The 103,260-nt window shown below is 38.9% G+C and overlaps 3 protein-coding genes across 3 annotated transcripts in view; 1 reads left to right on the forward strand and 2 right to left on the reverse strand.

Annotated features, from left to right (window-relative positions):
- Positions 1-21,207, forward strand: part of USP53 (ubiquitin specific peptidase 53) — a 22,989-nt gene extending 1,782 nt beyond the window's left edge. The window contains exons 2-15 of the mRNA XM_009911763.2: positions 981-1,073; positions 4,310-4,444; positions 5,105-5,218; positions 5,301-5,383; positions 5,695-5,800; positions 6,567-6,713; positions 7,184-7,333; positions 7,772-7,943; positions 8,717-8,866; positions 10,016-10,159; positions 10,391-11,120; positions 12,149-12,222; positions 16,420-16,519; positions 17,333-21,207. Coding sequence (XP_009910065.2) covers positions 981-1,073; positions 4,310-4,444; positions 5,105-5,218; positions 5,301-5,383; positions 5,695-5,800; positions 6,567-6,713; positions 7,184-7,333; positions 7,772-7,943; positions 8,717-8,866; positions 10,016-10,159; positions 10,391-11,120; positions 12,149-12,222; positions 16,420-16,519; positions 17,333-18,311 — 3,177 coding nt within the window. The 3' untranslated portion in view covers positions 18,312-21,207. The remainder of the gene's footprint in view (positions 1-980; positions 1,074-4,309; positions 4,445-5,104; positions 5,219-5,300; positions 5,384-5,694; positions 5,801-6,566; positions 6,714-7,183; positions 7,334-7,771; positions 7,944-8,716; positions 8,867-10,015; positions 10,160-10,390; positions 11,121-12,148; positions 12,223-16,419; positions 16,520-17,332) is intronic.
- A 6,223-nt stretch (positions 21,208-27,430) lies between these two features.
- On the reverse strand, positions 27,431-30,043 carry FABP2 (fatty acid binding protein 2). Its single transcript, XM_009911765.2, has 4 exons — positions 29,977-30,043; positions 29,136-29,308; positions 28,429-28,536; positions 27,431-27,544 (listed from the first exon to the last, which is right to left on the reverse strand). The coding sequence occupies exons 1-4, from the start codon at positions 30,041-30,043 to the stop codon at positions 27,494-27,496; spliced, it is 399 nt and encodes a 132-aa protein (XP_009910067.1). The 3' UTR covers positions 27,431-27,493.
- Positions 30,044-38,891: 8,848 nt separating this feature from the next.
- PDE5A (phosphodiesterase 5A) lies at positions 38,892-84,195 on the reverse strand. The gene is made up of 21 exons (XM_054172537.1): positions 84,056-84,195; positions 71,069-71,651; positions 70,077-70,166; positions 63,108-63,179; positions 61,504-61,593; positions 60,224-60,361; positions 59,777-59,844; positions 58,935-59,043; positions 55,974-56,058; positions 53,224-53,399; positions 51,749-51,808; positions 49,546-49,692; positions 49,298-49,423; positions 48,097-48,191; positions 44,843-44,930; positions 43,640-43,740; positions 43,468-43,545; positions 42,422-42,485; positions 41,809-41,883; positions 41,228-41,311; positions 38,892-40,600 (listed from the first exon to the last, which is right to left on the reverse strand). Exons 1-21 carry the CDS (start codon positions 84,157-84,159, stop codon positions 40,463-40,465), a joined length of 2,571 nt encoding a protein of 856 aa, XP_054028512.1. The 5' UTR covers positions 84,160-84,195; the 3' UTR covers positions 38,892-40,462.
- Positions 84,196-103,260: the final 19,065 nt, after the last annotated feature.

Here is a 103,260-nt window from a genome sequence, read left to right on the forward strand (position 1 = left end):
CAGACAGTCCTACTACTTCACAACCTACTGCTGTTTATCAAGCAGTGGGCTGATGATTCGTATCTGCCCTTTTACAAGGAGGAATATGTTCCTTTCTTTTCTCCTCTTTTAACCTCTGTTCAACCTTCAGAACAGAGGTTGCAACATTCATTTTCAGATGCATCCTAATTAGTTGTAGTTTGTATATTCAGAGAGAGGATTTCAATTTTTTTATCTTTTTTTTCCCCTGGATTTGTAGCTGTGGCGTTACTGTGCCTCATGAGAGCTCATTTTGGGCTTTCTTATTTTATTTTTTAAATGGACAGCTTTCTAAAGTACTGCACTGATTGTGTACCTAAGATATTAGATACTGAAAGCAGTGTAGTTTAGCCAACCTGACGTGACCTTTATATGGAGTAGTTACACAAATAAAAGGTAGAAACATACCTGATTAAGCACCAGGGTTATTTTGATATGTGGAAAAGTACATGTGTTTCAGCAATTGTTTTGTTAGTAAGAGACCATAAGGAAGTACAGACTTAACTTGGGGTGATGCTTGCATTTTACCTAGCAATTAATTTTTTGTGTTTATATTTTTTAATTTTATTTGGAAGAAACCATTGAGAGAGGGAGAAGGAAGAAATGAAGTAAACCCCTTTCTGCCTTCCTCTTGTGTGAAGCCATAATGACTATGACAAATTTAGCTTGCTGCTTGTTTGCTAAATAGTACTTCAGCTCTTTTTTCCATACGAAGTACCTTGTTTTCCATTATTTTAAGATCTTCAAAAAGATCTAAATTCTGAGAGTGGTGAATGCAAACCTTCCACTTCCACCTCCACAATTTACTAATGGAAAAGGGCTGCAGTTCTTGTAGCAGTGTTGGTGCTCAAGTTGTACATGTTTTAGATGACATTTTTTTTCCTTTAGTTTCCCATATGTTGCTATGTTAAATAGAGAGGCTTCAGAACTCATTGCTTATTTTCTGTAAAACTTCTTTGCAGGTGTTATGGCAACTTGACATATTTCGCCGAAGTTTAAGAGGTTTAACTGGACATGTGTGTCAGGGAGATGCCTGCATATTTTGTGCTTTAAAGGTAAATAATTTTTGGAAGAAGCATCCTTCCAAATGATGGGCAATTTTAATTTTGACTAATTTGTATCCATACATATGCTTGTGCCACTCCTCCTGTGTAAAGAAGCAATTTAGATTTAAGGACAGTTTTAACTCATTGTTACAGAAATGTTCTCTTGTGTTTAAAGAAACTGTATGCATCATGCAGTCTTTTCTCTCTTAAAAGACAGTGTAACCTATTTAAAAATGTCCAGCTAGTGCCTCAAAGATGTTTTTTTTTAAATGTTATTTGCATGCATATGCTTTTGTTCTTTCCTGATTACCGTCTTTACACAATGACTGCATTACTGTCTGTTAAGATCCTAAGATTCTTTCTGATCCAGTAATTGCTAATAACAGTGCAGGATGTGGTTGTTCAGTTTGCAAGTAATGAAAGTCAAGTAGTGGAACTAGAAAGCTAATGAAAGATGGCACCTTTTAATGTTTGAAACGAAGTCAGATCTGCATATCTTAAGTAATGCAAAAAACTTGCTCTTCAAACAGTTTTGTAACTCATCTGAAGTCTTGAAACAAATGTCAAATTCTGTTAAGTTCTTACTGCTTTTACTGCGCTGGTATTTTGGCTGCCTGCAGTTACCAGGTAAGTTACTGTGAGCATATCATCTCTGCTTCATTAGGGTAAAAATAACAATGCAAATTGTATAGGGATATTTTTTAGTAGTGTGCATTGCAACTGGACTGTAAAGATGCTTTTGGGAGTCTATTACAGGACTGTAGAATGTATACTTAAACACAGTAGTAGGTACAGTGATAGAACTGGGAATCACTCCTCTGGTGGGAGCTGAAAGGGACAAAACTGTTTGAAAGTGTAGCTCATTTTAGGAAGTGTTTTTGGCAATGCTAAATTTTAGGTAATAGTGAGCCAAGAATTTTAGAGTTTCTTGTCAGGGAATTGCACAGACCAAGCCCTGTTACTGAATAGGTCTTTTCAGGCAAGATGGTTGTTTAATCTTTCAGGAGGTGTACTGTGTAGGTTTTCATCCATTTTTACTGTTTGTCTGTTGCTGTATGGTATAGCTGGCTTTGAAATGTGTCTCTTTTTCCAAACAGTGCCATTTTATTTCTTTGGTTAATAATCAAACAAACAAAAAGCAAAACAAAAAAAAAAAAACAAAAACCAAAGAAACAAACACAAACCCCAGTTTTGAGACTGCACATATACAGACTAACTACTTGAGGCTTTTATTCCAACCTTTTTAAAAGTTCTTGACTCTAACAAAACTTGTTGAGACTTTTTGTTTCACCAGTGTTTTGATGTAGGTCATGTTCTTCTGTGTGCTAGATGCTTGATTGCATTTGTACATAATGTCCAGAGCGTAACTTGGGCACACCTATGTTTTCAGATAAAATCTTTTCCCTTTCTTGGGGTGATAGCTTTAGTTTCCTGGAGGCTTGAGTGTATAGGAAGTCATGCTCATATCTGATGTCATAATATAGAGTAAACTCTTATCACCTTTTCCTTTGACTCATGTTGCATGTGATGTTCTGATCATGTACAGTCTTGTTCAGTGCTGCACTGGAACTGTCTTTAAGAAATGAAGAGGGGTTGAAAGGTGACTATTGATGGAATCTGTGTAGCATTACATGTTCTTAATGACTAGTCAGGTCAGTGAAATCACAGTAAAAAATAGTGTGGCAGCTTCAGTGTGCTCATAACATGAAGAAGATAGTGCTCGTGGTGTGTTGCGATTGAACCTGTAAGTATTCAGTTGTTCCATTCTAATGGTGCACTTGTGAAGACTAGTTGCTTCCTTTTACTCTCACAATGCATCTTCCCATGTTATTTATCCAAATGAATTGCTCTACTTGAATGTATGGCCTGTCCTGGACTATCATGTGTTCCTATTTTGGCATATTCTCATGAGTACTGGCAGAAAGTGGTATTGCTGCTTTGACATTGGTTAGAATGGAGTTAGTTATTAACAGTGTAGTTACGATCTTTGTAACTCTCTGGCCATTAGCCTTGGTACTGAACTCAAGACATTGTGCTTAACTCATTTGGAAGTATCCATCCTCAGTCATTAGGTACACTACTGACTTTGCTTGCTTGGCTTTTGTAGATATTGGTTGATGATTCTGTTTGTTCTGTTTAGAACCTGGGGAGTTCTGATTTTCATACAGTGTGTGTTCTGGATGAGGATGCATTTTAGTAACTTGTTTGTGACTTGGGGGTAATTTTGGTGTGGTTTCTTTTGTTTGTGTGTTTTCTGTTGTTGTTTTTGTCATCTTGGGCTATTTTTACCCTTCTTATTTATATCTTTGCCTTCTGTCCCACGGATTTTTTAATTTTAAACCATAAGATCTCTGTATTTTACATGGCTGCTTCTGATTTGCTTTGCCTTTATTTTCTTCACTTTAGAGAGAAGTTTTACTTGGAATTCTTGGCAAAGGAATACACCCTTTCATATCTGGAAATGTTTTCTCATTAATAGCTTTTAACTTTCAGTTTTTTCAAAATCGACCTCCTTTACCTGCTAAATAGTGAGGTCACTTGCATACCTACCTCTGCTGAAAACAAAAGCAGTAGCCAACTATCTTTTGGGAAATGAAACAAAAATCAAGTACAGTTTGCTCTCATGTTCTAGGACAGCAGATATGGACCTGTTGTCTTGCATTGTGTGCGTTGGTTCAGCAGAGCAGATTTAATAGCAAGGATTATCAGTATTCTTTCTAATGTATGGGAGTGTTTTTATATAGCCATAATTTTAATAAAGACTGCTATTTCAGACAGGAGTATATGTAAATGTTAGACTATTTAATAAGTGATGGGTGATAAGCTAACACAAATGATATTCTGTTATGCCCTAAGGAATCCAAACCATCTGCAAAGATAAGATACATATACATGAACTGTCGTTCCAGTGGCCAGATCAAGAAAGCAGTGTAATTCCAGACCAGGGCTTGTGCTTATGGGAGCTTGAGTCAATCACTTGCATTTTTATATACTTCTCTGTTTTTTTTCTACTGGATCAATGATCATTTTAGTAGCATAACTTCTAATAAGGGAATGAGTAACAGAACACAGAACCTAAGTCATTCTAAGTTATTTAGTATTAACTAATTCCTGAAGTTACAAACATTTATCAGTCTATGTCTAGCTATGTCTCGCTGTTTAGCCTTGCTGAACTGATGGATTTCTGTAGAACCACAGTGTCTGGTCAATGACTAGTGAAGCTAAATAATAGTATTCCTTCCTAGGCAATATTTTCCCAATTCCAACACAGTCGAGAGAAAGCACTCCCGTCAGATAATATGAGACATGCCCTGGCAGAAAGTTTTAAGGATGAACAGCGTTTCCAGCTTGGATTCATGGATGATGCAGCAGAATGCTTTGTAAGTATTCTTCGTGATAGTTGAGTAGAATTACACTAGTTCTGGCTGGTTGTTTTAGTAGCTTCAGCCCCACAGGTAGGATACAAATGACATAATTCTATTGACTTTTTTTTATGCCAGTGTAGGGGAACAGACACATGGAGTAAGAACAAAAAAGGAAAAAAGGGCTGTGCTCATTCATGATGACAATCATAGTACCTTCCCCTTCCCCTCCCCCTTTTCATTTAGGGTTAAAAAGTGAGATTTGGGATGGGATCATATATGTGCTGTCTATGAGCTTCTTCCCTGTTTCTGTCGATGATGCTGATGCAGAGAAAAAGCTGTGAGGAACAGCTAAGACAGAGGCCTGATCAAAAGATATTTCAGTCATTGCATGCAAGGACATTAATATCATGTCTTAGTCTAAGAACAGCTTTTTTAATTTCCCTGGAAGATTCACTTCAAAGGAGACTGCACTCTGGAAGATGACGTTTGGAAACCTTCATATGAGAGCATTCCCATCCAGTGGGTTGAGACTAGGGATGGAATTGTATACACGTTAAATCTGTAGGTGGACTATTTGTAGCCAAGGGGGCGTAGCTGGAGTATTAAACTGTAAAGTCACTCTTCTATTCTGACTTCCTCAGTTCAGTTTATATTTACATTATCATTTCTCTTTAGGAAAATATCCTTGAGAGGATTCATTTTCACTTAGTGCCAAACAGTGAAACAGATATGTGCACTTCAAAATCCTGTATTTCTCACCAGAAGTTTGCTATGACATTGTACGAACAGGTCAGACCTTTATTTGATTGCTCTAACAAGTAAGCTGTTTGCACTGTCCTGAGTGAATAAAACAGTGGTTTTGTTTTTGTAGTGTGTATGTCGCAGCTGTGGAGCATCATCAGACCCGTTGCCTTTTACAGAATTTGTGCGTTACATTTCTACCACAGCCCTGTGGTAAGAGCTTTTGTTCTTGTATCTCACTTTTCTGCACCCATCCTTCCAATAATAAACAAAGCATGCCAGACAAATTATCTGTGTTAAAAAGGAATGTGTATTCCTTTGTTTAAATGTGGTTTCGATGTCTAAAAGTAGCATTGACTGTCAAAAGCCAGCTGTAGAGAGGGCTTGACAAAATATGTATTGCTACTGATTTACCTCTGTGCCTTTACTTTTTAGTTATAAGATACAGTTAATTGGGAATTGATTGTAATACACTAGTTCTTAAGAAGGGAGATCCACAGGGCTTTGCCTTTATCTTTTTACAGTAATGAAGTAGAAAGAATGATGGAGAGGCATGAACGTCTCAAGCCAGAAATGTTTGCAGAATTGCTGCAGGCAGCAAATACTGCTGATGACTACAGAAAGTGTCCTGTAAGTAAACAAAGATGTTGCATTGCTTTGAGAAACAAGGGAGAACTTTCTAGGATATGAAATCAAACTAAAGTGTTCTCCTAAAACCAGGATTACCCATGGCCACATCAGTACAGTCATCTTAGGGTAGAAAAGCCCCTAAATTTATGTTTTATTGCACCAGTTATAGATAAACATGGTATTGTAGGTGCAAGTGGTGATGTTATTAGCTCTGTGTTTTGTTCTTCATTTCAGGTTCAACATTGAGCTCAATGGTTTTGATTAGTTGGGGCAGCTCTGTTTTCTGAGTGGAGCAGCTTTAGTTCATATACACTGACAGCTTGATAACATTGCCTTCTCTTGAAATAACTTTGTTTACCTTGTTCTCTGCAATTACTCTGTTCCTTAAATGGTTCTGTGTAAATTCTGTTAATTTAGGAAGTGTAGCAAAGTACACAAGAACCCACAGATTCAAACTTAAACGATGAAATGGAGAGGGACCAAAAGAGAAATTGTGATGGTGACTTGGGTGCTTTCAGAGATTCCTGTTGTAGTGGTGATTGGATGTAGAAGTTTGTGTAGTTTTCATCAGAGTGTTTTTATGATGAGGAATTTTGTCCTTAAATTGTTAGAAACAAATGGTGTCATTAAATTTAAGAATTAGAAGAAGTTTTAAAGTTGTTTTATTGCATTGTTACTTGCCTAGTAGCTCAACTTTAGACTTCCATTTTCTTAGATATCTTTGATTTCCCTCCCATCACTTTTTTTTTCTTTTCTCTTTTTCTAGAGTAACTGTGGTCAAAAAATAAAAATCCGTCGTGTTCTTATGAATTGTCCTGAGATAGTCACAATTGGCTTGGTCTGGGATTCAGAGCATTCTGACCTGACAGAAGAGGTCATGCGGAATCTGGCAACACAGCTTTATCTTCCTGGGGTATCTATTTGCTTACTATATTTTAGGTATCGATAAATATGGGCAAAATATGAACTATATATACATAGGTATTTTTTGTAAAGCACAGTTTAACTTCAAACCTTATGTCTGCTTTACCATTCTTTGTAATGAGCTACTTGATGTAGTTTCTGTGAGAGAAAAAAAGTTCTGAACTTATGTCTAAGTACAAAGATGAATATAGCTGAATTCCTAGCTGAAAATCTAGGAATATCATGTTCAGTTTAAAAGTTGTGGAATTATTCCAGAGCATTGTGATTTTACCCTTTCAGCTTTGTGAAGTGTTAAAATAGACCTAATTAAGTACAAGAATTGTTGTTTATACTCATGAAAAGTTGTATAATGCAACAGGATATGTAACACCAATTGCCTTGGTGAAGTGCTGGTAGTAAGTCTGGAAACTGAGGCTAAATGTTTTACATGTGTTTTAAAATATAACATTTTTTTCCCAGCTGTTTTATAGGGTTACAGATGAAAATGCCAAAAATAGTGAACTTTTTCTTGTGGGAATGATTTGCTACACAAGCCGACATTACTGTGCCTTTGCCTTTCACACCAAGAGTTGCAAATGGGTGCTGTTTGATGATGCTAATGTAAAAGAGGTAAATATTTGGTTTCCTGCTACCAGCTGTAGTGTTCCTTACTTTTCTAGTGTGCATTCTAAAGACACCAGACTTGAAACAAGTCAAATAAATGTATTTATTAAAATAAACATGAAGTTTTGTAAATCAGTTTCCACAAATGAATTTTAGGATTGACCTCTGTAAGGTTCTGCCTTCCAAAGTGTTTAATTTTTACTTCTTTTAATGAAGAACATTTAACTGCTGGCAGCTGTAATCATAGAGCTAATGTTCTTTAGCCCATGTAATACTGATTGTAGCTTTTTGCTGCAAATTACATAAAGTTATGCGCCAGAGCATTAGATTTTAATGTACCTGTGGAATTGGGCGTGTGGTATGTGTTGCTTATATTATTCTTTCCATAATTGGCTTCAATGAGGTTGATAATTTTGCAGGTTTTGTTTTGTTGTTTCTTCTTAGATTGGAACAAAATGGAAAGATGTAGTCTCAAGGTGCATTCGGTGTCACTTTCAGCCATTGTTGCTCTTTTATGCTAACCCAGATGGCACAGCTGTATCTCCAGAAGATGCTCCAAAGCAGATTATTCACTGGTCTCAATGTAAAGCAGCAGGAGGAAATGGGGAAGACTTGGGTAATTGAGTTTTTGATTGTTTAAATACAAGTATAGAACTGGATACCTTGGTCAAAAATTACCTAAAGGGTCTCAAAAGAAGATATTACTATGTATAGTCAATATTGGAAGTACTTGGTTTGTGTCTGGTAAAGGAATATAAATTGAGACTTCTGGATAATGGGGAAAATTTTTCTATTGCAGGTTATTCACAACCACACAACTTCAGTAATTTCGGAAGAAAATCGTAGTATATTTATGTGCAGTATCTTATGTGTGTTGATGCATTTAAAACACCTTTAAAATGCTGTAAGAAGATACTTGTAAAGATTCATACAAATATGGAGATAAATTTGGAGGAGGTGTGTTTGTGTATATGTACTCACACACAGAGGGAACACAGTTGAGAACTTTGGGAACAATAGGAAGGAGCTGCAGGAAACTTCTTTTGTCTGAGATCCATGTAGCATAAACCTCAATATGCAAGAGTCCAGTCTTTTGGTTCTGTAGACCAATTGAGTATGACACATTCCTCTTTGCATGATGAGTAACAATAGGACATAGACTGCTTCAGGGAAGAAAGAACTGAGGACACTTCCACTGGTCTACGACTATAAATACAACACTACATAAAATGTTACAGAATATTACTGCCTAGCAAATTGAGATGTGGTTTGGGATTTTGGTGAGGTACTTTCTGCTTGGTTGCTTGTTTTCAGTCCACAGTTTAAAGTATTTTCTTCTTTAGATACTGGAAACTTTAAATTTCTAAAGATACCTATGTTATTTGCTAGGATTTGAAAAACCGGCTGTTCTGAAGTCAGACCACATGAAAGAGAATGGAATTGGAGACTCCACTAATCAAAGGAGTAATAAAAAACTTCAGCCAGATAATTCAGCATTCAGTAGAAGCCACATTCAGGCTAGTGGTGGTAGAGGGCCAGGTATGTATTCTCCACCTCTGAAAAATCCCCAGATGTTTCTGTTTACGAAATATTTCAGTTGATAGTTTCAGATACATGCTAGCATCAGGTCTAGAATTATTTCTAAAGGAGGAAAGTCATCCCTGAATTGAACAAATCTTTGAATAGCAACTGATGTGTAAGGAATAGCTGCTATGGAGTGTTGACTTTTCTGGAGAACTGTAAATGCAAAATCTTCTTTACTGCTCGTTACTCCAGCATAAAGTGGCTCTTGAGGCCTTGATCCGTTTCTTAAATATTGTGCATCATACCTTTCAGTCATACTGTTGGTTAAAAGGCACTTGAGGCTAGTTGATCTTTTTGAGCAGGTGGTGGCTTTGTGAATCATTGGCTATTTGGGGAACATTGTTCCTTAGCAGTATTGTGATATACAGCATTGTTTGTAGTCCTGTGTATTAACAGACTTTATCTTATGTTCAAAAAGAATAGTAAAGGTCTTACCTGTCTAAAAATCCTTTCAATGTGTACACTAGACTTCCAAGCTATAAGGCATGAGGCAGAGTCTTTGAGCTCTGCATACTTTTTAAGGAAGAGATGCTGCCTTCTCTTGAGATGCATTTCTCCTCTGTCTTCATTGCTGTGTTCTTAAACTTTTGAAAACAGACAATGCATAGCTTGGTAACTCTTACTCTGGGTAGAGAGGTGTCTCAAAAGTGGTCAGTGTTTACCTTTCCAGACATAGAAGGATTTTTTTTGTTTTCATAACCAGTGTCTCCACTGTTAAAAAGAAACCTTCACAATGAGACAAGATTAAACTTAGATTCATTTTTTTTCAGTATAAGTCATAAAATGGGATGTAAATAGTGTATTTTTTCAAAATGGCTTGAGCATTTGATTTTAATAAGAGGTGTTGGTTCATTCTGTGATTCTGTGTTTGTAAGACATGATTGACATACTGCTGCTTTGGTTGTTTTAGTGAACTACTTGGAGATACCTATAGATGTACATATATATTAGACATCAGTTTCCTTAATTTGTGTTATGTCATTCATTAGTCTTTTTAAGTAGTGCTGATAGAAACAAGTAAATGTTATGGTACACAAATATACTTGTCTTTTGATGATTAATGACTTTTTAGTCGTGTTCTTTGACAATAAGTATTCTTTGCAGCTAAGTTATGCTACAGCGATCAAAAGGACAGGCTAAAAGACCTATCCAGAGAGTGTGCTCAGAAAGCTGCTGATATGAAAAGCTTCTCGTCTTTGCGAAAAGATGCAGACAGAGGACCAAGAAAAGAGTCTGGGAGACAAAGAGGTACATCTTGAAATCACTGGGTATAAGTAACTTTTAGCATCAGTACCAGCTGTGTGGAGTTTTCTCTCCTTCCAAGAGAACACACTATAAGATTGGAGATTCCCAGTTTTCAATATTCTGAAATACATACTGAATTTGTTTGGATAGTGTAAGAAACACAAATGCTGTAACAGTATCAGTTAAATATTAATGAGAACTTCAATGGAGCTTTTCTGTTTTTCTTGTTACAAGATTTGGTTGGGGAAGATCGTTCCAGTGTCAAGTCAGGGTCTCCTCCAGTTGGAAACGGATTTAGACACTGTGCTGATCAACGCATATACAGCAGCCAGGGGAAAGGCTCCTATAAGCACGACAGTGCCCCTCACCAGGCAAAGCTTTCTGCACAGGGGCTTGGATCACACAAACCAGAAGCTTTTCCTGCTGGGGAGAAACCAGTGATCAGGACTCGGACTGATGGTGTCACTGGCTATGAAACAGATGCCAGTCAAGACTCAAGGGACAAAGGAAGTACCAGCAGCAGAAGCAGAAGTAAAGGTTGGAAACCAATGCGAGAGACACTAAATGTAGACAGCATTTTCAGTGAGACTGAGAAAAAACAGCATAGCCCAAAGCACAAGGCAAATCCCAGCAGTAAATCTAAGCATGAAAAGGAGCGAAGTTTTAATCATTGGCCAAAGGAGAACTATATTCAGAAAGGTTTAATGACTATATATGAAGATGAAACTAAGCAGGATACAGGAAGTCGAAGCTCACTGGATTCAGAGGGCAAAGGGAATGCTGAAAAAAGCAAAGGATTTACAGAGAGGAAAGTTCATGGCGATAACTGGCAAATTCAGAGGACAGAATCTGGGTATGAAAGCAGTGACCATATCAGCAATGGATCTGCAAATCCAGACTCGCCTGTTATTGAAGGAATCATTCCAGCAGATGTCAAGAACATTAAAGAAAGTGCTTCCTGCAGGTAATGCTCTTGGAACTCGCTTAGCTTGTCTTTACAGAAGAGTAAGTTTGTTCTAATGTTCATTTGTTCTTCAAAACTCCAGAAAACATTCTCTGGAGCTTAATATGCTTGAAGTCAGGTATGTAGAATGCTAGGAACATATCTAGACAGAAGGATGTTAACCATGAAGTGTGACGTTTTACCTTCACTCAGAAGCTGCAGCACTGGCCCTGTTTGGAAGGCACTGAGCTGCATTGTTTTGGCACTGAGCCAGAACTGCTAAACCCTGCTGAGGGGCAGGGTGTGTTAATTTGAAATAATTGCTGCACTTCTTTAGTTACAAAGTTTTTAGACCGTGAGTAGCCTGTCATCTGTAATGGAATACAAGTGCCTGTATAAATCACATCTGTAACAATCGCCCCTGACAGGCCTATGGGAATGGCAGTAGGTGAACCTTGTATACTATTACAATTCCAGAGCAATGGCTAGTAAATAAAACCTACAAATAAATTGAATTAGGTGACAAGTGGTATCTATTCCTTTTGAAAACCATGACAGAAAGCATGTTTTCAATGCTGTCAGGCTTTCTTGGTGATCTCTTAATAAGTATGACTTGAAATTTTTATCAAATTCCTTAGTTTACAATGAGAGAGAGCAGTGGTTCTTACTCACAGATGACACAATTTTTCTAGTGTTTATATCTTTGGAGACCAGCTGCCTTTATTAAGCAGGCTGATGTGATACTAAGATCATGAAAATTCGCTGGTTTATGTGCTGCATATTGGGCATTCTGCTATGGTACTCTGGGTATCCACTCATCCCAGCCTTACTCTAATTTCCAGAACAAACTGGGAACACCAGCCTTGCAAACTGTGTGGGTTTTTTGTCCATCTGTATTAAAAGATACAGGTCATCCTATATTTCTCTGCATCAGTACAGCTTCTCATATGTAGGAGCAGTGTTAAAAGTATTAAAGGACCACCACTGCTCTGGGTATCTTCTCTGATTGTACATAAACCCTTCAATTTATGCATGTGCTTCTTTTACAGTGAACAGAGCTTGTCAACCAAAAAAGCTGACGGTGTGTTGCATTCAGTATCCCAGCAAAACAGAAACTTTTATGGTAAGAACTTTAACTTGTATAAAGAACAGGTTTTCTAAAAATAATTTAAATGTGCCAAAATTTTAACACTAACTTACTAACATTGCACAAGATGAACAGGTTTCTATTTAGCCTTTTTTATGTTACAACTTTGCTGCAGGAGTTAATGTCAGGAGAGGTGGTAGATGCCCTGCCCTGGCAGTGTTTAAGACCAGGCTGGACAGGGCTCTGAGCAACCTGATTAGGTTGAAGACGCTCCTGCTCACTGCAGGGCGAGGCTGGATTTGAATAATCTTCTAAGGTCCCTTCCAACCCAAAGATTCTACCATTCTATGACTTTCTGCTGACATAAAATATCCAGTATAATTAATTCTGTAAGCAGCCTTAATTGCTGGTTTCTTTTTAATTTGATGGAAATGATTAAATGCAGATCTCCAGTTCTGTTGCTCATATTCTGCTTCAAGAACATATTTTTCAGTTGGATGCTGTTTTTTCACCAAGTGTGCATGTGCTTTTCCAGCCTCTCCCCACCACCCCACCACCTGCCCCTGCTACCCCCCCAAAAAAACAAAAGGAAAGGAAAACCATGGTCATTTTGTCCACTCTTGTTTTCCCCAAAAGCATTTATCTCCATGAGATTTTTTGGTGGCTATTAAGGAAGACTTTTAAATGTCTGGGTGGACTATGGTACCATTTGTTTTCCTTCAAGATATGAAGCAATATCAGGAAGAAACACTTGCAATAAGGAAATCTACTTCCTTTTACATACTAATATGTCGGCTGGGTTTTTAGAAAGTTGATAAATGCTTTGGCATATAAATACTACAGGTCAGCATGAGGCCAGCCAAAATCATTATCTAATGGTGCTGAAACAATGGAATGGTGCTTTACAAAGAAGTGCAATAAATATTGGGCCACTTCCCCAGGAAATGTTTGATTTTTCTAGATACCGTACTTCTTTTCAAATAATGTATAGCATGGTTTCTTCTAAGGCTTAAACTGGGGGGAGGGATTGCCATACCTCTTTTATCTTTTCTGTCATCATTCCAAGTTAAGTTTTGGTCACAGAACTGTTCTGATGCTTCTTCATTTTGACTAAAAAAAACCCAAACCAAACCCAAAACCACAAACACCACAACCCACAAAAAAACCCCACCACAAATCTGAGCTTGATGTTTACATGGAATTCAAAGAACATTTAGCATTATTTTTATTCTGCTTTAGTTCTGTGCTATAGTTACTGTACTAATGGGGAAAATAAACCCCAACACTTGGATAGCAAAAAGGGGGAAAAAAAGCCAGCAGTGAAAAATACATAAGGGATTCTGTGTGAATGAAAAGTAGGTAGATTCAAACAATGGTTGTGCTTAGTAGTGAATATTCTCCAGAGAGAACCATGTCCTGTACATAAACCTTTCAGCATGTATCATGTGTTTTGTTTAAAAAAAGCACAGTGATTACAGGTGACCCTTTAGAGTGGTCATAAAACATTGATGTGAAGATCCCATCTATGCAATTATTCTAATTTAGTAATGAACTTCTGAATACCAAATGTACGTATTCTGAATCAAATGTGAAGCTCTCCCATGTGCATGGTTTGGAGAACAATACTTTTAGTAGAAATAATGGACTAAAAAGCTCTCTGAAGAATTTGATCATTTCACATTCATGTGGGGTGAAAGATTTGCTTAGAATCCATCTATTGGTTCTCTAAAATGTGTCTCTTTAGCATGGAGACAATGGCAGTCAGCTTGCAGGTATCAGTTGTATTACCTTATGTTATATCTGTGAATATTATGAACAAGACCTGAACTGGTAGGTAAATGCCAAACAGACTCCTAGAAAATAGTACTGAAAGGAATGCTCAGTCCTTTCTGAGGGAGGAAAAGTTTGTAAGAAACTTGAGGTAGCTTCTCATGGCAACTTCAAAAAATATCTCTGAGTAATTTGTTATGTGTGGAAGTCTCCTTAGGCAAATAATGTTAGACTTCTGTTTATGCTCACCATTTGTGTAACTGCTTTACCAGTTCCTCAGTTTTAACTGGAACTGAATAGCGAGTTAAAGCATGCCGCTACTTAATTCACTTAACATGAAACAGAACCAAAATACATGCTTTTCTGGAGTGTCTGTAAATAATAGATTAAAGTTACTGGTTTAAAAAAAACCAACCAAACAACAACCAAACCCAACCCTAAACTTTAAAGGCTTCCAAATGGAGACAAGCAGCATGTGAAGATTGAAATGTAGAGCACTCTCATATTTGTAGTTCCTTTATTAATGTGAGAAGTTTGCAACTCAAAGTAAATGATACAGACTTTCAGGAGTGGAATTTAGAAACAAAGAACTGAGAAACTTTTGAGATGGGCAGAGCAGATTGAAAGCAGAGTAATAGCTGGTGCTGTCAGCTATTGCTTAGCTTCAGAACTTAGCGAAACACACACGCAAGTATGCACCAACACTCCAATAAAATCAACAGAATCAAGTTTTCATTTTTTTCCCCCAGATGTTTAAAACCATTGAAAAAAATTCCAGTAATACATAAACTTACTGGAACCTTTCAGTCATATATTTGTCGTTTCAGCTGGGTACGGGGGATGTCTGGGTTCTGAGAGAGGAATTTGTTGCAGTACTTGTTACAGAAAGTGTTACAACTTGGGTTTTTATTTGCAACTTAACAAAAAGTAAATAATGTGGTAATCAGAAGTACAGGAAACATGAAGGTATAGCAGATTAGATGGAAACTGAATTTAATGTGGTTCCCACCCCCTCAAAAATTGGGCTTTGCAGATTTTTGCAAATGTTACAGGTTGTAAAGGGAGATAATAGAGGAGAACTTGTCTGTGCTACCTGCTAGCTATAGAATGGCTGTTTAATCTTTTAAAGTCTGGATTGGCTATTCAGTCAGAAAACTGTTACATTTGAATTGTTGGTAGGCTTTTTATGACTCATTGATAGGGATGTCTGTCTCCAGCCAAGCATGGTGCTGGTGTGTCCCATATTTAGGTTTGCAAAGAACGTTGGGCCAAAATTCCCAATCGAGTCTGTGTCTGGTTTTAACCATGCATGGATATCCTGTCAGCAGAAGAGAAAATAACACTTCTATTTTTAAGTTAGCTGGAATTCTGAAGGCGCATGCCACCTGGTCTCTTGGAGCAGCTTTGGATGAGTGTGCTGTGTTCACGCTCAGGAGAACCAGTGTCTGAGCCTTTGCTGCCGCCTGCTGACTCACTTGTGCTACTGCCGCTGGAAGGGCTGGACGGTTCAATCCCTTAGGAGTTTGGCTTGCGGTGAAAATTAATACATTAGTCTGTAATCTTCACATCAGGCAGTTTGGGGAATGAAAGAGCAGTTGTGTGGATTTCCTCTGAATGGCTTCAGAGGTGGTGACTGGTTATAATGGGCTAGTCGTTGCACTAAGAGGACTTAGAATATCTGTCTCTAAACAAATGGGCTTGTCACTTGCCTAGAGAGTGTTTTGGTTTATGTGGTGCTGACATGAACATTTCAATGCATCCTTTATTTACTGTTACCTAGGAGCTGCAATGTTCAGAAATTTTGTAGTTTTAGAGAGTGATTCTTTGCCTGTGAATAAAAGCTTCTAGAGTGTGAGTGTGGTAGTGCTGGTGCAGGCACTCTTGTCTTCTGTCTACTCCACATCTCTGTGAACCATGCAGTTTGCTCGTTTTACATCTATTTCAAACAATGCATAATACATTTCTTAAAACCAATCCCTACAAATAACAAACAAACCCCAAATGCCCCCACAACATAGAACAATATTTATTCCATCTAATTATTATTACATGTGAAATGTCAGAAAGGCTAAACATTTTTTATTGTAGAATTCATATGACTTTGGATGATTGAATAAATATTCATTGAGAAAAAGCTGCTTTTGACATTTTGCTTTTAATTAGATGAAATATTAAGATGACCTTGAAAACATACCTTCAGGACTTCAAAAATGTGATACTTGCCTATTTTTAAGGTAACATTTCAAAAAAGAGAACATTTTCTCCAGATTATTCTGGATGAATACAAGATCTGATCTGTGACAAATTGTCATCAAAATGGTTACTTTTGATGAATGTCAAATCTTGAAAATAACTAATTGTCCTGTTGTGTTGTGTGTCTTGGTTCTTTAACCTCTGAGGAATTAGAAAGAAGGAATTGGACTATATGTCTACTTACTTTGAATTTTTTTTTTCTACCCCCAGACCTGAGGAAAGACCTGATCAGTTCAGAAGTTAACTACAGACCTCATGTTAATTTCCCAGCAGAATTACATGTGCAGGTGCCCAGTCCTCCAGTGAAAAGGTAACTAATACTGTCATTACTACTGAACTACTGAATTCTGTTACATGAGAGTAATCAATATTCAGCATGCAGAAGTCAATGGATTGAATATTATTGACAGACAAAGCCTTATGTGTTTTACATAATTGACAGGACTAAATGCTCTCTGTCTTTATTGTGATTTTGGTGCCATCAGTGGAACCAACTGCTCATTTTACCAGTGCATAGGGTTTTAGTAGTTCTCTGTATTGAATTTATGTACTACAGCAGACAGTGATTACCAATTTGTGGTCAGTGCAGCAATCTCAAAGTACTGAAAAGTGTGGCTGAAAGGGGAGGAAAAGGAACCTTCTGCTTAGAAGCTGCTGTTGTATACTTGTTGTTTCTAATTTGTTTCTGATATGAACTACAGGTGCTTGGTACCTCCTGAAAACCAAGAATCTACATACAAATTTAGCAGTACATCTGGTTTTCAAATATTAGATTTGTATCAGACTGAGCAACAGGTATGCTCATAAGAGAGCAGAGGTCATGTTTGACAGTCCTGAATGTTGAAGGAGCTTGTTTCACCTTACAATCTCCTCAGTCTCCTGCAGAGATTTTTTGGGGGGGTGGGGAGGGGCACTTTGTATTTCAAATGAAAGAAACCTGGGACTGATTTAACACAACTTTAAATCAAATGGCTGTGTGTTAAGCAGATCCCAGTTCTGGAGTCAGTTCAAATATGTAGGCAGTGTTACCAAGGATCTTGGGGGAAAAAAAATCATTTGAGTTATTTGAGCTTTTTCTTCTGTTTTTATGGATGGATACATCCTGTGTGCTTTTGTATTTTAGAGTTGAGATGCCTGACACCAGCAGGAAACTTTTCCCATCATCAGCTCTACAGCCAGTTCTTAAAGAGATTATTAAGTCAGAAAGTAGGAGTAAGGTAAATGAAGAGAATTCTTCAGAGTGGCTCAATCCAGACAAATCTGAGAAGATGAATATGTCAGTTTATAGCACTGATGGCGTTTCCCAGCCCTATGCAGATATTCTCTGTGGAAGGAAGCCAATCAACAGTGACCCTCACTCCTCTTCCCAGCCACAGCCTCATCATGCAAGAACATTTGGTCCCAAGATGGGGTTACCACCATGTGTGCCACAGAACCTGTCAGAAAGGCCTGTGGTACTTCCCCCTCCTGGTGAGCATGCTGGGCACCCACCCCAAAGGGTGGATGCTCTTTGGGTGCCTGAAGCGGTGTACCAGAATCTTCCTCCCCCTTTACCACCGAAGAAATATGCCCTGAATACTTTCCCAGGATCAGAAAATAACTCGGCAGCTGATGTGAAATCGACAGAAGTGTTGCACAATAACCCGCTGAGGCAAACAGGGGCACCTCTGAAATCTGCATCAGAAGCAGGCATATTTACAAATGAACAAAGACTTAAAGAGCCATTGCAAGGGAATGAGCTGTTTGTTCACAAACCGGATTCTCCGCCTCGCTTACCAGTTAATGACTTTTGGACAGTGTCTGAAAACTTTCTAAAGAAAGGACCTCGGCATATGGGACCAAGTCCTGGCTGTGTGGATGGAAATGATAGTGTAGCCCTAACGACTTATTTTTCAGTAGATAGTTGTATGACTGACACGTACAGGATGAAATATCATCAGAAACCCAAGCTGTATTTTACAGATAGTGGAAACTTTCACAAGGAAAAGCATCCTCCATCAGCTGGAGAACTGACTGCAACATACCATGCTCCTGAGCCCAGGCATCCCGTGCCTGAGCAAAGGTACAAGGCAAACATTGAAGGCATCCACTGCAGTAGATGAATTCTTCAAATCCCGTAAAACCCAGATGTTACTTTTGCATTTCATGTAGTCTGTAAATGGGCCCAAACTCTGAGCCTCTGTGTGATAACAAGGTACCCAGTTGACAGTACTTGTCTTAGGAGTTAGGACTGTTTAAATGAATATGCAAACAGAGGTGAACAGAGGAGAAGAGGTGCTAAACTTGTGGTTCTTTGATTTGTTACTCGAGTTGCCTTAATGCTTACCTCTGTTACCCAGCTTGTCTTCTACAGCTTGCATTAAAAATGGTCCCTTTGGGCATATGCATCTTCAGCAGTGGGATCAGCTAGATGTTACTGATTTTCTAAGAAGATTCAGTTACAGTTTAAAAAGTGTTCCTTCAGATTGTGGTCACTACATACCTAGCCTAACAAAAGGGATAAACATACTACCACATGTAATGCAATAAATATAGTTGTAATAGAGCAATATTTGTCCCAATAGGTAGCAGGAGGTGACTTTTTTTTTTTCCTTCTTCTTTTTCAACTGACTTCTCTGAGAGTCTGTGCTTTCACAAGCAGCCTTCAAGTGTCTTTAATACAAGTTTACCCAGAGAATTTCTAACTTTTTATTTGAAAAGCCTTAATAATAATAATAATAATTTAAAAAGGGTTCTGGTTTGCAAATGTTAACTTATTTCAGAGAGAATTCAAGTAAGCTGCAGTAATAGTCTATCCTACTAACATACCTGTTGTATGCTGGTGTACATTTTTCAGCACATTTATCAGATCTGTTCACCCTATAAAACCTCCTACAATTAAATGTAACCACATAAACTACGAACTGATAGAGCAGGATAGGACGCTCATTTTAAAATAGAGTTATCATGCAACTAGGAAAGATTAATTTTGCAAGGTATTAGATATATTTACTGCTTATGTTCAGTTCTGATTTGATCTGCAAATGCATGCAAAGTCAATGCTGCTATTGACCTTCCTGTCTTTTGCCGGCTATGAGCAATGCTTAATGGGGATCAGATTTTACTGACAACAGTTTCTGATTTGGAGCAGTCCTGCACACATTCTGAATGAGCAGATCAGGCTGGGTGAAGCTGCAGCCATTCAGGCTGTGGTGGCTGAGGGGGCATGTAAAAAAGAGGTTCCTCTCTTCCTCTGCTCTAGCACTGCCCTGCAGTTTCGACAGCTCTGGAATTTACCACATCATTCGTTAACCTCAGTTTCAGTAACCAAGAGGAGGATTTATTTGGCTTTTATTGGATGAGTTAAATCAGTGCACAGGAACTATCTACCAAGCACTGATAGCCAGTACATGGCCTACAGAGGGCTGGGGAGGAAAGAGAAGAGGATTTCACCAGGATGGCAGCCCTGAGTGCTTGAAAGGAGCAACTGTGTCTTGTGTTGTCAACGGCAGGGAGTTGTTTCAGTCTTATCCTAACATTGAACAATGTGTAATTAGAATTCATGTCAGCAAAGTTTGACACAATCCAAAAAGGCTAAATTTTGCCATTATTCACCCTTGAGTGTTAACTTGAGGTGCTGCTGATTTACATCTAAAGATCAATGCCTTTTAGTTATGAAAATAATGCAAGAAGGTTAAATACGCATAAAAAACACTCATGCTTGTACTTGCACTGTTTAGTCAGAAAGGCTTTTTTATGTTTCTAAACCTTACATGAGTTTTAGTGCTTCAACCAAATGTTGGCAATTGTTTAGCAGTTATCCAAGGTATACATTTAAACAGTGGTTTGGGTTTTAAAACTACATGTAATTTACAGTAGAACTGGAAGATGATATATGCAACCAGAGGAATTTTACTTCTACCTTCTTGGTCAAAATTTGTTGTAGCACTTCTTAAAAAACCAGTTCTGTAATTTGTAGGGCAAATAACTATGCATGTTTAAGTGTGGCTGCTGGTGAACAGCAACTCGGATTTATCCTTTAGTAAGCAAATCAGCTGAATAGAGAAAGAACCCTGCAAATGGAAGATTCCTGATGGCAATATTTTTGAGGTATTTCAGAACCTGTAAATTTAACTTTTCTAGGTCATCTAGCGATGTTACACAATATGCACAGCTAGTGAATTAAAACTGTTGTCTAATACTTGTTTAAGAAAACAAAGACTATTGGAATTTGTAAATAATGTATGATTTGTAAGATGTTTTGCAAAGACCTTGTATTTGAAATGACAGTATTTTTATGGATGAATAGCACAGCGACAACTGTGAATGATAGTAGGCCACTTATTTTTAAACCTGCATAGCAATGTTGATACTTCTGTCCAAGGAGCAATATGAATGCCTATTACTGATACCAATGAATCTGGCTTACAGTAGGCACAACTGGTAAACTTATTTTTTAAGTAGCTGCAGTAACTTAGATGTACTTGAGTCTCCTTGCTTTGCTTGAAACGATCTTACCAGACATCTTCCTATGTGCCCCATGTTTACCAGGTATTTAACTAAATAGACAGCTAATCAAGGCACCTTCTTTTTTATATTTGACTCTGCACTCCATGTATGTATGTAATATTTTCAAACTAATATGTGGTAACTTGTTTTAATTTACCTAGGGTGCCTATTTATTTTTTTTATAAATGTCCTCTTCCAACTATAGATTTGTATCAGAGCCTAGACAATTTTTGTAACAGTAAAGACATTAACAAGTCTTGTAATTAATATATTTTTCAGTCTTTAGAAATTATTTTCCTGCAAAGTTCTGCTTGTCCAAACTCTCAGATAAAAATGTAAAATACCTTTTTGTCTGCTGTTCTTTTTGTACTCCACATTTTTCTGAAGAAGTGGGCTTTCCAGAAGGACAAACTGACAGGTAATGTTGCTGCTAATGGTTGCAAATTTTGCAGAGATGGTAGTTGTTACTTCCTTGATCAGTAAAACTCATCTTCTGAAGTACTTGTTTATAAAGCTCTTAATTAGATTTAGCCTTTTAGATACCTATGTAATGTGTAATTTCTTTATCATAATCCTACAGCCTTGTTAACAGCTGCCTGCTAAGTTACACAAGCCATCTTCCTACCTTACAACCTTTGCTGTCAGATCAGTAAAATTTGCTTGAATTATATATTTATGTGCTCTGAGAGCATATGAAATACTTTTGAGCCCAGTGCATCACAAGCCTGCACTGTTAGCTTTAGGTTTTCTGAGGCAAGTAAAAAACGTTCTATGTCAGATCTGGCTCAAAGAGAAAACTAATTTACTAGAAGGTACCTTGAAATGTCTTTAAATTTTCTAAAAGCTGTCAGGACATTCTCACCCATTTTCCTTGACAAAAACAGAAATGGAACAACATTACAATGCCTTCCTAGCAGGCTCTTCCCTTGAGCTTTCCCCAGTGAACTCTGTAACAGTTTCACTTGGCAACCTCATTTTTCTGCTTCTGTGAATTCAGACAATTCAGTGCTGCTGTGCACCATGAGCCCAGAACTCTGAAACTGCTTATTTCATCAGCACCAGCAACCAAGGTTATAAATGCCAGCAGGGTAAAGGCAACTCAGTTCTTAAAGCAGAGCTAGTCTGGTACAGAAAGCAAGCCTCTGCCCCTGGAAGAATTTCTTTAACAATCAAAGAAAAATAAAGATCCTATGCCTGCTTTGGCTTCCCAAATCCTATTTAACCTGATACTTCCCTGTTTCCTTTAAAGTGTCAGGACACACTGCAATGTTTCTGAAGTCTGGTTATTTTATTTATTCCTGAAAAAAACCCAACAAGCATGAAGTGTACCTCCCAGAATTAGGAACTAGTATTCACAAAATGCTCAAGAAAACTGACACACACAGTCCATAGCTGAAGATTGTCTTGCTCAAAACTCTGGTCCTGTCAAAGGCCTACTCCATGTGTACCTGGCTTCCTTTTTTTTTTTTTTCCCTCATGAGACTAGAAAAGACTGCTCAACACTGGAAGGTCTCCCTGTAGTGAGAGATGTTTGGATGGGGCACATAGAAGCTAAAACCTATTACAGTCGCCCACGGAAGGAGGGTATTTCACATCTAACCTGCCACCTACCCAAGAACTCCTCTTGTAAGCTCACTCCTTCAGTGTTCATAGCAGAGAAATCAGAACTACTTTTACCTAAATCAATAGAGAAAGGCAGTAGTTTGCTACTGCTGTTATACACTGGCACACTTCAGAAGGTATTGCTGAAGCTAGAATCTCATACAGAAGACCAACATCAAATCCTCATGCTGAACGTTTTTAAAGTAAAACAGTTGGGGAAGCTTCTTCTACTGAAGGAAAAGATCTGAATTACAGCTTCAGTCTACATAAGAGTTAGACTTTATTCTCTGCTGCTTTACAGTCTGTCCTCACAGCTGGTTTTATTAAAACTCTCTATTTTCATTTCTGCTTAACAAACCTTTCAACACAAATTACAAAAGCACAGTCAAGCTGTCTTATGTGACCTTTAAGGCACAGTTTAGAACACATGAACAGGACACAGGTAAAAACGGTAACAATACAGCCAGAGATATATTATGATACAGTGTGTGTATATATATACGTCTCTTGCATTCAGATGCGAGGGGGCTGTGTTCCCAGCTGCTTATGCTGCACAAATGGTCCTCCTGTGCCACTGCCTGTTTCCATGAGGTGCATCCTGTGATTTTACAGTGGCTCTAAAGAGAGAACAGAGAAAGCCTGATTACTCTTGCAGTGCTATACAGGCCTTTGGAAGATACAGCAGACATGGAAGAAGCACCAAGCATACTGATCGAAGAACTGATACTCAATTTTTTTGTAGAAATAAGTAATAAATACTAAAGCTGCTGGTGCCCTGAAATTAGCTTTGCTAATTTCGGAGCTATACAAGTGTTTTCTAGGCCTGAAGCCTTCTGGATCGCTCCAGGAAAGAAAACCCAAGGCTGCTGCTTCCAGGCCGTACCTCCCACCCAGCTCGTCCGCGGAGGTCACCCGTGAGCACTCCGGCGAGGTCCAGACCCGACAGCTCCACAGCTAGAACTGCCCCCGCCCCAATACGGCCATCTCTCGGCCACCCAGCGCCCCTTCGGGCTCGCCCACGCGTGGGTGGAAGGCCGCACCGGCCCAGAAGCGGGCCTCCCTCGCTGAGAGCCGGCCTTCCCCAGGCAGCGGACGGGACCCGGGGCCCAGCAGCTGACCTGGGCCCTGCGCTGTCAGAGCAGGAAGTATACGACGAAGAAGAGCGCCAGATCGAAGAAGATGAAGAGCCACACGTCCAGCCAGTAGGACTCTCCCGACAGCGACCGGCCACTATCCGCCACCGCACCCGGCTGCTCCCCCTGCTGCGGCTGCTCCCCCTGCTGCTGCTGCTCGCGCCGCCGCGCTACTGCCTCCATCTCGCTGCGGGCGCGCACCGCAACGCGGAGCGGCTGCCCCCAGCGCGCAAGCACCCGCAGCGGCACTTCCGGGCGGGAAGCCAATGGGAGCGGAGCGCACGTACCGCAGCCCCGCCCACCGGTTCGCGCGCGGCGGCACCGCCCTTGGCAGCTCGCGGAATGCCCCGCCCGCAATGGGCCGGCTGAGGGCGGTTGGGTGCAGGTGGAGTTGCTGCCTCGGCGGCTTGTTTCCCGCCCACTGCTGAGGGGCCGGGCTGGCTTCCCATGGCGAAGGTGAGGGAGTGCGCGCTTGTTTTGCTGATGTGGGAAGGAGTGGAGCTCGTGGAGGCTCTCTGACACGGGTGTGAGGTAAAGCAGGTGGTCAGTCCTGTCAAACTGAATTGGTTCTGTTAAGCTATACTGGGACTTGAGTGGAAATAAACGTTCACGAGTTCTTTCTGAGGTGGTTTCTTGGAGAGCAGATGATGCCCTGTAAGAAACTAAAAGACCTTTTGGGAAATCCTGTTATGATGAAGATATGGAAAATTTACATTATTTTAAGATACACTCTTATGTTTTAAGGTTACTTGAAGCTTGTACACCCTAAGCAAACATGAGACGTTCACGTAGGCAGTGGCACTGTGTGCTTTATTTTCACAATATGCAGCTGCATAAGAAGGTAAAGCTGCACAGCCTGGTGCTATGCTCACCCTCAGTCCAGCCAGTTCACTCAGTATTGAAAAGGGTCTAGTTGCTTTTATTGTGTCTAGAACAGTGACCAGAAACTTAGAAGCATACTAAATGAAGGCTTCCTCATTGTAGCTGTAAGCCCCTTTTAGCCTCATATTAAGAAAAAAGGCATTCCTTGCTGCAGAATTCAGAGCACATGGGTCTGGTCAGATGAACTTCTAAGCATGCAGTTAGGAGTAGGTATTTTTCTTAATGAGTTCTATCATTAGAAATAAGGATGAACATGAGCTTTTCTTCATATAGCAAGTTCCAGTTAAGCCTGCATGTGTTAGGTGAAGTATAAAGATTTTTGTAGGAAACGTCCTTTATGTCATAGAATCAACAAGGTTGGAAAACATCTGAGAGATCATCGAGTCCAACCTATTACCTCATGACTATCTAAACCATGGTTTCAAGTGCCAGGTCCAATCCTTTTTTGAACACCTCCAGGGACGGTGAGTCCACCACCTCCCTGGGCAACACATTCCAATGGCAAATTACTTTTTCTGTGGAGAACTTTCTCCTCATTTCAAGCCTAAACTTCCCCTGGTGTAGCTTGAGGTCTCAATAAGATCTACCCTGAGCCTCCTCCAGGCTAAACCACCCCAGCTCCCTCAGCCTTTCATAGGGCTTGTGCTTGAGACCTCTCACCAGCCTCATTGTCCTCATTTGAGCAAAAGGAGCTGCACTGCAGGTTTCTCCAGAGAAAAAAACATTTCCTATTAGGTTGCAATGTCATGTAATTCTGATGCTGCTGCCTAGGAAGCAAAAATCTTCTAGTCAAATCTACTAGACTATCTCACTTAGTTTCCTGTAATGCTCTCATTAGCTTGCAGAAGCTGTGCCATTCTTCCATCCCTTGAGCTGATGAACTTACATCAATTATTGGAGACTTATTCTTTAAAGATTTTTCCTTACTTTGAACTGCATCTGTGTAAAGTATTTGGAGTTGTTAAATACTTCTGAGATCCCATGTTTTCTGGTTTTTCTAAATGTAAATAATTATCATGTTACTTTTGGTTTGTGGCCTTGATTTTCATCCAGAATTAACTAAAATAATTTCTTAAATACTTGATGAACAAAAAATATCCTACTCATATTTGTAGCAAATCAGTCAAAAAAATCTGATAACAGATCAAAATAACCCTAAGTCAGGGTGTTACTGAGCTGTGTGTGGCACAGGTCTTAGTATTGGGTATGGGCTGGAGTTCCACATTCTAAACCTGAAGGATGCGAGACTCAAAGGATGAGCATTCTCAGGGAGAAAAGAGAGAACGTACCACTCTGAAGCATAACACAGCTTTAATTCCAGCCAGTAAAGTCACTTGTAGAAGTGCAATGGTGTTTGCCAATTCATGAAACCTTTGACATGTAATTGTTGAGATATTTCCGTGCAGTTTAGAAGTGTAATGATAAGCAGCTGGTAATGGAGGTCAAACTGTATAACAGCACTTCAATAGTTAGAGCTTCTGTCTTACAGTTTACTCTCCCTTTTCAGTGTGTGTAGCTCAGCTGAAAACCTATCACTTAGCTTTATTGCAAGCTGGTATTCTTAATCCCTTGCTTTCCTAAAGACTTTATCCATGGAAAGATGATTATGGAAAGAATGCCTACGCTGAAAGTTGGGTGGAGGAACTGGGGGAGGAACTCCAAATTCATGGAGAGCTGTGATCTGCCCTACTCCCTAACTCGAATAATGTTTGTGTCAGGAGCGTTTCGGCAGTAGAGGGAGCTGTGAGACGCTGAGAACCACAGAAATTTCGCCGTTTGCGGCCACCAGAAAGAGAATCAAGGAGAGCCATGAAAACAGGGGAGTCAGTTTTGTGAGATATTAAAAAAGAAAAACAAACATTGAAAACATAATGTGAATATACCATTTCAGAAATTATATTTGCAATTGGACCTGTAGCAGCATATGAATAAGCTTCTGGGCAGATTAGCTGTTCATCATCATCAGGGAATTCTGTGCTGAGGTGCTGTGAAGACTTGACAGAGCTGCACTTGTATCTTGGGTTAGACCTCAGAGCTCTCCTCTCTATGACCTTTTAGCAAAGCTTTACATGATTCAGTCTTTTTCTAACTACAGCTGTAGAGGCATGGGGACAAAAAGCTCAGAACCAAAAAAAAAAAAAAAAAAAGAAGAGCTCAGGGCATATTTGGGGAAGGACAAGAATGTTGGCAGCACACAGGTTCCAGGGCCAGGACGCAGTCATGGGGACAGGGGTAGCTGATCACCCAGAGGCATAGTTAGAGGGGCTCAGCAGATCTTAACTAGCACTGACCCTAGAGAGGCAGATTTACTGTAGCCCTTAGGAAACAGCCTAATGTCACCCCTCAGAAACACCAGTGTTTGAAGTCAACCTACTCTGACATCATTCTTTATCTTGTTAAGATACCTTAGATATTTTTATTCATGTCCTGAAAGGAACCCACTCAGAGCCTGTTAATTCTCTTCCTCACACAGAATGACTGAAATCCTAATAAACTGGAACAATTTAAAATCTATGTTTAAAACCATGGTCATACTTTCAGAAACAAACACAATGAAATTACCTTCTGTGGGATATCTGTATCTCATCAGTATGTGCTTTATATTGTTCCTATTGTTATGAGCAAGCTATCAATGGGACATCATTCCAGTCCTCCAAGTGAGCTGTATTACCATATTTTTATTCCATAATTACCATATTTTTATTCCATATTTATATTTACATAGAAGAGTCTTAGAGGCATAAATGTTGTCAGGTTTGTTTTAGGTTTTCTCATCCTAATTGTTCCATACTCAAGTACTTGGAGAAACTGAAATAAGGAAACTATTATTACATAACAGAAATATTATGGTAGGGAAACTAAGTTGCCATTTGAGAGCCAGTACAAAAAGTATTTAAGTTCTGCGTAAAGACAGTCGTTGCTGCAGCCTTTTGCAGTGTGGCATTCAGGCAGGACTTGGTCCAAATAACATCTTGGTTTTTTTATCAATTGTAATGTGATTTTTGTTTATTCAAGGCAAAACAGTAAACATAAGAAACTACCCTGTGTTTTCAAGAGGGCTAAGTAATTTCACCTTAGGAGGTGCAGTGCATGAATAAAAGTGGGTTACAAAAAGCAGAGGATATGTAGGAAAATGGTCCCTTTTTGTTGTTTTCTGATTCTAGTGCTGTTCTGGGTGTTCAGCCCCTTTTGAAGATTCTCTTGGCTTCAACTCCTTCATACACTGAAGTCTATTAAGAAATTAAGAAGAAAAATCAGTGGCTGCTATTACAAGGTTCCATTTCACAGCTGCTGTTGAGAGATGGTCAACAGGGATTTAATTACTTGTGGATGGTGGTCATGTGAGGCCTACCAGCCCCTGGGCAGGCTCTGAGTTAAAGAACGTTATCAATAAACATGAATTCTCTATGCAAATGTTTGAACCACTGCAGGACAGCTCTGGAGTGCTTTAGAAAAAACTCCAGGTGTTGAAGTGCTGTATTCCCAATACCATTTCTTAACAAGTTTAATCTGTATGTCTGCTTTTACTAAAAGCATGAAGAAGCACTGCAGGGTTGGACTGGATGTTTTTCATACCTCAAATCTCACACCTGTCCATGAGGTTGTTTTTTTTATTTATTTGTTCTTCTAAGGAGCTTGTGACCTGCTAATGGAGTTCAGTTCAGTTTGGGGGTTTATTGTAGAGCTGTGAAACATTTCCCTTTTGTCACAAACTTACCTCTCTGTGTCATCACCCCTGCCCCAGCCCCAAGTGTGGTTTTAAAAGGACATTTATCAGCCCCTGGCAGTGTTGCCCTGTAGAAACCTCCTGTGGTAGGGCTTTTACAAGGTGCACACTTGGAAAAGGGCTTTCAGCCACAGCACATCTCTCTCCTGTACACAGCTTGTATTCACCGGCTTCAGAGCGCATTGGTAAGATACAGCTTACATGGGTACAAAAGCATAAAAATCACAGAGAGTTTTAAATTTTGATAGTTTACTCAAAAAAAAAAAAGTAACTAAAGATAAACAAGTATATTTGGCTTGGAAAAAAATTCCTATTTTCAGAATAGCTTTAAAAAGTTATACAGTTAACTATATTGTAAAGTTATATGTAAGTGACTGCTTAACTCACCTGAACAAGTTCATCACCTACAATTTCTCTGCATACTTTAAGCACTTTTCCATTATCTTTCCTGGTAAATGATCCTACAAGTTTGTTTCCTTCCATGTTCCAAGCACCCTGTAAGAGGATAACAAGCCTCCAATATTTTGCAATAGATGTGACACTGATTTGATTTAAAGACATAAAAGTGAGAAGAGATTTTTAAAATGCCTAAAAGTGAGAAGAGATTACAACTGTAATAATGCCTTTTTTTTAATGTTACTGAAAAAGCTGTAAAAGTGCAATTTTCATAAAATCCCACTAGTTTATTTAATTACATAATAGCCAAGCTATGTGTTATTTTAGTTCTTAATAAATCATTTTTTCATTAATTGTCTCAAAACAGAAAAGGCAATTTTTTGTAAATACCCACTCTGCTATCTAGGTGGGGGACTTGAGTATATTTAAGAGGCAAAACTTCAATCACTTGGATTTCATCATGTGAATATTTGCTATATACTCTGCTTTTTGGTCTCTCTGAGTTTCATGGTACAGTGTTGAGCCATTAACAGTTAAAACCTAACTGATGTTTTTGTATAAGCTGCAAGTATTCCTGAACAGTCACATTTTAAATATGCAATTTAAATTACAAGCTAGGAAGATAAATTATTCATCTTGAAACTGTACTTCATAATGTTTTTCTCATAAGTAGATGCTTATATAGGAAAGTTTCTTACTGAAACTTCAGTCCCATCTGCCAGAGTGTACTCAAAATCGACTCCCAGAGTAAATTCAATATCTAGAGTACGGAAGTTGCTTGATTCTTTGATGATAAATTTGTTTCCATCTTGTTGAATAGTAATCTTCAGATTATCATGGGCTCCTAACTTTCTTTTCATTATGTTAACACCTGGAAAAATCAATTAGCATCAGTCAGAAAAAAACCAAAACAAAACCAAACAACTTAAAGGATTGTACTAGTCTCTTTTTAGTGACTTTTATGTGGTCAAGTGAGATTATGGCAGCATTCTGACCCAAATTTTTATTCTTCACTTTTTATTGAGGCCATATTTACCAGTGCTGATACAATGCAAACCACTATCCAACTGGAATGGTTATGTTTATATCCCTATAACACACATTTTTTACAAACTTAAAGTATCAGGGTGTTAAAGTTACTTGAATCTTGTGTTTCTATGAAATTGAAGGATGATTTCCTTCCTGTGTGATTTTTGAACTAGTTTCATGTTATCAGACTAATATTCCTGCTGTAGAATTCGGCTTAAAATTTATCAAATTCTCTTGCCTTTTCCTCAAAGTTAGACTTAGAGATTCTTTCCTATGCTGAAATAAATTGTTTAAGATTAACATAATTAAAATCAGAACATTTATCAGGATCTTTACACCCCTCACCCCCTATTGTAATCTTTGGGAAATAAATGCAGCACACAATGCAAGGGTAGAACAGCAAACAGTGAAGGCAGAAGTTAGCCAGAAGGTAGTTCACAGACTGCTGGAGTCTGTATTCAGCCATAGTGGTGTTAGTCCAGTAGAAGGCACTGGAAAATTAAGACTTACCCATGGCCTCCATCATCTTTTCATAATTTTCATTTCTGTCTACTTTCCAAGTACCATTAAATGCCATGATTCCCCTCTCCAATGGGACCAGTTTGAAGTAGCCAAGCTTTGCAAAGAGAATTTATGTACTGGCTTATCTTTAAAGCAATTTATGAAGTGATGTGGCTGGCTAAAGTTCACTGAGGCAGGAGAACTTTATTGTAGTTTAATCAAATTTCAAAACATGACCACACTGCTTGCAGAATCTCTCCCTTATTGCCCCCAAATCATGGAATTATCTTTATTGCTCATCCTAATAAAGATGCTAATGCATTCATTTTATTCACCACATTTGAGCTGTTGTAAAATTCAGCTATCTCATGAAAGCAGTAAGATGATTATTTTCTATTTGCTTTCATGCATGTGGGAGAGAAGCTTTATGCAACTGGAGAAAATGTATTTGTCCAACAGACTGAACACTAATCTACTTTGTTTTAATTTAATAGAGTTCTGTTTTTCTGTTTTGGTCAACATAAGTATGAGGCAGAGGGTTTGCTGATTGCCTGGAGGTTGTTTCAGGCAACTATCCACTCACTTCCCATCTAGAGGAGAGCTATGAAAATTGGGATGATACTCTATGTTAATATACTCACTCTTTAATATATATCCTGAGCAGCTGCTACAATTAATTTTTTTCATTATCACACATTCAGAGAATGCTGTGTGCATCAAACCCATTCCCCCAACATTAAAAAATATGCACACTAAGTGAACTTACTCAGTGTGGTTGATTTCCATATAACCTAGATGTTCCTGGTTCAAGGTTAGTGCAGAAAATTACTTTTCCCTGATTTAGCTGCTTCTTCCCCTACTCACCTTCCTCACTAATTGGTGCTGTTTGAAGCTAGGCAAAGCTATTGACCCAGCTTTTGTTTTAACCAAATTTAGGATTATAATTATTCTTTTCACATGACTGGCATCAGCTTTGTTATTTGTTAGCTTCAAAATGTAAATATAAATCCTCAACACTCAGTTGTATTTTGCTTAGCACATGCATGATGGGTAGTGCTGTACTTACCAAATAATAACAGTGCCTCATGTTATCATAATCTTGTACACCTGTAAATTGCATCCTGAAACCAGGTTTTACTGAAATGCAACTGCACATTCAGGGCTTTGTTAGTGACAGCACAATAGTGTTGCTTTTCACTCCAGTCAGCTTCACTTTGAAATCAATAGTAATCAGGCTAACAGACTGGAGAACAAAAAATAGCTCAACAGGTATTTCTTAATGATGCAGGGCAAAGTGCTATACCTGTAGCTAAAACAGGGTGCTAGAAGCTGACCATATGTTAAGAGTTGAAATTAACTTTTCCAGACAGACCCTTTGGTCTTTTGGAAGATGGGATTTGGTGCAAGCTAGTCTTTTGTAGCTGTGAACACCTCATGTTCCAACTACAGCTATTCCAGTCAAGACTCTCCCAGGAGGAATTTGCAGAGGTTATAGCGTATCTGTCAACAAGGTCATTTTATGAGTCTTTCTGAATTAATTTCATTTGAAGCATGCCACTTCTCTTGCACAGCATATGTTTCAAACCTGGGGCTTTGTCTCAACTGTATGGGGAAGTGAAGGGATATGAAGAACCCTAACTCAAAGTTTCAATGAGCGTCCAAGCCTATGCCCAGTGCTATGCTAATCGTCCATGTCCATCTCGCCCTTCAACCAGCTAAGAAAATGAGCAAAAGGAGCTTCTGTTAGAGTGAGATTATCTCTTTTTATTGCATTGGAGTGTATTTTGACCTTTGTAGCTATCACTGTCAGTCTATATTATTTATTTAGTATATATACATGAACAAAACCCCCTGATGTCTGGTTGTAGTTCATCTGGTTTATTGTTGCTTAACAAAATTACCAACTCTCTTTACAGACTTTGCGTAAGAGTTCTTTCTGGCAGGGGTGTAGTACAACTTGTGAACCACTTTGTATCCAGTAGGCGGCTGAGGCCTGAGGTAACACGAATGATGAAATCAAACAATCAGGAATTATTGTGAGGATATTAAGCTTTTCTCCTTTGTATGCGAGTTCCACATTTTCTCCAAGAACTTGCTGATTCATTTCATAGAAGAAATGCTGAGATATCTGAAGTAGTGTTTATATATTTAAACAAAACTAATGTTATTCACCATTTACTTTGTTTGAATCTAGTCTATCTTCTTAACTGCTGAAAAAAATAACTCAGAGTAGTGATGTTCTGCAAGTTAAGTATGAATTTCTACATCAAACTTACTGCAGCATTTTTTCTGGAGCGATTCTTCAGTAACAGAAAGGTCTCTCAGATGTGCACATCCTGTTGGTTATCTCACAACTTGCTTTTCCTTACTTGTGATTCTTTGGTCTCCCTCAGAAGTCAGGCTAACCAGCCAGTTCCAAACCTTTTCACCACAGGAGCTGCAAGTATCTGAGTTTCTGACTTTCACATCAAAGTTTGTTGCTCTGCTTCTGTCTCGTTTTTCCCTTCCTTAACATTTCTTTTCGCTGGACATGAACCCTTATGATCCTGTTCAGGTCAGCCCCAGAGATCTGTCAGTTGTGTAAGAATCCCCACAGGTAGTAAATATTTATGAGTTTTCTGGTGTTTCTGCATTGGTGTAGTGTTGACAGCATAAAGAACTGTTCTTTGAGGACTCATGGAATAGCAGTGCTAGAACAAGCGGCCATCTTTTTAATCTCACCATTTATGTGAGTGACTTAAGGTGATGAACACACTGAAATCTGGTTTCAGTTTTCTCACATGTACTAGAATCACATGGTATATACTTTATTCAGGGTGCTTTTGAGTTCTTACGAAAGCTGAATTTCTTCCTAAAATTGTAATTAAAAATTGATTTTATAGATTAAAAATATATTTTTTTTAAAATGTTGTAATATCCCACAACCTGTCTACATCTTCCTTTTGTAGTTTTCAAAACTACAATTTCACTTAGATGGTGCATTGTAACGCTTAGTTGCATGAAAGCCATGAGAGCTAAAGGTGTGTCTTTTTTGCCTTTGTGGCTTTCTCCAGTGTGCCAGCTTCACAGCGCTGAAAATGGACAAGCTTGTTAACTTTGAAGTTTGATCTCTAAATGAGCTGGATGGAAATAAATCATTAATTTATATAGCCATAAATCATTAATTTATATAGCCGTGGCAATCTCATTGTGCCAGTTGTGATAATCATTCCAAGTTGTACTGTGATGGTAAATGACAGTGAAATTCCAAAGATCAGGGTGACAACAATGCTTTTGCCATGGGTTACATTCATATTCATCTATCCTGTGTATTTTTTTGTGGCTTGTCTTCAAGTTATTCTGCCAAAAATTGGCTAGGCCAGTAGAACTCAGCTTTGCCATGGGGTGATTAAGGCTTGGTACAAACATAAACATAGGAGTCTTATGTAAATATTATCATATATAATACTATATATTAAGAGAGAGATGCATCCCTGCTAAGTGCAGACAAACTGGTTACTGACAGTTTTGAACTGCTTTGGTGTGTTTGCTACTCCATGATTCTTCCATATGTCTTGGAATAAAATTGCAAAGATGGCTGAGCACTTGTATCTCAATACTCTTCCTGCATTTTCCAGGCAAATACTTAGTAGCAATCAAATTTAGGGAAGTGGTTTATTTTTGTTCAAAATATGAAATATGATCAAGGGTGGGGCTGGGTTATGGACCAGTGAGCCAACAATGTGCACTACTGAAAGTCTGCATCAGTCTTTACGTTTTCTCCAAAACTGAACTGGATTTGTAGTTCATTTCTGCATCACTGTTTGCTGATCATACACTTTTTGCTTTTGATTATGCTATAGCTCCAAAATCCACCAAAGATTACTGTGATTATGTGATTAGTGACTTGAATCTAATCTCATCTGCAAAACAGTGAGCTTCAGAGTTCTGAGCTCATCATAATAGCAAGAGAGCACTGTATGTGGCTCAGATCTTTAAATATTTGTGTAAACGAAAGAAAAGACAATTCTTCATGTGTCATGTAAAAGCAGAACAGACACCCAGATGCAGGTTCTGTTTTACAGCTCAGAAATGGACTTTCTTTAGCTTCTCTATTTCTCTGTAAACTGGAACTTCCCTTTTATTAAAATGCTGTATGTATCGTAGAATGTCGCAGTGACTGCATTAAGTACTACAAAGAAAATTCTGAAGAAATGTGACTATATCATGTGTAAACTAGTGGTATGATTTAACCAGGGATGTTACTCCTAGTTTTTGTTAAAGATCTTTCATGATGTTCTTTACAAAGAAACCTGTCTAAAGTATAGATCTGTTACTGGCCTTTATGAACCGCTGTGTGGGCAGGTTGTGGCTGAATTGCTGACCCTCATACTTCAGCAGGAAAGAGGTTTTTATCTTTACTTGGTATTACAGGTTCAGAACATAATTCAGAAAGTAATGCAAAGTTTTGGAGAACAGTGCAGTCTCTCAGGAAGTGTGAAAATACATTTCCATGTTATATAAAAAGAGAGCTTTGGAATAATGGGGGAAAAACATGCCTCCAGGTAGTTCAAGGAATTCTGAATTGTAAATATGGAAGTGAAAGTTTACTGTATTTAGAACTTGTGGTATTTTTCAACTGAAATTGAAGTTCCAAAGGTTTACATGCTAAGAAATCTGTTCTTTGAAGGGCTGAAAAAGTCAGTGACTTGTCAGATTCCATCAATTTATATCCTAAAGCTTACTACTGAAACAAACTCACACATTTTAATTATTTCTAAAAAAAAATCTTAAGAGGGTGAGAGTCACGTTAATGTGAAAGACACATCAACAGTAACTGTCACCATTGTTACTGGAAACACGGCTGGAGGAAGAAGCTGTTGTCTTTTTCATTTGTTGCAAAGGCACTACAGTTATGCGAGATGTAAAACACCAAGTGTTATATTGGTTTTGATTTTCAATAAAAATGCCCTCCTTCAAGGTTGTAGTATTTTCTGGGCAGGGTAAGAAATGTATTGCAGAACTCCTGTTGATATGAATTCAAAAATTCAGCAAGGCAGTGAAGACCAACCAGGAGCAGGACTAGGCTAGGAGTGGGCTGCAAAGATTGTAGTCCCAACAGCAAATGGTTACCTGATATATGTCAATATACATAGACAGTTGTTCAGTTGCACTCATAAACTGCAGTTAGTTCAAGCAAACAGTGCTTGTGTTTTGTGCTAAACTAAATCTGGCCCTTCATAACTTTTTGAATGAGGCTGTTGTTTGTCAGGGTTGTACATACTTTTTGGTTTTGCCTAGAGCTAAAAAAAAGTCAGGCCTGAAGTGTAGCTGTGGAGAACATAATTGGCAAAGAACAGCAATTGCCAAGAAGTCCATTGGTCTAGAATTAGTTCTAGAATCAGCAGTTTGCACATTATGAGATTTTTGTTGTCAAAAGTATTTTTTTCATAGCTTGTTTGAAGTCACTGGGTTGGCTATTTCTACCTCTCTGACATGCTACCCCAGGAACTGATACCTGGGGGAAGAGGAGGAGGATGGATCTGTGTAACAGTTTATTTGCCAGTAAGTGTGGCTGCAATGCTCTCTAGTGGTTAGTAGCAGTGGATGATTTTTGCTGGTTTTAGTAGAAGTATTTTATCACTGATTCATCTCGGTAGTACCTATGTTACAACTATCTTCAGGACTTCACGGACCTAGAGAAGTTACTCTAAAATGTAAATTTATGGAAGCAATGGTGTGAATAAGAGAAAAGTGAGGTGTTGAAAAGTCTACCTCAATAATGTTAACAAACAGTAAAATTCAACATTGTCCTTTATTATTTTAAAAAAGCATGGAAGAGTACAAAGAGAAGAATGAGAAATAAGTAGTAAGCAGCAGTCTGACCATAGAAGATAACCTGACTCTATATCCTCCATCAGCTGTACATTTAGTAGGACTAATGATACTCTTCAGTAATGCAATGAGCTTTACTTAAGTAGTGATAGGGCAGAATCAAGGGAGAACAAATAACATTCAGAAGACTTTAATACTGCTTAAAGGCAAAACATAATATACAGAGTAACCTCCTTAACCTAGTACAAAAATACTGTGCCCAGAAACTATAGATTTGTTCAAAGATTTTGAAAAGATAAAAGAATACAAATGGACAAACTCAGTGGCTAGTGACTGTGATTAAGATTTTTATTAAACTATAATAGAAATGTATATTAAAACTATTTACAGTGCATTTCACACTACATTCTTTATGAGACACTTGCAAGTGCCTGCCATGTGAATACAAAGAGGGCTCAAATTCTAACTTCAGTTACATCTGTAAGGTACCTTGGGCATCAGCAGGAATTGCTGAATACAGCAAAGAGCAGGTGAGGCAGGTGTTACCAAGGGTAAGAGTTTGGTCCCTCTGTATAAGTAAAGAAAAAAAAGGTGGATTTGACCCATTATTTCACTTTCTGTACAGCTCAATCCAGCTCCCACTGATGTAAATGGGAATCATGTACTTGACTTCATATGGGCATATAAGCATGCCTTAGGCCCTGGCATGACAAGCTCATGCTGTGAACATTAGTGGAAACTAGCGATTATATAGCATTGCCACATAAATATACATTTACAAACAGTGGTACTTAGATACGAGTTTCTCTATGGAAACAAACTTCTTTATGTGGAAAATAAACTTTCCCGTGCAATTTCCATTCATCTAGCAGTGACAAAGATAAAATGTCTTGCTGTAGCAATTTGCTGTATTTAGCAAGTGTCACTAATTACCAGGCCAGATTCTGTGATGTTTCTTGGTCCTGTGAAAGTCCAAACCAAAACATCCAGACCTCAATATTTATCATGATTTGGCCAAACTCACTTTTTTGATTCAAGCTCCAATGTTCAAGCTTAGCTTTCAAATTAGTGCAAGACCCTGAAGGAGTACAGCAGGGAACTGTGAAATAAAGCTGAAACCTTGAGGAATGTAAACTCTATGTGACTTGACACAAAGAAGAAAATACAGCATCACAGAGACAATGCTTATAACTAAAGCTAATGTATAATTTTGCCTGAAGTACTTGGTCTCTATAAAGCCTTTAAAAATGAATGAATTAATTTCTTCTAAGTGAGGCATTTTTTCCATCAAAACTCTTTGCAATCTTCTCATGCATAACTGCAAGGACTACTAATCATACCACTTGGGTAACATCCTTCAGTTTTAAGAGACTAGATCTGACTCTTCCTAATCTTTCTGTACAAGGGCTTGGAAAATCAGTTACCCAGTAACTGGACAGTGCTCTGGTTTTGTCAGTTCCTGCCATTGCCTGATACAATGCATTGAATTAGAGTTCAGAAGTTTATATATACACAGTTGTCAGAGAGTGAGGCATAAAATCAAGCTTTAGTCCTCTTTTCTAAAGAGAGGTCAGCTAGTCATCAACAGAATATTTTCCTTTATCACTATCCCACTTGTATTCTGTGAAGATATTAGAGTAACCTGCTTTTAATTTTAAGCCACTAATTAAAAATCAGTATCATCTCTAAACCCCACGTAATTTCCTCCTCCTTTCTTTTGTTGTGTGATAGAATAGAAAACCTAGACATTCTGCAGCCAATATTGATGCTTGCTAACTTTTTGGAAGAACAGATGAAGAGCTTCACTGTTGTTTTTATTAGAATAGGTAGGGTTAATCAGTGATTTTGGATATGTTAATAGATTTTTTTTCATATTGTCACCTATCTCCATTACAAAAGGAATGATCAATTTCTGCAAACAGGTCACACAAAGCTATGGCAGAAACCCAACACAACCTGACTAAGAACTATATAAACAATGTGATCACTCTGAAGTTTCTTGAATTACAGCAATCTATGCTTATAAGGTTCTTAAAATAGTAGTTTCAAGAGTTTGGGTTTGTAGCAATATATACAGATAGAGGTGTATGACAATATTTAAATGATTTAACTAGGAACTGTATTTCTCTGTATGTTCTGCTCTTTGTAGTGGAAGAGGTTCTGCAGGATAAATGTGTACAGATATGTAAAAATATATTTACATTCTGTACCTCTGTATGAACCTTTGAAAAAAATAAAACATCCATGTCCGTTTTTTCAAGTCAAAGGGAGGCATCTATCATTCCTGTATAGTAGTTGTAGATTTATGTCATACTAAAGCTTTGCTGAACACACAGTACAGTAAAGAAATACTGGGATCTTCATGTCAGTGACACCTCACTACACTGTGATGGCACTATAGTTGATTTACTTTGTTGTTACCACGAATTACTAGTTTTGACCTACTAGCAAGAATACACCTTTATATACATACACTTTATTCATATTAAATATGTATCTCATTAGTTAATAATTATATTTCAGTATCTCAGGCATTCAGGGGAAAAAAGTATACAAGGATGATGCAAATCCTGAAGCAAAGTTTCCTATTTATCTGAGAATATTTAAAAACTTTTTGAGAGGTGTGTGTTTTGGGGGCAGACTGTCATTTTTCTGCATAGCTGTGACTTACTACGCACATATAGTCTACTCTGTATGCATATGAATACAGGTATGGAGCCCTGTGTAACAGTAGCCCTGGAATTCTTCATTGTTGAATTCCATGGTTTTGTTTTGGTTTGTTTGGGGAAGAGAAGAATCAGGAGAAATACTTTGGTAGAAAAATGTTTTCAAATTCTGCTGTAATAATATGTTATTGATAGTCATTAGACAAGTCTGAGATAGCACTTAATTGGTGAGAAATAATTTCACTTGGCAGAAATGCTGCAGACTATCAGAATGCCTTACTCTACATTTAATAACGGGCTATGAAACTCAGTATCATTGAACATTTTGAAACATTTGCTTCATCGTTTGTTAACTTCTGGTATGGTTTATCTAAATGCTGAGACTGATAAAAAGAGGTTGTTTTCACTGTCTGTCTGATCAGCCTCTTACTGGGGGGCGGGGTTGATAATGCCCTGGGAAGAATAATTTATTGCCGTTTCCAACCAGACTTTTCTGTGTTACTGTAATAGAAGCAAACTCCTGCACTTCAAAGTATGATCCTATTTGCCTAACTCTCCTGCTGACTTCAACTGAAAAATCATTACTACAGATTTAAAAAGACACTTTCTGTGTCTTTGCAGATGAAGTTATACCTATTGCTGACCAGTCTTAGATAGCTGACCCTCATCTCTTAATCCTGTCTACTCAGAGAATAGAACTCTATTTGTATTACTCTTTTGGGGGTTAAGGTGTGTAGTTTCTTAAACTGATTCCCAAATCACAACCATTTTTATTAGTCATCTTCATTTAAATAAAATATCAGTGTTATTTTACTAGTGCAAGCTAGTGGCTTTCTTACTGTTCTGAACATTAATGCCTCATGTACAACTGGCAAATCCTTGTGGCATTATTTTTTTCTACTCCTTTTATGACGTTGTGATTAATGATTTTTAACATCAACTAATCATAAAAAATATTTTGAAAAGATGTTAACATAAAACTGTCTTCAAAGTGGTCATAGCCATTTCATAACAGCACTGGCCTGAAGAATCAGTCACTGACTGTTGCTAGAAGTGTGCCATTCCTGCATCACTCTGATTCACATTTTCATCTCTTGTTCTTGCAGTAGCATTCTCTACTTTTCCTGCCCGTGATTCAGTCTGTTGATTATAATGATGTTAAGTTCAACTTCCAAATGAAATTAAAATCAGCATATGAAAATTATCCTGTTAAGTTTCCATTCCTGGGTGTGCTTTTTGCAGCTTTCTGCGTGAGCCATTCTTCCGTGGCAGTCTGTCAGTTATGTTGTAACATTTCCTCAATCTTCAAGCACTTTCCATTATTTATGGATAAACACTTCTACCAAAAAAACTCCTAAGACCCCCATTGTCTTGTAATTTATGAAGGTTTTAAAAATAGATCCAAATGTAAGACATTTGCTAAGACATTTCTCTAATACAAAAAAGAAAAACAAAACCAAAACCTACTCTGTGCACAGATTCTGGGGCTTTCACTCTTCAAAGCCCAGTTCTGTCTCCTGAAAGACATTAGCATAGTATATGCTGGATTAGGCTCCCCAGAATTAGTCTCAGTCTTTCCTCTAAACCTCTGGGAAGAGAACAGGCAGGACTGCATATGACTTCAAACATAACACAGCATAATTGGAAGAGGGCTAAAAAGGTGCAAAATGCAGTAGTCCTTAAGATACTGGCCACAATATGATCACTAACAACTATATACATCTCTAAAGTAATAGGCTCTCAGGGACAGCTGAGTAACTGCACTCATACCTTCTTGTGGAACAGAGTAGCAAAAACTACCCTTGCAGATCTTTTTCCATCTCATCTGGATGTTATGAACATATATCTGCATATAGCTTTGGCATATACATGGTCATGCTGCAGCTTGGCACATGGGAAAATAATACAGCAGTGGCAAAACATAAGCCAAATTCGTACAGTGTTTAGCAAGATGCAGTACTCCTACTGCTATGTCTTCTATGTGAATATACGCTTGTGGTTGTTCAGTGAGCATCTCAGTTCCGTTTGGCTTGATTGCTTTCACCATTAATCAGATTTTTCTCTTGTTGTTCAGCTAAGGATTGCCATTTCTGCCTATTTTTTCTACAGCCATCCAGTAAGGGGTAGCAGGCCTCTGACACATGTGTTAGGGCCTGAAATAAAGAACATGTAGAACAGATTACATTTTACAGCAAAGTAAGTGTTCTTAAAGATGAACATGAGAGAGACCATATCAAAATATGAGATTCCCTAAATTGAACCCTAACCCTAAATTGAACTGGCATTCTGAACTTCTAGGAGGGCTTCCTGCTGCACATCAAATGTGAAATACAATCAAGTATTTTTCATGATGTATCTGTGTTACTGTGTCAGAGTGAAGGAAAAATGGATTCCGATATTTAATGTAGAATTGCAAAAATTTATATAAAAGACGCTTATGAATTGTTCTTTCCTTTTCTGATAGATGTGATGAGATCTCCCTGAAGAAACTCTCACTACCATAGAGAAGTATTAAAGCTTGTACCCAAAGCATCTATATCTGTGTGCAGTGGAAAATCTTCTGTAACATGTTCCTCTTCACACTGACTCTTCTTTTTCCCTGTTAGCACCATTTCTAGCTGAGTGAGGTTCCTCAGTTACTGAGTGCAATGCAAAACTACAAGATGACAATTCCAGATCATCCTTTTGTGGCCAGTGTTTTCTATCACCATCTGTTAGAAGGCTACAATGAGCAGTTTATCTGGAGCTAGATATTTGCAATTCTTTCTTAGGCACCATACCTCATACAGCTGCAAACAAACAGCATCTATAAATCCAACCTGCATGCTGGGAATTTTATTTTTCTTCTCCCTGTTCATTAGGTCCTGCAGATAAGAAGTAAACAAGCTCTGTGTTTAAATGCATTAGATAAAACAGAACAAAACAAAACCCAAAGAGGCAGTCTGGAATTAAAAGCAGGAACTTAAAAAGCACAGCAAGCTTAGCACAGCAGGTTATCAGTACATGTGTTGTAATGCAGGTAATTTGACTGCATGATTTGCCTTAGGAGATTGCCTCTGGACTGACAGAGCCCAAAAAGACAAGCTCACTGGTATTGGATAGGTTGCAAATAGGTACCAATTTAGGAATGTATTTTCAAGACAATTTAGTAATACCAATTTAGGAAGAAATAATGCTGTCTGCTCTTCTGGCTCAGAGATGACAACACACCATTGGTGTTTGGGAACTGCAGGGAAGACAGAAGAGGAGTTGCTTCTGTATTATGATCAATGGGAGAAATTGTGGCTTTTGAAAGGAAAGTGAAGTGCTCTTTGTAGAAGCAATTTTGAAAGGGGTGATTCTGCATGATTCTGCCACTTACTGTTGGTTCTATGTTGAGTTCCTTCCGCTCTTTATCTCCTTGATCAAAGAATTCAGTAGCTACAAGCTCAGCAATCTGTAAGAGATTTCATACATTAACAAATCTAACAACTCTAGAAGTTTGCTTGCTGCCTATAATCAAAACTGTTTCCTATGTTTCCTATCTCTCCATAGGATATATCAAATTGGGACCTCTCAAAATAAGACTCTTCAGCTTAACAGCTAGCTTTTAGAATTTTTCATGCACAGGTGTGCACAAATAGAACACCTGTTTGTGCTGATACTTACTCAGACAAACCAAAGTGAATAAAATGGCACTTAGGCACTGGTAACAGTTGGAACAATCAACACATAGATAGTGTGTTCTATCAACTGATTGCCTTGTTGGAAAGCACAAAGATTTCTGATTTACCTACAGATTATGGTGATACAGCTAAATGCACAGACCTTGCTACAAAGACCTGAGCAAATCTTCACTCCACATACAGCACTTTGAAGGATTGCCTCCTAAGGCTCTGCATCCCACCATTGGCTTTGCAATAAGGACTAAATGAAGGAAGGAGAAGCTGTTAAGTGGAATTTGTATTTAGCAAATCTTAAAGTTAAGCATATACCCGTTGCTGAACTGGCCATGGTTTGGTGATGGCTGATAAATCACAAGCAGTCATCAGCATTGCTCTGTTGAAAAAACAGAAAGAAATTTCTGAATGACTGCATTGTGAAAGTCAGGTGATTAGTAAAATAGAATATAAAGGAACATCAAAGTCAGAAAACCAAGAGAAATTAAAGCACAGTTATAAAGGTATCCAAGGCACTCAGTGATGTGGTAGACTTTCACCTGTCTGAAATGGGCATACAGAACTGAGTAAATGTGGACTGGCTGGCTCACTTGGAGACTTTGGTCAAATGAGCTCTTTCATTCTATTTGCTCCAGGACATACCACATTTATTTATTTCTGCCCAGAGAGGTTGTGGAGCATCCTCCTCTGGAGACATTAAAACCCACCTGGATGCATTCATGTGTGGCCTGCTCTAGGTGATCCTGCTTTGGCAGGGGATTTGGACTTGATCTCTGGAGGTCCCTTCCAATCCCTAGCATTCTACGATTTCTGACATTAGCAGTGACTTCCATCTTATTGACAGTATGAGGGCAAAGGATTGAGATAGAAATAGACGTAGAACATGACTAAATTAGATTGGTCTTTAAAGGCACTGATTTGAAGTAGGGCATAATTTCTTTCTGAGACAGCCTGTGTAAGCTTGCTCTTCTGCAGCTGTGTATTACAATATGTGTCTCTAGTCTTCATCTTTGTTTTTCACTACTGCCAGTAAAGAAATAGCTTCAAAGTAAACTACTAGTCCTGCATCTTTAGCTTTGGGTTTCAGCAATTCAGTATTTCAGTAGGACAGGAACTCTAGAGTCTTTCAGAAGAACATAAATGCTCATGTAACTTCATGTGCTACTTACTTAGTATACAGCTTGCAGACTTTAGTAAGTTAAAGCCAGGAAGTCATTCAGTGACCTGTGTGTCAGTCCCACTTTGTAAAGGGCTCAGAGAACACAGATCTGCTGGGTTTAATGAAATTCACAGCAAGATGGCATGGAAAATTTGGTACTTAGTAATATTAATGACTTCTTCATCATTCTGCATTTACTTACAAAAAAAGCTCTTTCTGTGTAGGATCTTCCCAATTAAATTGCTTCTTCCTTAGAAGTTCAAAAAATTCTCCTCTCCTCCTTTAAAAGAAGTAAACCAAAAAGATTTTGTAGGATGCTGACACAATCCAAACATCCAGCAATGACTCTCCAACCAGGCCGGCCTCTGACTTACTTTATGTATAGGGCGAGGTCTGTGGCAAGAATGGCTTGCTTTATCATTTTCAGAGTGGCCTTGTATTCTTCAATGGAAAGGCTGCTGAGAATCTGATTTCCCTTTACAAAAAAACCAAAACCAGTGTTAGGAGTAAAATGAACAACAGCACTTCAGTCTGCTAAAGTCTCTCTTAGATACTAAATCCTTATGAACTGCTTGCTGAAACCTGATGTCATTCTTCTGCACTGCTGCCGTTCACAGATTCACCAATTTAAAAATAAAAATTCCATTCTTCTTGAGTAATGACAGCCACCCAGCAACAGCTTAGTAATTGACTAACTCAAAATGAAACTGCAAGCAGAGCAGCCTCAAAGACTTTTAAGTCCATTTCATTCATCAAAATTAAATTTGCCACTAGCTGTATCGTAACATTTGTCTTTCCCCACCCTCCCTGAAGCAGATCTGTAATAGCTTCCAGCACCTGCCTGTACAATTCATGTAAATGATAATGTTGTCCTTTTCTGAAGCAACATATGTAACAAGCTCAGAAGCCCACTGTTAAAGCACTAATGGTGGAGCTGGTGAAATGGCATCTGGCCTCCACTTTTTACCCTATATTATCCTGTCTGAATAGGAAAGAATCATTACAACATAGAGGAGGCTGGAAGTGCCATACTGGAGATACAAAATGAGCAGTGAAAATATACTGCTTTGCAATGAGTGTGCGTGCTGAATAACGGCTCTCAGAATTAGTTAATATAAACCAAGAAGATTGCAGTTTTATTTGTATATTTACTTAACTTAGGTTTGGCTTCACTTTGGAATGTCAACATCAGCAGTGTTTGGCTTGGTCTCATCGGGACTGCTTTGTGTATGTGTAGGCCGGAATGCTTTTTCAAATGAGAGCAAGGACTTGGTTTGTTTGGTGATTCAGAAGAGGTCATGAAAATGGCAACAAAGCCTTTTTTCCCCTTTGCTCCAAGTAAGCAGGTATTCCAGAGGATATTAGCAAGGCTTCCCTTATCAGGCAACACTTGGAAAGGTTTGGTGGCACTCAGCAATGAAACTGTGATTTCAAAACTGCTGCATTTGCTTTCTTTACCCAAAAAGGAATGAAGATCTCTTAGGAATGTATAAGGGTGGGAATGTGTCCAAAAGCTAAAAATAAGGAGTAAAATAGGGAATAGTTTCCTTCAGCATACAGGAAAATGTAGCACTCACTGGACTGTTGAGGATCATAAGGCATTGATCAAAGTGATGATGCTCCATGATTGAGTGGCAATAGAGCTGAGCCAGTGGATGTTCGCTTCTGAGGATTAAAAGGACCCATCAGATGGAGAAATTAAGTTAAACATAATACTAATCCAGACATAACTTCCATTTTAATGTCCTCTTATCATTAGCAGTTTAGCCCTCCTCCCCCATGCTTGTTTTTGACCAGTTCCATTCCCTTTCTCTGTAACTGGCCAAACAAAATGAATGCACAGTTAAAAGACAATGCTGTCACTTTGGCAGAGCACCAGCAACTTTGTTTTTCTGCCTTCTGTTACCTGTAGAGACCAGGTGTACACAAGGAATTAAGAGTTTATAAAGTTCTTGTATGAAAAGGAAAGGTGATGGTTTGGGTTTTTTTTTAAAACATTTTAAACTCCTGCCTGGTGCATTTAGTCAGCTCAGCTACTGAGCTCTTAAGTCATACTGCCCGCTGCTACCATGGAAAATCCCTGCTGACCTCAGTGCAGGGCCCAAAATGTAAAGCAAGTAATCTCCCATCATTAGTAACTGTACTGGTACTTCATTCATCACTTCTCTCTTCAGGACCAAACTACTGCATTATCCTTGCCTACCCTTTGCCCAGGGTAAAATCCAAAAGGGAAACAAGGTTTCTGCTTGTAGGTTCTACTCCAGGCAGTGAAAACCATCACAAAACCAACTGTGTGGATGCAGAACTTAAAGCCCTCTTAGTCTAGAAAATAGAATTTACTGTTTGAGCAGCTTTAGACATAATACAGAAAGTCCTCCTTACTGAGAATTTCCAATTTACCCATTCCTCATTGCATAATACAGTTGTTAACTTTTGCTGCTGTATCTTCATTTTAGCCCCTGGTCCCACATTGTTTATGTCATCTCTTCAACTGAATCGAGATTCTTTTGGAAGTCTGTTTTGCTGCTGATCCTGAATCCGTTACTCTAATTATAATCTGACCCACAAATGTTTAATCATGTAAGAAATTCTATTTTAGCATATAGTTCCATGGGACCTTTTGTATGGTTAAGGATCATTCACATGAGTTAATGGTTGCAGGATTGGGTCCCTGTGTCAGTGAGTGCATACAGAGACTCAAATAAATGTCATAAGAGGAGACTCGGGGGATTTAAGAAGCACAAAAATGCGGAGAGAAAGATGGAAAGACAAACAAAAACACGGAAAGGGAGATTAAAGGCTGCAAGCCCCTGAGGATTATGGGCTGGCTGCCCAGCACCTCCTCTGAGACCACTGCAAGAGTATAGAGCAAGTATGCTTGCGTGTTTCTGCGAGGAAACAAATTGTAGGATGGTGCCAACACATGCTGGGTGAAATTCCCATTGAGTTAAGTGGGATGCATACTGTGTCCCCTAAAGTTCATCCTGACTGTGAAGAGAAATATGTGAGAAATAGCTTAGGTTATCTTCCCAAGTACTGCACCAAGCCAGAGCTTGCTCAGTACTTCCAGACCCTGGCTGTCTGGGAAGATGCAAATGCTACAAATAAACTCAGGTCCTTCTTCTGTAGTACACCACAGTTCTGTTAAACCACCACATCAGGCCAAGGGACACCACTGCTTTCTGAACACAGTAGTTTGGTTATTCAGTTTTCATACTCAGTCCTTGCCTACTTTACTTGTGGGTTTGGAAGCGAAAAAAAACAACGGCATATCTACCAAAAGACCTTTTAGCAGTTCATTTCCTGTAATTTGTACTGCCAGAACCATTTTAATTTTTGAAACCTAGTTGCATAATAAAAGAATCATATGCTAAGTATCCACTCTCACTGTCTCCGAGAAAGAAGCAAAAAGGATCTGTTCCTGGAAAAAATAACCTTTTGTTCAGATTTAAATGAGGGATTTAAAAACAAAATTCATACAACTTTCTATTGAATTATTAAGCTGTAGTCATCTCTGCTTGACAGTGTGTGTGAATGTTAGATTTTGCTGTCTATAACACTTTCCCAGGACATTTCTGAGAGGAGATGACGCATCTCCAGATGTCTTCCAGGAAATTTATTTTTAAATAAATAAAGCAAAAAATAGCTAGCTGGTTCCAATCACTGCAAGGCTGCAGTGACTGCTGGAATCCCCTACTAGGGAACTAGAAAAAGGTTATTCTTTTGTGGAGTTTTGGGGTTAGTTTGGGTTTTCATGTTTTACACATCTGTCTTAGTGTTATTCTTAAGATATATCTGAAAGCAGGAATTCTGCTTCAGCTTACTTATTTTCTGCCTTTCAGTATTCTCTGCCTCAAGTAAACTTTTCCTCCCCTAGTATCTTACTTTACACACAGCGAGAACAGCAGACCACTTCTTCCAAAGGTAGCTTCAAAACCACTCTCCAGCTCTGCCAGAAAAAGATACAAGTCTACATTTCTGGGTATCTTTTCCCCATCTCTGGTCAGATCAGGACACATTGCCATATCACAGTATATACCATTTTTAAGTCAAGCTGGTTATTTAATCAAAGAATCACAGACTGTTAATTGAAGTGAATACAAAATTCACTGGAAAATACAGCTTGGGCAGGTCTGAAACTGTTAATTAAAAAACCAAGAACTTTTAGTTATAAATTAAAATATGAAAAACATTTCAGAAGAGATCAGATTTTGGTAAGTTTTGAAGTCAAGCATTTGATTTAGTAAAAATACTTTGTTTCAAGGTTTTAAACCATATTTTTACTTTTTCACTTTGTTATGCAGAATTGATCAATGTTAAAGAGTACAGACAATGCCAAATCAATTTTTAATGTTTACCTTATCCAAATCAACGTGAAATGGCTAAATCATGAGTAAAACAATCAGAGTTCAAAATGGCAGGGAGACACCTTTGTGTCAGATGGCTGCAGATCTCAGGTCTGTGCTAGCCCAGACTGGACAGGAACCAGCTGGTTGGGCAGGGAGCAATCTGAAAAGCTGCCACTGTCCCTTAGAAGCTAGGACCTTCTGCTGTCACTGCATGGGAAGTGGGGGATGGGACATCCAGAACAGGAGCAGGAAGATGCTATCCCTGCAGAGTCTAGAGTTCCCTTCATCTGCCATCCCTGTTAGTGCAGCTGAGGTTCTGCATCTTTACTTTGGACCCCTTGAATGTTTCAGGCTGTTCCTGCACTTCCTGCTTCATACCAACCCACTCCTTTGTACAGCCTCACATCATCAAATCAATTCAGTTGTACTTAGTTTAACTGTGTGATTTTGGTAATAATTTCTTTAACTTCTCTCAGACTCACCTTTGTATATAAGAGTTGTTCACTCCCCTGTGATCCAAATCATGGCTTAGAGTTGCTATCAGCAGTGCCAGTGTTTCTAAGTCAGTCAGCTTGCTCTATATGTGAAGAGTAGTATAAGCAGTGAGTTAGCTTTGTGTTTCTCCTAAGAAGATGTGTCCCCCAGTGTTTGCTTTCTCCCTCAAACTATAGAAAATTGGGAGATTTATTTTCAATGCTGTTCTGACTCCAGAATCTAGGACCTGAAAATCAGTGTGGAGTGAATCCAAAGTAGTTAGGAATGAAGCAATTTATGGAAATTGCACTGGAGATGGACAGGGTTCCAAAAATAGCAAACAAGCTATCAGGATCATCAGAGATTGCTAGACTGCACACAGAGCAAACTACCATGCCCTTCAGTGCAGAAGAAATACGAAAGCCCTTGCCTTTGTCTATTCCAGCACCTTTTGTCTTGGTTTGTTGGTTGTTTTTTTTGAGTGAGACAAAGTTTGTAGAAGGGAATGCCTCTTCTTTGTTGCTATTAGGGTTTGGTCTACAAAGAACATTTAATTATTCTCTCAGAAGTGCTACTGTAAAATAGCACAAATAATTGGTTACAATTATCTGTAATAAAACTGAAGAACCACATTCATTCAGAACAGAAACAGTTTGCTTTCTTCAAAAATACAACCCCAAAACTTAAAAACATGCATAAGAAAAATCTTGAATCATTATCTTTTTTGAGTATCATCTAGCCCTTCAGTATTTGTAATAAAGAATGACTAGGTTGCTTTTAAAATTATTATGTGTCTATTATGTGCCTAATGCTGTAGTCAGCTTCTCTGTTCAAACTTAAAATATTTCCTGTTGAATGCCATAGGGAACATCTGAAATAAGGTCAGTCCTTATCTTCTCCACCTTTTTGACTTGTTCAAGCATGAGCATTAACTTTAAAAAGGACATAATCATTTACATGCCTTATATGAGATATTCCCATTGGGAACATACACCTGATCATTTCCAGGGGATTTAACTGAAACTGGGTACATAACAACACAACAATTTCACAAACCAAGCCGGTAAAGTCTTTAGCACAAATATTTGGATTACACTGGCAATACCACAGAATGATGAACATTTTACTGAGATGAGAATCAGAACTATGCATCTTTTATATAAACTATTTAGCTAAAAGACTCTTAAAAGTAGAAACAGCAAAATGTACCTGAATTTTACCAGATTTTAAAGCAGCAAACATGCACTGTGCTGTGTTAAAGGCATGTCTCCAATTGTGATAAGCAACGTTTTTCCGGTAATTTTTCTTTACACTTAAAATCCATCTGCAGAGAACCTTTAAGAAACAGCATCACAAGGTTAGCTGTAAATGTATTAGAAATCCATTTGACTATTCTCCTGATTTTCTAATACTGAAGTTGTCTCTTCAGGTGAAGCAGTATTTGACAGCATTTATACCTCATGCTTCATTTGGAAATTTTGCACCAGGTTGAGGTCTGTGAACATGCGAATTGTACACAATGTTGTTTCATAATCTGAGAGCTCAAAATCACTGAAGTTGAAGTCAGTTAGGTTGAGAGATTGTGCAGATGGTACCACAGCAGCCTAGAGAAGAATAAGAGAACACAGCTTAGCACTAGGAAAGAGAAAGTGTAACATAAACATCTGCTTTTTCAACACAGTAGTAGTGAGATGCTAAATATTACCTTCAGATTATACTGATGATTACTTCTCATTTATCTTTCCTTAACCTTTCTTGTTTAATGTTACTTGATTTCCACTGTTCAGTCTGTTAGCTAAATCACTCATGACAAATTGTAACCAAGAGAAATGTGTAAATGCATGAAACTGGGAGGTTGAGAAAATAAGGTAGTGACAGTTTTATGGATGTGCAGACATCAAAATCTGTAACTGTGGACATTTTTCTGAAGACGGTAAGGAAAGATGTCAGTAGAGCAGAATTCCTAACAGAATCCACTTTGAGTGATATGGTAATCAGAACATGTCTATAGGTAGAGCTTTCAGAGGGCTAGAAACTGGAAAAATTAGGGTTCACCTTTGGACAATGGTTTTGATGTCATAAACTGTGCTCTAGAAAGCTGACACTGATATGAAAACCTGTGTCACAATCTATTGTGACTATTGTACTATTAGATGTAGCATGCCAGTTAGCTCTCCCCATAATTACGTGTACCAATCTCTACTCCGTATGTTTGCTTTTATCTTTCCTGTGTGTCAGAACATCCTGAAAGATTATGAAAAATAGTATTTACACAAGAAAAACAAAACACCACATTCTTACACATTTGTTGTATTATTATTTTAGTGTCCCTCAGTTTGGATTCATGTACATTGCCTACAAGCATTTGAAAGAACCACCAGGCTCGTATGTTCAGTGCAACCTTTCAGGAACTCTAATGGCATAATTCTGAAAAACTGCAAGTGCAGTCTGGTATTTCATGGGGAAAGGGGCTGGAAGGACACAGGAGGAACTCAAGAGAACACTTCATGCCTGTGTACTAACTTCATTCATAATTTATCTCTCCGTGCCTTGATGTCCTGCCTTTGACAGCCACATTTCATTTCAGCGGAGGCAAAAAGACCTACAATCTATAGCTATTCAAGTATTATTGAACTGGATTAGATATTTCCTCTTTCATTTTCTGAAGCCAGTAGAGCCATCTGCCCCCATTTTACAGCATGCAAGTACATTAGCTATTTTAATTTCAAATTACTGAACAATGATCAACTTTTGTAGTCACTGACCAAACTACAACCTCTTGCTCAATTTCACCACCTGGTCTCCATGCTGGTCTTGTCAATGCCTCTTTATCAATAGGCAGCTGTGTGGTAGGACAAAGGTTCAAAATCTGTGTGACACTGATCATTCTAGAACTAGTGGCACCTTGTTTGTCCAGTCCATTCCCATACTACCCAGCTTGTGGTTCGTTATGCCTACCTTCCTCTGCATCCCTCCATCTCTCTCACTTTTCTTTTGTATGGCAGGAGCAATCTTATTTCTACAGATAGTCTGCTCCAACAGAAAAGAATTGGAGAGGCTAAGCAAAAGCTGTATTTTGAACTACACTAGAAATCCCAGTTGTAGTTATTCCTTAGGCAGTGGTTTCTAGACACAGAATTAAACATGAGCAGAACAGGACACTGCACAGAAAAGTAAACCAAAAAAAAATAAAATGTTGCATTAACAATTAAATACAGAACTTCTGTGTAAGAACTTCTGTGTAAGGGCATAAAACTGCACCCACACTTGGGATGCTGGGAAGGTACCAAAGATATAAAATATACAACACTCGGAGTTAGCTGCAGAAAGAAAAAGTTCTCAACATTTTGCTTCTACAATACTTTGTGAGTTGATACTAACATTCCATCAGCTGTTCCTGTCACTTGAACTCCTGAGGTACACTTCAGGTTCTCCAGTAATTGCAGTTCTCTGTATCTCCCATCTCTGTATCTCCCACTGTAGCATGTCCTTTTTGTGTGATATACTGATTCAACTCAGGAACTGCTTGATCTAAGCTTCACTGTAATTTTTCTTTCTGGAAGATGTGCTTCCGCATGTTTAGGGATCAGATCTGTGTAAAGACTGCCCTTTGTTGTATTTATGGAATGTTTCTAAAGTAATAGTAAAAAATTCAATTACCACTGTTACCTGCAGCTCCCTCGTTTCCTCCTCAGCAGCAGAAGCGTGGTAGGAAAGAACCTGCAGAAAGAGAAGAGCAGCCCTTAGTACAAACAAAAAAACCAATGTGATAAAGATGTATTTTTCCTAAAGCATAATTTTCAGCTTGCATCAGCATTGCATTTGCTGAGGAAATCTAGTGTCCATGAAGGGCCCACACTGGTTTTAAGAGAGGTATCTGCAAGCTTTCACAAACTTCCCACAGCACAGAATCATCTTAAGATAATTAGGCCACAAAACCGTAAATAGTTTCTATAAAAGAGCAAAGAACTCTGATTTTCTCATTGGAAAGTTTTCATGCCCCACTTTCAAAGACAAATAATACATGAATGTAACAGCTGTAATGATGAGCCTAACATTGTTGCCATAATAATCTTTTCAGGAGTTTATTTAGATGTAAAATTAAATTTTGCCCTAACTGAAACTTGGCAACAAAGTCTGAAAGACAGTAAGTTTGTTTTGAATTACAAAAGAAGCTCATCTTATTTAGCTGTTGAGAACACAGGTCATGAAAATGTTATGGAGGGTTTTAGCAACTGGAGACCGACTTTTGTTGTAAAGAAGCCATCTTGTATACCAATTTATAATGTCTGGACTTCCTGTATTATCTATAAAGTGTACAGTAGAAGAGAGATTTGCTATTTCACCAGATAAACAAGCAGCTCTTTTTTTAAAGCAGTGAAATTATGTTGACAATAATTTTACTGCCTTTTTATTTGACATGACTTAATACAGGTTTATTTGAGTTCTTGTAGAGGCTATGGTGTGCATAATCCCCATTTGAGGAATTTTGCAAACACTTTTTACATAATGAATGTTATGATATCCAAAGTCTACAAATTTTTCACTTTAAGCTTCCAGTTATCATCTCTGAGTAGTTTAGCTGCTGAGGCTAAAGCTCTCTTCAAGTATTAAACTTAACAGTACCCAATTCAAAGATGAGACCATATGACATTCATCCTGATACGGTTTGATGGAGTCTGAGGAAATTGCTGAAAACCTACAATAATGCTGCTGTTACTCCACAAACTAGTTTGTCTAAAGGATGGAGCCAAAATCATCACAGAAAACCTCAGACAAGAAAAGAAAGTCCCTAATCCCCCAAACTATTTCCTCTTCCTACGCAAGACAACAAACCCACTATGTTGCCAATGTGTAGCCTCATGGAGAGGAACAGACTGATTCAGCTCACCACTAAATCTTATGAGTAAACTTAAAATACAATACCAATAAAAGAGTCTGCTGGCAGATATGGGAAAAAAAAAAACCACAGAAAAATTCCTGTGCAACTCCACAGGCCAACTGATGTTCTGGGGGAGAGCAACTTCTCTGGCTACTTCTGTGAGTAGCCACACTTACGTATAGAACAGATAGGGTCTGGAGAAAATTCGGATCTGTTTAGGGCTAATTAAGGACCACCTAGATTTTGGGCTCACCTCTAATGTCACCATCTGTTTGGCCATGGCTCTCTCTACAGCTTCATACATCTGTGTATTCTGGATGCCCAAGCCACAAAAGATGACAAATGCTTCCAGGAACTGTTCATCATTTCTGTTGAAAGCTTTGATATTGCCTGAGTTTTCTTCCCTCTTATTCACAAGCTGGCAAACCCCTATGCCAGGACATAGAAATTAGAAGAAGTAATACATGTGACATATTATATAGAACATCAAGAAAAAAATTTGAGTCTAGAACAGTTTAGCCCACAGTGGAAACCACTAAGATACAAAGCTTTTAGAGTAATTTCACTGTATTAAATAATAGATGCTAAAATTCTGTATATGACTTAGTAGACTTGAAAGTATTCATTAGGGTTTGTAAATCAAAAAATGTAGGCCTTTACAGACTTGATTATCTTGTGATGTTCTAGGGTCATTTTCATCCTAACTTTTATTATTAATAATATTCTAGATTGATTTAATCCCTGAAGACAATTTCTCCTTTGGAGGCTCATTAAATTTCTGTAGCCATGCCAAAAGAATGTCTATGAAAGTCAGAACAGTGGTACACAAAGTTTTGACTTCCTTACTTGAGTCAGTGCTGGAAATATTTTAAAAAATAATGAATTAGACAGGAAGCCCAAGCTGAGGCTCAGAGCTTAAGTATAGGCACTGAGTTGATGAGGCTGTGATTGAATTCCAGCTTGCTCCAAGGAATACTGAAATTATTGAAAAGCGTCTTACTGAATTCAGCTGGTTAGATTCAAACTTATTGATAGTTGCATCTGTTTTCTGTTCAGAACTTCTGGACTTTTCTGCCCACGTGTCATGAAAGGTCTGATAGGTCATTTCTGCCAAACCTTGCTGCAACTTAAATCCCTGACACCATTTCAGGCAGAGGGAAATTCACACATATACCTCTCTATAGTTTTACCTAGCAGATGGCAATTTCTGCTAAGAAATCAGAGTATTAATTAAAGCAGCTGCATTGTAAGTATATGTTGATTTTGGGTAAAACTGCTGTGGGGGTGACGAATGTCTTAAACAAATCCAAATGTTCTCCCACTCTCATCAATGTGAGTACTAAGAGTTCCAGGCACAAAAGCTAGTGTTTCTCTGGCCAACTGCAAATAATAATCCCAGTGAAAATAGTAGCTTCAAACTAAAAATTCTGAGAGAAATTACTAAATGAAAAGCCTTCATTTTCTATAAACCACTGTTGCATACTGGTTTGTGTACCTTGCATGCTTTATGAAGAACATTTTGCAGGAGAAAGAATCAAATATTGAATACGTATTTAGCCGGTGAAAGAGAAGACAACTACTTAGCATGGTGTTTCCAGATACTTAAGAGCTTTTACATTTTCTTGCATCAGCAGAGCTACTCCTAATTAACACAGGATATACGAACAGAATCTGAATGCCTTACACTTCACCGTAAGGTCAGGGAGGCTGGATTTGCTCGCTGCTATGGGTAGGGAAGAAATTATAATGTACCAACAGTGAACATAATCAGCAGCTACTGTAAGGTCTTGTCAGTGTTAAACGTTTTCTGTATGAAAGGATTTCCAGCATTTTAGTACTCCATATGTACAGACTAAAAAAGCTCATTAAGATTTTTAATTAAAAGGACAAAAAAGTCTTTGAGGGAGCAAATGTGCATCTTTCCTGATCCAGTAGGTAGAAAAACTGAAAAAAAGAATGATCACACACATGCAAACTGTGTTTTTAGAAGAACACTGGCCTTGCAGGTAGAAGTTTTAATGTCTGTTGACAAAGTAATGCTGTCCTGTTTCCAGATTGTGTCTATTTAGGGAACTTATTTTAGTATTACAGTCTCCTCTAAAGAGATCAGTAAAAATAATATAACTGTAGCTGTAAACTGTTGTGGCAGGATTCTGAACAGTAATGGACTGAGATGACTAGATACTTGAATGATAGTAAAAATAGATAATGCCAGCAGATCCTCATCTGCTGGCATCTGTTTCACTAAGAACAAGATAAACTTTCCCTGGGAAAAAGAAGCTAACTTATACAACTCTACAGGAAAACCTCACAAAACTCATTTTCAGATCTCTCTTTAGTACTGTTTATGACATTTTAATTATTTCCATAGCAACTGTGATGTAATGAACGCAATATTAAGACTCAACAGAGAATAAGCCACAAAACCAAATGAATTCTTAAAAGAGACATCATTTGGGTGCACATGAATGCTTCAGGTGGAAGCAGGCACCTCCAAAGGACAATTCATAGCACCCAAACTGCACAGCAGCAGGCACAGATCTTTCTGTAGCTGAGTTACTTGAGGAGACTGTCAATGTCTGTGCAGTTCAGCTTGCCTTTCCACATGCCAGCACTGTGCCAAAAAGTCCAGCATTACAGACAGCTCAGGCCTCAAAACCTTATTTACTGATTTATGTCTTCCTTCCACTGCCTTGTAAAAGATCTTCACAAACCACACTAGTAACTGACACTCTAAACAGGAAGCAATGAAAATTAATTTTACTTACAAAAAATTTCTGAATGCAAAAAAGCTATAAAAATGGTGAACTATCACAGGAGTATTGTAGGTACTTGGTTCCTTATTAGGTAAGCAATTTACAGCCAAGGTTGCAGTGGACTTACTAGTTAAAAACAAGATAATTAAGGATCTTTTCTCCTGGATTGAAATTCCATTTTGCTGAGATTTTACTGTGGAGCACAAAAATGTCTCTATAAAAGGTATATTTGTTTTAAGGTACCTACCTATCACTTTATTCTTTTTTCCATTTTTTATTGGTGTGCACAGCAAACTCTTTATGTGTTGACTTTCATTTTCTGCGTTATCATTCTGTTAAACAAACAAACAAATACAATTTTAACGACCAATGTTCAAGTGGCTGAAAAATCCATAGATCTGGGATCTACAACTACTGTTGGCTTACAGAGTTTGCACATCTGTGTCTGGACGGTCTAATAAACACTGTCTGATACGGGCTTTGGTGAATGGTCATATGGTGAATGGTAGTGATGCTAGTCTTTGTTCATTGGGAGTTTGGAGTGACTGTGCAATTGTGCTAAAAATGTGCTCATTGGGTAATAGATTCTTCCATTAGAAGGAACTACTTGCATTAAAACTTTTCACCAAGACAAAGTGTTCCACTCAGTGCAGCTGCAAAGAGATTTGATGGGCTTTGGGACACCTTTTTACCTTCATCAGGGAACTGATCTCTCCCCTTCCCAGCAGGTCCCCTCACTTGCAGTATGGTGATGTAAGGAACAGATGGCATAAAAGAAGAGTAATACCTGACATTAAGCTAATTGTGCACTTATGGCACTGAAATTTTCAGAAAATCTTTTGGTTTGTTTGAGATGCCTTGATTAGTCCACCAACACAATGAAAGGGGGCTTAGTGGAGACTGAATTATGACTCAAAGAACAACAGGAGAATTACCACCAACTAGGTCTACCAAAGACCTTTTATCATCTCTCATGCTCCAAGATAACAGAATTTACTGGGGGGATGAGGTTACAGGGTAGAACAAAAAGACAATGCATTTTTTTTTCCAAATACCTGGTGAGAAAAGGACATACTTCTGCTCTAAAATCTCCTGGAATAAAGTGAAGTACATTTGGCCCCCTCTCTAATTGTCTGTGAGACATAAATGGATACACACTACCACATCAAAAGGTTATTTTGTGGGGGGTATTTTTTGCTGTTGTTGCTTTGCTGACTGGTGCTGTGCACGGACTGTAGACAGATTCTCTACAGTCAAATGCACAAGAACTATAATGCCTACAAGTCACAAGAGGAGATGTAATTCTTTAAAACATTAAGTACCCCTACTTAATAGTAGCATACAGAATAACTCAAGAGTAGGATTTGCTCTATTCTGAACTGTGACATACCTGTGAAATCAACTGTGAAAAAGGATGTAAGATTCAGTATCTCTCCCTAGACCCCTCTGTAAGGGCAGCTGAGATACAAAGTCAAGCTTGCATGAAAATTGGTTTATGGCTACCCTGACAAAAACCTGCTGTTTCATGGTGAAGTTCAGATACATTGAAATTCAAACTATACAGGAGTGGAGATAAGACCACAGTGCGCAGTGCTTAATGCTTGTGCCAGTATGAATGAACAGGAAGGGGATTAAGGAAAAGCAGGCATAAATGCCTTTAAGGAGTCTTGTGGATACTTGAACTTTGTCTCCACTGCCCTCTTTGTTGGTTCAGGGAAGAACTCCTACACAATTGCTGAAGCTTGTCATTTGTCCTTCTAAGTGCCCTGAAGCTCAGGCAGGCAATAGCACAGCTCTTACAGCCTAGGTAGCTGGGGCCACCAAAGCATTTGTAAAGCACAAAGTTATTTCCATAAGGTGAGTGAAAATGCTATTGAATGTCCTCCAAAGAGGCAAGCCAGGGTTTCTAGGGCACTAAGTACGCTTGGGATTTTCCCCATGTTCATCAGATTTCAAAACATTTAGCCTGCAACCTTGCCTTAAGATTTCTCCTGCACAGTAGTGGAGATGTAGCAAGTGTGTGTTGAAAAACAGTATCTAAAAATCCTTCTAGTAGTACTGTATTTTCTTTTTATTACTTTCTCTCACATGCATAAGGTGTAAGTCATCTAGATTCCAGGGAAAAAATGTGAAAGAACTCTAACCCAACTGGCAAAGTGAAAGACCTGTTTCAGACAAGCAGTTGTTTAGATGACTCTCGAGGTATTCACTTTATTTTAAAATGACTTCAAAATAATCACTGTTCAAATAGTATCTGTCCAATTCTCTTTGCACTTTCACCCCTGCAGTTAAGATAACTTTGGGCCCTGTACAGCAAAACAGTGAGCTTTCAATTCCGGTGTTGTGCAATCCTTCATTGAAACTCACTCCAGAACATTCATAAAACCTTGCACAGAGGAAAAGGGAAGCAGCACAGCTTCCCCACCATGAGCCTGTCCTTTCTGGAACTGTCCACTTACTGGAACAATCACACTGAACACTTCTGATGTTTTCAATGTTCATCTCAGAACAGAGTTTGGTAAAAGCTCTCTGCTGGTCATACCTCTCCTCCCTTTTATTACCCTCTCCCTGGGCCTCTCTAGACAACAATCTTAAATACAGTAAAAGCAGACATCTAATTTCTGCATTGACAGAATAATACAGAACTACAACTTTGCCTTTTGTTGATGATGACTTTGAAGACCATCCAGCTACCTCTCCAGTATCTGTGTTCAGTAGTACATCATACCACAAGCTCCCACTTAATGAAGCATGAAGCAATTTTCCAAATCAAGGTGTAGTTATTCTTTCTCCGAAACAGCAAAGAACTTGCATCTATAACATCAACATTTGCTAGAACATGAAGGGAAACGAGAGGCTAAAAGGAAAGGAACGTCTGAGAACTTCCTAACACCTGCAGTACACTACCAAGGACTACTGTGAAAACCTCCTACTGATCTGATCTTCAGTGTTTTCCACAGAACACACTGCCAGCTCTCCACTGTAGGGATAAATCCCTCCCATGGTTCACTGTGACAGTATTTTACCTTTTCTTCACAGATAATGAATTTTATCAAGCAAATGTATCTTACTTTGTGTTTGTGTAATTCTAATTGCTGTGGCCATTACATTAAGAGAAATAATAGGGGGGAAATAAAAAAAGGGTTGGAAGGTAAACAGGAAAATGTTTTCCATTTCTGAATCTCAAATCTAAGCTTGTTTTACTTACTGTCCAGGGAAATCTCCTGTCCTTGCAGACATCTGGGATGTTGAGAGGCTCCATCGTATTCTTGACATACTGAGCATACATATAATTGATTTTGTTTCTGTCATAGTCCCTGAAGGATACAGCAACATTATTATGTGCTTAGTATGAAAATGGGACATTTTGTTATGGAAAGCAAGCATTTGGTGTATTTTTCCTGTTTGAGGAAAGGATATATCCAATAGATACATAATAGAGTTGAGTTCAAATTCTGTATCATGATCCAGCTGTCATCCCAAAATAGCAGAGTGGATTGACATTCAATGATAACACTGAACACCAAACTTAACAAATAAAGCAGTACAGTTTATACAGATGACAGATAAAGAATAAACAACTGGGTTTACACTGAAACAAACTTCTTGAAAACAAACTCCATTCACAAATCTGACACCCCTGAAAAATCAATACTGGGTGAAAGTCACATATTCTTTAAATGGAGTGCAGCAGGTAATAGTGGTGGGTTCTCTTCTTATAAGTCTTTTCAAATCTGTTCTAAAAGTAAAGGCATGATCAGTTGCCTGGGGATTCTGTTACTGGAACAGAATTGTTTATTCCAAATCAGGATGTAAAGTATCTTTACAGTATCAATCATCTACACTTTTGTTGTTTCAGTTTTTTTTTGCCACAGTGTATTTAATTAAGGTGTTTCAATTCTCCTGGACACTTTGCCTGCTTTGGACAAGGACATATGTCCTAATAATAACCCCAGTCCTATCAAGCTGCTGTGGGAATAAGGTCTTTTGTAAGCATATTGTCTTCAACATTCTCCTGGAATGAACAGAAGTTTGAATTCATTGATTTACCTGTTCAGATTTTCAGCTGACTCTTCTAATTCCTCAGATTCCATGTGAAACACACTAGAAAATGAATCCTGGAATACCAAGAGGATATTTTAACATATATCGGTGTTGTAAGAAAGAATAGTAGCATTCATAAAAAGCTTGTTGCACTTATCAAAAGCTGTTTTGTAACAAAGTGTAAAAATATTTAACTTCTCATCTAGTAGCAAGTGTACATGATCTTACCAGAAAAATACCTTTTGATACAACTTTTAAATGCAATTGAAGTGCCTTGAATCTCTATTGATCACTCTGAGAAGAAATGCCAGAGTTTATAAGCTGTGCCAAATTTATCTGTCAGCACAGAACTTCTTTTTAACTTAAAGAAATACTATTGAGCCAGAATTGAGGGAAGCCCCCACTGCTCCCAAGGAACAAGCACTTCTGCCTTTAGATGAACACCACACTCACAGGACAATCTTCATCCACTATGAAGATGGTACACCTCTGCACTTGCATGAAGGATATTATAGTAGCAGCTATCTTCTTCAGAATCACTTCCAAAGACTGCTGTTCTTCAAAAATCAGGCTGGCAAGATCGAGAAGCACCTGAGGAAAAGGGCTTTTATGAAATTTTGGTTAATTGTGATTTTAGCAATAATTATCATTACTGCTGTCTTTGATTCTTCTCTTCCCTGAATCAAAGAAGTCAACATGTATGTCTGCAACCAAATTTTAAGTTTTGGCTCTCATGCAGACTGCAAGGTAACAGAAAATAATAGCCAGTTTGACACCTTTGATGGAAGAAATAAATAGCATAGTTAGCTTTCTGATGCTTTTGGTCAGAGTCACAGAATAGATTTTAACAGTTCATCAAATGAAACCTGAGAAAGCCAGACAACACACACCTCTTTGTGCTTAGGAAACCTAACAGCTTCTAACAGATCCTAATGAACTCATTTGGTGAAAACTTCATTTAGAGACAGTCTGCTGTTATTTCAAAGCTGCTGCCAAAGGACTCAGCTGCTCAGATGTGCTCATATTCTATTCCTTTTATCCTCACAAGAAGCATGGAGCCAATTTAAAAACTTTATCCAGCTTTCTACCAATTTACAAACACTGATAGTCACTTGGAAACTCAGACCCACCGGAAAATTTTTAAAACAACTGCTGCCCAGTTGTTTCTCCAAAGCCTTTTCATACCATGTATGGCAGACATATTCACCTGTAACGGTCATGGCATTAATAACCCATCAGTTATAAAGATGGCTGCAAAATACAGTTACATAAATGAAAAGGAATTTCAGTTTTTCATTACTGGAATTATGGTTAGTGACTATTTATAGTTGTAGGAGACTAGAATAATAATCTGTATAACCTCTACTGTTCTGTAGGGATAATACTATCTGAAATTTCTGGAATATATTCTGTACCTCTGGTTGTATAAACTCTTCAGTAAGCCAGAGGATAACTTCAGGCAGTATCAAGTATATTGACATGGAATGCATGTTCTGACACACAGCTTTACCTTCTTCCCCTTGACAGTTCACTTCTCGTAGCCCAAGCTGAAATGTGCCCAGCTACTTCTCCATGCAGTTAGTTATAGCTTCATCAGAGATGCACAGCATTCAGTTAGAGCAACTACAAATAGCCAAGGAATAACTTCCATGTGAGAAATACCAGGAACAGGCACTGATTACCAGCTAACCATGGTAATTTCTGTATTCCTGGGACAAACCTTTTGAGCCTACCTGATTGCGCCTGTTCTCAAGCAAAGAGGTCTCATACAACTGAGCATTGTGAAGAACAATTCCACAAAATGCCAGATACGCAGCAAAATCCTGAGGATAAATGGACATCAACACCTCATGAAGATAATGTCTCACAGCATCTAACCTCTATTCAAAGATAAGCTACTGCAATTTTTTGTTTTCACAGAATCACAGAATATATCTAGTTGGAAGAGACCTTCAAGATCATCCAGTCCAACCTTTGACCTAGCACTGGGGGCCAATAGAAAACCATGTCCCTAAGCTGCTTAAACACTTCCAGAGACAGTGACTCCACCACTGTCCTGGGCAGACCATTTCAATGTTTGACAATCCTTTCAGTGAAGAAATATTTCCTAATACCCAACCTAAACCTCCTGTGGTTGGCCCCCTCCTCACTCCAACCTCCCTTCAGGTAGCTCAGCCTCCTCTTCTCCAGTCTGAACAACCCCCCTCCCCCCCCCCAGCTCCTTCAGCTCCTCCTCACAGGATGTGTGCACAAGACTCTTCATGAGCTTCATTGCCCTTCTCTGGACATGCTCCAACACCTCAATTTTTTTCCTTTAGTGAGTGGCCCAGAACTGAACGCAGTACTCAAGATGTGGCCTCACCAGTGCTGAGTACAGGGGGATGATCACCTCCCTGTTCCTGCTGGTCACAGTGTTTCTAATACAAGCCAGGATGCCACTGGCCTTCTTGGACCCCTGGGTACACTGCTTACTCACATTCAGTCAACTATCAACCGGTACACCCAGGTCCTTCTCCAAGTTGCACCTTTGCAACCATACATCCCCAAGTCTTCATTTTGAACTATTAAGTAATCTTTTACACATGTTCAGGGTAGTTGGGGTTGTTTTCAATTACTCATAATTTATTTCCTTTCATTATTGAAACTCAGAGTTTATCCTGTTAAAGTAGGATTGACATAAAAAGCAGCTCATAGGAACCAGCTCATTTTGCAGCAATGCATATTTTATCTAGAAAAACTAAGTGCTGAGGGTTTAGTCAACTTTTTGAGCCTGAATGCAGCCTGGTTTTTTGCTACAACAATCTGAATGGGAAATCTGGAAATGTTTGGAAAGCAACTGCAGTGTGAGAATTAGGAATCAAGGTGCTGTCTGCTCTGCTCACTCCTACATTGTTCGTATTTTATCCAAAGCTTTTTCTCAGCCTGTAACTGCTGTCTTGAGAGGTGATAGAATATTTAAGAAAGAATCACTGCAGAAATGTTAATACTCAAAAGTGTCTTTACTGGGGATGCCAGGAAAATGAGGACCAATTCCTAAAAAATTATATCAATTAAAAGTTATGAAGGTGTTTTACAATGCATTTCAGTGCAGTAATAAGCCTGTGTTTCAGAGATGTATGGGAGATACCATGCTGACCCAGAAATTAAACTATTTCACATCCATGTTTCCCATGACCTCATAAAGAAAGAAAGAAATTTGCAGTATTACCAGGAAATTGTACTTCTTCGGAGGTGTTTAATTTTTAATAACTTTAAAATCTCTGATAAGCATTAAAAGTAATAACGTATCCATCCCTCATTCCCCCAGGAAAAGAGACATTTCTGTCCAGTTTTATACCTTTTCATCTTGTTCAGTGAAAGTGCCACCGATTCCAGATTTCTTATTGATTGCTTGAGCCACACCAACAACCTAGTGCATTCAAAACAGAGTAATTAGATAGCTTTTAGGAATCTGTCTTTGGTTTCTATATCTAGACATACTTATAGAAGACCATTACAGGTATTCATTTGGTTGGCCTTTGAATAACAAGATATTTAAGTATGTTTTCCCCCTAATTTATTCATGTTACAAATAGCTGAGCATGAACCTACAAAAGAAGTGACATGTCTCCTGCACTCCCTTATAGTTACACTGAGCATGTTATATGGCTGAGTCTCATCTTGTGCTAGGCTCAACGAATCTGTGCAGTAAACTCACAGGCTAGGATGTGCTAGCTCAGATGAATCCCACCTAGCTGGGTATAATAACATGAAAAAGCATGAAGTCTGCACAAAGCTTTCAATTCTTTTCAGATTTTTTTGAATGCTTGCTTTGTCAAATGATTGACAAAGGTGCAAGGAACTTTGTTTGAGATCCAAGTACTGTAAGACTGATGCAAGGCATTAATGACAGCATTTTTACATCTTGCCTTTTTGAGATAACAGTATCAGAAGGAAAACTCTCTGGTGTGCATGTTTAAAAAGCTATATGTAACTGTTAATCATTACATTTATAATTGCTAAACAGATGGAAGGCATACAGTTTTATTCTTGTCATGCAAAAGAAGACAATTTACTATCTCTCAGCCTTGCCTTCCCAAAACACTAATGTTACAAATAAGGTCATTGTTCTGCAGCACGAATCACTGCCAAATGTGGGTTTGAATATGGCTGTCTGAAATAAAGCTCAGCTGTCAGCTCAATTCCATACAACCCACTTTTTCCCACAGTCAGCCTCTCATTTACTTCAGTGAGAAATATTTCTTATCCAGTGAGATTATTGTAGTAACAATGTGCAACTAGCCTTACGTACTTCTACAGCTGACTTGGAATAGCAAGCAAATCCTTCAACCAATCACAATACTTTTGTGTTAACTGACATGTGCAGATATTAATAATTGGGCCTTTTCTCATAGCACTGTCATCTGTGGGTATTTATTTAATTTCTTTTACTTTTCAGTTTTGAGCCAACGTGTGCTAAGACAACTTTAATGAGGTCAGAGGCTTCGAAGATGCCCAAAAGGTGAGTACTTTCATCTTGTGTAAACACATCACAGTATCACAGTATCACAGTATCACAAAGGTTGGAAGAGACCTCAAAGATCATCGAGTCCAACCTGTCACCACAGACCTCATGACTTCCCCTCCATGAAAGGGAAGTCTGTGGTGCTCTAAAAAAAAGCTATTAAAAAACAGTAAAAGAACCACATGAATATAGCAAAAAGGATATTTAGCTCCCTTTATTAGCATTGCAGGCTTCTCATACAGTAAGACAGGCATGTGTTCCAAGTGAAATGGTAATTTTTTTATCTTTGTTAATGTCTTTCAATAAAAGGTTTTAACTGAAGAGGAAAGGAGTAAAGAGAATAAACCTACTCAAAATTCACGTTCATCGTTTTGTGCAGATGCAAACTCTCTTGTTTTGGTGGCATTCTGAGCTTTTAGTAACTTTGTGGTATGTGCCATTTTTTTCACACAAAAAACAGTTTTAAAAATTAAGCTGGTCCAAATTCTGGCCTCATTTATACCAGTACAAATTCCAGTGATCGTCACTAAACTCTTTAGAACGAGAAAAACCTGAGATGGATATTATTTAGCCATTGGAGTCTTGCCTGCAACCAGTTAATTAGGAGAACATGTAGGAAACTCAAGAGGATCTGCTCCTGTTACTAAACTAATTATGTAATTAGGGCAAAAGTAAATCATGTGGTAGCACTTTAGGCCATGGAGAATATATGCCAACATTTTAGAGAATACTAAGCACAGTATGAAACCCAAATCCTCATTTTTAAAATGTAGTGTAAACAAATATGAAATTACAATAGGTCTGATCTGTGATCTCTAGCTGGGAGTTATGTTCACACCAGCATAAAAATTGAACCGAAGGTGACCAACTGTTCCGAGCTCAGCTGTACAGAAAACTTACTCAGATAACAGGTACATTAAAACTGAAATCCTTGTGGCAATAAACGAGACATATTTGAGATAAAGATAATTCTCCCTAAAGCTTGGAAGAATCTCAGAAAAAATGACAGTCCACTCAAACACCTGCTCATGGAAGTACTGTTCCAGTCTAACCAAAAGGTGGGGTTTAAGTTATGTAGGCACAATATTTTGTGTCTCTTAATTCTCTAACAGGCAGACACCAAGTGAACTTTTTTGAATGTTGAATCCTGTAGTAATAAAGCAAAGATCTGTGTGTGTGTTTGTTAAGGATTATAGTTGTTTTCTTGTAATTCTCCTACTTTGCCTACTGAATTATCCTGTATATTCCTTGGTTACCCAAGACAATACTAGTAGAGAAGAAAGCTAAAAGCAGCTGTGAAAGGGGATGGCTGCTAGAAAAGTTGAGGATACTATTCAGGACTGAAGACAACCAAGATTAAAGCATAGGAAAGACTGAAATACTTAAGTTTCTGCTTATAGTTTGATACCTGTGATCTTATGGCCTAATCCTTGAAGTAACCATTCAGCTGCTGAGAGGTACACACTCGTTTTGATGAGCTTTATCCCCAGTCTGACTAGGTAGGTGGGATTACAGAAAAAGGTGTATCTCTAGTAGTCATGCAGTTCTTAACAGATGCCACCATCCAGGTCTGCTGTATTGAAAGCACACAATGTGTGGGCAGAAAGAACCAAACTGTACATAAAGGACTTTACCAGTCCAACTTTGAAGTCATCTGGAAAAATTCCCCTTGGATCAGCAAACAAGCGTTTGTTATTTTCCATTCAGATCAGGTAAGACAGGCCATGAAAACAAAAAGCAGTTTTGATAATGGAATTGTTCTCTTACTTTCAGTCCCAAATGGCGGGGGGAAACCCTCCAACAATTGCTGAGTCAACATCCACATCTGTTTTGCCACATCTGAACTCACTTTCCTAACTGTATTCTTGCTGGCAACACAGGTAATCTTCCTGTGCTGCTTCTTGTTCCATAACATCTCCTCTCAATCTGTGGCAGTTATCCCATTTATTAATGCCCAATCCACACTGCAAGCAGAGACTCCTAACTTTCCAAGACCTTTATCTTTACCATTTTCTTGCAATAGTTGCCTCTTCCCTTTTTAGTTGGTTCTTACTTCAGATTATGTAAAAATGTAATTAATATAATTTTGTTTCCTAAGAGTATATTTTTTTTGCTTATTTACTTTTCTGGCACTTGAAGAAAATTACATTAAGCCAAAGAATGGTAACAGGAAGAGAGAAACTCAGTTTTATCTCATTTTGAAGATGGGAACATACTTGAGAAGTGGTTTTAACCTTACTTTCCTGTCCTGGTCTTGTAGATGTTTGATTCAAGCTTATAAAGTTATCCTGCAGGGCCAGAACTGTATTTACAGACTTTCATTTTAATCAACAAAACTTTCACATCCTCTTCTCTCATTCATGCCAGCAGTAGCCTGCATGGTTTCCAGCAGTCTGGCAGCTATAACATGTCTCAACATAAGCTGAAAATCCACCCAAGAAGCAAATTACTGATTTCCATAATCCTGCAGCAGGAGCTACTGGAAGTTGAGTTAGTTTGTTTAAAGCTTGGCTAGATCTACACTATACTGCAGTGACTGTGATGTATTATACCCAATGTGGTCACTGCAGGAGGAAGTAACTTAGTGGGCTAACAGTAGCATGCCTGCTCACATTTTACACAAGAAAATTCAACAGGATAATTTCAAAGGCTGTTGTCAAAAGAGTAGCACCCCTCATTTGCTGGGAAGAGCTTCCCACTGATAGGAGATACGGTGAAGTAAAGAACAAACCAAACAATGAAGAGTGAGCATTGCCAGAATAAAACATTTCCCTGGGTGATCAGTAGGAAGTTCAGTCTTACACACTGAGAGCCTGGGAGATAGGTCTCAGTTAATTCAGCTATAATCTCCCAGATGAGAAAATCCTACAGATTTTTGTAAAAGTTAAACTGAAATAGAATTCAAGGAAAATTATCTGAAGACAGAAAAACAAAAGCAGTTACAACAGAAAACTGTCACATAATCACAGAAGGTTAGGGGTTGGAAGGGACCTTGAAAAAATGTCTAGTCCAACCCCCCTGCCAGAGCAGGTCCACCTATATCAGGTCATTCCTGTTGATGTTCTACAGCAGCTGTGATGACTGTGCATCAGAGACCATGCATATCATCCATTCCACAGATATTCCAAACCAGTTAGAAAGCTATATTGTTTCAGCTCTAGATAAATCCCCAAGTTCATTTAAGCTAAGGGCTTCCATTTCTTATTCAGTTATGACAAATTTTGTCAGTCAGTTTGCATTTGTACATTTTTATGGGAAAAGGAGAACTTTTCATAAAGCTATCACCACACAAGCCTCAGTGATCTGATCTTTAAGGACATAATCAGCAGAATTTTCTGCATCTGAAGTGCAGTGTTTCCAAGGCATTTCTGTCAACAAGAATGGGTTGAGTAGGGGATTGAGAAAAGTTCTTTTACTGTTAAGGATTTGTGCAGAGGTAACGTCTTCTTACTGCACTGCTTTTTTTCTCATTGTTACTAATTCCTGGGTCCTTTTTATGAGCTCTCCGATGAATCAAAGAGTTTTCTTCTTTTCATCAATGGAATATCTTACTAGCTGTTATTTTTAACTGAGACTGGTTTTTCACATGCCTCATGGAAATATAGGCAAATGTGAAAAACGTCTACTGGAAAAATCTCCATTCTTCAGGAGACCCAGAGGATTTAATAATCAGCATGAGATTTTCTTCCTCTCAATTACTGACTCTTCTGGTTTTTTAAAAATAGTACTAATACTCAAGAAACAAATGGAACACCCCATTTGCTTCTCTTTCTCAGTCTTTATTTTTGGATGTCTTCCAGACAGTCTTTTGACTGTGGTGGCTGACATCCTGGGCCAGGGCAGCATTCACCAGAGGGGCTTTGAGGATGTTGTTGGTATTGTTGGGTTTTGGGTGTGTTGGTTGGGTTTGGGGTTTGGGTGGTTTTTTTAACAGAAAGGAGCCAGTATTCTGGGTTTGGGGTGTTTTAAATAAAATAAGCAGGAGAATGCAAATGGAAAATTAGGACTGAATCACTGACTCCAACATTTGTCCAAGAACATGTCAGCCATGTGTTACGGTGAGAGGGAAAAAAACCTTCTGGTAGAGACTTTAAAATCAGGGGGGAAAGTGCTATTCTTTCCTGTAAGAAATCTGATATTTCAGCCCCTTCAAATTATTGCATGAGTAGAGTGTAACACTCTCCTCAAACTTCAGGTTGGCTGAACTTCTCAAAATAAACAAATTCCTGCTTCATTTCCACTTGCTGATGCACTTAGGAGAAGGAAGCTGGCAGAAGATACGGCCAATTGCAGGTTTATTCAGCCTGTAAGTCATGGAGTATTGGTCCAACAAATGCCTTCCCCCTCTTATTCCTTCCCCCACCGACCATCAGGACCTGGTGAGAAATAAAGCACCTTCACGCTCCCTGGCCAGCAAGATTTTGTAATTCATTTCTAATCCAAATTGCATAGACCACAGCAATTTTTCCACTCAAGAAAAAGAAAAATGGGATGGTTTGGGTGAAATTTAAAGCCTAGCATGGACCACTGGTCCCTGACAGCTCTTTGCACAACATCTGCTTTGCTCATCAGCTGGCCCAGGGCCAGCAGTGGCTGCTGCTGGTTAGAAAGGGGAAGACTTTTAGTGAGAGTGGGAGCAGGAGAGGAGCAAGTGCTGTCCTTGGAAGAACTGAAGAACAATTTTTAAGCCAAAATTAACAGTACATGAATAAAAGAAATCCAGCTGATATCTGGGTCAACTGGAGAAAGATTCAATAAAGAATTTTAATCAATTTATTTAATGAAAAAACAGAATAGTTCAGTGCAGTAAGAGTCAAGGTGACCAAGAAAAAGAAGGTATGATGTCGTTAGACCAGTCTTGGCAGCAGTTCTTTTTGGAGTTTGAGCTCTCTGGAAGCAAACAATAAATACTCTGAAAAATAAAGAATTACAGAAGAGAAAATTTTAAAGCTCTGTATAGAGAGCCTTACACTTCGTGAGTATTCTTAAAACTGGTGATGTGGCTGAAGGCTACATTCAGGATCAATAAACCCCAAACTTAGTTTACTTACTCCTAAATAAAACAGTGGACCTCACTTTGTTCCCTTTCATTGGCTTTACTGAATTCACTTAGAGTACTCAGTGCAAGAAGTCATTGTTAGTCCATAGTAAGAATTGTCCCTACTGCAACAGCATCAGACGGGAAGAGAGAATTTCTGTGAGAAGCCCCATGGGTGGGAAAAATGCACAAGAGTTCAATCAGCAGATTCACATTTCTTGAAATTAGCAGTGGTTTAAGTTGTATGATTTGTGGATGACTTTTCTGAATCACAGCGACACTGTATATTTTTCAGTGCCTGCTGATAAACACCTGTTTCTTAATTTATTACTTAAAAACTGAGTTACTAGCACATAACAAACAGCCTTTTGGACACCAGTTTGTGTACTCCAAAGAAAATAATGTAGATATAACCTAAGCTGTGGTATTGCAATCTGAGTATGCAGTGACCAGTAAGTGTGCAGAGAATTTCAATGCTGACATACTTGGTATAGAAACCAGCAAACAGCACTTCTAAAGTTAAATACATATATTCTACTTCTGCATCTGGTATTAAACTCTTCTTGACAGTTCCCATTGGCTTACATTACTGAACTTAGAATTCAACCCACCACAGTAAGATAAACTTAAGAGTCCAAGCAAACATAAGCAATCGTTTTAAAGAAGAGATGGTCTTATACTGTAAGCTAATGACTGCCAGCTAATAAAGCATCAGCACAGCTGGAAACAGTATTACATGAAGTGATCCCAATACTGTTACTTACCTCTTCCCTGTGATTCTTTATTGGCATGCAGAGAATACTCTGAGTCTTGTACCCTGTGATCTGGTCAACTTCTGCATTGAATCTTGGATCCTGATACAAGAAAAAACCCACAGTTATTTGACCAGTTGCCTAAAGACTAGTTGTTAGCAAACAATTACAGAGATTTTCTGAGGTAGCAAACAAGTGTTTGTTGACAATGAAACCATACTGATATGTTTGCTTCTGAAAAAAATCTTGAGTAATGTTGCCTTATTTTGTAAACATGCTCAGATTAACTGAGAAATGATCAATCAGAAGAGGTAATTTTCAGCTCTGTATGCCTTAATCGAGTTAATTAATCAATTAAGTATTTCATCAAAATTTCCATCATCCCTAAATTCAGAGGACAAAATCAACATATCTGAAAAGCCTGGAATGAAGAGATGTTAAGCTCAGTTGTAAAGCATGTCCTCCCCCAGTGCTAGTTCTCTTCTGTTTGTCATCTGGCCTTGCATTAAATAATTCAAATCACAGAGCACCATTTCATTTGGGAGACAGCTGTACAGCTCAAACCCTCAACCTGTTCTTGTTCATTCAGCTCCTACTCTGTGCCTTGGGTATGTTAAAATTCTCTAAAGTCATAGGACTCCACTTTTGCAGACAATTATACTTTTGCACCAAAGTTAACAACCTTGTCAATATAATTGTGTCCAAAGCTAGGAATACAAATACTGCTGTGCACATAGCTGGAGGCAACAGGCAGATATCTGACTGCTAATGTGAAACTTACTGATGGATGTTAGCATTCGTCTAGCATTAGTCATAATTCCATGTTTCTGCATATGCATGTATCTATAATACTTGTATTATAACCACAGCCATGGTGTCGGGGTTGCATCTTGACTGGTTTAACCAATACAGCTCCAAATACATACACTAAAATGGCAATATTCAACAGCTGATAGAATATGGCTTTTATCAAGAATCGGTCAAGATAAATTTTCATGGTTTACCTCATATGCATTTTTGATGTTCAGAGGCTGGCCTATAGCTGCTACATGACCCACAATGCCCTTGTTCCACTCTAGCCGAATGCAGTTGTTGGAAGCTTCTTCTAGGGTGGAGCCTTCTGCCACGTCAAACAGCCTGCTCACAAGAAACTTCTCATTAGAGCTGTCCTCACAGACCAAGAACAGGGAATAGCGATCGGCTGCTATGAGCTCATGGATATGTAGGAAAATCTTATGGCAAAGTGCTGTGACATCTAAGTGACTAGAAATATCTTTCACAAGTTCCAATAGTCTTGAGCACTGATCCCCTGCACTGGTCTCAATCCTTGGAGATTGCAGAGGCATCTGTTCCTTCTTTTCAGAGCCAGAGAGGAAGCTCACTGCTCCTACTGAGTCCTTGACAAAAATAGGCCTTAAAGGTCTGTCAAATTCAGAAGCAGAGATTTTCCTTGCCGGTGTCCCAGAGTTGGTGGTCTCACCACAGGCAGGCTGGTGACAAGCACAGGATTCACTCTGGGACTTGGTTCCCTCTTTGCAGACTGGGATGGTATGAACTCTCTCAGCAAACCATGCATTAACCATTTCTCTGTAAAACAAAAATAAAAATACAGTGAATGATGTAAACTAAAACTCCTCAGGAACGAACATGTTCGAAGAGGACACTGTCAAGAGGAAAACCTTCAACCTTTACATACAGTGAGCACAAGTGCATCTCTAGTGCTACTCTGTGTCAATATTCTTGAATTTCACACAGCACTTGGACTAGATTAAGCAGTAATGTTTTATGCACCATAAAAAGGAAGCCATTTCTACCTAAAGGAAATACCTGAACAGGGCAGAGGAAGGCTGCTTTATGCTGTGGCTTTCAGAATATAGATCAGAAGTTTATGCCATAATTTTGTGCTTGAAAAAGTCTGCTCTTTCCCACTCTAAGATTTAAGATTTCTGTATAAGATGTACATGTAGTCATATGAAGACAAAACTTTCTGGTTTAATTCTGGTTTTCTTGGAACTTTTTAAAAGGCATTTTTGAAATTTAATTCTGACAAATCACCTGCAGCCCCTCCTATTTTCATGGCACCTACACACTATTTTAAAGTTAACTTCCCCTGTTCTCTCAGAGTTAATGAAAAACACTGGTTTGACTCAAAGCACAAAAGTTTTCCTGAAAAACTGTCAGAAAGAAACGTGAATACTTCTAATTCAACCCCTTTTAAAATAATGAAAAGACAGACTGTTTTCATACATCTCTCCTCCTTCATTTCCTTGCAGATAAAACTCATTGCCTAGATCAACCCAAAATACTAATACCCCCAAATTCCATTTTTAAGAGTTTGCCATTCGTTAAAAATGGTCATGTATCTCTAGTATTTATTCTCAATTTAGCTTTGCACTAGAATGCCAACCTTATTCATGTCTTTATTAAATACAGCCTATCTTGCATTATCTGTAAGCAGACATAGCATCAATAACATGAATATATTTGTTCTTATCAGTATAATATTTTATTGTCTCAAATCTGGAGGGGGTTGTTTATGTTTTAATATAAGGCAGTTTATTTCATTTACTTAGCGTTAAGGATTCCTCACAGCACACAATCTGCTCTCAGAAGAAATGTGGCTTTTTTCTGAATTACATAATGTGTGAGCCTATGAACAGCAAAAATCCTATTAAGAAGTCTGATCTTTTGGAAACCTTTCATGGTGGTCATGTTTTAAATTTGGGATTTTTTGTATTTGCTCAGCAGACCACAGGAATTTCGAGAGTGAAGCTGAATGAAAGCATGGAACTAAGTCAGGTTAGTCAGCTGCTGATCGGTTACATGAGTCAGTATAAGTTAAATATGAAAAGCACTGTACACAGCCTTTTTTGCCTTACAGAAAAGCTTCATCCATGTTCTAGAATGCTATACTGCATGTGTAATTAACCACTAATTCAAAGCAAGTGATTAAAATCTTAAGTCCACCAATATTAATTTTATTAGCAAGCAATCCACAACAGGAAACTTATCTGTCTTCCATTAGGAAGGTCCAAAAGAGCCTTTCAGATTTTGCAATCCCCTGTCATTTGGAGACCTCAACTGCATGCAAACACTCTATGAAAAATTGAACTGATTTAGGAAGTAGCATGAGTGTAAAGGGAGCACCTGGGCAAAAGAAAGTCATCACATTACTGTACCCATTCTACTTCAGTGCAAGCTATTCTGAGGGGGATTTTTTTCCCCTTCAGAAAACTATGGCTGAGGTAAGTAGTACTCAGTGTAGCACTGTAAAACCAAATTCATATCTTATTCACACCAGCCCAACTCCAAATAATTGGATAATAGACTATTCTTTGACTTCTGTCTGTATATTTGATCATGCCAAACCTTATATAGAGGGTTAATATAATTTATAGCCTCAGTGATCTTCAAGGCTGAATGGTCAGTGTGGCTACATAAGATGTATGTGAATCTTCTGACAATGAGAGCCCAAAACCACTGAATGAAACATTGAGCACAATTAAAGCAGTGAAAGTTTCGCCAGAGTTCCACAGAGCTAGGATTTCATTCCATGTTTTCACATTTTCCATGAATCCTCTGCAACAGTGCTTGCTGTAGCAATAATATACTTCAATCAACATTTATTATATATTTCCCAGCAATCTAAAGCTAACCCAGTTGCTGGAAACATGGTGCCAGAGAACACAATGAAATTCCATTGTTATTCTGAAAGCTTAGCTACTTATTTTTAAAAGAAGTAAGGTCTGCTTTTTAAGTACATTTATATCAACTACCAATGACTCTTCTTTATTATAGCAGTGACACTGGGTTTTTTTGGTGGTGTTAACCTCTTCTGAATGTTTCTTGCATTGCAAAAGCAAAAAGAACAATTAATTTATTATTACAACCAATTTTAACAAGATTATAGTACTTAAACAGGATAAATATGAAATGTGGGACCTGGGACCACATATTACTGAAATGCATAATTCACATAGGACAGTATTGCATTTACAAAAGCTGTTCTAATGAGTCAAGATAAGAAGCTAGCATTTGATGACATTTGGAATTTTTGTTTATTAAACTGAATGAGAAAACAGAATAAAAGATTGTGATGAAAATGACCAGAAGTATCCTAAAAAAAAATAATAATGTTTAAAATGCAAAAGTTTGTAAGTAAACTCAGTACAACCTGATCACTCTTGTTGTCTTGTTGATATATGCAAGTTCTTTTTGTTTGACTCTTAATCTCAAGAAATTACCTGAAATTTTTAGCTTTTTCTAAACAAAATTCAGCATCTAGCACTAAGGCTGCAGAAAAAAACCCGGGTTCATCAGACACAAGAGAGAATAATATAGAATATATTATAGAATATCAGTATAAAAGATATACTGATACTAATATGTAAATTATAGGATAATCGATAGTTTTAAAAGAAGGCTTGTGACGACCCAGTTTCATGACTGTGTGTGCTGGCATGATTTTTGAACATTGAGGATTGACATTAATGTAAACTAGGATTTAAAAGTTACTGTAATAACCTGTTATCAGATGAGAGTGCTCTTGAACTAGCAAGTGATAAGACACAGGAGGCTGTGTACTTTGGCTGGGCATGCTTGAAAATGCAGAGGCATGAACTAGTACTATTGCTAAGTGACAGCAATTTGTAGAGCAATCTGAATCCTTGATTATTTACTCTCAAGGAAAGGAGAATATAAAATGCTACCATTTCACTTAGTTCTGTGTTACACAGAATTTACATTTGTCACTGTGTACCCTGTGTGGACAAAGCTAAAGCTGATTGGTTATCAGATGAAACCTGCCACGGTATGTGATCTGGAGTGTTGTGTAATGATGTCCTCTGCTCTTAATGGTGCAGTAATCAGTAAGAGCCATGTATTCTGACTTCTAACACCAGTTTGCAAAATGTAGCCATAATTTAGTTTTTATTTTCTTGCCTTTTTACTATGTAAAAATAAGCCTTAAAATTTCTGCCTTATGGAGGTTATTAAGGGATGTGGAATATAACTCTAAAATCTTTCACATGACAGTAACTACATTTAATCAGAAGTGAGGACTAGTTAGGTAGCAGCTGTACTATTTCTGAAGCACTTTGATGTTGAACAGAGCTATATGTCAAGATGCATAACTCTTGAGTAACATATTCCTATCCCCTTTAACATCTCTTGGAGGAGGGTCCAATAATTTGCCTACATAGTGTGTGATTCTCAAAAAGCTTTGTATATTAACAACAAATACTTAACTATACCATTTAAAGCATGGTTCTTAACTTCAGACCATTTAGGCATTTTTATTTGGGCAACAAGAAGGCTGTTCAAATTCAGCTGGAATAAGAACAGCGTTCACTGACCTTTACTGAATGCCTCTTCTAACAAGGGAACTATTTAGCTTCCTTTACTCACAAGAACCAGCATTTCACAGTAACTAACGTCAAAGTCTTGACGTGCATTCGCTTGTCAACACTCAATCCTATTTAACAATGCACAACAAGAAGAATGTCATTACTAACAAATACCTTCTCAGCACAGAATTAGCTCAACAGATATCTGATACCAGACACATATGAAACCACAAGTGACGTTACTGGAAATTAGTAACAAGTGCTTTGTAAGATTAAGATGTTATTTTGAAAGGACTACAGGAAGAAACAAACACTTGTTACTGTTCACATGAATAGGCCTCTGTAAGCACTGGCATTGTCAAGAGCTGACTGTAAGAACTGCTGTAGAAGTAAGTTTAGAAGTTGCAGGGCTGTATTAAACAGGAGCAGATACAGATCTCTACTAATCTATGCAGATCAGAGAATCACAGAATATCAGGGGTTGGAAGATCATCTAGTCCAGCCCCCCTACCAAAGCAGATGGTCCAAACCAAACTAACCAAGAACAGTTGGAGATGAAATAACCGTATTTTAGTCTATCAGCAAATCCATAAAGCACAATTTCCAGAAAGCATGACAAGAGTGACTGATGAATTTGCCTGGTGACCTCATCATCAAATGACAAAACTTGAGAGGAATTTTGAAGAGATAAGGATGAGAAGGGGATGAAAATTCAATGTCAGGTAAAACACATGAAGAAAGAAAATGACTGTGTGGTCCTCGGTAATCACTTACACACAAGTACATGTTATCTGCAGCACATGAGAACTCAGGAACTTCAGAGGAAATTAAGATTCTTTGTTCCTGATTTGTTAAACTCCTGTCCCTAATGCCACAAGTTTTCAATAGGCAACAAAAATGGAAAATCAATGGGTGAGGAAATACAGACACAGGAAACCAACATGGCTTGACCCAGGTCATGCAGAAGGGCACAATCAGACCTGAAGACAATCTGGCTTTACTTTCTGTGCCATATGTATCAAAGCATTCTGACCTGACACTCATTACAATCCTACTCATTCACTGGGAATATTAAATAATTTATTGTACCCATCTTCAAAATACACAGCACACTTCTCAAAGGAAACCTCAAACCTCAGTGAAGAGGTTTAAAGAGTAACAGCTAGATCATACTTTTCTTGCTCACCCATGTAACCATGCTACGTAGGTAGGACCATCCATACCCATGTGACCATTCAGCAAGCATTTAGTATCTTTGGAAAAAAACATGCAAAACCAGACCACAAAAGTAATAGTGAGATGCAGCAGTGATAGTATACTATATCTAACTTATCTTTCACAAAGATGGCGTAATAATGACTGCACCATAAGAGTACTGAGTGATGGGTGGCTTTCAGTGAAACCACAAATAACTCTCTGTTGCTCTTGAATCTTTCATATGGAATGTTGGTGTAGTTGTGTGGACTGTTCTGCTAATTTTCAATGAAACCAGCAGTTACTGATACTACACGTCAGGACAGGGATTCAATCCAAATTTGTCTACTAGAAAATGCCAGCTTTCAACTATCTCTATTCCTCCTAGTGTTGAAATCAACAATATTTCAAGCCAAGCTTTGTAATTTTCTCATTTGCTTTCCTTAAAATAACCACTAGATGTCTTCACATTTTTCCCCACATCTTGACGTAATTCAGAAAACATTTAGAGCAATAGCAAAAACTATTTAATTTTTAAAAATTAGTTTTAAAGTCAAAGTCACTTGGCTATTGTGCTTGTCCTCCCTTTTTCTTTACTGTACTCCCTGTTTCACAATCACGTTCTAAGTGGCTTTGCCTCCTTTCTGGTCATGGAAAGATTTTAATGGACTGTGTAAGGCCTCATTAGATGGAATTGGTGAACTGACTAAAAGAGGTCTTTTCAAAATAACTAAAAAAAAGTAGACTGACAAAGACAATACTTGTTTTTCCTTAAACCCTTTCCAATTATAGCTACTAGGAATACTATTTTTAACAGGGCTAGGCAAACAGTGTTTGAAGACAACACATGACAAAGCCAGTGCCTTTTTTTGGGCACAACTCGATACATTTAACTTTAAATATGTTAAGTGGCCTAACTGATTTTGTTTGAATATTGATGTAACCAAAGAACTCTAATTCTTGATTCAAACCATGCTCGTGAGATGGTGAAATAACCTTTTAGAACTATGAAGTAATGCAGATCTTGTCCCAGCACTCGTTTTTTAAAACAGAGGTTGCTTTTTTATTTGAAGCTAAAGTATTTGAAATGGAGGACTAATGCTAAGAGGCTATTCTTGGCTATTTTCAAGTTTTCCTTAACAACCAAACTGCAAGCTTAATTTTTTGCAGGAAAGCATTCTTCCAATGAAGGGACTTTCTGTTCCACTGTAAAGAAAGACAGAAGAAGGTCAAATGCTAAAACATGACTTTTATTTCTCATCCAAATGCTTACTGCTTGTTCCAGTAACTGTGTACCTATGTATGTTTCTGCCAGCTTCAAAATAGGATTGGTATTTTTATTTTATATATGTAGTCTCTGTCCTAATCCTGTACAAAGAAATTAATTTCTTCTTCCTATCACGATTCTGTAACAGATGCCCAACACAAAACTTCCATGAACTTCTACAATTTAGAAATAAAAGCTATCTAACTTGTCTCTCACAGAGGCGACATTTTGCCTCAGCTCCACTTCTCTTCCCAGTTGCCAGATACTTGTCCCCATTGTCTAAAGTTGTCTTAGTATGAGCAAAGAAATGGAAATGAGATTTCAGATGCCTATTGGCATTCTCCAAAGTACTGTAATATGATAATAAATTTCCCCTGAAACAAAAGAAAGCAAGAAAATACTTTGACTGTTGCAATAGTTTACTCCATCCCATTTTCTACTTGTCTTCTAAGGTTTACCAGTTGCATTTTAATTAATGTATTGTGCATGCCCATTTGTTGCTTTAGCACCTACGGCAAAAAGTACATAGTATAAGCACATTGTCCTTGGAACTGCTTAGTACTTTCGGCTGAAAGCAGAAAATACTGTGTAGGAGTTCAGGTTATAGCTTTTCGGGAATGGAAGAGGTAAACTGCTACTAAGTGGTTTCTTACTGTATCTCAAATGACAGGTTCTTCAGTCTATAGTAACTGCTGGTTTACACATTGTTTCCAGAATACTCAGGCACACATCTAGATTTATTTCCAAGAATAAATGCCAAAAATACTTAATCATATTTACAATTTCACGAATGTGGGTAACATTCCTTACCTTCCTAAGTGCTTTTTGGGACTTTAAAATATTTTGGGATGATCTTAATGCTGTGCAGTTATCAAGAAAGGCTAAGGATATGGACACGTTATTTCTATGTGGGACAACTACAGAGATCATTAGCCTGAGAAGAAAACTTTCCAAGATTTCATCAAAATCCATCATTTTGCTGTACTCCATTCTCATAAAAGCTCTGTAAACATGCAGTAAAACCAAGTAAGTAGGAGAAAATATTCTGATCCCAGCATTAACGCTGCTACTTCCTGTGGTTGTCAAAACATGGTCCAGAGAATCAGCGGGTTTGCAGTCCTCTTGGAAATGCTTTGCATAGGAGAACTGACAAAAGCAAGTCCCCTTTCAGCATATTTGACCAATCTGCATAGGATTCAGTGCCTCCACTGGAAAACTATTAGGGGCCCTTCAGTAACAGAGGTTTAAAACCCATTTGCCCGTTTGCCAAGGTGATATTAGGGATGGTATAACACAGGCCAAAATACATGTCGATGCAGAACATCTTCAATATCTCTAGCTGTGAAAATCTGAATTTTCCATACACTTGCTCCCAAAATGAATTTCCTTCCAATTACAAAAAACTAAGCACAGACACATTACCAAACAAAACAATGTCATAATGCATATGACATATTTATGAGATTCAACATCAAATAGCCAGCTCAAAATGAAAGACATTTGTTAAAAGTCTGCAAGGCACAGAGATCAGAAGGCAAAAGTCCTAAGTAATTTAGTACTGCAGCAGCACATTACAAATTGACTGTTCATCAGCCATCAAGAAGAATAAAAGCTCGACAACTGTACTGGAATTTTTTCACGTTAATAAATGTAATTGATATATTCAAGTTATGCAATCTCTGAATTCCAGCAAATTACAGTTTCCCAGTAAATGCCACTTCTGGAATCTTCAGTGAAGCACTGTGAAGTATCATGCTGTTAAGGACATCTATTTTTCCAAATACAATCCCCCTTTAATTAATTCGTAAGTATTTCCCAACCCTCTTAATAAGCCAAGACGTATTTATAACAAAATAATCTTACTTCTAGTGAAAGGAATACAAGACTTGGGTTAAGAATTTTTATCAAACGTCATATATTTAGGAAACCAGACAAAAGCTGCTTGAAACAATGCAGTTGCTTCTAACCAAGAGGAGAATTTTTACTTTGGCTGTTTTCATAGTCTGCTGCTTCTGATCAAAAAGAGCACTGGGAGAGAGTCACTCCCCTATATTTAAGAGTAGAGACAAACAGGAAGTCAGAAGTACAGAAGTATTCCTTAGGTGGGTAAAGTAAGTCTAAGACGTTTGCACGTGAGAATGCGTGGATTTTTTTTCAAGGAACACATAACACTTCAGGAAAACAAAAAGGATAATGAATCCAGCTGTAAATGCAGTCCAATTTTGTGACAAAAAGGCTGCAGGTATAGGCATATAATGTCTAACTAGAACAATTTTATTTGTAGCAGCAGCTACAAAGAACCTTTAACAACAGTATGGGTAAACATAAGACATCATCTAAAAGAAGAATTATTTTACTTCAAAATGTTTCTGTGAGCCAGAAAATGAAAGAGGAAAAATAACAAGAGGAGCTGAAAAAAATGAATAAAATAAACAGCTTAAATTTAGCAGGAGCTATGCATTCAGACACTCTTGAACCCACAAGTGTGCAGTAACAAACTCTCCAGCCAGAAGGCTTGCCACCTAGCACACTGTATTACTGAGCAAACCAAATTCATCTTGTCCCAAGCATGCTGGTGACAACTTCCCGTCTGTTGTTCTGCACTTTGATCATACTGTAACACTTCATGGATAATAGCTATTTATATTATCTCTGAATACCACTCGTCTCCCTGGTACAAAAATAAAGTAATAAATAACTGATTCTGTAGCTTCCTACTCATCAGTTTGCACTTGAAGGAAGGAGCAATTTAAAACTATTCCCCAGGGTTACATGCTTGCAGGATTGCAACCTTGCTGCTGTACAGGTAGAAGTCAATCAGCACGGCTTTATCTCAGAGTATGTCACTTCACCTAGCCATCAGAACCCTGGGGAAGGCAGCAATATGGACTGTCTGGAGATGCTATCAACTTCAAGGAACTGCAGAATCAAAATACAAGGTGTAAGCCATTTGTATGTACTTACCATCTACAACATGTTCTACAGGATGAAAGCAGGTGCAAATTTAAGTAGACAACCTGCAGCTCTTCCTCCCAAAAATCCAGAATATGGACTGGGGAGCTTAGTGACTTGAATAGTTGTGACATTTAATGAAAACTAACTGTGAATATCTTTTAAAGTGCCACCTTGCCCAACAATAGAATTTTTATTTAAACCATGATCTTAGTATCAAAATGACCTGTGCAAAATGGAACAGGTAACTATTTTACGGCTGAGAAGATGTGGCTCCCATACATTAAAAATAAAATCAACAAAACAAATCTGGATGCATAACCTCACCCAAAGCATTTATTTTAGACACTGAATTAATTTTTTTAATGTGAGAATTACCAAAGGAACTACTGTATAAAACACCATGGGAATTAATTAATTCAAGAGAAAAAAAAAATACAAATTATTTAATACCTATCATAAAATTGCTAAATTAGGTTCTGATTCAAAGCTCATTATTACCAGAGGAAAGGGCTTGTATTGCTCTATCATAAACAGCTGAGCTGCTGCCCTTTTCCTATTCATCTATATAAAGATTTGATTAACAGATACAGAAACTATCCATTAGTGACTGTGGATCCCAACATGAAGCAGAATACACCTCAGCGCTCCACAAGATACCAAATTAATTAACTTTTGTCTTTTCTACTAAATAAATAAATAGAACTAAATAAAAGTAGAACTAACTTCTTGGGCTTTTAGTACCTGTGAGGACATTGGCATACTACAAAGCAAACCAAAAGATGAGCAGCGGTAACTTAAGTTTAGAGAACAGTTAAAATGGGTTTGAGGAACTCTGCTTTACTTGACAGTAATAAAAAACATTAACAACATAGTGTTTGCTCAGTATATTGCTGTTGTACAAAGACTCAGCTAAAACAAAGCCCCACAGTAAGTTTTAGGGGTTTTCTCTTTTCAAGCTTGAAATTGCACCAAATTGTAGAACATCGAATGTTTTTACAAAGTACATCAGTTCTTTCAAACTGCCCAGCCTTATTAGGGTATCATTTCAGTGAATAAAATCAGAAGTAACATACAGTCAAGTAACTTGTCATTTGTCTTTACAAATACAAACTTGCATATAAAAGAGGTATTTCTTATTATATACTTTTACATTTATACACAATGGACAACCCCCCCCCTCAAACATTCCGTGCCAGACAAAAGAGAAGAGAATTTTGAGACTAATGCAATGTTTCCATCACTTCAAAAACATCACAGAATTGTTGCCAAGCAAGGACTTGAAGCCAACAGTTTTTCTGCTAACCCCTCTCTAACTGCAGAGGCATGGCCATCATGGAGACGTGCCTGAATTGTATTTTGTGAGCCACAGCCTCTTTCAGACCCACACAAATAAAAAACTGTGTCTCAGCATTAAAAAAAAAAGAAAAAAAAAAAAGAAAAAAAAGACAAGACTAACCAAACTTCTCCATGGGGAAAACAAATCTGACACAGCGGTTACTATTAATTAGCATTCCTATTTGTTCAATACTACTTCCAGTTTCCAAAGGAAGTGTGACAGGCTGAACTAATAAAATGCTACCTCTCAAAGCTGCTAACACCCTATTTCCTGGGCAAACAAGCTGCCCTTCAGTCACACACCAATGCACTAGTGTTCTGAGGAAGATCAAGGTTAACGGCTTCCACCTATGCATCCTGCACCTTAGCGCTGCCTTTTTTAAAAAGTCAACGGTTAAGAGACATTTTAAAAGGCATTTTTATTATTTTTTTCTGTTCAATGAACCTAAGGAAGAATCAGCAGAGGAAAGGAGACTGCATGACAGATGGTCACAAAAAAGCAGGTGACCCCCGAAGCTTTCTAGCTTGCTGCAAGTCAATTATTAATGGGGATTTCTCTTCTTACCGCCCCATGCCATGCAGAGAGGAGCAGCAGCAAAGCCTCATTCAGAAGGCATCCATCCCTGCTGAGGGGCTCGGGAAAGCAGGGAATCGCCAGCGGAGAGCAGATGGTGCAAGCGGCTCAGGAACAGGAGACGGTGTGTCCGAGGAGCAACCCGCAGCACTTACTAACCCGGGCTCTCCGCTCAGATATACGGCGGGAGCTGCCGCTCGCCCTGCGTTCTGCATCCCCGCGGCTTTGTTTATCGGAAAATATTCCAACTGGAAACCTGACTCTGCTGCTAAAAATAGCCGAATTCACTCCACTGCAACTTGCGAGTCCCACTGCTGAAGTGTGACAACGTTGAGCAAATACCTCGTCTGATCTCCAAAAGGCAGCATGGCAAAGCAGAGGGACAGCCACAGCCCGGAGGAGCTCCTCAGCTCTGTACATCAGGTCTTCTCTGCAGGACAGGCACCGGGGGGACGCGAGAGCGGGCAGCGCTCCCAGGCAGCCCCGCTGCCGCCCGCCCCGCGCGCCACGGCCCCGCGCTGCCCCCTGCCGGGCGGGACGGAACCGCTGCCCCGCGCTGCCCCCTGCCGGCTCCGCCGAACCCCCGCGCTGCCCTCCGGCACCCGCGCCTCGCTTATAGCACCCCGGGGTGCTCGTCCCACTGCACCGCCACCCCTCCGCGTTCCCCCTCCTTGGGCGGGGCTCCGGTCTGGAACGCACACGCTTCGGCGGCTGCCTCGGCACTTAGCCCCTGTCCTGTGGCTGCAGAGATGTCAGAGGTGACAAGCCCCAAGGCACTGAGCTGTTCGAGAGCAGCACTTTGTTCAGAGATGGATGACTAAGGACATAACGCTCCATCCTGGGGAGCTTAGACCTTATCTGGGGCTTCCACTACTTCTATCTAGTTCGCAGGGCTTGCTACCTCATCCATTGCGTGCCACTCGCGGCAAGTTGCCTCTGTCAATTTTAACATACAGACATACAAACAATAAACTACATCGAAGCCCAGGGCGGGCAGCCCCGGGGCTGGGGAGCCCCGGAGTCGTGAGAGCGCTCGGCTCGCCTTGACGGGCGGGCGCGTCTCTGCAGCACAGCGAAGTGGGGAAGCGGCTACATGTGCACAGCGCGCTGCTGCGCGGCGATGTCAGTTTTAGTTCTTTCGAGGGTGCCGGCAGCGGGGGGGCGGGGGGGAAAGGGAGGTGTGTGGTGTGTGGTGTGTGGTGTGTGGTGGGGGTGGGGGGCGGGGATCGCCTTTTTATTTTCTTCGGCAGAGGGAAATGGAAGAGCGGCCTTTTGCGGGCAATATAGGGTCGGCCTCTCTCTGCCGCCGCTCCAGTCTTACCTTGTGGCTTTTCTAACAAAGTAAGAGCGGGTAAAGTCGCCGTGATCGTCCAGCCACGCTTCCACTGCTTCCTGCTCCGGCGGGGGGAGGCAGCTGCGCTCCATGCTCCGCGCCTCCACTCCCGCCGCCGCGTTGCCTCCTGCTGCTGCTGCTGTCGTCGCTTTCCCCCTTCCCGGCCTTCCTCCTCTTCCTCCTGCAGGCGGTGCCCCCCGCCCGGCGTGAGATGGAGAGGACCGGCTCCCACTTCCCGCCTTCGCCCCGCTCCCAGGTGTGCGGGCGGCAGGAAGCCCGGTGCCTGGCCCCAGCGCGGCGCCGGCGGCACCTCAGCGCATCTCCAGCCGGCCGCCCGTCCCGCCGCGGCCAGCCAGCTCCACCTCCGCCACGGCCCGCAGCGCCCCGGGGGGCTGCCGCGCCCCGGCCCCGCCCCGCTTGGCCCCTCCGCGCTGGGCATCGGCAAGAGCCCCCGGGCTTGGCGATGCCCAGCGCGGCAGCGGGGGAGGGCAGAAAGCAGAGGGAGGCGGTTGTGTGCGCGGCTTGGGGCTCAGCGGCTCCCGTGCGATTAGAGAGACTTGGGGCGGTTTGGTCCAGGCGGTCCCTCGGGACTGAGAAAAAAAGGAAAAGCCATTAAAGTAAATTCTTCTCCCGACTCTGACAAATGAATCTTTCTCCCTTGCCCCCATCTCACAGTTTTGGCTTTTTTTTTCAAGGTATGGCCTGGTCCAGGCTGCTTCGAACAAGTGGTAAATGGGGTGTGACTTAGGAGCATATCACTCTTGGGTGTCAGTGTATGATCTCTGACAGACCTCAGCCTGGAGAGGCACATGAAAACTCTGACTTTTCAATCCTTCATGCCTACAGTGAGGCTTTTACATAGGTTATAGACACCTAATAAGCACAGCCTAGCTTTGAAGATGCTCCAGACTCTCAGCTCCTACTTTCTCTGATGTTAGCTAGGATCAAAATTTTGATTATTGCTGAGCATCACTGTCATGTATTGTAGTTCCTTTCTAAGATAGGCTTTTATGATAGTTTATAATATACATTCACAATAGACCTTGCATAAAGTGTGATGCACATGTATGGTTTCCTGTGATATCACATGCTGTACCTTTGAAGGTAAGATATGAATAACAAATAGCAGCATGTTTCTGGCGAAGGGGATATAGAGGGTCTTTAATATTATTGTCTCATGTAATCAGTTGAGAAATATCATACAAACCATTTTTGAGCGGACAGCCCTGCATACCTTAGCATTTTTTTTTTGCAGTGCTTACAGAGATTTGATTTACAGAGAAATGGGATTCTGCAGCCTGAGAAGAGGCAGCAGCATAAACTTCACAGCAAAGGAATTAGGAACATGTCCATGAGCTTGAGGGGAAAGTTTTCTGTGTGTTTGTGTTACATTTGTGCATACCATTCACTTGACTGTCATTTGGCTATAAGAGTTTGTGTGCATTGTGAAGCAGACAAGAAGAGTAGTTTTACTCTAATAAAAGGAACCTCAGGAAGAATGTGTCTGGTGACCAAAGAGCACATATGAAGGTAAAGTAATAACCAGTTAAGATACCCTGCAAGAGTCAAGCAGAGTTACCGGTAGTCAAATGCAAAATTACCAAGCAAACAGCATAAACAGACAAGATGTCAATACTTGAAGCTGAATTTTAGTGTCAAAACCTGGAAAGTGGGTATGTCTGAAAAAGAAAAGAAGTCTGTCATGTAGCGCATAGATTTATAAATTAACCATTTCCTTCCAAGCAAAGGGTTTTGAGGCTACTGTAGATGTGGCAATAAAAGCTTTTGGAAAATACTGCTGTGTTAGAATGCTGTAGAAGTGTAACAGAAATCAAAAACATTATAAAATGCAGATTTTATAAGTATCTGTAATGCCATTCTGTGAATGGTTTCATATGGAATATTGATCACAATATTGCTCATGCCATCTCCAAAGGCAATTGCAAAATTATCAGAGGTGATCTAGACAGGAAAAACAAGAATAGGAAAATATCTCTTCTGTAAAGAGGCAGAAAGGATGAATACAAATATATATAATTTAATTACTGGTATTTAAAAGGTAGGATAGCGTTTTCTCCCTGTCTCATAGGAGAATAACAAGGTAATGGCCAATGAAATTATGTCAGCTGCAATACATAGTGTCTCATTTAATGTAATTAGAAGCAGCAATAATAGCAATGAGCATTTTTACTGTAGTAACATCCAGTAAGCCCCAGTCAAGAGCAGATACTGTACTGAGCACTGTAAATATGTAATGTTAAATACTAAGCTAGCTGGGAAGCATGAAGTATCCCTATATTCATGCCACAAGGTGCTGGGCCCCTTGGGCAAAGTTGCCTCTGCTGTGGACTATAGCTTTGTGACAGAGTACCAGAGGAGGCTGGGCAGGGGCACAGCTCCGTGTGCTTGGCTTCGCTCGGGGTTGTCAGCTGTTCCTTAGCCTGCAGATAAGAATCAATAAAGCCAATGCAAATTACGGTCTTCCTGCGAATTCAATGGCAAAGCAGCAGTTCAGAAGATTCCTACCCAAACAGAGACTAGCGCAGTCTTTCCCAAAAGAAATGAGAGTGGAACAGTGCGGGGAAAAAGGGATACTTTTCCCATATCCAATGAATTTCCATGAATAATAATGAACATGCTGTTTTCATTTTTAAGGTGACAGGAGGGGATGAAGGCCAAGCATAACAAAGAAGTGAATAGTAAAAGTGGAAAAAGTCTTCCATAATTTTGGCTTCCAAAGTGCTCCGAAAAAGCTTCGTGTATCTTAGCTCACGCCCAGCTTTCCAGTTTGTTTCCAGAACTCAGATGACAGAACTGATGTGCAGTAGCTATAAACCTGAAAAGGGTTTGTAGTAGTGACATTCAAACAAATATGTCCAGTTGAAGTTTACAAGCTGCTTGTGGCAAAGCAGTGTGCTTGAGAGCCCAGTATAGAAGCCAGAACGCCTTGCCAGCAATAAGCCATGCTGTAGCAGGATAGGTTGAGGGAAAATAGCAGGATGGGTTGAGGGAAAAGGCTTCTAGCTGAAGTCTTTCATTTGTGTGTTTTGCAAATATTGTATTATAAAGACAAAAAAGGTGGGGAGTGGGTTGTATGTTCAAGGCACATAAATTAGAAATGCTGCTAACTCATGATAATTAGTAAGAACAAATATGGGAGTAGGTAAACAAAGAGTAAGTATTTCTGTGGTATTTTGTGCTCAAACTTTATTTAAACTTATTTGAAATTATTTTATTTCTGTATCCTTTCCATTTAGAAAAGAAGAAAATAAGGTTTCAGATGTCACCATAGTTGACTTGTTTGCCTTACTCATTAGATGAATTGGAGCAGCATTTAGCTTCACTAAGAAGTAGGAATTGGCTTTCTTTCTACCATCCCTTAAATCTGGAAAACAGTTGGTCCATTTTGGCTCCTAAAATAATCTTAGGGCTGTACTGTATTGCCAGTGAGGCTGGACTATGATAAGGTAGAGGAAACTATTCCACTTTCTTACTAGCAAGCACTTTTACACATACATGCAAACACACACATAGTAGAAGATTTATAATACTAGTAAAGCAAGCTTCCATTTCCCTTCCATTATTTAAGCTGCATAAAGGGACTGAAATAGCAATCAAAATCCAAATAATTTAAAATCCAATGGTGACTCCAGTGATGAAAATGCTAAATTATGAGAATGTCTTACCAGTTTATTCTCTCAGTCCTTTCCAAATAATTACTGGAAATGCTTCCCAAATAAACATCTATGCAGAGCTGCTCCCTCATTGCATAACCTGCCTTGTCCTCTGGGATAATATTGCATATGTCCTTCAGGAAGCCATGTAAAATAGTAGCTTCCTCCTATTTTCATTTGAATGTGATTGAGCATTTGCGTCAATCAAAGTACCATGCAAAATTATTGTTAACCTCAGGAAAGCAGCAGCTTCTCAAAGTTGTTTGTAATACACAGATATTTGCTTGGAAAATACTGTCTAACTCTACCTCCTGAAAAATGTCATTTAGAATTTGCAGTTAACATATTAACATTTAATATGCCAGCTGAGCAGCAGGCTCAACTTTTAACCATTTTTGTTTTCTATTGGAAGTCTCTGAGAGATCTGAAGACTGTTACCAATCTCTCAGCCTTCTCTCCTTCAAGCTAATTAGGGTCATGGTTTTCAATTCTTCCTTGCACATCATGTTTTCCAGCTCCCTGCTCATTCTTTCTCACTTTGGACATTTCCCAGGTTGTCTCTATCATTCCTGCAGAGGTTCTCCAAACTAGGATCAACTAATACTAAATGAAGTGGAAGGGACATTTTGGGTACCTTGCAACTAATACGGCGTGTCAGAAATGGGACATGGGGGGAACACTCTTGTGGGGAAAAACAAATAAATCCACAGCAGTTTGAAATACTTTACTCCTGTGATGGTATCCACATGTTTTACTAACGAAAGACCGTGGAACCTCACTCGGAAATTCAACATTATGCAAGGTTTTAGAAGGGCTATGGGGTTTTTAGCACATTTTCCCAGTAATGATCTCTCTGAAACCACAGAGAGGTGTCAGTCCTGCCAGCTGTTCCCCATCTCGTACAGTAAAATAACTTTTGCCTACACTTCGCGCTGAGAATGCTGGAGTCTGCTGTTACTGTTTCTTCAGTCATTGCTTTTCACAAAACCATTCTCCATCCTGGACATGAGACCAACTTTCTTTTTTTCTTTTAATGAACAACTTTACCTCCCTGGTGTTGAAATACAGTCCAGACCTTATTAGGTGAACTTCATTGGTCAATAGTAATAGCTTGCTCTTCTCAGAGTTTATCACTGTGTAACTTTTTGCAATTTGCAGCATTTTCAAGCAGTAATTTGGTTGGTTGGTTGGTTTTTGTTCATATGCATCAGTATGGTTTGGGCCATTTAGTATGGACCACATTAATACTAAACATTGCTGGGTTTTTTACCAAAAATGCTGTAAAGTTGTGAGCCAAAGCCCTACAGGAACCATACAGAAGTCTCCTTTGTCAAGCTAATTCTTAATCTCATGGGAAAATAGTAAGGGGATTTTTTTTTTTCCTGCCAAAACTGATTTTCTGTGTTGACTGGCATTAATTATACTATCATCCTTTAATTGTACACTGATTTCTTCCTGTACCAGCCTTTCCATCAGTTTTCCTGACATTGATGTCAGGCAAAATGATCTGCAATTTCCTTATTAAATAATGGAGCAATGCTTGCTTCTCCTGTCTTTGGGAATGCACATGGGATTTCAAGACATGTTTTTCTTAGTTTGGTTCCTTGTAATTTTATCTTACTCTTATTTTACTTCCTGATATTTTTGAATCTTAGTAATGAACATGGGAATTTCTACTTTGATAGATCACATGAGCAGTATTTGAGATAGTTAATTTTTCTAGTACTGTTACTATTGAGATGAAATCTTCATAACCCAGGATATAGCAATCACAAAAGTGTATATGCTGTTAATTACATTATTTTCCATCTAACCATAATGAATAAAACTGCTGTTAAGTCATTGCCCTGGAAACTCTGTGAAGCATTTGCTGAATACTGTCTGAGGTGCCCAGAAGATGTGTATCACATTGCAGTCTTGTTACAAATAGGTAAAAGTAAGACATTTGGCCAGTGACAAAGTTTTAAAGCATTTTTGTGAATCTAAAACTGTGCCCAATGACATTATTTACTTAGAGTAATAGAAGACTTGATCTTGTCCAGACCCCAAAGTAATTAAACCGTTGATAATTTCCTATTGATTTATGTGGAAGACATTTTTGAAAGATGAAGTGTTCCCCTGACCCAGCTTGTACTGCACTTAACTGAATAAATTAACTCTTTTTGAACCATTAGGAGGAAACATACTTTAGTACAACAACTGTGATCTACACATGAGGTTACTTTGGGATTTACTCATGAGAAAAAAGCATAATTGGTATTCCAAATGCATCACTCATTCTGGAAAAATAATTCTGAATGAAAATCATCTCTATAACTTCTAAAACCCACAACTTGAGTCAGGACTTCTTTGTACTAGAAGCTGGACCAAAATCATATCTCTTGCTTGGGTGGGTATGTCATCAAATAGTCTCATATCATTTTAATTTATGGAAGGAGGAAGGGGAATAGAGGTTTGTACCCAGTCCAAAGCAGAGCCTACAAATAAACACAGTATATGTCACTCAAGTATTATGCACTATGGGCATAAAACAATTTTTTTCCCCCCAGAGAGTTTTAGGAATGCATAGGCATATTTTGGTAATTAAGTAAAGCATTAATCCACAATTATAAAAGATCAACCAAAAAAACCCCAAACAAACAAACAAAAACCCCCCACAAAGCCAACAGTAAACAAGATAAATAGAGAAATTACTCTTGTATGACATTGATATTATGACCTAAAGGTATAACCACAAAATCTTCACTGTTCTGAACAGGCAAGGGAAATGTGTAAGAGACTGATTTGTAACTGAGGCACTGTGTAGTGAATATATTGGGGCTGTATGGCATGTTATGTATGAGGTCAGATTGAAAAGAGGTTGTTATACTTGAGTGTGTGTCTATTTGTGGATCCCATTTGATATTTTTTTTCAGAAGGTTACGGCATAGTCAGGATCCTTCAATGTTCTTGTTCAATTTTCATGTGTATCTCTTGAAACATCTGTGGTGTAGACATTTGTCCAGCCAAGGGAGTCTGAATGAGTTTATTCACAGCATACCATTGCTGATCCCAAATGAAGCTGCAAGCTGATGAAAAGGAGTTCCCCACAGTGGCTGCTGATGCTGCCTCATCTCTTTACTTAAGTTCAGCTGATCTGAAGACCTGCAGCCTTCAAACCCTTTTGATACAAGGTAACTAGTTTCTGTCTGGTAAATAAAAGAAGAAAACTATTAGAGCAAATCAGTGAAATGAAGCTTTAGACTCTCCCTTCAAATAGCTTGGGGTCAGCACCACCCTGGCCTTCCATAAGTGAAGCTCTCAAGATAACAGTGAGTGATCCAACAGCTACCATGTTTACATTATTATGGCTGGATATCTTTTCCTGGTGCTCTGTTTCTGAAATTGTTACTTACAGTCCATCACTGGCAGGTTGCACACTGCTAGGGTTCTGAGGCAGGCCATGTGCCATGTGCCATGTATTTCTGCAGCATTTGGCATAGCTGGTACTTCATGTCCTGCTGTAAAACCAATGCAAATGACAAAGTAAAATGTTGGGGGGGTTTGGTTTGGAGTTTTGGGGGTTTTTTGGTTTTTTTGGGGGCAGGGGAAACCAAATACCATTTGCATCTTTTAAAAGCAGTGTTTCCTGTTAGATCAGTGAGGAGTGCAGTAGTTGGTTCTATACTACAGATGGCTATAATAAAGTGGAGAGATTATGTGGTTTGACTTAGGCTATAGAAAGAGTTTCTGTCATAGCCAAAATTACATCAGATGAGTCATTTGTTTTCAGCATTTTGGTTAGTCTGCTAAGCCACTGGGGAGCTGATTTTCAATCTATCTATGCTTCCTATAGCCATGGAGGTTACACAATTACATCTGGCACAATATACCATGTTCTAGGAGAGATAAAAAGCATGGCCACAGCATGTTGCAAGCAACACTGACCGGTTCTCAAATGTGGCAGACCTGATTTGGTGTCTTTGCTCCCAGCTGGATAATGTGAGTGTCTGAACCAGTGAGCTCCTACCTCACTGATGACTCCTACCTCGCTGATCTGCTGGCCTGTGGACTTGTGGTGAAGGAGAAACTCAATAAACCAGCCCTGAAAACAGAGTTCATCCCTCAGCAGGGCCAGCCTCATAGGGGTTCTCTGAGGGAGCTCAGCAGCAGGTAGTTCTAGAGTATAACAGGGATTTAGAGCCTGAACAGGACACCTGTATGGATGTAGGTGGTTCTGTTTATGTCTTTAAGCAGTTGACCTTGGGATTTAAACTTCCAGCAGTGCCATATGTAAGTACTCCTGGAAGCCACAGCCAAGCATCAGTGACTAGCTACCTGAGATTTTTCACTTTAAAAATTTAGACATAAATTTGTTTTGGTGGAACATGAAAATGCAAACTGTGGCTTTCATCCTTCAAGATTAAAAAGTCTCATATCTGATAAAGGAGGCAAGAATCCGCATGCTAGCTCTTGTGGCACCCCACTCTTAAGGCACTCAGCATTGATTTTAGATGAGGGAGAAGCAAACTGAGAACAAAGCTGCCAGAAAGAGCTAGGTAAATGGGGACGTTGGTACAGAGCTAAGCACATAATCATGCTAAACTGCTCTAGTTCAGAACAACAATGTTAAGGACACTATTGATGAGCCCAAAACTCCTTCCAGCTGCTGGTGAGCTACAAGCTGTGCCTGACATTCCTGCTTTCTGGCTGCAAAGTCTCCTTTTAGAAGTCCAAAGGAAAAACATTTAATTTTTATTTGAGCTTATTTAATTCATTTTAATTTTATTTATTTCCCTAGTAAAATGGTTATGTGGTAACAGAAATTTGTGTGCTGTTCTCACAGCTTGAATACGAGTACCCTTGAGGAAATTAAATGTGACACAGCATGGGCCAGCCTGTGAGGGCAGCTGGCTTCTCCATTCACCCTGCACTGAACACATCCATATTCCTTGCTGTTGTCCTCCTTCCCATGCAAGACAGAATGAGAGAGGTGCAAAATGGACTGAAAGGCAGGATTTTTGTGGGAGTGGTACATGGCTTTAATCTGTCATTTTGTTTTCCTTCTTTAGTTCTCTAGATGAGGGACTTTCTGTGTTTTATAAGAATGTGGATGGTAAGCACTGCCAGTGCCACAATACCAATAAAAGTATATGCAGAAAAGCATTGCAGTACTGGGCTTCAATACATTTCTGCAGACTTCAGATTCATGTAGACTGCATGATCTGAAATTTCACTGTATGCATTTTGATTCTAACTGCCAAAATCTGTTTGATCTTTGACAGCTGACTTTGAGGGTTTGTGAGGAAACCTCACTGTTGATTAAATTTGCAGTGACAGGACTGGAGTCTGTATTTACAGGAAAATGACTACTGCAGATTCCCCTGAATCACATCTGTACTTCCTACTTCAAGGTTCAGAAAACCCAGGATAAATCAGGAAACATTTGCTATCAAATGAAAGAACATCTGTATGCTCATTCAGCATAAAAGAAACTCAACATGTTATTGATACTGATCAGAATAGTTCTTGTGATAAATTTATGTGCTCTGTCAATCTGCTGTTTAAGTGTCTTTCAGATGAGGATTGATTTATCCTTCCAACTTTTCTGTCTTAGGCGAAATCTTTTTGTTAGTTTGTAGGAAATAAATCACAGCCATTTTCCTTAGTTACTTAGTGTCTCTCAATTTTTTGATCTCTGTATGAGAATAACAATACAGCCTTGTTTTGCTACTTAAAAATAGTTTGGGAATATAAGAGAATACAAAGCTGTATGGAGAAAACCAGAAAAAGGAAGAAAGCAAATAACCAACCAGTCTTGGTGGTTTAGAATTGTTGAGATGTTGGAAGACGTTCATTTCATATGGACTAAAACTCAGTTTAAGTGATGCATGGAGTAATATGCATGATGCATATTACTGCTAGGAAAAATAAATTTTGCCATTGCTGTAATCTTGTACTTCTATTGCTTACTGGAGTGTGAATTATTTAGAATAGAAAATGTATAACAAAAAGGATATAAAAATATATAAAGGACTAGGAATTTGATTTCTATAGTGCTTATAGTTATTAATAAGGGAAGGGAATAAATAAATACAAGTTGTTCTTAGACTAGTCAGTGAAGTTGAAAGTGAATGCTGCAAGTTCTTCCAAATGCTTTCCAGCCATAAACTCTTGTAGAATAAAGATTTTAACACAGATACAACCCCGCTGAGCACTGAGCTGAAACATGCACAGTACTATTGTTTTCGTTTGCTAACAGTCCTTACTTGCTGCTGTGGTCCCTGAAGGTTCAAGCTGCTTTTCATTCAGAGTAGCTCAAAGCAGTAGGACAGTTTGGTCACTTTACATCTCAGCAGGAAATCTTTAGATGGAACAACCTCCCTGATTCAAAAATAAAGCTTCTTTCTTTCTTTCTTTCTTCTTTTTTCCCTCACTCCTCCCCAGGATTCTTGCTGTTTGACTACAAGATGATTTTTAAAAAGAGTGAAATTTCTTTCAGTATTTATCTGTGTCTTTCAATATCTGTCAGTTCCTTTAACTCAGGGTCCTTCAAATCCACTAGCCAGCATCAGGCAAATCTGAGGGAGAGATAAAGATAACACATAAATCAATGTGAAAAATCTAAAAGAAAAACAAAACCAAAAACAAAACCAAAAACAAACAAACAAAAAAACAACCCTGTTGAAAAGAGATACAGTGTGAACACCCTCATGGATAATTAGAGTGTCACTGAACATCTCAGGAGAGGACAGTACTGTTGCAACAGAGAGCCTTACAGCCTGGAGCTCCGCCGGGCTCCAGACGGGTGTTAGACTGTGAGGTCTCTCCTGCACAAGTTCTTCTCTGTCTGCAGAGTTAGTATAATTAATTTGAAAGTCTGTCAGTCACAAAATAGATTTATTCTGGATTTATTTTGGCTCTCCCAGAACAAGCAGCTCCCCTGCTTCAGGTTAGAATCTACCTGCTCTCTTTCTTCTTTCCCTCTGCTATGGTTGAGCTTAAACATTTGTTACCCACTAATTCAGAGAATAGTATGGAGGCAGCCTAACTTTCATTCACCCTCCTATTTTTAGTTTCTTTTTGGAAGGAAGGAAACAAAGATACATCTATCAACATATTGCCCATCACCCCATAATTTCCTTTCCAGCATCCATGCCAAGAGTAAAGTTCTTTGCTGGTTCCCTCTAGTGTTCTCACCGCATTTCACCATATTCCCTTTCATATGCACTCTTTTCATCACCAGTGCTTGGAAATACCTTACACTAGTGCAAAACCACAATATCCTCTACTATTCAAATCTCCCTCAGAAAACTCTTCTTTCTCAGCATTTAGGAACACAAGTTAATAGAGAGACATCATTATCTGAGTGTGCACACTGGTGGTTCTGGCTTGTTGCTGTCCTTTTGATCTCAGATCTCTTCTGCTCGTAGATCTGTGCTGCTTAGTAAAGGTCCTTGGAATGTGGACCAGGCCTTTGTGCTTTGTACATGGTGTTTCTGTTCTCTGGCTGAATGTCCTGACCTTTAAAAGGCAACTCTGAGCCTGTCAAAATGTGTTTTATTTAATCAAGAATCTAATTCAGAGATAGCAAATTTCTGTTACAGGCCTGAGGTTCTCTCTGTGTACTGACCATGCCAGCCCAGCTTTACCCACACAAATGTTCATGGAGCTCAAATAGAGAGCTATAAACACAGAGGAAAGGCCTTTGAAAGGATGAGAAAAGCTTTTCTTTATATTTATTTTCTTTCTTGTTGACAAAATGGGCAATTTAGGTTCAGGTTGCTCTGAAGAGAAAAATATAACTGTTATTTCATTCCTCATCATAGCAGATTAGTCAGTGAGCTAAGCACCACACAATGAAATGAAACAATTTAGAAAGCCATTAAAGGTAAAGACATTTGTGTAATCAACAGCAATGTTCCCTTCAGTACAGGACATTACAAGAAATCTGGCTGCACTGGCTGATTTTCACAAAGTAGAATAGAAACTTTCTACATAAATCCTTGGGTGCTAATGCAGGAAGGTGGCTGTGTAACCTGAGCTGTCTGACCCTGGCAGAGCAGCAGACTGTGAGCTCACTGCCTAAAGAAATTATTAAAAAAATCAGTGCTGGGAGGAGATCTTGCTGTTTTATTAATGTTTGTCAGACTAAAGAAGTGAAAGAACTGAAGCAACATGAGCAGTGCATAAAAGCAGGGGAGTGAAAGGAAAAAATGCTTTTGAAGTATGCCATGGCCTCTCTCATCGATCTCCATCCCAGTTCACACAGCTGGCATGGCAAGTGCTCCACAGGCAGACGAGCACATCAGTCACACAGCTGGGCTAGCTGGAGCATAGATGCTTTTGCTTGCACTTGGTAATTCCTAACAAGCTTCCAGAGTTTTGCAGAGTCATTTACAGATGCCTGACACACAGAGATGGGACAGAAACTCACTGAAAAGGGATATGAAATTAATATTTGGACCTGTCTTACTCTTGTCTTTATCAGGGTTTACAAAGTCCATCTCTGTGGATCTGGTAGGAAATTATATATGTATATTGCATTAAAATTCTGTCTTGAAAGTTATATATCCCAGAAATTAAAGAAGCATTTTCAGCTTTATTTGTATGTGAGAGTTTTCATGTGCTTGTGAAAGACACTGATCTGCCATTGCTAGGGCTGAGGTCCTTGTCCATAGTGTGGTGCAGGGCACATTCTTCTAAGAGCCCTTTTAATGTGCCTGAAGAGTGACTTAGATTTCCTTGTCCTAGACAGTCTGCCTGTTCACATCCCTTGGCTCCCTTCGGTTGCTGCAGTTTTGCCAATAGTGAAAGTTGTAATGACTTTCTTATGTTAACACAGTCTGCTGGAAAGTGACTGGAATAAACCCCCTCACTTCTCACAAGCTGCCAAACAGCCTCCAGATGGGTGGCGGGCTTAGTTCCTACCAACTAGAAGATTTCATTGAAAGAAGAAAGCTTGAGGCAGCACATACATGCTATTTGCTGAAGTGCACGTTCTCCTACTAGTTGTGATTTAACTCCTTCGCTCTGCCTAGCTGCTCTGCAGCCTCTGGCCCTCTAATTCATTGCTGCTGGTGGGCATCTCAGCAGCCTAGGAAAACTGTGAGGTGTGGCATCATGGAATCAAAGAATGGTTTGGGTTGGAAGGGACCTTAAAGATTATCTAGTTCAAACTCCCCTGCCATGAACAGGGACACCTTCCACTAAGTCGTATTGCTCAGAGCCTCATCCAAACTGGCATTGAACATTCCCAGGCATGGGACATCTACAACCTCTCTGGGCAATCTGTTCCAGTGCCTCTTCACCCTTCTTTTCTCTTCGCTACCGCACACTGGCTGTGGTTGTCTAAACCTCCATTCCAAGAGCTTTACCCCCAGAGCAGTTCCACAGAATACTGCCATCTCCCTGGTCCTCCTCAGCATTGCTGTCAGTGGTAGGAAAATTGCTCGGGATTCATGCCAGTACATGAGAGCACAGGATTTAGACTATAGACATTTCTCATTATTCCTAAGGACTAAACTTATCCTTATTGAGTCAGTGGAATCCAAGGTGGCCCTATGGGTGCATTTATAGGAAAAGAGAAAAGCTAGTGACAGAAAACAAGTATTTTAACAAGAGAATCTAATTTTTCCCTTTTCACCATGTATTATGCAATGTACAGTTACTGCTGTATTTGCTGGCAAAGGAGGGAGGTCTGGGCAATCTATTCATTTTCTTCCACATTAAACAAACACTCTCTCATAACCATGACCAAGAAAGGAAGCAAAAGTACTTAGCAAACTTATATTAAGTGTTCTAAGTCCATGTTTATATTTTGTTCCTGAAAAATATACTGACTGTATTGATAGCATAGTAGCATTCAGCTCCTGCAGCCTGATGTGGGAGAGGGCTCGGGGAGTATTTTTAACTTTGTATGGAAACTTAATTTTGTTTTCAAAATACCTGCAGCTCAGAACAGTCTGAGCCATTCTGAAGCAAAATATCATGGCCTTCAAAGCATGTTCAAATGACTCCCATGGGGTGGTCATGTCTGGCAGAAAGAAAAGACTAGCAGTGTCCAGAGACAGGACTCCCTTTGAGGAAATCTATCACTTCCCTTAACTTTCTAGGATTTTGGTAATGTGATCATAAGATACAGGTCTTATGAACACCAAGGAGACTCCTGTGGGAAGATGATTCTTTTCAACCAGATAGCTGTCTCAGATTAATTCCAAATCTAGCATAGCATAATGCTTCTGCTGTCTAAGGTGTTACAGATTTGTGTTTGCTGGATAAACCTCTGATTTCAATTGCTAATCTGGAGGCTTCTGAAGAGAAACAGCAACATATATGAAATTGTACTTCATTCCCATAAGTCTGTCTTTTCAGATGTCATGTCAGAAGCTTTTATTTGGGAAAAGTATATACATGATCAAAAAGATTATTTGGTCTTGAGAAGCAAAATATTTAAATGTTGTTTACTTTTTAGTCTCATCTCATTCATTTTGAACATTTCATGCTACAGTTCCCATGTGTATAAGTAAATTTTCAATAGTTAAGGATGAGCTGCAGCTTCCAAATGCAATCTCTAAAGAAAAAGGAAAAATAATGAAGAACTGTTGCTGGGGTTTTAAGAATATAAATGAAAGATTTGAATAAAAGATTTTGATTTCATTCCAGAGTTTATCATCTCAATTATCAAGACAATGACCATCCTGCCACAGGGAGGGTAAGTCCTACACTGCATTGTGTGGCAGATCTGGCATTTTATTGACCAGTGTTGTCACTGTGTGGTTTGGTCTTCCTCAGGCGAGTCCCACATCTCTTGCAGAGCTGAAATAAAATGTTTTGCTTTCACTTATTAGCTGCCTTGAAATAAATTCAATTGATTGTAATAATGGAGAAAGGAGGAATTGTGAAAGACAAGCATTTTATGACAAGGAGAAGCTCGTTGTTTCATATTTCTGTGATTACAACAGGATATGATGCATAGATTTATTGCTCCTCATTAACCTCACCAAGTGCAGCAACGCAGTAAAAACATCATAGGCTTAGAGTGAGGGCTGGCTGCAGTGATACATGGATTCATCTTTGCTGTCCACTTCAACATCATGTTCTCATCACTACTACCAAACTAAATTAATCTGAGAAGCACAGTCACTCTTCTACCAGGTTCAGCTTTTTCTAAAATTCCATTTTTACTTCTTGTGTACCACAACAGTTTGTGGAAACAGTCTTGTCTCTGTCTCAGGTACTGTTATGGGAAAACTTAGTGCTGTCCATCAGGCTGAGTATCTCTGAGTGACTAATACAGTGGATTAGTAGGTCAGTCCTATGAACTTTGCTACCACCAGGAAACACAGTGAAGTTCACCAAATTATAGAATAGTAGGGATTGGAAGGGAGCTCAGTAAGAGCTCAGTTGATACAAGTTATCTGTATGATCAAATGAAGGCAATAGATACCATCTGGATTCAAGAATATTCATTTTGATGCTTTAAGGATCTTTTCTCTGTAACTCTGTGAGCTTAATTCAGATCCTTATTGGTAAGGAGAGGAGATTCAGGTCATTTTTGCTCAGAAATAACAGGTACAAAAAGGGAAAAAACAAAGGCTCTTGACAATTATTTCTTGGCAATTCCAACTTCCCGTTCAAAGCAAACACACATGCTTTTTCCAAAGTGACGCAGATGTCTCCACACATCCATAGCTTGGGAAGACACAGATGGACTCATGTTTTGAGAAAAAACAACAGGCAGGCAGTTTGGAGAGGAAAAACAGCCTCTGATTTTTTGTGGCTGTTACTTTTTGATGGAGGCCCTAACAGAGAGCGAGCAGGGTGGCCAAGCACAAGTGTTTCATCCTGAGTCTCCACGTCTGCCAACACTGGTCTCAGAGCCAGAATGTGCTCTGCTCTGGACTTGTAGGACAGAGGGAATGTGCAGGCTGCAGTGAGAGCTAGCTGTCACCTCTGGCCCCACAGTTGTGCTTCAGGGATGGTGGGGGTGATGCTAAGGCACAGCCAGAGGTTTGTGAGGTGGGGGGCTGAACATGGACTGGGAGTGCACCAGTCTCGCTCAGCCCGCTCTTTTGTTTGAGTTGGCTTCTTCATGGAAAAGAAGAATTTCCATCTCACAAATGGCTGCGGTGCAGACACCAGCAATAAAATACCTGTGGAAACATGGCTGGAAAGCTGGAGCTAGGAACCAGAAAGCACACTGAGAAAAACACCAGAGAAAGGCTCAGGTTCTTAGTCCCATGAGCTAGACTTCCAGCAGTGCAATTTCATCCCATACACAAGTAGATTATAGTTATGTTCCCTTTTGATTTTCTACCATTTTTGTCTAATTGGCTACTTTTAGTGGCTTGATATAGCAAAGAGTCAGAATTCCTTATCTCCATTTCTACCACTGCCAAAGGCATTGAAAGCATCCCATCATTAATACTTCAGAAGATAAATAAGTGTGTCATAAGGGCTTTCTATAGTATGACAGAAGATATTCCGAGTGGAAACCTAATAGTGTGGAGACCAAATAGTGGCCTTCCCGTATCTGAAGGGGGCCTACAAGGATGGAGAGAGACTGTTTACAAAGACCTGTAGTGATAGGATGAGGGGCAATAGCTTCAAACTAAAGAGGAGATTTAGATTGTATGTTAGTGACAAGTTCTTTACCATGAGGGTGGTGGAACACTGGAACAGGTTGCCCAGGGAGGTGGCTGGAGCCCCATCCCTGGACATATTCAAAGTGAGGCGTGACAGGGCCCTGGTCAGCCTGATCTAGTTGAGGATGCCCCTGCTCACTGCAGAGGGTGTTGAACTAAATGACTAAATGGAGGTCCCTTCCAATGCAGAACATTCTATGATTCTATGAAAATAAGATGTTATGACTTCCATTGTCCTGAGCACTGACTTTACATTAAAATTATTTCCCCTGAAAAATGGGTGGATAATTTATAGCAGAAAGGGATAGGTTGAGCTGAAGTGTTCAATACTAATGAATATTTGCTGGTTCATTTCCTGTTCAATACTAATGAATATTTCCTGATTCATTTCATATCACAGATGCAGGACTTCTTTCTGTCAGCCAATCAGTTAGTGAGGTTGCTGAGCTGCATCCTGTTCAGGCTCCGGCTAGCTGGGCCGATAAGGTTAATGCCCCACCGTGCAGATTAGTTCAAATTTCTCATAAAGACTTGCCCTGTCTCCAGCAGGGGTTACTGATCCCTGAAATTTGGTGACACAACTATTCATGGAATTTGTGCTAAACACCATTCGTTTACAGGAGAAAAACACGCAACTCAAACTACTCCTAGTAATACTTAAAGTAGCCTGGATTATTGTGAGATATCTGGTTTAAGGACTTAACTACCTGTGAATTGTGTCAACAAATGTAAGGAGATGGTAATCTAGACGTGGAGCATGACAGCTGTTTTGTAGCCAGAAGCCGCCAAGTGGAATCTCCCTTTCTTTGTTTTCAAGGACTTTCAATGCTGTTTGAGAAGTAAGGCTTCTCTGAAACCAAAGATAGCCAGAAAAAAAAGAACAGTTTAATCTACAATATAATTTACAATTTAATTTATTGCTGTGAAGGTGTTCTGAGATGCAAGGTAGTAATATGGCTGAGTGAGAGTGAGATAAATAAGCTTGCCTTGATGTCAGCACTAACAAGGATCCTGTTTTCAGCACTTGGGGTAGTGTGTTCAGAACCACCTCAATTATATCTGTGCAGTATGTAGTACAGCGTGCAGTGCAGATAAAAGCAGAAAGACATTTCAGTGTCTGTGTTTGAAGGCTAGCTCTCCTGGCAGCAAAGTGAGACTATTACAGATGTGCTCATAGGGAATTTTCACAAATTCTTATTTTCAGCTTGCAAGGAGGTACAAAGCTTTCTTTTAGCGACCCAGAAGAGAGTTTTAAAGACTGACACACAAAGACATTGAGCCTTTCAAAGGCTTTCATGACAATGTAATAGTCGGCATATTCTGTTGTGTAATGCACTGGTTTGGAAATCAATAGAGCTGGTTTCTACCTTTTCATCTCTTGGAGCTTATTTCTCCTACCTTTAGACTGTTAGGAGCTACAATCTAAACAAGACAGTCTCATGTTACAGATAATTGCACAGTTATAAATATAGTGGGAACAAGTTATTCAGGTTCTCAGGTGCTGTCATAAGACATACAATAAATAATATTAAAGGCTGCATTGAGATGTCACTTCTCAGTTTTATGGTGAAAACAGAGGTGCCAATGTGAAATTATGGTGAGAATAGTGGTGCAAGTGTGGGACTGAGCTGTGTGGATGAAGACTTTGGGGACTTGAGAAATGTGAGTTGTTTTAAAGCTGTAACTTCATCTGGGAGCTTGCAGGCATCACAAGTAAAATGCTTTATTCTTTGAAGCAGTGTGTGTGTGTGGATATAATTGGTCAAGTCTGCAGGGGGGGAAAAAACTACCTACAGAACTTTCCTCTGTACTTATTTAGGGAAACAGAGAGATTGTTTCTATAAATTATAATGAAATGTATAAATTCTGTAGAAAATGACAAACATTCTGAAATGTTGACTGAAACATTCAGCCAAGCACTAGATACAAATTGACTTTGTGTTCCAAGATTCCAAACAAACATATTTTTGCTTCTCTAGATTTATATACGCTGTTCTCGTTCTCCGCTCATTTCCCCTCAGTTCTCAGGGCTGTTTATATTTGGTCGATTTGGCCTGCCTGAGCATCCTTTTCTGCTGGTATACCCTAAGCTGGATTTTTCAAGTTGAGTACTCTTCTGCTGGAGCTTAGCACATCAGTGAGGCCTACATTTGGAACTCATAGTGTTGTTATGATGAACTGCCTTTCCAGTACATAGTAGTGTGAGTCAAATGATGGATTTCCTAAAGCTTTCCAAAGAAACTTTTTCTGCTTTAGAGCAGGGCACATGCTCTGCTATCTGTTTTATCAAGTGACAGAAGGAACAGTTGTAGTCAGAGGCCAGAAGAGGAAGGATTATCTAGTCAGATAATTTGAACATCATTAAAAATTGATTCCAAAGCACAGAAAAGTATAATTTAATTTTCCTCCAGACATTAGAAATATTAATAAGAAGTCAGTATGGATTATGAACAATACAAAGTGTTCAAACCAGCTCAACTATAATTTTCTTCTGGAGAAATTCCAGAGGACTAGTTTAGCCTTACAGAAAAGATTTTTGGTGTAATATTGTGCTGCTTATGCAGTTCTTTGTTTTAGTGCCAGCAAAGAGAAGCAGCCATTCTCTTTGAGGCAGAGGCTGAAACATCAAGATACTATCTTTGAAAAAGAAATATCTTGATATTAACTTTGAAAAAGAAATAGGCTACTGGCTAAGGTCAGGAGTAATGGGCCATGAGTTACTTCATAACTAGTTTGGATATCTTCCATGAGCTGGTTAGAGAAAAATGATATAATTCTGAAACGATCACAGAGAAAGCACAAATAGCAAATCAGTCTAATGAAAGGTTTTGTAGGCAAAGCCTTTCATTATAGCTGTTGAAAATGTGCAAAAGGGCAAAGTAACAAGTGTAAA

This window comes from Dryobates pubescens, chromosome 24 (assembly GCF_014839835.1).
Source record: "Dryobates pubescens isolate bDryPub1 chromosome 24, bDryPub1.pri, whole genome shotgun sequence".
Classification (NCBI taxonomy): Eukaryota; Metazoa; Chordata; class Aves; order Piciformes; family Picidae; genus Dryobates; species Dryobates pubescens.

Coding starts and splice junctions, on each gene's coding strand:
- PDE5A (XM_054172537.1), bottom strand. CDS start 84,159: ATGGAGCGCAGCTGCCTCCCCCCGCCGGAGCAGGAAGCAGTGGAAGCG. Junction 71,652..84,055: donor TTTGTTAGAAAAGCCACAAG/GTAAGACTGGAG, acceptor TTTGTTTTACAG/AGAAATGGTTAATGCATGGT. Junction 70,167..71,068: donor ACATCAAAAATGCATATGAG/GTAAACCATGAA, acceptor TTCTTGTATCAG/GATCCAAGATTCAATGCAGA.
- FABP2 (XM_009911765.2), bottom strand. CDS start 30,043: ATGGCATTTAATGGTACTTGGAAAGTAGACAGAAATGAAAATTATGAA. Junction 29,309..29,976: donor AAAGATGATGGAGGCCATGG/GTAAGTCTTAAT, acceptor TGATTTTTCCAG/GTGTTAACATAATGAAAAGA. Junction 28,537..29,135: donor CAGATGGGACTGAAGTTTCA/GTAAGAAACTTT, acceptor ATCCTCTTACAG/GGTGCTTGGAACATGGAAGG.